This window comes from Carassius auratus, chromosome 9, assembly GCF_003368295.1.
Source record: "Carassius auratus strain Wakin chromosome 9, ASM336829v1, whole genome shotgun sequence".
In the NCBI taxonomy this organism is placed as follows: Eukaryota; Metazoa; Chordata; class Actinopteri; order Cypriniformes; family Cyprinidae; genus Carassius; species Carassius auratus.
The window spans coordinates 28,845,673-28,978,012 of NC_039251.1; the positions used below are offsets into that span (position 1 = coordinate 28,845,673).

Sequence of the window (132,340 nt, forward strand, 5' to 3'; positions counted from 1 at the left end):
GGAACATCCTGCTGCAGCACAGACATCATATAGAAGAACCACTAAGAAAGCTTGTGATGAAGCCACTGCTCTCGTGGGATAAGCTCTAATTCCTAAGGGCGAAGCGAGTCCATGCGCCTCATAGGCTAAAGATATAGTCTCCATCAGCCTATATGACATGCGCTGCTTTGTGACAGCATGACCTCTACTTTGTGTCCTAACAGACAAAGCTGGTTGGACTCACGCCATGGAGCTGTTCGATCAACATAAGTCTTCAGGGCTCTGACAGGGCAAAGACTCAGATCTCCTGACCCCACCTCTGCAGGGGGTAAAGCCTCCAAGACCACTTGTTGAAAGTGAAAGGGTTCGAAGCGACCTAGGGACATAATTAGGCCACGGTCGCAGCAATGCTTCCACAGAGCCTGGTGCAAAATCCATGCACAAGGGCGAAACAGAAAAGCCTGTAAATCACCAACTCTCTTGAGGAAGGATAAAGCCACAAGATGAACTGTCTTTAAGTCAGGATTTTATCCGGTATAGTTTCAAAGGGCTAATGGATGCCCTGATAAACCTTGCAACACAATGGATAAATCCCATGAAGGAACTCACACAGGGCGGAAAGCCCTCAGCCGTCGCGCACCTTGTATAAAACGAGAGAGCTGATGACGGCCCACTGAAGCACCATCTATATATAGATGGTTAGCTGAGAGAGACAGTCTTGCTGTCATCGCACGAGAGTCAGTTTTATTCCAGAAGGTTATCCGCTGAGAGGGAATTAAAACCATCTTCTAGAAATTCGTGCATGAGCGCAGGCTATTTAGATGATTCAGCACAAGATCCCGATGGGAGTGTGCTTGAGTCTGCGATTGTGCTTAACACCAGCCAATTGTCCAGGCAATTCAATACACGAACGCCCTGGAGCCACAACAGGGCCAGAATTGCGTCCTTGCGTTTCCAAAATACTCGATGAGCGAAGGCTAACCCGAAAGAAGAACTGAATGGTGTATCCGTGACGAATTGTGCATAACACCCATAGAGAAAATGCCGGGCAAGCGCTACCTTGCGGCCCATAGAACGTAGTGGTTTCCAAGCCTCCGCCTGCAGCGTTCCCACATGCATTAACATCCAAGCACAGAAAGCTCACAGCGTCCGTAAGCAAGGAAAGTGCATGTGTAAAAGTCACTACGTTTCGTTGTGTCTAATCCTGAAGTGTATCCGCGGCAGAATTAAATCCAACAAAATGAATATCAGGCCACGCCTCTAGTGTGATAACAGCAGCTGTGTAGGCCGTCATAACAGGCCGTCTTAGTCAGCCTCTTGTGCCGTCCCTCAACTCAATGATGCTGCGATGCAGTCAGTGTTAGAGCATGGAGACTGCAGTGAGAGGGCTGGATGTGCATTAGCGGTCCAACAGCGCTCTCTAATGGAGGCACAGTCCCTGGCGAACAGGAAGGAAGTGCATGTGTCAAAGTTGCTGCGTTATGTGTATAATCCTGAAGCGTATCCACGGCAGGATTTAATCCAACAAGATAAACATCGGGCCATGCCGCTAGCAAGAACGCGGCAGTTGTGAGCCGTTCATAAACTGGTCGTCTTTGTCAGACTCTTGTGCCGTCCAGATTCGAGTCAGGTTCCTGTTGACCCCCCAGAGGCACTCAAGTGATAGCTCAATCCAATGATGCTCGAGGTGCCTTTGCTGTGAGACAGTCAATGTTAGAGCGTGGTGACTGCAGTGAGATGCCAATCATCGCATTACTCAATGACCGCATAACATAATTGCTTTTAGATTATAAGAAAGAAAAAACCCTTTGAGATACTTATACATAAAATAAAATAGGATTAATCATAAAATAAATAATCTTGTATTGTTGCATTATGATATAACCCTAAATTAAATAAAACATGAAATACATACAATTATATTTATTTAACTGCATAAAAATAAATAATCTGCAAAAAAATAAAATAAATAAATAAATACATTTATACATTTATCCTAATATAGCCCACATGTGGCCCATCTGGGACCCACAAATAAACAAAAATGGGCAGCCTAATTGGGGCCCATAACTGTATCCAAGCTGGGGCCCACATTCAGCCCATCAAAGTCTCCACTCTGAGCCCATGCCCAGTTGACACCCACATAGCCCAGATAAATCCAATGTGGGGCCCACATGGACATGTTGCTGGGCGTCGGGCCTCCACAACCTAGGTAGGCTATAGCTGTGTGAATTTAAAGTTGTATTGTTTCTATTCATTTATCTAATTGATCTATATGCACAAAGACAATAAAACTTTTTGTCCCCTTTTTGTTTTAAGCCTTGATGAAGAGAGCGCAAGTTGCTGAAGCCTCGAGGAGGACAGTGGTGCACGCATAAAGGAGTGATTGATTGTTGCAGCACTTTGTACAAAAAAATACTTCACTACACAATTATTTCGTTATTTTTGCTTAAGCTTAATAGCGTTAGGCTATACAGAAAGGTCTGATATACGCACTGTTACTTACAACAGCCATTGTTTTTATTTTATTTTCACATGACATTTGAGTTCATGATTTTAATGTTGTTATTTTTTTGTGGCAGACTAAAGACTAATAACAGACTGTTGATCTTTCAATAAAAATATGTTTGGTTCATGTTTGAAATTCATTATCATTTATTATAATAAGCTACAGTCTAATATAGAAGCCCCCCATCCAGTCACCCGAGACCGCAGACACCATAATCACTTAAAACATTTAAATATGAAATTCATGAATACAAAGGATGAATAAAAGGATTTAATTTACAATTTATAGTCAAAATATATCAATAGCCTTGACAATGTTTTCTAATTGTTATAAAGACGTTATGTTAATATCTACTGCAGCAGCATTTTCAAGTAAAGACAACTGATTTTTATTATTTAATAGACATTTTTTTTCTTAAACTTGGCCTGACTAGGCTTGTATAGTTGTTCTAATGAAATAAGACTGAAGCCAGGCTAACACTACAGGAGTTATAAAATCCTAACCAATTATAAAATCTGGTTGTACCACACACAATCATTGGAGAATCATTGCATATTATTTTCTGTCAAAAGTTAAACATGCACACACTACAAATTAGAAAATTGTGGCACATCACACATAATCAAGATAATCATGCCAGAGGGAGCGCATCACGTGATCTCATGTGATTCAGTAAGTAAGTAAGCTTTATTTCTATAGCACTTTTCACAGACAAAAAAGTCACAAAGTGCTTCACAAAATTAAATTAAAATATACACTTAACAGATATACTCATGCACATAACATACAAATATACACAGATACACAAAAACATACAAAACCATATTGCTAATTAAATGCTTGTCTTAAGGCATTTTTTAAAAGCTTCCACTGAATCCAAAGCTCTCAAGGCTAATGGAAGGGAGTTCCAGAGCCTTGGAGCCACCACACAGAAGGCTCGGTCACCTCTTGTTTTAAAACGTGTTCTAGGAACAGTTAAAAGGTCTTGACCAGAAGACCTCAAAGAGCGACCAGAAGTGTATACATGCAGTATATCCTGGATATAAGAGGGAGCTTGATCATGCAAGGCTCTGTAATTAATGGTTAAAATTTTAAACTGTACTCTAAAACTAATTGGAAGCCAATGTAGAGCCTTAAGTATAGGTGTAATATGTGTTCTTCTGTTGGTCTTATTCAAAAGTCTTGCAGCTGCATTCTGTACCACTTGCAACTTGTCCATAGAGGATTTGTTTAAACAAGTGTACAGTACATTGCAAAAGTCAAGACGAGAAGAAATAAAAGCATGAATAAGCATCTCCATCTCTTTTTTAGAAACCAAAGATCTAATCTTAGCGATGTTCCTGAGATGGAAAAAACAGGAACGAACCACAGACATGACTGCTAAAACACAGATTTATCAAAAATGACACCAAAATTCGCACAACATTACAGTCCAAAGATGATAGATCCCCAATTTCCTGCCTAATCCTAGGAATAATGTTATCTGGTGCAAAAATCAGCACCTCAGTTTTGTCTGGATTTAGTTGCAGAAAATTATCTGCCATCCAATTTTTAATGGAGGCTAAGCAATTGTGCAACAAGGACAGTTTGTCCAACCTATCAGGGCTAAAAGATAAATATAATTGAATATCATCAGCATAACAATGGTATGATATTTCTCCAAAACTACCAATAATCTTCCCAAGAGGAAGCATATACAGGCTGAACAGCAGAGGGCCAAGCACAGAACCCTGGGGCACACCACAAGACAAAGGAGCAGAGTCTGACATATATGTTCCTACGGACACAGAGAAAGTCCTGTCTGAAAGATAGGAGGAAAACCAATCCAGAGCTGATCCAGTAATGCCCACAGTTGTTTTCAGTCTATCAATCATAGTGCAGTGATCCACAGTATCAAACGCCGCACTAAGATCTAATAGAACCAGCACAGAGCATTTACCCCCATCAGCAGCCATCAAAATATCATTTGAAACCCTAAGGAGGGCAGTCTCAGTTGAATGATTTTTACGAAAACCAGACTGAAACTTATCAAGGATATTATGGGAATCCAAAACATTATTTAGCTGCTTTGCAACAACCTTTTCTAAAATTTTAGAAAGAAAGGGCAACTTAGAAATAGGCCTGTAGTTTTTAAATGAAGCTTCATCAAGATTATTCTTTTTCAAGATAGGCTGAACAACAGCATGCTTAAAGCAGCTAGGAACCTGGACCAACTGAAGAGATAGGTTTAAAATTGAAACCAAACATGGGCCCAGATGATTTATGGATTTTAAAAGTAAAGTAGTAGGTAAAATATCAAATATCAACAGGGCTTTGAGATGGTCTCATCGAGCCCACTAATTCAATGATGTCATTCAGAAAGAGTCCAATATTTAAGATCTATGATCTTTAACTATATGATGGTTGGCTGATGGAACCAAGCCTGCCCTGACAGCTCTAACCTTGTCCATAAAATGAAACAAAAAGCGATTGCAGTCAACATTTGCAAATACAGGGACAATACATGCAGCAGGAGAAACAATGTTGTTAATAGTTTCAAAGAGAGCTTTTGGATTCTTTTTACAGGCAGAAATCAGATTAGTAAAATAAGAGGCTCTAGCCTCTTTAATCATTTTGTGTAAGTCCCTATAGAGCTCTTTAAGATACAGTCGGTGAACTTGTAGCTGAGTCGCTTTCCATAAGCGCTCAGTTCTCCGACAAACATGCCTTAAGCTACGAATGGCGTCATTAATCCACGGTGATGTATTGACAGATGAAATTTCTCTAGTTTTAAAAGGTGCCACTTCGTCCAACAACACAGTACAGTGATCATTAAAAGCCTGTGCACAAGCGTCTACATCTTTCGAAATAAGAACCAGGCTTGAGTTGAATGCAGCTGAAAATTTCTCAACAGTACACTGGTTAATCAAACGTGAACAGGACTCTCGTTTAGTAGGGAGAGGATCCTCATCACACACAAGATCAAAAAAGATGCAATTGTGATCACTTATAAGAACATCTTCAATACAGACATTATTAATATTTACACCATAAGAAAAGACCAGATCAAGCGTATGTCCCTTGTTGTGCATAGGGCCAACTACATGCTGAGTGAAGTTAAAAGATTCAGTAATATTTACATATGTAAATAGTTTACATATGTTAGCTAGCATGCTAGCACATTCTGCACTCACCCTGTGTCTTCCAAACTGAGATGATTTCACCCCAGCGCTTTCACCCCAGCGCTCTTTCTCCTTGTAGTTATAATAGGTTTTCGACACATTTCGTGTTACTACAAAACATCATGAAGCATTGGCTATTGTGAAAGTACTGACGTAATCATAGCCGTCATCATCCCGATTTAAATCTTAAATATCAAACATGTTTGATATTAATCGGTACAGCCCCGATTTGTGTGCAAGCAGATCAGAAGGTGCAATATTCGATGGGTGAATGCCACACATTACCAGATAATCTGCACCGAACACCAGAACCGATCAAGTTACTAGACAAGATTTTTACTGTGATTCTCAGGAAGGGGAAATCTGGGTTAAATTGGGATTCAAATTCCTGTAGTGTGTGCCTGGTTTAAGAAGAAAGAGAAGCACTGAGGAGAAATGGTTTCAGTTTTGAGCATACCAGGTGAGAGTAGAATGCTGCTAGCACTCTCCCAGCCAGCAATGACCCAGAGGGGCCCAGATGAGGGTTTCATGGGCGGCAACTATTGGCCCCATTATGGGCTTGCACCCGGGATCCATATTGGGGCATGCCGTGGAAGCCCAGACGTACTAAAAGTGGAACCTGTAAGGGTACTCCATGGGTTGTAATTGGGCAATTCATGTCAGACTCATTTGGGCCCCAAATGAGTCTAAAGTGGGTTTGCACCCAGGATCCAGCCGTGGATGCCCAGATGGGCTTTAAAAGGGATCTATAAGGGTGTTGTGTGATTCTTAACTGGGCAATTCATGTCAGACCCATTTGGGCCCCACCTACCTAAAGGGGTTTACATTTATATTACATTTATTCATTTAGCTGATGCTTTTATCCAAAGCAACTTACAGGTGCTATTTATGTCAGAGGTCAAACACCTCTGTGTGTCTTGCTCAGGGACACATTGGTGTCTCATGGTGGATTCAAACCCGGGTCTCCCACACCACAGGCATGTGTCTTATCCACTGCGCCAACACCACCCCAGAGTTGCAATATTTACAGACATTGAGGGACAGGCGTCTGGGACTGGACTATTATTAGAAGTGTTACGGTAGGCCTGCAACCTTTCTGAGAGTCCACTAATCAGCATAATTCAACACAGCATAAACTTTGACCTATTTTGATGGGGGGTGTTTTTACATTTTTGGGAAGTTACATTTTTCATTTTCTGCACGACTAACAAGAATGAGTGATGGATGTTTGTTCTTTGGTGACTAGCGTGACTTGATATGTATTGAGTTACAATTACTCAAACTCAACATGCTTGATAAGCCTAGATGTAGAGTTACTACAAGTTACTAAAACTTGTACAGTAAGTAATTGCATAACTCAATAGGCCTAAGTAGTTACTTTGCGCCTCTGCCACGCAGGACCCATGTGTTCCCAGTTCAAACCCATGCCCACTTGGACCATAAATATGCCATTCAAGACCCATATATGTGTTCCCAGTTCAAACCCATGCCCACTTGGCCCATGCCTGTCCCTTATAGGGCCCATGTAATCAGCTCATATGGGCTTCCAATGTAGGACTCATACTACAAAGCCTACATGGGACCCACTGATTTCACCCAGCCAAAACCCATGCCCACACAGTAACCATGTAACCCGCAATTAACCCATTTGGGCCCCACATATCATTGCTGGCTGGGCTAGTTATATGTAAATACAATAAAATATCAACAGCCATATTTCCTCTGTTGGGCCAATGTGCACCAGTGCTTTAAACGGGCCGGGCGGGGCAAACAGCCTCAGACCTGTAGCACAATATCAAGCAAGTTTTCAGAAAACGAAGTAAGTAGTAAGTCACTGGAACTAGCGAGATCATAAAAGGAAAATGATAAAAGTGGTCATTTGTTTGCATGTTTTGTTAAAGATTTAAATTTACAATAATAATTGATCATAATGAGTTAATTTATCGGGATTAATAATTTGTCACAGAAATAAAGCAGTAGGTCTATGAAATGTAGTTTCATTAACAAGATTCGGGAGGAGCATGTCAGATACTTAAGCCTAATTAGCACAGGTGGAGCCACTTAATCAACCCTAGGGTATAAATACAGTTGACTTAGCTTACCTGTCTACATTGACAGTTTATCAGCATCCTGGTTTGCTCTGTCTGTCATCTTATCACAGACCCAATTTTCCTTCCAACGAGGAGATCTATACCGGGGATTTTTCAGATCTCCTGCTTTTGCCGATACCCATGATCATTCCTACCTCGCCAAACATGGCCGTTGAGCACCATGAAGCGTCATCGTGCCAGCTGCTCTTCTCGCCAAGCCAAACGTTGTGGCCAATAGACCATGCAAAGCCCCGAGCTCGCCACGCTTGACACCAAGATCCTCCAGCCCAAGACCGGGGCTCTCCTCAAGCACTGGATTACAGCAGCAGCAGGAATTCAACTACCCCAGTTCTCACCGCAGCAAGCCTCTGTCACTTCCCGCTTTTCCGGCCGAGGCGCAGTTTGAGGCAACTTACACTAGCGGCACAGACCACGTGTCATAAATCAAAACATTTTCAGGTGAAGACGCTAAATGCAAGTTTCGCACCTAAAGTTTGTTAAATGAGGTTATGATTTAGTTCTGTCGGATGACGATTCCATTTTTAACCATGAAACCAAGGCATTTTTTCCAGAGTCGTCATCCACACTGAAATGTCCAAAGACATTACATTTGCCTTACTGTGCATGTTTAACCTCACTGAGATTATACAGACATAAGTTTCATGCAACTATTCTGGCAGGACCAATTTTATTAAGGATATATTTCACAATTTACTGGCGTGATCACTCAGAATTGATCTAAAACACAACTACCCTTGTGTTTTCCACAGGAGAGCAAGTGTGAGTAAAATTTCTGTCATCTTTTTAGGACCGTAATACGAAAAGCATGCAAGTAAATATTGGAATTAACGTTACTGATATAATCATGTCTATAGGTATAATGTTTTACAAGACTAAACATGCTTCATCATTGTTCAAAAGCCACTGTTTCCACAGTCCATACTACAACTTGAAAACAGCGTTCCAAATGTATCTGCTCTGGGGGCCGTTTAAAAAGGCCAGTAGGCCAAAATGGAGGTAAAATGCTTCTCCAACAGGAACATACTAATGCGGACAAGGCTTAAGGAATTGTCAAATCAGGCAACCAATTAGAGTTCATTTTACACTTTTATATACGGGGGTTGGGGGTGGGGGGGATACTCTAGGTATGGGCCATTTCCGAGCTCGGAGCCCTTTCCCGGACAGCATGCCAAATATGCATTATAATACTTCAGCTAATTATATGTAAGTGTGAACTCGTGAACCATTATTCCACAAAAATTTGATCGTCTGAATGAAAAGCTGGCATCTGATTTTATCAAGCAGATAAAGGAAATTTTTCATATTTACTAATGGCTAGCATCTTATGCGTCAGTTGTAAATATTTCTGCCTTTTATCCATATCTGATCTCAAAGAGAAGTTGTTTAAAACGCTTCTGTCTGAAAGTGAGTTTTGAGCTAAAATTATTTAAGCAATCTTTTATACTGGTATTAGCTGTTAACTTTCTAAAAGAAAACACAGGCACCGACGCGCTCCAAGCGAGGATAAACTCTGCCTTTGTTCATAACCACAATATAAGATAAGATTCTCCTTATGTGGCGACTGCAACAGGATATCATAATAGGTTAGTATCTTAAAACTGTAGTGTGAGCCTGGCTTAGACAGACACTGTTAGACAACACTGATATGTTAGAATTTCTCTTAATGTTCATAAATCATTATAAATACTTAATTTGGATATACATATTAGTAAATCATAATAAAATACTAATAATGGCTAGATAGTCACATGCACATTATGGCTGGAATGTGAACATAATAACATAAGGTACCATGTCAGTTTAGTTTCAGTACCTACACTAATGCACTAAGGAGTACCAGGAATCACATTTTCAATTCTAAGAACTTTAGTATCCAACATCCACAGTACGGTGTACTGTCAAAAACACATCAAGGACTCTGGGCTACAATTCAGCATATAAAAGTTTTTATTTTAGACCTTTGTTAAGTGCACCCAAACCTTTTGTAAACTTAAGCTATGTCTTTTAATAGGTTGCTTAAATGACCAAATGTAGCCACTGAATATTGCTGATGCAAAACCAAGCCGCTATTCTTACACATGAGAATGCAAGTAAATGTTAGCATATGTTGTTGACCTTCAGATCATTTGGGTGGAGGTGCGTCCACGCCAGCAGCATTGTATCAAAAAGGTCCCCTGTTCCTATAAAGGAGGATGTCCATTCGTATCTGCTAGGTCACCATGGTACCATCTGTTCTCACTTTAAAACAACACCTAGACAGAAACCACTAGTCAGTTTAAATATCTCTTTAATTAACATATGCTTTAATGCTTTAATTAACAAAAACTATTTATATATTAATATTCATATGTTTACACTTTGTAATTATGGTCACTCCTCCCCACATTTCAACACATTCCATTTTGCATTCCCTATAGAGTGCATTAGCTCCTGCACATGGTTTTGCATTTCTGATTTATTTTTCTCACAGAGGTTTTAAAAGAGGCAGAAAAAAGTCTTCATTACAGACCATGCATTTAAGCTATGAAATAAACCAATTCCACAATTGGACTTTACTTCTAGAAAGAAAAAGACTGTTGTTCTCTATTAGTCTAACTTTAGGCTGTTCATAGTTGCCAAACAACATACTGTAGCAACTTGTAGAAAAAAATTATAGTAAGTGTTATCACAGGCATGGGTTTATCTTACAGTTACAACAGTTTTAAAACAGCTCAACTCAATTTAGAGCCTTATCTATCCATTGTATAAAAATAGACAAGCTGCCAGGCATGACTTTTGAACATGATAAGCAAAACGAGGCAAATTAATTCTGAAATATAACAGCAACTTACTCCACCCCAGGCAATTAGTGATGATGAAAAGTTTAAGATAGGCATGGCAAGAACTGTAGTTTATTTTTACATTATGCTCCAACTTTTGTGGAAATGAAATCAAATTCACCTATTTTCTGGCTTCCCAGGGCAACCAGTTACTGATTAGGTCAGAACAGTGAATGCAGAATGCAGCAGGTTCATCAACTGAAATAATCCCAACAGTTTCGGTTTCTGTCCCAAAAGTGTCTGCAATATTACAGTTACAAATTACGTGGTGGCATAATGTTTCAATAGTACAGCCACAAGACAAAGTATTTGCGTGTTAACATTCTTTTTGGAAAAAAAATCAACACAAAAACAAGAACATCTTTAGGTTGTGGTCACATTTAACTCAATGAAATTTTGCACATAAAAATGTATGTATGTATGTATGTATGTATGTATGTATGTATGTGTGTGTATATATATATATATATATATATATATATATATATATATATATATATATATATATATATATATACACACACACACGTGTTGGGTGTGTCATAATGACAATGACTTGAGCCACAGGCATAAAACAAGCAAATTCTACAATCCACAAATTCCCTCATTGCCCCATTTTGCCTGTATTTATATAAGTCAAGTCAAGTCATCTTTATTTATATAGCTCTTTAAACAAAATACATTGCGTCAAACCAACTGAACAACATTCATTAGGAAAACAGTGTGTCAATAATGCAAAATGACAGTGAAAGGTAGTTCATCTTTGAATTCAGTGATGTCATCTCTGTTCAGTTAAATAGTGTGTGTGCATTTATTTGCAATCAAGTCAACGATATCGCTGTAGATGAAGTGACTCCAACTAAGCAAGCCAGATGCGACAGCGGCAAGGAACAGAAACTCCATCGGTGACAGAATGGAGGAAAAAACCTTGGGAGAAACCAGGCTCAGTCGGGGGGGCAGTTCTCCTCTGACCAGACGAAACCAGTAGTTCAATTCCAGGCTGCAGCAAAGTCAGATTGTGCAGAAGAATCGGACCTAGCAGTTTTTAATGCTTTTCTGTAGGATAGGTTACTTTCCCGCCAAGCAATACGAAATACCTCTAGTTTTGTTTTCCTCCAGCTGCGCTCCATTTTTCGGGCTGCTCTATTTAGGGTGCGATTATGCTCATTATACCATGGTGTCAGACTGTTTTCCTTAACCTTCATTAAGCGTAATGAAGCAATTATATTTAAAATGCTAGAAAAGAGAGAGTCCATATTTTTTTGGATAATGTTATATGAAGCACCATTACTTCAAATGAGTTATACTTGAAGCCTGCCCTCTGAGAAATCCTAAAAACATTGTTATAAATTGAAGCAACACCTCCCCCTTGCCTTTTGGACACGGCTCATGTTTATAACAGTAATCTTGGGGGGTGGACTCATTTAAAATAATGTAATCATCAGGTTTTAGCCAGGTTTCTGTCAAATAGAGCACATCTAGATTATGATCAGTGATCATATTATTTACAGAAAGTGTTTTCGTAAAAAGTGATCTGATATTCAATAAGCCAAGCTTTATCATTTGTTTATCCATATTGCATCTGTTTTTTATTTGTTGAACCTCAATTAAATTATTACTCTTAAAATTGGTTTGGATGTTTTTTGTATTTTCTAGTTCGGGGCCCAGACACAATCTCTATAGTGTGATATCTAGGTGAAAAAGTCTCTATTTGCTGAGAATTAACTGATCTCTGTGACGTGAGGCAGCTAGCAGATGGTTTAGACGGTCTGTCTGCTTCTTGACCTGGGCCCCAGTTAGTCAAGTTTAAACTCTGAGTTTATGTGCAGTTTGTATATAACAGTGTATTTCCATATTTTCCATATTCCTGTATTTTTATAACACCAAAGATAGACAGGAAAGTATATGTGGGATCAGAACATGGCCTAGGCCCGGATACCATGAGTAATTAACAACTTTGTCCTAAGTATGTGCACAGATCTCTGACACAACCTCAGATTTCATTCCTTAAAGACTCTATTCACATTTGACATGAACATCTGTTCTGGGTGAAGCCATTACAAATGGTCACAGGAGACACACTTGAGGCATACTATTACTGAATCATCTGACCACATGAGCTAGGAGCACACAGGGTCTTAACAGGATTAACGGGATGGTTGTTTGAACGTGTCTCTCAGAGGATCTAGCCTGGACCACAAACACCTCCAGCCTGGTCAAGAAGGCTCAGCAGCGTCTCTTCTTCCTGAGGACACAGAAGAAGAATCTGTGTGCAATCGAGAACATCCTGACCAATTGCATCACAGTCTGGAATTGGAACTGCTCAGTTGCTGAATGCAAGGCACTACAGAGGGTGGTGAAAACCACCCAATACATCTCAGGGACACCACTTCCTCCTATTCAGGACATCCACACTGTAAAAAAAATTGCCGTTAAATAACAGTAATTTTCTGGCAGCAGGGGCGCCAGTAAAGTACTGTTAATTTACAGCTCTTAACCATTAATTTACCACTCTTATTTTTTAACAGTATTTTACCATAAATTCTACCATGGAAATTAACTCCACTCCCACTGCTTCAAACAGTTCAAGTTTTTAAAACTAGCATTCCTACGATGTTAGCACTATGAACTTATTTCATTTGAGTCCACTGAGAAGGAATATTTCTTAATATAACGATGCAAACACTTAATGTGCAGTAATAAAGTAACTAAATACATGACTTTTACTCAAATCACTGCAGCTCATTGTCAGCTATAGCACACATGTATATGCTGAAGTACTTAACGCAGAGATCATCACTGTATCAGCGACTCCACATTTACTGCCTTTACATAAAGCAGCAGAAAATCAGAAATTGTGGCTCATCATTGACTGAAGCAAAGGCTCTACTCTCCAGCACAATGGTGAACAACAAAACTACATTAAACTAAACGATTTCTCTTGTGCAAACACACATTAATACAGTCAAGTTCAGTATTTACTCTCATTATCAGTGTATGACTTTGCCTAGTTTTTTTTCTATGGATGTTCACAAATATTTTAGTTAAATTAACTTTTTTTTCATTTGGTAAATCTGACGTTTACATTTTACAGTATATTACTGTTTTTCCTTGACTTGACGGCAAAAAACTGTAGAAAAACACTTTTTTTGCTGGCAACCATTAATTTACGGCAAGAAACAGTTGAAAAACAGTTTTTTACTGGCAGCAGGGGCGCCAGTAAATAACTGTTTTTCTACAGTTTGTTTCCTGTAAATTAATTACAGTTTATTACTGTTAAATTATGTTTCATGCTGTTTTTTCTTCATCTTAAATCTTTAACACTTTAAACCCCACAAGAAAATCCTCAGTTTTAAATGAACACTTATAATGTGTGCACACTACAGAGTGTTAGAGTAACACCGAATCAGTGAAGTTAATGAGATAATTCGGTGATTAATTGATGATTGAGCATTAGTGATAAACACCTGCAGAATCACTGAAGGAAAGAGAAACAAAAGAACTACAAATGACTTCAGCCACAGCCTTAGATGAAATCAACTGAATAAAAGAATACATCAAATCTCTCAAGATCTGATTAAACAACTACTAAAACAGCTTCACCAGATTCACATTACTGACTGACTTTATTTCTGTCAGATGTCTACAGAAGAACTTATGGAGAGTTAAATAGGTTTAGGTGTTTTTTTCACTACCATGATGGAGATCAGTGTTTACTTTAGTTGGGCTCTTGAACATGACTTTTCAACAACTAAGGTTTTTTTTAACATGCTGTAACAATGCGTCTTTGGAACTTGTTATAGCAAAACAAAAGTACACAGAAGAAAAAAAAATCTGATATTGTTGTTTATATATTGACAAGAACAAACACTATTATTTCTGATCTAATCCCGTGTCTCTTCTCTTATTGAATATTGATATTACAGCATAAGAATGAACACTTCTGAGCCATAAGTTATAAAAGACTGTTAAGAAAATTTCACTCAAAATAAAAAAAAAACCTTTGCTGAAATTTAGAAAGAAACATCAAGAATCAGCGTATGAATCACAACAATGGTGACAATCCACAAAATAAATGAACAGATCAGTTCTGAACATCACAACACATGCTACTAAAACTTAAAACAAATGCAAAATTATAAGCACATAAGAATTCAAGAAAATAAGTCAACAATTCAGGGGCATAATTTATTCATGCCCCAATGCATGCTGGGAGTCATGGATGAGTTTTATCCTGTGCTGGTACCCAGCATGCATTGCATCATAAACCTTTTGATTGTCACCATTGTTGAGATTAATATGCTGATTGTTGATGTCTCTCTTTCAGTGTTGTGAGGACTGCTGCCCAAAATATTTAAAACTCAAAATTTCGTTAAATCCATATCCAGATAATCACATTACCGTTCAATCTTATAAAATTGAAGAAACAAACAAAAGAAAAGTGTTATTCACTCATATATTTCAACACCAAATTATGAATTGACTATTATAGCAACAAGTCAGTCTAGTAGATCATGCTTGACAGAAACCGTCATAGTCACTTGACCATGAAGATTAATATTGCTGTAACAGATGTATCATAAAGATACAAATATAACAACGAAACAAAAGTTGAAGTACAAAAGTCAAGGGTCAGGAGCCCAACTAAAGCAAACACTGATCTCCACAATGGTGACGTCAGACGAAACAGTAACATTATCATCTAAATCTCTGTAATTCTCAATAAGATTTTTTGATCTCTGATCTCTGATCTGAAAGAAATAAAGTCAGTCCGGTTAGTAATGAGTGAAGTTGATAAAGCTGTTTGTTGATTGTTTAAATCTTCAGTTGATTTCATCTAAAGCTGTGGCTGAAGTCAGTTGTATTTCTTGTGTTTGTCTTGTTTCTTTTTTCTTCAGTGATTCTACTCGTTAACAGCAGCTGTTGATCATTGTCTGAATTCACTAATTAGTTTTCATTCTCTCTGTTAGGTGGACTATATTAGTAAACTCATGTGGAATAGTGAATGAGGGTGTAGGGTGTGATTTGAAACACAGCCGCTGAGTGTCGACTTTGAACGTTGTTAATTTACGATATATAGCAGCAGGCTACCTTCTCGAAAACGATGAATATTACCCAGAATGCACTGTTTTACTGAAAAACAGTATGTTACTGTCGAAATTTGGCCATTTTTTTACAGCGATTTTTAACAGTGCAGAGGAAACGCTGGCTACGTCAAGTTCACAGCATTCTTAAGCACTCCTTTCACCCTGACCACAGACCTCCTGGCCTCCGGGAAGCACTTCAGGAGCCTTCGGACAAGGACCAGTAGCCTCAGGAAAAGCTTTTTCCCTAAAGCTGAATTTATTGTAAATTTGTAACCTATTGTAGACACTGTATATACTGTACTAACTGATTTTTGCTCTTCTGGTTAGATGCTAACTCCATTTGTATTTTACATGTGCAATGACAATAAAGCTGAATCTAATCTAATATCATTTTTGACTCACACAGTACAATTCCTAGCAATCCATCGAGTCTCAATGAGTAAACTCCAGATACATCTTTAAGGTTAAAACTTTATAAGAAGGTTTCATTTGTTAAAATTAGTTAAGTAATGACACTTTTCAGAAAAGGTTTATCATGTTAATGGATATGAAAATCTTAATGTGTTTGGTCTTGGCAGACTAGATCTGCTATGCTGTTTCTCCAGCTGTATGTCCTTGCTACAGTCAGTACACAGACAACCTACTATGAGCATCAGAGAAACACTGTGTGATGACTGGGTTTTAGGAAAACACAAGTATGGTTTATTGTACAAAAAGGGAAATACAAAAACATTCTTGGGAGACCAACAGAACAAAACAGGGAACCAGATGAAACGGGAACTCGGAGGAACAAGAAGGTAAGGGGAAGTCTCGGGAGACGAGAACATAAGTCACACAAAGGGTAAGGACTCCATACAGACAACAGAGAAGGACAGCTATATATAGGGAGACTAATGACAAAGGATTGTCAGAGACTGACAGCGTGACACACTGCTGCTGTGTGAATTGGCTTAAATCCTGTAGAATAAGTAAACAGGTGAAGTCTGGGGGTAGTGGAGGGATTCAGAGGAACCAGTTTAAAGCAGACACTGAACTACAACATTTATAAATGTTGAACAAACAATCTTATTGACTGTAGAGCCAACAAAGACCAATCAACTTGTGCCATGTGGTTAATGGTGTGAGCTAGCAGACTGCATGTAAATTACTTGCGTCATCTAGAGTTTTATAAATTAACTACAAATTAACTCAGTGCATTAGCTAACATGTAATAATATATGGGAACATGTGGGAAATATTTATTTATTAATCGTTATTATTTTTTATAAAAAATAAAGTTATTAATTGTTTTTAATGTTAGTCTATATTAACAAAATGAGACCATAACATGATATGCTACTGCTTTATTATATACACACCATACAGGATCGAGTTAGCCTGTACAATGTCCACCACTGTATCCAAAAATGAATCATCTCTAGTGTACCCTGAAACAAAGAAAACATCTGGATCATATCAACTGACCATTATTCTAAGCAGTGTTGGTGGACATAACTTTGAAGGGCAGCGCTTTATTAATAATCAAATGTAATCATCATGTCACTTTTAATAATTTTGGATGCACATAATCCCATTAAAACCACTTTGGGCTTGTGATATGTCTGACAGTAATTGAATAATGTACATCTGTAATTTAATAACAGCAGAAGAGTACCTGTGAGCACAGTCCTATTGGTTCACATTGTTAAGCTTGATCCCCTCGTACAGTACATGCAATTCATCCGCAGTCAACACTTGTCCGCAGTCATATCCTAGCATGAGAAAGACTTAATTCAAGTCTGCATCATATGTATCTTAAATCCATGTAATTAGGTAGGAGAAAGGATGTTGAAAGTGCTAAAGCACGTTGTTAAATAGACACACCGGTTATACATAATGCAGACCACTCTACTAACCTTATAAAACAGTTAATACATATGAAAAAATACTAAGCACCCATGTTTTATTTAATGCTATTCCTTAAAAAAACATCATAATAAACTTTCAGCTGCCTGTCTATTGAAATAAATGCTGATGAAATATCTACAAAAGCAAAACCATGTATATATATAAAAAAAAAGCTCAGACACGTTTCTCTACTAGCACTATGAAAAGATATAAAAATGTGCTTCAAACACATGCACAAACTGAAAAGCACAAGTTTAGTAGAGGATATAGACTTTTAAAGATCAATTGGATAACAGTCACATACAGTATTAAACTCTTTAATTAATATCTATAGGGGAGAAATATTGAAGTTCAGATGGCTCACACAGCCGGAAAAAACCTGTGACTATACAAACATCAGATCATGTTACAGCAAACAACGTTAGATGGTCTAAATTTAAGCAGTATTTTCTCACTAAGAACAGTAGGATAAGAAAAAAAAGTCTATTGAGCAGTACTTCTAATTCATTACAAGTTGGATTCAAACAAGCTGAGTGAAAAATGTCAAAATATGCTCAAATAACTGCAGTTAAAAATACTACTGTGCAAGTGAAAATTAAACCTTGATGCAAAGAATCAGATTTTTGTACAGCTGTACAGAGTGCATAAGGACCTAAAAGAAGAGGCTTTGCTTCTTTAAGAATGACTACCCCATCTTAACAGACCACTGTGCATATATTCACTCAAGATTTTTAATTTGTAAATATATGGATGAGTATTTTGAACAGGTCGAAGTATTTTTTTCTTTAAGTATTATGAGGAAACTTGAAGGTTTTCTTTTAAAAATGGTGAACCTGTACATAACAGGATGTTGACACAAGATCATGCGCTGATAAACAATGACAAATAAATACTGGAGAAGTCTGGTCTGACAAGTCTTTATATTTGCTATAACATTAACATAGGGATGCATTTGATCATGATCAAATATTACTACAGTATCCATATAGAAATATTATAGAACATATAGAACATTATATTTTGCATTTTATCCCTTATTAAATTTACTAAAAATTGTAAACTGAATGTCTTACCTTTAAACTATAAAGTTAATTCTTATCAAATTACTTTATCTAGCCTCATGTTCAAATGTTTCATCAATTACCATTTTACCATTTCGATATATCCATTTCTAAATACTAATAGTTGTATTTATTTCTCACTGTAATGTCTGAATTCTCAAATGTTTCATGTCACTTCAGCATTAAGTCTTCTGGGGTGCGTTTCCCAAAACCATAGTTGCTAACAAAGTTACAATGCAATTTCCCATTGCCAACCAAGTGGCTAACAGGTTAGCAACTATGGTTTTGGGAAATGCACCCCTGGCTGGTAAAGATCTGGTGAAGGTTTCAGGATGGATCAGTTTAGGACAATGTACAGTGCATCTGTACTTCTTCAAACTGTAAGACAGGAATACATGTGACTTTCGTAATGGATGCATCAGTGCAACAATGCACTACATTTTATTTAACATGCATCATTGTCCTGATAACAGTCCAATCCCCAAATTAGAGCTCTGTCCCCCTGATAGACAAGCTTGCTCATCTTCTCTTCCAAATTTTATTATTACCGTTACAATAAATAATAATTTTTTCCCTTATCTGACTGACCAATAAGTAACCAATTTCAGTTTGGACTAATAACCATGTAGCATTATTTAGCTTCAATTCTCACTTCATTTCACTCTAAAGACAAAAATGAACAAACAAAAGCCTTCTTGTTGGGGAAGAAAGATAAGGTTTTTTTTTTCTTTTTAAGATGAGAACACAAAATGCTTTGTTTGAGAAATAAGGTGTGTGAACTGTGTGGAGGAGGACATAAACAACACTATGAGAAAGATGCAGAACAGCAGAAGTATTGTTTCAAATTCCTTCTCACAAACCACGTAAAATGAAAGTAGTGGATGGGAAGTAATCTGTCTCGTGTAGCCAGAACTTTAAACTGAAGGTCTGGACTTCATGTCAGCTTTTTATTGGCCAAGAGTCATTGGCACTATGAGGCCGTTTGACCAACATGTCAAACAACCAATCACAGTTTGTTTCGTTCACTGTCACGTTTCGAAGCATGGAAATGTCACCACAATAACATTCATTGGACATTCCTGAAGTGTTTCAAGTTTTGTGTCCCATATGCGTCATACGTTTAGCCAACGGTCTTGTGGGTGTGACGTCTGAGGCTGAGACTAAAAAGTGATGGGAGGTGAACAGCATGAGCAGCAAAGCGCTGAGAAGCCCATTAGATCCCATAGCAACCGCCCTGAACGGAGTAGACGTAATGGTTAACCCATTCAATGCAAACATGTTCAAATGTCAACAAGATCCCAGGAACATAATAATGGACAATGAACAATACAAATTACATCTTTTTAAATTGCATTTATTTGTTGACCACATTTAACTTATTTTAAACCATTCAACAACTTCTTTTCTGTTTACCCTAACTGTCACAGTCTTCTGTCTTTCTGTCACTGTCTTCTGTGAGTGTTGTGTTTGTTTGGTGCCATGTGCTTTTGTCCTGTCTCTTTTCTTTCCCCGGTTATTTTTTTACCTCATCATTGTTTTATTTGCTACACCTGTGTTTCTCCCTTGCTCCCGGACTTATTTTCCTTCACTCTGCACACCTGTCTCTCAATCACACACACAGCTGTTGCTCATTGTCATGGACTACAGTATATATTCTCGTCTCACACACCACTCTGTCTGGCTGTATTACTTAGGGCCCGAGCACCGATGGTGCGAGGACCCTCTTGTTTCTGTGTTGTTTATTTATTTATTTTTTCTGAAACTTTCTCGAAAAGTCATGAAGCTTGGCACACACGTCAGAACTGGCAAGAGATTAGGTATGCAATGGTTTGCTAAGGAGGGTGTGGCAAAATGGCTCGACAGTGCCACCTATAAATTTTCAACAAAGTGCATCTTGAGCTACGTTTCACGTACTTGTACGAAAATCGGTACACACATGTAACACAACAATATCTACAAAAAAGTCTCTTGGTACGAAATCCAAATCCCAACAGGAAATCATTAATTTATATATTTTTTTCTCATCAATTTTTTTTTAGTTTTTGCCTTTTTCGGGGTTGTACTTTAACGAACTCCTCCTAGAGATTTATTCAGATCAACACCAAAGTTTGTCAGTGTAATCAAAAGGCCTTGGTGATGTTAAATTGCGAAGATCTAGAGTTTTCGTTTAAGGGCGTGTCCGTGATGGCCTGGCGAATTCCGATGATTCGCCATGAAAAATGAAGTTGCTATAACTCAGACATAAAATGTCCAATCTGCACCAAACTTCACATGTTTGATAAGACTCCTGACTTGAACAGATCAACATTCCCAAATTTAGTTATAGTCATAGCGCCACCTGCTGGCAACAGGAAGTGAATGCTTTACGCTGCAATGAACTACTCCTAGAAATCTAATAAAATCAAAATTGTGTTATGGTCAGTTTCATCTAAAGGACTTTGCAATAGTGAATTGTGAATATCTTGAGTTTTCGATAAAGGGCATGTCCTTGGCGACGTGACAAAGTTTGATGTCTCGCCATGGGAATAAAATTTGTAACTCAGGCATAAAACGTCTGATCTTCCCCAAACTTAACATGTTTGATAAGAGTCCTGGCCTGAACACAACTGAAGGCCAATATTCCATTGGGTGTGGCAAAATGGCTCGATAGCGCCACCTATACAATTTCAATGGAGTGCGCCTCGAGCTATGTTTCACGTACATTTACAAAAATCGGTACACACATGTAACACACCAATACCTACAAAAAAGTCTCTTGGTATGAAATCAGAATCCCAACAGGAAGTTGGTTATTTTGAATTTTCTCTGCAAAATTGGCGGGGTTTTGTTTTGCCATTTTCAGGGGTTGTACTTTAACGAACTCCTCCTAGAGATTTATTCAGATCAACACAAAACTTGGTCAGTTAAATCTAAAGGACTTTGTGATGTTAAATTGCGAAGATCTTGAGGTTTTGTTAAAGGGCGTGTCCATGGCGGCCTGACAAATTTCGATGTTTCACCATGAAAAAGGAAGTTGCTGTAACTCAGACATAAAATGTCCAATCTGCCCCAAACTTCACATGTTAGATAAGACTTCTGCCCTTAACAGATCTACATGCCCATATTCAGTTATAGACATAGCGCCACCTGCTGGCAACAGGAAGTGACATGTTTATGCGACAAACTACTCCTAGAAATCTTTTTGACAGTAATGTATTTTTTGTGGTCAGTCTAATCTGAAGGCCTGTGCAATGTTGTTGAGTTTTTGTTAAAGGGCGTGTCCACAGCGGTATGACAAAATTTGATGTCTCGCCACAGCAAGAGAAGTTGTTGTAACTCAGGCTTAAATCTTCCCAAACTTCACATGTTTGATAAATGTCATGCCCTGAACAAATCTGAAGGCCAATATTCCATTATAATGATAGCGCCACCTGCTGGCAACAGGAAAATTGGCACATATATGGAATAAACATTGATATGTTCTACTTATATTTATGAGTTTAAATGCATATTTCTCACCGTTCACATATTTACTAAAGCCACTTGTTGCCGGTGAGCCCAGGTGCGAGGGCCCGTTCATCGCTGCTTGCAGCTTTAATTGTTATTTGTTACTGATGTCTTGCGGTTGCTTCTGATCCTGATCTTGTCCTTGTTGTCTGTTCTGTTTTGTTTTTCCCTTGTTTGTCTTTGGTTTTGTTCTATTTAAAAGATTCTTCCCTGCATTTGGACCCAGACCCTGTTCTTTCTTTGCCGGCCTGTGACACTAACTTTGGGAAATGGCCCATTATTTAATGCCCTATTTTAACAAATAGACCATTTCAGTCCTGCAGTGTTTGAGTTAAGCATTACTCTACCGCACTGCCACAGACAAAACAGAAAATGTAGTAGTGGCGTTTTAGCTCTGGAATGAATCAGAGTTTTGACAAATAAAATGGTTAATTGAATAATTCAATGACTTAAGGTTTCTTAACACTAAAGACAATAAATATCAAGTGTTAATAATTTAAGATAATTGCGCTATCCACACTACAGCCATACCAATAACAAGACAGAGAGAAAATATCATTGGAATTACCACACTGTCACCGACAAAACAGAAAACGCAGTAGTGGTGTTGTAGCTCTTGAATGAATCAGTGTTTTGAAAACAGGGAAAATATAATTGGAATTACTTTCCTAAATTTTTTCCCAACTGATCAAAAATTTTACAGACATTTAATTATATCATACTGGATTCTAATTAGCATAAACTGTTGAAGCAGCAGATGACAAATGGGTGGCAATACACAGGGCCGTAGCTGGGGTTAGAAGGCCCCGGTGCAGTGGGACCTGTTTGAATGTTTGTTCTATTTATTTATTCGTGCTATTTACACAGTGTTTACGTTTTTTTTCAAGTTTATAGGTGTCCAGGTACAGAAACAGAATAATCAAATAAATAAAGAATAATTTATGTAAAATAGCACTGCATCATCTTCAATGTACAATTCAATATACAGTCAAACCAAAATGTATCCCTTCAACATTTCTCACATTAACACAGTTTATTTGCTATAGTTTAGAAAATGCTAATAAAATATGAAAAGAACTCAGAAATAAACTATGTCAGAACAAATTCATCTTGATAATGTCAGATAACTTTGATAGAAAGCTATGTAATGGATTACAATCAACCAAAACGTCAGACAACTGTTAGTATGACAATATTTACACAACTATCAATATTTTGTTGAACAATTAACAAGCAATGCTTCATTTTGATCAGTCTGTGTGGGAAAATGTTGCATTAAAAATGAAAGAAAAAAACACTTATAGGCAAAACATAGTCAGATCAAAGTGTCTGAATAAATTTGGTCCCAAATTTACATTTTTTATCAGTTTCACTGGTAGTCTACAGTATGTGCAATTTTGGGGTATAATATGTCACAGTTTGCTCTATTTTGCTATATTTTCACTTACATAAACTTTCCACTTTCCAAGACTGGTATTTTGACATTTTGTATGTGTGTGTCGGTACAAAAACAATAGGCAGATTCGTTGTTGAAGTGAATTTTTACCTGCATGTGCCCTGAACACCAGTACACCATGGGTGTTGAATTGGGCTCTCTCACATCTTTTTCTTTTTAAACTGTGATTTGTATTTGTTCATTCAGGTGCAGGAGGATGCTAACTTCCTGAAGGAGAGCTCGGTTCGGTGTTGCTGTCCATGAGATGGCTCTCTGCGTGCGCACTGTAACCGAATCAGTCGAGCTTTACCATGTCTTGTGTTTGAATGCTTTAAACTCTTTTGAATGTTTAAATTGGCAAGGTTTAAAAACATGTGAAAATGATAATCTTTCATGACGACTAGCAGCAGTGGCCTATCAACTGTCCTGAGCGTCTTTTTAAGCTGTCAGTTGAGATCCTCATGAGGGCCCCTATAATCGTCACCACCATTCACACCACTAGCGACAGCCCTGCCAATAGAGTTATAGTTATAATTTCTTGCTGAGAATGGACCTTTACTCAAAAATACATATATAAAAAATATTGTTTTGTTCTGTAATTAATCTGTTAATATATGTCAGAAAATATGTCAGTTTGTCATCATAAAGAGTACAAGATTTATTCCTTAATCAGAAAAATTAATAAATTGAAATGAAATAATTAAAATCTCACTCACAAAAATATATTTTCAAAAAAGTCTTTAGTTGCCACCTACTTGCATAATGAAAAAAACCTGCTGAAAAGTCACTTAAAAAAATCCCCATCACACAATATTGTTTGGTTTATATTTTTAATATGCCTTGTCACTGTCCACATGTTTTTCCATGCAGTGATATTGTACTGGTAAATCTAAATAAAAAATCAGGACACCACCTCACTGATTGCAATCCTAAAAACAGACAAGATGACTGGAAAAACTGTGGGGAATCATACTGTGCTTACAGTTTTGTTACACAGAAAGAAAAATATGACTGCTACATGCTGTTCAAAACCAGGAAAGTTGAGCTTTGACCTGATGAAAACTTTCCCATACCAAGAGATAAAACAATACCAAGATAAACCCACCCAGATGAATTTGATTAGAATTTCTTACTTTACACCAGAACATCATGGTTTAGCAATGCTTTTCGGATATTAATACAGAATCACTATATTAACTTTCAAACTCTAAACCCTAGTTTAAGCAAATATTTTACAGAGAAACCAGACCAAAAGGGGTAATTAGCAACGCCTCATCACAAACTCTAATCACCTGATTTGAACCAAAGTCTCTTTAAGACAAGTCATGTCACTCACATTATAAAAAGCTTATTTCTCATGCTGGATCAGTCAGTGCGAAGTCCTAAGAGCACATCTCAGAGTGCTGTTTCTATAGCAAGCGGGACGCTTCTAACAGAAGCTGCAGTGAAGTGATGACTTTACCAATTAGTGATTGGCTCTTTCATTCAGAAGGTGGGGCTTCCTGCGATTGAGCGGCCATATTGATCATTGCATTTTTTCCTCATTCCAAACTATCGGAGTGACATGTCTTGGATATTCTATAGTCTTTGTTTGAACTCTTGCCTCGATTATGTAATACGGCCATTCATCAGTGCCCTGCAAATATTTTGAATAAGGATGTAATGATTAACGGTGGACCGGTTGAAAATCAATTTATGTGACAATTCAAAAAGGTTGAGATGCCAAACAAATCATTTAGGGGTAGGAGTTATATGAATCTATGTCTGAGGAGAACTTACGGTCTTCAGAAAAGTAAAGATGGTATTTTTTTTTTCATCTTGCCTCTGTATAATGCATATTAAAGTTCATAAGTGAAGCGTTGCTTCATTTACAGCGGTAATCAAGTAAAAGTTTTAAGCACCAGCTGCTGGCAGAGACTGAGTTTGCATCTCGTTCAGCTCATCTGCTGTTTTGTTATATAAAGATAATAATTTTATTTGTGTTATTTATTCAGAGCTTGTTTTAAAATTTCAATTTAGTTTTATTATTTCGATTTACATTATATTTAAATTCTGTCATTTAGCAGACACCTTTATCCAAAGTACTTACAAATGAGGACAATGGAAGCAACAAAAACTAACAATAGAGCTATAATATGCAAGTTCTATATTAGTATATGATTATAGTGTTATATTTCAGTTTCACAAAGAAACATGCTGCATCTTGTCCAAGCAATAATAAAAGGACATTTAATGCATAGTTTGTCTTAAATCTCATTTGTAAAAAAAATAAAAAAATAAATAAAAAAAATAAAAAAAAAAAATATATATATATATATATATATATATATATATATATATATATATATATATATATATATATTAATAATAATAATAATACTTGTGAATTGAATCGAATAGTGAATCAAATTGTGAGTTGAGTGAATTATTACATCCCTAGGTTTGAATGATTATCATCATTTGACATCAGCATATAATGTAAGCTAAACATGAAAACAGAAAAAAAGTCTATATGAATTTCAGAATTTCCTAGTATTTGGTTTGTAGTTAATTTGCTTTATAGACAACAGCATTTATTTACCTGTATGATTGGAGAGCGGAACAGAATTGATAGTGTTGACTTCAAAGCCCAGCAACTACCAGTGACACAGAAGTTAAACATAAATACATATTGACATGCATCGTAAATGGGGAAAACTACTGTTAGATTTATTTTGTAAGGGCTCAGGTAGCAGATTAATTATTGTAAAGGCTGAGGATGCAGTCGGGTGTGAAACGATGGCTGGTTAATGTTTATGTATAAATAAAGTACTGCTCTTAAAGTTTTAATAAAGTTACATGTGCAAGGTACTTTGAAAAATTGTTTCAAGACCACTGTTAAAGGACTAAATAAATGCGAGCACAATTATCTAAAAAATTAAATATGACCCAGCTGTTGGAATGTTTTAATGGCAGTATTATTTGAGTCATGGTAGCCCAGAATTATAATTATATGAAATAAGGAACCAAAATAAGGCCCTCAAACAAATCAAACACTTCCTACAAATTTACTTGTTTCATAACTATACTATACAGTATATAGATACTATATCACTCATATGATGAGATTGTATTATGTAGTCATATACACAAACAAAAAAGTGTATCTGCATGGGTTCTTTCCTTTGTGCATCTGCTCTGAATGTTCATTTCAGGTAGGCTATCAGTGCAAAACATTTATTTTAAATAGATGAAGATAGGAAGGGTGGGGTGGCACACATTTCCTGTGAAGTATGTTTACACTGAGTGGAGGACATTATGTTCATTTATGTTCAATATATCAGCAGTCAGTTAGTTGCAGCACTGGTGATAAAGGAAGGAAACTGTGGGCCTCAGAGAAGTTTTTATAGGTTTCAGTGCGGTCACAACCTGACAGCATGTTGATGTGCTTCTTCACCTAAAGGCCATATCAATACTAGTGGACCTGGTGCCTCTGACATGGATTTCCACTGGATGCTTTTGAGCTTTATATCGATTATGTTGTCATTTTGTCTAAGCTGTAACTGCACAGATGAAGAAACACATTAAATTACAAGCAACAGGGAAAGTCACGGAGCCTTTGAAAAAAGTCATTGGAGCGACTGCAGTGGATATTTCTGTTTGTCACATGACACTGTATTTTGTGTCATAAATAATTAGTGTAAGTGCATTTGGCAAACATCCCAGTACTTGATGAATTTTTTATACTAGTAGCAGACTAAGAGTAATCCATCATCTTACCTTTTGTCATAATAACCTTTAACACAGAGCTGCACGGATGACATATGTGGTTTGACAACTGAACAAATAATAGCTGCTTGTCTGTCTATCAGACTGTCTATATATATAACCCTCTATAAATATGTGTTGCTTAAAAACAGAATGAATGTTCCAGCACACCATTTGAAATACTACCTTACTACTGACTGAATACTGTATAGTATACAATGTATTTTTTAAGTAGGTGACATAAAATTGAAACAAGAAACAGTTTGAGACCATATGCTACATTGTTGCATAGCTTTAATAGCATGATTCTGATGAAAAAAAGCTATTCTTTAATATTGAGAACAATTTTTTGTACTTTATCTTAATTGTTATCCTTGGTGTGAAAAGGCCTTAAGACATGAAAGATAAATAGTTGGAGAAACAGGATAGTCTTCCAGAGCTCTCCAACCTCAACAGCTTTAAAAACACTACCTGACAGAAACAAGCATATACACTCCCCTTACATTAATAATCATTCATAATATACCAGTTCAAATGCTGTCTTAGGGTATGACTACACGTCAACAATGTACTAAGAGTGGAAACTTTTTTTCCTGTGCATTTTTCAAAAGTTTTTGCATACAGGAGCAACACAGTCAAAACAATCTTTTTTTAATTTATTTTTAGAAGATGATGCATGATGGGGTAAACTAGGCCTCAAATAAAGCTTTGTTTTGTGTGTGCAAAGGGCACTAAGACTGCAAGTGTAACACTTTTAAAGTTTACACACAGACAATAAACTTGCACTTTGAAACCTTTTTTCAAAGGTTTGTGTTTTAATGCCCCAAAAATGCCACTGCATAAAACATCTTCAATCTTCAGTTTAAAATGTTACTGTGTAAATGTCCCTTCATTATGTTGACTCCATCAGAGAGGAGCAGGCCGGTGGTGCCTGTAAATCACCTGTGATACAGGTCTAGGTGTGTTTGCACAGGTGTTGCTCATAAGCAACGGCCTCGTTCCCCTCCCACGTTTCTCAGCCTGCCATGTAGAGCTGTAATCGGGCCATAAAAGTTAGGCCCGAGAGGACCCGAGCCCGACAGGTTTCGGCCCGAGCCCGACAAGTACATTTTGATTGACAGCTTTTTTAAAGCCCGAACCCGTTTACAGCCCGACATTATTCAAATGTGAAAAACAAAAATCCATATACTGTACATTATTGTTGTTCCTTTCTGAAACGTGTCGATTTTTACAAAGCTTATCATTCTGAAAAACCAGTATACACTGATTGGCCAGCTATCCAGTGCTCCAAAGCGGTATTCAAGAGAGTGTGGATTTATTGTGTTTTAAGGGCACAGTGCTTTGGCATTTTTAAGAGCTTAAAATCTATCTTTTCTCTATCTTCTATCTTTTCTCTATCTTCATATCTGTCCCCTTTTTTTAAAGGCCCTCCAGTCACCTCTGCATCAGGGCCATATGTCTCTCTGTAAGCTGAGCTGTATTGAGGGAGTCATTGGGTGATCTGATCCCCTCTCACGATGACACGACTTCTCAGCATTGAAACCGATCAGATGTCCCTCTTTCCCACTAAGAGTCTGTCTCAGTAGGTAATAGTGAGAGTTAAGAAGACAAGAAGAGACAAAAAATGAACAGATCAACACAAAGAACAAGTTTCAAGCTAATCAGACAAGATGGACTTTATAACTCTATTAGGTAAATTAGACAAGTGTTATTTGTTTGGTCAATTATGTTATTGTACTATACTACAATCTACCTTGCTTACTTTTCTTCTACTTCTTCTTCTCCCAGTCAAATCTGAAATTAACTGCATATGTTTGGGTGCTGATTAGATGAGTGTTTGAAGTAAGTCATGGCTAATCCAGAGGAGCTGGAGTCTGCAGCAGGTGTAGATGCTGGGGCTGATATAAATGGAGGATCTATTATTCCCTGTAGAGAAACAACACAAGCAGATGGTCAGGTAAGATCACAGGGCAACTCATTTATGTTTGCATATACCAGTGAGGCTCTAATTATCCTATCGGCCATATGGACTGAAAAAAAAAGTGTAGGATTTACTTTTCACTCAGCTAGTGAATTGTGAATTCCACAAATAAACAGTAATGAACACATTAAACATGACATTTTGATGTAAAAAGACTGGAATGGTATTTTCTTGTAAAATGTGCTTCAGTTATCTTTTTTACAGTGTAGTATAATTCTTAGATCTCACCTTTGATCATGATTAATTGTTTTTGATTTGCTGAATTAGGATAAATTTATTTCAAAATAATGTAAATACTGACATCAATGACAAAACAAATGGAGAGCATTTTCTTCTCCCTTTTACATTTTAGAATTTTTGTATTAACATTTTAATTTTTTAGTTTTGTAGTCCCACTTGAGAACCATGTACAAAATTTACTCAGTTCATTGAATATAAAATATAAAAATAAAAAATAAACTTAAAAACAAATTTGAAATGTTGTCTTGGCTTGAAGTGCTAATATTAATACAACTAGAAATTAAAATATAAAATAGAAACAGAAATATATATATATATATTTTAAAACAAAGAACACAAAATGACCAAATCAAAAGTATAAAAATAAAATCTACTTCAATATATAAATAAATACAATAGGATTTTAAAGAAAAAAAGGGCCATTATCCATTTTTTTAAGAATAAAATAAAAATACTTTCTATGAAACATTTGTATAAATGATAATTAAGGAAGAATACTGATTCACTTTTGAGTCTTCATGTTTCCACACAGGGTACAACCGAACAGATATATCCTGAGAAAATAGAGGTGGTCTCTGTAACTGAGAATGACATTCCTTCTGTGGATACCCCAACCCTGCACAATACCAGTCCGCTGGACAGTTCAAGTGCCAGTCCTGCACCAGATGACAGCACCGTCAAACCAACCAAAGACCCCCTCACAGAAACCCCTTCAGCCCAGCCCAGCCTTTCAATGCCAGTTACCAAAGTACAGCCTTTTGTTACAGGTAACAATAAACATAATCAAAATGTGCATTTCATGTTGCACATAGTTTTCTCCTGATATTGACTTACAGAAAGAAAGAAAAAAACACACAAGCAGCATTAGCACAGTTTATGGCTGTGTGGTTTATAATTACATTAATCATTTCAAAATTCTACATACTCCTTCAGTAATGCTGTCAGAAGCATTAGCAAACTCACTCAAAAACATTTTAGTCTTGCAATACATCTAAACTAATTAAGTTTGTTGCAGTCTAGTATTTGCACTACATAGTCAAATTAAAATACACAGAGATTCTGTATGTTTCTGTAGCTCAACTGGTAATACATGATGAAAACATCAACAAGTACATATCGATAAAAAGTGTCTGCTAAATGTATACATATGAATCTCTCTAATTTCATGCATGTCATCACTTCATGAAACTGATTTCAAGAGGATAAGACACTTAGGGGGAGATGGTTTGCACGCAGGATGGAGATACTTATTGGGGCCTGTGTCCTGCTCATCCTCACTATTGTGCTTGGAATTGGATTGGGCGGTGAGTAAATGTCTTTAGTGAGTTTTCAAAACACCCAGAGATGTACAGTAACACTTTACTGGGTTTTGGAAAGTAATATTCTACTTGATTAAAAATATGAGCTCATCATGAGAGATGTTCCTTTGGTACCATGTTACATACGTAACCCTCGTTTCCTGATGGAGGGAACAGAGACGTTATGTCGAATGACATATGGGGTCTCACTTGGGAGGCCATAAGAGAAAACGCCAATGAAAATTGGATAGTGGATTTGGCATACCTTTCCCACTCCCCGTGCCTTCGGGTATAAATAGGTGACAGGTGCATCCACTCTTCAGTTTTTATGTTGAGAAACCGAGAACTTGTCTCCTCCGGTGGCAGTGATTGCAGGTTCACCACCTGGTCAACCTTGAGCACGTATCCAGGCCAGGGTCTCAGGACAACGTGAGAGTAGGCCAGACCGAACACAAGGCCCTCTCCACTTACCGAAAATGCTTGGAGGTCCCTGACCCTCTTGATGGAAGTGAGTGTGATCAGGAGCACTGTCTTGAGAGACAGGAACTTCAGCTCAACTGAATCAAGCGGCTCAAAGGGATCCCTATGAAGTCAAGCCAGGACAATAGAGAGGTCCCAGTAGGGTATCAGGGGTGTCCTAGGAGAACCGCTGGTGGCAAATCACTTAAGTCTGCCGCATCCCATCTAGAAGCCACACATGGAGGTTCGAAAGATCTGGACATTGGTGCCATATGCCACAAGGAGAGCCCAAAGGGGAAGGCCTTGTACTGCCATGCCTGACTTTTGAATGCAAAGCACAGAAACAGTCTGTGGTGAGGGAGGATCAAGACATGAAAGTATGCATCCTTCAGGTCAATTGCTGCAAACCAATCCTGGGCTTGAACGCATTTGATAATACGTTTCTGCATTAACATCTTGAACGGGAGCTTGTGCAAGGCCCTATTCAAAACTCGTACCTTGAAGTAAGGGCTGTAAAACTCCTTCCTTGTCTCAGCTGGAGGGACAGACTCAATTGCATCCTTTGCCAGCAGGACAGCAATCTCCTTGTGCAAGACAGAGGCATCCCGAACTGCCACCAAAGTCGGGGAGGTTGCTGGGTGAACAGAATCGCTTAGCCAAGTTGAACTGTCCGAATGAGCCAATGGGACAGTGTGGGCAGCGCAAGCCACACCCCCAAACTCCGTACGAGTGGCACCAAAGTGACAGTAAATGCACCTACAGTGGTGCAGCTATGGGGAGTCATGTTGGATGGCCCAGAAAACACTTGTTCTAAGTACAAAAGTTCCTTTATTCCAAGAGGAACTGGCCAGAGACGCATGGAAAAGCATTGCATCTCTGAACAAAAACCTCTCGGCCTCTGGTAAAAGCGGGATCCTTGAGTAAGAATGAGGAAGGCAGTCATTCAAGTGTGAATGGTCTCAGTCTGCTTTTACATTGCCAAGAACTGCTGGGCAAAGTCCTCGACCTGTGTTGCCGAACAAGACAGCTTTGTTGACATCTCTCATCTCAGCCAGGTTTAGCCAGGAATGGCGCTCCTGGACCACTAAAGTGGCACATTCCAGAGGGACCATGCTGTGACTTTCGACTGCCCTGAAGTCAGTCCCCGTGCACAGCTCCTGCATCAACCTCGAGTCGGTATCACCCTCACGCATTGCTTTTGGTGCCTTGGCTTGATGTACCTGCAGGATAGCCATGGCGTTTAGGGCAGAGGCAGTTTGGCCCTCAGCACTGTAAGCTTTGGCAGTGAGAGCCGCCAACAGCTTAAAGGCTTTGGGCGGGAGATGCAGACGATTCCTCCAAGTGCACGGCAACTGCTCTCTCCACCTGGGGAATGTCCACATACCCCCTGCAGACACTGCCCAGGTGCTGAAGACAATGCTCGTGAACATCAACCGGGGACATGAAACAACCACATCCAGAAAAACACGATTGGACGACACAGCATCTTGAAAAAGAAGATACAGACCGCTTTACTCTACTGTCACACCAACCAGGAACAGCTCTTTATGAACACAAAGATGACTGGCTTTGTGGCAAATAGATAACATTGACTAATCAGCTCCGAAGTAAAAATCTGAAGAGTGGATGCACCTATCGCCTATTTACTATATACCCATAGGCACAGGGAGTGGTTCAGGTATGCAAAATTCACTAGCCAATTTTCATTGGCGTTTCCTCTTAAACTCAGAGATGATTGGCCTCCAAAGTGAGACCCCATATGTAATTCGACATAACATGTTAGTGACCGACAGATAGGGAACTGTTATTGGGAACCATATACTTTACAGAAGTTTAGATTAGTACGGCTTGGAAATATGGCAAGGTGGGTGGATGGGAAGCTGGAGGAACCCTATATTGTAACAAAAACTTCTTATTACTGTGTTTCCAAAAAGTCAGTGTAAAACAATATTAAAAATGTCTTCGGAGTTTGTCACACCACAGAAAACTGGATTATTAACCAACCAGGGAAATTTTATGTATTTTTAGTGTTGGGGAGTGGCGATCTTCAGTGGCTCCAGTGCATCATCAAAACATGATTTCAGGGCCACCCAAAAAATCTGAAAGCAAAAATGATAAGAAACTTATTAAAGGTGCAGTCAGAAACAAAAGTACAATAAACAGTGATTAACCAAAATACTAATTTAGCTTATAAATATTTGTAACAACATTAGGATCAGTAGATTATTGTAATTTTACCTTTTTTTGTGTGTGTAAAATATCCCTTTAAACTCTTACATATTCTACCTAACAGAGATTCCAGCAACCCAACACTCATCTATGCCATTTTTTCTGTTATACAATTTAATATCAGTTATTCAGTTATCAGTTAGGTTCTTTTCTAACGAGCTGCTTTAATTTACTTTAAGTCAGTGTAGATTAAGATAGCATATATTTGCTTTTACTTAAGTATGACAACTGAAAACGTTATACAACATAGAACACACCCTTAGCAAAGATGAACATACTCAACTGCATTGAAATATTAACCGATTCGACTGGATTAGATTACACAACCCAGAGGCTACAAACCTTCATAAGATGTCTCATACTCAGGTTACACAATACAATACAGGCTTTATAGCCTTAAAGTGGTGATGTTTGGCTGTTATATTTGTGAGTCATTGAGCAATGAAACAATTGATGGAAGGATTTACTTGCAGTGTATTGTGTCTCTGTTATGTTTCAATGAAAGATAAATGCATGTAATTTAATAAATGCTTAATAAAAGATAAATGCATGTAATTTAATAAATGCATATTTAATTCTCTTATTTCCACTTTAGTTGGGTTAAGCTGTACAGGGAAGTTTCGATGTGCCTCTGGGTGCGTAAGCATGTCTGCACAGTGTGATGGGCACTTTGATTGTGCACACGGAGAAGATGAGCTGAGCTGTGGTGAGCACCAGCACACTTAACATTAGCATTAACGTTCATTGCTGTTGTTGAATGTTTCTGTTCCTATGTCAAGTGTCTATCTGCCTGTGCAGTGCGTCTGAGTGGAAAGAGCTCTGTACTTCAGGTGCTCATTGAAGGCACCTGGAGGACTGTTTGTGCAGAGAACTGGGACTCTGAGCTTTCTCTCTCCGCTTGCAAACAGCTCGGATATCTGAGGTAATGAATGCCTTCAGGTCTTGACTGAAACACCCTCCTTTAAACAACTTTCCTCAAAATTTTTGTCTGATCTTGCTCATGGAATGCAACCTCTCTTAAACACAGCAGAAACATCTAATCAAGGGCTTTAGGCATACTGGAAACTTCCAGGCATGCAGGTGTGTCAGGGGAGGATGCTAGTCCACCAGCCACACCTCTCTTTATGTGATGGAATTAACATACCAACCCAGCATGTGAAAACAGCATAATCGTGACCTAATCATTAGGTGTGGACTCAAAACTAGGAATTCTGTATATAAATCAAGACACAAAGCTTGTGCTGACTTATTAGGTTCTGCACTTTTATGGGCAGCACCACCTATAGAAATATGTAATAACCCATTCTGACTATAGCTCTTTCTTAGCTTTTAGCACCAGACTCAACACAGACCTTTCAAACTATAAATATTTTAAACTTTCGGGTGAGATTTTGTTATCCAATGAAAACTTTCTAAACATGACAAAGACATTTGATAGAGATTGTGATACATGGATATTTGATGCTACACTGCCCACTACCAGTATGCTAATGCTGATATCATAACATCAGGTTTTAATACATTTCTTCTTCTCTCTGTTAGATATGTGGAGTCAAAAGCTCTTCCTCTGTCCTCTATTGAGCAGGACTTCCAAAGTAACCTGGTGTCAATAAGTATGAACAACACAAATGTCCAGCAGGCCATCAAGATACACAATATCACCAGTTTCAGGTATAACATACCCTCTTCACAATTACAGTGTTTGCAAAGCAGCAGTATTCTAAAAAAAAAATATCCTGATCTTTGCAGAAACTTTCACATTTGTTCTTGTACAGATCACTTTCAAGCAACAAAGTTCAGTTCCAACCCTCCTTAAGACTCTCTTGCCTTGTCCAAATACCCACACCTAAGGACTTGGCCACTTGAGAGCACGTGCGTGCAATAGGAAGTAAGTGCGCAAGTGTGTCCAGATCTTAAAAACGCCAAAGTGCAGTGCCCTTAAAGGGATAGTTCACCCAAAAATTAAGATTTAATGTTTATCTGCTTACCCACAGTGCATCCAAGTTGTAGGTGACAACTTGGTGTTGTTTCTTTAGTGGAACACAAAGTGTGATTTTTAAAACAAAACATTGCAGTCTGTTAGCCATATAATTCAAGTGGATGAGAATCACGGCTAAAATATACAAGTAATCTAAAAAAAACAAACATACACAAACAAAACCCTGTGGCTCGTGATGATACATTGATGTGTGAAGACACAAAATGATCGGCCTGTGCAAGAAACTGAACAGTAGGCCTAGTCTATTTATATTGTTTTTCAACTCTGATGCACTGCAATGCCTGAACTGTATGAGCGGCACCTCCTCAAAACACAGCCTGCATGTGAGACGTCTTCTTCATTTTGTTTACAGTGGATCACAGACTTATAATTGCATTACCACCGCCCTTTCTCTCAAACTGAACATTGACACTCTATTTACAATCTCAATTAGGAGTGTCAAAGGTCCACTTGAGAGCAGACTGCAACGGTTTGTTTTAAAAATCTTGGTTTGTGTTCTACTGAAAAAACAAAGTCACCTACACCTTGGATGCCCTGGGGGTAAGCAGATAAACATTACATTTTAATTTTCGTGTGTACTATCCCTTTAACACACAATAAATCCACAATCCAAAACAGTATTCAAGGCTTCGTGTATCCCATCATGCATCATGTTGTGGAAATAAATTGCGAGACTTTTTGCTAAGATCACGAGAGGTCACGGAAACCTTCCAATTTAACTTAAATATTAATAATAATTAGATATTACATTTAATTGGCTAGTAAAACAAAGTGCTACATGTTTTGTTGAAGCAAAGGTGAGTAGCCTATATTTATTTTGGACATAATTTGCAACTAATTTTTATCACTAGAAGCACCAGAAATTAAAGTATGTCCAATCAGGTAATGAAAAGTTGTACACACACTTGTGGTCTTCATCCTCACTTGAACACTTGGGCCAACTACAGGAAATGCGTCATATAAGTCAAGTGATTATGTGCAAAGCCCGCAAGTATGGGTATTTGGACAAGGCGTCTGTCTAATTATCTAGTGTCCTGGGGTGTTCCTAATTGCTGCTTCAGGTGTGTTTGATCAGGGTTGGAACTGAATTTAGGTGCAAGTTCAAGCTCATCGATGCGAAACGTTTTGCTACGGTTTCTGGTTTGAACAAAATGTTTCCTGCAAATGGCGTGCAACAGGGTTTGACATACGTTTTCTCTCGTTTGGTGGGTGTGACAAAAATGTCAACCCAATCAGCAGCAACATGTATATAAACCATGTGGTATTAAAGAGACAGCTAGAGCAAGTTTATTGTTTGCACGTTTATTTACATTATTTACATTACATTAAGTCTGTCTAAATATCATTTAGTAATTGCAATGTCTTCTGGTCCATATCCTTTCCTTAGGAAGGTGTGTAAGGCACTGATTATTGTAACATAAAAATACTAGTTTTGCTATTGTAGCCTATTGTGGAGTGACACTTTCATAAACATTTCTATACTCCTTTAAATAATAGTAAATATATAAGTAATGATAGGCCTAATGCTCACAATAAAAATAACAAGGTCATATAGATCAAAACACAGTCTCGGAGATAAGAAGTGAATTACTCTTCACCTGACAGGTTCGTCTTTTCATCCTAATTTCCTTTTGTCGGGGCTGAATGCAGCCCAGCACTAGTGTAGATCTCCAGAAACAGGAGGGAACATTCGCGACTTAAAGTGAGCTCACATGGGCAACATCTGAGTAGCTAGGCTATTTTTTGAATAAGTAATACATTTGCTATGTTGGACACTTGGACACCCTGGAGCCACAATGGGGTCAGAAACGTATCCATTCACCTTGCATTAGAGGAGGCAGTTCAAATTAAATAAAAAAAACAATATAGGCTAGCTTTATTCAAAAAGCAAACTTGAGGAACTTGTTGTGTTTCTTAATGATCTGGATGCAGAATACGCAACCTTAGATCGATGGTCACAAACAAATCTCTGGTTGAAATAGAGACAGGATGAACTTCTGTGTCAGCATCTTGAAACAGCTTACAAGCACAAGATTTAGGTGTGTCAAATCCAATCAAATGTAAATTATTCACACTAGAAATTAAAGGGTTATTTCCAAAATGGGTAGTCACCATAGAAGCTGGATGATGTAATCATATGACTGACTGATTGTTCCTTGTAAGGCCCTGAGACTACTGAGTTGCGAGAAAAACCTATGAACAAACCGGCACCAACCACAGAAGTGGGAGCATGGATGTCAAAATAGACCCTGCACCGAAATGCTACAAGTGGCAGAACAGCTGACCGAGAGGCAAAAACACTTATAGGTTGTCCACATTCATGCAAAAGTTCAAGATCGATGCAACAGCACAGCTGACAAGAACAGAGTATTTACTCATGCAAACCACAGCTTGGTAGCATGAAGAGCTCAACGTTTATAGCACAACATAATGTATGTTGCAGTCACATAATGCAGCCAGTCATGTGGGGCAAGTGTTGGTAGCAGAAGCATCGTGAATCAATCACATGAAGAACGCTGACCAGCTTGCTATGCTAAGAAAATACTCTTACACATGTACTCATTTATACACAGTAGCTCTGCTCAGTGCATCTCAGTTGGAATGAAAATAATAAATAGTTAGTCTTGCAAATAGTATTGGTAGCAAGAAGTGCCAAAAAACATGTTGCACATCAAATGTGTTGAAAAACTCCTCGGGGCCAGTTCATTGAACAGAGTTCACTGTGTTTGGTAGCATGAAGTGCATGAAACCCATAGTGCATGACAAAACATCAGTTGTGAAACTCAGGGACCCCGCCTAAAAGCAGTCACATGAAACGAGTTAGAAGCGTAAGCCCCAAATCAATGTGCATGCCTACATTAATGCAGTGCAGAAGTAGAGAGAGACAGGAAAAGACCCTGCTCACTCTGCAGTCTGAATCACTATGGCATTAAGAGATAAACAGCTTGCCATAGGAATTTACTCTAGATATGTGAACTCACCAACTCATTTGTTCTAGCTCAAAGCAGCAGCAGAGCTGAAAGAAATATTATAAGAGGGGAAGACTACTATGGTATAGATCATAGTGCATGACAAACAACTACTACAGGACTCCCAGAGTCTGCACCTAAAAGCAATACGCAAAACAAGAATAAGAAGCAATGGCACCAAATCAATGCAGTTCCTGCATTAGTGCAGTGGAGAAGTAGAGAGAGTGTTCAAATGTATTCATACACTTCGGAAAACTCATTGTGTAGAGGAGTAAACCGTTCTATAAAATAGTTGGCTCAGAACAATGATTGACTTTGGTCAATTTGATCATGTATACATCCCATTAGGGACATTTTTCACACAGAGCACAGCCTTTAGAAATTACTTCTTACATTATTTCTGTACATTGTTACATTGCTTTTGTACTATTTTTGAACAAGAGTGCCATCTATTCAGAGCGGTTCCTCTGAACACTTTGCATACTTCAAGTGCTTGAAACACCCTTTTACACTCTTTTAATGTAATGCTATCACAGCTGCTATGCTTTTTATTTCTGTCAAGCACAGGAGATTAGTATAATTCCACAAAATCTTAAAGTCAGATATAATTAATGTGGTGTAGATTTACTCAGCATGCATAAACTGATCCATTTCTGTCAGAATTTTCTCACTTCCAATAATACAAGCTCTTTTGATTTTCTTTCTTCCATGGAACACAAAAGGAAGTCAAATTAGTCATATGGTACCTATTCCTTATGTTTTCTAATAACAGACCAACTGTATTCTTTTTTTCTCAAAGCAAAAGTGGTTTTAGATTAATTAAGCCCTAGAATGGCATACCATTTCTTAACCATCTACGTCTATAATTTTGTTGACTTCTCTATCCCTAGTAAAACCCAGTGCAGTCTGGGGATGATAACATCACTTAAGTGCATAGGTAAGTCATATCAAACTTTTGATGGTTTACAGGTGCAGTTACATGAGCAAAATTACTCTGAAAAACTGTCATGAGAGTAGTGATGCATGAAGCACAGCTCACACAAAAGTCATTTTCAAACGAAACAGCTTTTAGCCAGTCAATGTGATGCTTCTAAAAATCTGCCTTGATATGTTCCTTAATTACATAGCTTATGTTCTTCATTCCCACTCTAAGATCAATATTCAATATTAATATTCAAGATTGTTCACAATCCTAATGTTTAAAATACATACATTTAAAATGATACAGATTAATGGATGTAAAATTAAAACTCTTGTTAGGTATGTTAAAGGTATTTTATCTTTGTTAATTACAATTATTTTACACCAAATTAACAGGACATTTGCGTAATATCATTAAAATTAGGTTAACTACATGACGTAAAGACTCCAGACTTTTTCAGTCTTCTAGAAAAAGCAGGTCACCCTCATGTTGGCGCCACCATGTTGACGTCACATAATCAGGTGTGTTGACTCATTATTAAGCATTAAAAATAATGTTTAATAGTTTCATTCACATGCCTCAGCCTGTATGCAATTCACCTTCCTAGACTTTGATATTAAGCATGGCAACCTTAATTAAAAAAAACCTCATACATCCAGGCCAATAGGTGTCAGTTTAGAGTTCAAAGTTAAAACTATATTAATAAATGTAACTTTTAATCTTACATTTCTGACATTCTTCGTTGCAATTGCTTGCAAAAGTTTATATCTCACAGTTCAGATATATATCATTTTCATAAATTATAAATGTGCAATTTTGAGTTTAGATCTGGGTTTATTTCTCACAATTATGACTTTTTATTCATTTCTCAGAATTGTGGAAAAAAAAAATATTTTTTTTATTTTGTGGTGGAAAATAAGCTTCCATACCTTTAAGTGTTTCTGAACATAATTAATTTAATAGATGAACACTTTCTAAACTATACATTGCAAGTGTGAAAAAACATATCATATCAGTGACTAATGAGCAAACATTTGATCTATTTCTGCATAGCTTGTGGTTCCAGACCTAAGTTGAATGCTCGTATAGTAGGCGGTAACCTTTCGGTTGAGGGTCAGTTCCCCTGGCAGGTGAGCCTGCACTTTCAGAACGAGCACCTGTGTGGAGGCTCCATTATATCATCTCGCTGGATAGTGACTGCTGCACACTGTGTATACGGGTGAGTTTAACATGTCCTCATGAAACAATATTCAGATAGCCACATGGAAATTATCAAAAAATCTGCTGCTTTCCATGCAGGTTTGCATACCCTGTGCTGTGGAACGTCTATGTGGGTTTGATTGACCAACCGGTCAATACAGTGCAGTCTCTCGCAGTGGAGAAGATAATTTATCACAGTCGCTACAGACCTAAGGGCTTGGACCATGATATAGCTCTGATGAAACTGGTGCAGCCCCTCAGCTTCAATGGTACCTTTTGCGAAAGGGGTTCTTTTACATTTAATCATACATTATTAAAATTAAACGTTTTATCTGTTAACCGTAACTGTTACCTGAGCTAACGAAAAGTTTTATTTGAATTATAAATTGTTTTATTTTGAAATTGTTACATTTTATTAGTCAACAAAGATGAATTAATATTGTACCAAATGTATTTCTCATTGTTAATGTTAGTTTAGGCATTGCCAAACATTAACTAAAGTTTATTGTATGCAAAACATTACTTTAGAAGATGGGGCTTCACAGATGATCTCATAATCAAGTGTCTTAGTTCACATTGAAAGGAGAGTAGATATCGAGGACCGTAGAAATGAACGCATCTGCAAATATACGGTCCGTTGTGGAGAAAAGTATCTAGCACAATGTTTTGTTTTGTTTTTTTCCACAAAGAATGCATCTATTTAGCGGATCAAACACTGTACCTATGGTAGCTATCACGTTTTGCTCAGAAATTTCTAATCTATAAATCCATCACCGATGGTCTGGTTTAATTCGTAAGCGGTTACCGTATTTTTCGAACTATAAGTCGCACCTGAGTATAAGTCGCATCAGTCCAAAATACATCATGATGAGGAAAAAACATATATAAGTCGCAATGGACTATAAGTCGCATTTAATTAGAACCAAGAACCAAGAGAAAACATTACCGTCTACAGCCACGAGAGGGTGCTATATGCTGCTCAGTGTAGGCTACAGGAGAACTGAGCACCATAGAGCGCCCTCTCGCGGCTGGAGACGGTAATGTTTTATCTTGGTTCATGTCAAATTAATTTTGATAAATAAGTCGCACCTGACTATAAGTCGCAGGACCTGCCAAACTATGAAAAAAAGTGTGACTTATAGTCCGGAAAATACGGTAGGCTACTTAGGCTACATTTAATTTGGGAAATCCAATATATACTTTTTAAATTCTGAAGGAGGTTTGTTTCACTATTTTCAAATTCAACTTTCAAATTTAACACTATTTTCAAACACTTGCGTTCTCACATAATTGTGGGTGGGACTAACATAAACTGACCAATCTTTATCAATCTGGGTGGGCCACAGCCAAAAATGGGGGGGCCGTTGCCCACCTGTGCCCACCCACGAGACAAAAATGAATAAAACCCATTACAAACAAGGCATTTGTAGCATCCAGTGGGGACATAATTAGGGATTATAATGACTTATACTGTCCTTTTTTCATGTTTCATTGCATCGTGCCACATAAACATAAAAGCATGTCTGCATTTGTGATCGGAGAAATGACAGAAAGCAAGTGCTACTCTACACTGCTCAAAGTTCATGTTTGAATCAACAGTGGCAAATCCAGAGTCAGAACAGCCGGCAGATCAGGAAACAGTTTTCCATAAAATGCGCTGCACACATCTGAATATTTGGGTTGAGCTGTTCTGGAACAGTGTTGTAAATACAACTTAACCACTGATTTCTAACCGTGTCCTCTTTTGGAAGACCAAACAAAGTAGCTTCACTTTCACAATGAAACAACATGATGGCTGCGGAGGCAGCAACAATAAAGTTACTCCTTCTTTCTTCGTGTGAACATTTAGGCAGCGTTATGCAAATTTTCCTACATCATGACGTTGACGTGGGGCAGTGTTTAAACGAGGCATTTTAGGAGGGCGTGGACCAGTCTTAACTTTTATAAAAAAATATCTCTTTGGCTTTGAGACTTTAGTCTTTGCAACTTCAGGGATCTGCACAAACAGCTTGTAAAAATCCAAAGAGAAAGGAAAACTTGAAATCGCATCATATGACCCCTTTAAAGGGGTCATGAACTTGCCTCTCGTTTTTTTTTTTTTTTTTACTTTTCTATCAGGTACACTTATAGTGTTATCAATATTTTAACACTACATATGTGAATCAGTGGAGGAAACTAAACAGGCAGTGATGCAGAAGCTTGCATTGATCTTAATCTGTCGTTTTGGCAGATGGCCTTCAATTTAAGCTGTTTTTAGACTAACAACAAAGCTTTTAGTTCTGAATCATACAGGGTGTTTATATAGTACAATGACCTTATATGTCAAAAGATCAGGGTGTTGTGTTCTACCATTAGGTTTTCGGGGGTTACGAAGGGGTTAAATTTTGCAAGATTACATGACTAATCTGCGTGACATGGCGCGCTCATGCAATTATAGGACACTTCAAGATCAGATTGTTCGTGATCAGTTTATTGAAGGCATACTATGTGACAAGACTCGAGAAAAACTGTTATTAGAACAGTTATTAGACGAATTGACACAAAACCAAGCAGTTGTAATTGCACAGCAAGTGGAGGCTGCTCTGGAATGCTCAACACTACTTGCTGATGCGCGCCTCCTTGTGGACGTTTCCACGCAACAGTTGTGATCTTCCTGCCATTCAGGCCACTGCCATTTACCCACAGAAAACACTGCAGATAGCAATGAAGGTTTTCCATTGCAGCTTGCACAGTTACAGAGAAACCAACACAGTTTGAGCTTCTGTGGCAACTGTGGCTCCAGTTTGCAAAATTCAAAAGCCCAAAATTGCCCTGCACGTGGACAGACATGCAGGAAGTGTCTTAAAAAAATCACTTTGCCAAAGTTTGCCAGTCGGCTCCTGCTACACAAGCAGCACGGAGGTTTCTCTCACCTGTCCGTAATGACTACACTGAGATAAGGCATGTATCATCTGGCCAGGCAGCTTTTAGGACGTGTACTGTGCTGCTGGAGGAGGTAAGCCTTCCACTCCTGATGGATACGGCAGCAGCGGCATCGTTGCTTAATGCCAGTACGTATCACAAGTTTTTCTCACATCTGCCATTACAACAGCCCTGCACTTCCCTCTGTGGATATGACAGCTCTAAGATTGTGATGCTCGGCGTTCTACGGGTCTCAGTACGTTATGGCTCTAAACATCTGCCATCATTTCCCTTCTACATTACTGAGCGGGGAGCCAACCTTCTTGGACTTGATCTATTTACAAGCTTGGGATTCACACTTCGAGATAAAAAAAGGGCTCTGATATCCAACATGTCACCTCCACCTGGCAACAGAGATGGTCATCACTGTTCGACGGACTGGGCTGCCTTACAACATTCACCCATAGGCCGCCGGTCATACAGCCCCTGCGCAGAATTCCCCTAGCCCTGCGGGAAGAAGTTACTGCGGAGCTTCAAATGATACTGGACATGGGAATTATTGAGCCGTTCAATGCATCTCCCTGGATTTCTAACCTGGTCATTGCAAAAAAAAATTGTGAGGAATACGAGTATGTGTTGACCTGCGCTCTGTAAATAAGGCGGTTATCCCAGACAAGTACCCCTTACCCACAGCTGAGGAGCTCACTGCTTACTTCTATAGTTCAACAGTCTTCTCAAAACTGGACCTGCGCCAAGGTTATCTGCAGGTGCCACTTCACCCTTCTAGCAGAGATCTCACAGCATTTGTCACACACGCTGGGGTATTTCGATATACTCGTATGCCGTTTGGCCTAAGCTCTGCCCCCAGCTGCTTTCAAAAGGTAATGACCACCATTTTGGCTGGAATTCCCGGAGTTGGAGTATTCCTGGATGATATAGTAGTCCATGCGCCAGATGTCCAGACCCATAACGACCGTCTCAGCAGGGTGGCCAGTGCTCTCATGGCACATAACCTTACATTAAATGGAGAGAAAATGCACTTTTGCAGCCTCAGCCATAGACTTTGTTGGGTACCGCCTCACGTCTAGGGGCATCACCCCTCTTCAGTCAAATATTGAGGCGATACACAGAATCCCAGAGCCCACCTCTTCCTCACAGGTGGTCTCATTTCTGGGCATGATGGCCTATTAACTTCGTTTCTTGCCTCAGTACTCCCAAACCACGGCACCCCTTCGCCAGTTACTAAAGAAAGAAGAGCCATGGAACTGGACTAGTGCATGCTCCGAGGCCGTCAGAACACTAAAGTCCCAGCTTACCACTCCTCCTGTCTTAGCTCACTTCAATCCCGATAGTCATCCTATCGTCACCTGTGATGCCTCCACACAGGCACTGGGAGCAGTGCTGTCGCAGATGCAGTATGGAGTGGAAAGACCTATAGCATTTGTCTCCAGAGCTTTGACGCCCACGGAACAGCGCTACTCTGTAGGTGAACGTGAGGCCCTTGCTTGTGTCTGGGCAACTGAACGATGGCATTTCTTTCTCTATGGTTGGCATTTCACTCTACGCATGGACCATCAGGCTCTGACCACACTCTTGTCGGCCTCTGGCTCAGGTCATAAACCCCTGCGTCTGCACAGATGGGGTGAGCGTCTAAGGCAGTATGACTATCAACTCAAGTTCACGCCAGGGAGGGATAACGTTGTTGCTGATCTGCTATCTCGATCAATTGAGGCCAATTCGCCAGGAAATTATGACATGGAGTCAGACCTCATTCAGATGCTACACACACCTCTGCAAGAATCGGTCTCCTTGGAGCAGTTGCAGAGGGAGTCCAAGTGTGACCCCACACTTACAACACTGTGCACATATATACGCTCAGGATGGCCAGCACGGGTGCCCGAGGAGCTAAAACCTTTTGCTAAAGTACAAAATGAGCTGTCATGTTGGGGCGATGTGTGTGTCTCTAGAGGCCTGTGTACAGTGGTGCCACGCAGCCTGCGCGCACGCGTCTTATCAATGGCGCATGAGGGGCACTTGGGTATTGTAAAGTTTAAGCAAAGATGCCGGGACCTGGTTTGGTGGCCAGGCATTGATCGTGACATTGAAGGACTGGTCAGAGATTGTGAACCATGTCTACTCAGTGGAAAGACTGGACAACCGGTCTCACCCCCTTTGCAGCCTGTTCCATAGCCATCTCACCCATGGGAGCACCTTCAGCTTTACATCTGTGGGAAAATTCATGGCCATGGCGTTCCCCACCATCAGCGCTTTCTGGTGGTCGTGTATGATCTCCATTCTAAATGGCCTGAGGTAATACCAGCCGGGACAGTTACAACACAGACCATCACTCAGATACTGGAGAGTCTGTTCGCTCGCTGGGACATGCCCCGTGCCATCACTACTGACAATGGGCCACAGTTTACCTCTGCAGACTTCTCCAATTTCCTGTGCAGTAAAGGAATTAAGCATTTCCATGCCGCACTCTACCATCCCCAGGCAAATGGTGGGGTTGAAAGATTCAATCAAAGCCTTAAGAATGGCATTCGTGCACACCAGGCCCAGGGGTATACATTCCAAACAGCACTCAACTTAACGCTTATGCATTACAGAGCTAGCCAGCACACCACCACTCAGGCCTCTCCTGCTCTGCTTATGCTTGGCCGAGAGATGGACTTGCCATTGGACAGACTGGGACCACAGGAATTGTCAGCTACAGCCTCAGACAGCACCTGGGCAGCAGCCAAAGCTGCTGTAACTTCAAACCAGAGGCGAATGAAGGCCAACTTTGACAGAAGACACAAGGCCAAACCTAGTAAGATAACAGTTCTAGACTGGTTTCGAGTCCAGAGACCACACCGTAGCAATAAAATGGCATCGTTTTGGTCTGAACCCCTCCAGGTGGATTGTCAGTTAGGGCCTGCCACATTCTTGTTGAGCGATGGTTCTCTCTGGAATGCTAGCAGACTGCGGAAAGTGCCAAACCCTTTCAACTCACACATGTGCTCACAAACAAAGGAGCTTAGTTGAGGGCCAACACACAGCTCGGTTTTTGCACCACCGTCACCACTGCCAGTACAACCACGGGCAGGCCGAGTGCATCAAGGTTCCCCTGTCAGGGTGGTCCCGCATCAATCTCCACCAGCTGTGGGGCCTCAACCTCTTTATCCACTGCCTGATGGGAATCAGGAGGGCCCAGAAGTGCCACAGTCAACAGTAACTGAGAGTCGGCCGATTCGAGCAAGAGCTCGTCCCACATACCTAAAGGACTTTATCACAGAGTTTAATGCTTAGGTGTTTGGTCATTTTCTATGGTTACAGCTTGAGAGAGCACAGTTTTGTTCTTTGAAGGGGGGGGGGGGGGATGTTGTGTTCTACCATTAGGCTATCGGGGGTTACGAAGGGGTTAAGTTTTGCCTGCTGTTTTACACAAGCGTGTGAGTGAGTGGGAGAACTAGTAAAGTGATTATCCGTTCAGCCGTGTGTGCTTCATGTTTAATGGCTAACTGAAATACCAACATAACACAGGGTAATTTTGGTTTCTCATTTCATGACCCATTTAAAATGGAAAGTTGTTCTGAAGAACCAGAATGGTTGAGGTTTATTTCACAAGCTAGCAAATTGACTTTTAGTCTTATCTTAATAAGTTACATTCTCCATGCTCTTTTTGCATTCACTGTGACAAATGGCTTATCACCATTTTAGTTTATTTTTTTTCAGGTTTTGTGGAGCCTATTTGTCTGCCGAACTTTGGGGAGGAGTTTGAGGATGGTAAAATGTGCTGGATCTCAGGATGGGGTGCCACAGATGATGGAGGTGAGTCTGGGAATTCAAAGGCCATTACACACCAAACAGACATCGAGGAACTATGGCTTCAAGAGCTATGATGATGCCTTGCTTATGTACGGGCCAAAAAGTTGGGCTTGAACACACCAAAGATTACAGCCAATGGACAACTAGCACATATGTTTTTCTGACTGTGTGAAAGGAAATAACTCTCACTGCCAATAGGTGGCAGTCCTTGTACTTTCAAAAAAGGACAGTGAAACCTGGTTGTCAAATATACAAAGCAGCGCTTGATTACCAATTTGTATATGAATCATGTTGATCAGTTTATCTTCGCTTTGGATGGTCTTTACAAAATGTAAAGTTTGAAGACCCTTCCGTTTGTGCTGTCTTGACGTTGATATTTGCTTAAATGGACATATCACACACAGTTTCTGCCGATCTCATGTACCTAGAGTAGTATTGCATCATTCATATCTAACGATAGTCTTTAGTTTTGTCAGATTAATAAAAGACAGTTACAGCTTTCTACTTCTTTCTGAAAACAGTCAAGCTTCTGGAGGCATGCTGTGGGTGGAGTTAAAGAGTCACAAGCTTCCGCGTAGCGATTACTTGCAAGATGTGACTTCAACATAATTCCCTTAATGCTTGGTACTTTGGAAAGCTTAATGAGGATGTGAATGTTTTTTATTAAGTTGATATCTCATAATTGGGGTAATAATGATATGGTGCTAACACAACTTTATACGAACCCTGAAGAAGTGTCTTTGGCACAGTAAAACGCTGTCATATGTCTAATTGTTTTTTTTTATTATTTGTATTTTGTAATTTGAGATTTTGGACTTTGCATTCCAACTCTTTAGCTTTGTGGGCAGTTGTGGCCTACTGTTTAGAGAGTTGTCCTTGTATCCCAAAGGTCAGGGGTTTGACTCTCGGTACCAGCATGGATTGTAGGTGGGTGGAGTGAATAACATTGATATAAATTAAAACAACACCTCCCCTCTTACCTTTCGGATGCAGCACATGTTTATAACAGTAATCTTGGGGGGTAGACTCATTTAAAATAATGTAGTCATCAGGTTTTAGCAAGTTTTCTGTCAAACAGAACACATCAAGATTATGACCAGTGAGCATTTTATTTACAAAAATTGTTTCGTAGAAAGGGACCTGATATTCAATAAGCTAAGCTTTATCATTTGTTTATCCATATTGCATCTGTTTTTTATTTGTTGAACCTCAATTAAATTGTTACTCTTAAATTGGTTTGGACGTTTTTTGTATTTTCTAGTTCGGGGAACAGACACAGTCACTATAGTGTGATATCTAGGTGAAAGAGTCTCTAAGTGCTGAGAATTAACTGACTTTCATGAGTTCACGCTTACATATAATTTGCTGAGGTATGGTATGCGTATTTGGCGTGCTGTCCGGGGAAGGGCTCCGAGCTCGGGAATGGCCCGAACCTAGAGTACCCCACCTTCCCCGTCTAGTTGTAAAGTGAACTCGAAGTGAGGAGATGGGGTGGAGGAGGGATGCTGATAACATTTAGTTTAGTGTATACCTGACAAAAGCTGAAGGTCCAATCCAAGTGATCTTTCTCACCAAGTGTCCAATGATTCAACATTTCAACGATTACATTTTTTGGGGAAGTCGTGGCCTAATGGTTAGAATTTAACACCTAACCCTAAGGTTGTGGGTTTGAGTCTCGGGCCGGCAATACCACGACTGAGGTGCCCTTGAGCAAGGCACCGAACCCCCAACTGCTCCCCAGGCACTGCAGCATAAATGTAATGTAAAATTGTAATTCACTTTGATAAGAGCAATGTAGCTTTACTACAAAAATACAGCAAGATTTTTAAAGTCTACTACACAGAATGATGAATGTGCACTATGTACATCAGCTTTGTTAATGTTTTATTCAATTAATGAAGGTGTGCAATGGTGTAATTTTTGTCAATTGTACATTACATGGGCTATACAAAGTGTGCAACCACACAGGGCCTCACAGGGACCACTTTGTGAACAGAGAGAGAATCATGAATTCACTGAGGTGGACAGCACCGTGAAAAAGATTCAGGAATGGACCGTGGGTGCCCACATCTTCTAACTCGCACTGAGCCTCGTTCCAAGTTTGTGACAGCCCTGACAATACTTTTATATCTGTACATTGCAACTTGGCTCCTAAATGATGACAAATATTGTTTTTTTTTTCTGCATCTTTCATTAAAATCTTTCTGCTTGTTATAAAAATAAATTTTGTGAGAACAAAGATATTTTGGATGTATTTCAGTGGAGAAATCTGTTTGGTAACACTTTACTTAAAGCCTTGTATAATGCATTTAAAACAGTTATTAAAGGGTATTTCTTCCGCATCTTATCCAAAGCCTCTTTTGGTAGCTCCAAAACATCATTATAAAGCTGGTAATGGAGGCTTGAGCCATTGATCGCATTCTAATGCATTTATTATTAATGAAGTTATTAGAAAGAGAGCGGGAGAGAAAGAAAGAGAGGGCTTGTGTGAATTAGGCTACCACTGTGTGTCTCTAAACAGCGCTATCTTGTTGCTAGTGAGAAATGTCATGTGCAGCAAGTGGCTAACTGATAACATTGTCAGGGCAGCGCTGACAACACCTTCTTGTGCAAACTGTGTGACAGTTATTACAGTTAACTATGCTTCGTGATATATAACTGTCAAGAGAGATGCCTGGAACCACGTTCGCAGTGAGTTTCCCAGAAAAGAATTGCACACCTCATAGCCTTCTTCAGCCAATCAGATTCAAGCATTCAACGGACCCATAGTATAATGCAATATAATCATTCATAATGTTTTCAAAATTGTTTTGTCATGTTTTGTCATGAATAATACATTATTTAAAATGCATAGTGTAAAAATGAATTGATAAGTGTTATAACGTATTAACTGTGGTTGCGATTATTCATGAGAATGTACAATGCATTATAAGGTGCATTACAAGGCAAAATTAATATATTAATACTACTTTATAATTCATTATACATTAAGGCTTTAAGTGAAGTGTTATGTTTTTGCCCCCAGAATCTTGTAACTGAAGCTCAAGATAACCAGCCAAATACTCATACCCTTGGGGTAAACAGGAAGTCCAGGCCACAAACAACCAGTGTGGTCATGTTTAGATCAGTCATGGCCATTCAGATGAACAGACTGCAGTTCTGTTTAGTGCAAAACAATAAAACTACAGTCGTAGTTCTTGTGTTGCTGCAACTTCAGAGTGAAATATGCATAGCCACCAAAAAAAAAAAAAAAATAGAACACATTAAGTTTGTAAAATGACCCACATGGAGATCAAATGTCCTGTTGTTTTCTATTAGGTGAAGGGAGTGTTTCGCTGCTTTCAGCAAGAGTGCCCCTGATCTCTACAAAAGCCTGCAGTCAGCCAGAAGTTTACCAAGGTTATATATCACCAGGCATGATCTGCGCAGGATACTTAGATGGGGGAACAGACTCCTGCCAGGTACAACATTTTCATGCGCATCAAATTACACCTAATTTATATACTCTCTAAGTCTATAATAAGCATTGGTTATTAGAATAAGACAAAATACTGATTAACACTGGAATATTACTGTGCAAGTCAACATAAAACACTACAGGTAGGCTACAATACAATAACACAATTTTACAATAACAAAGTTTTTATCTATGTTGGTATCAGGGTGACAGTGGTGGTCCATTAGCTTGTGAGGATTCCTTCACCTGGAAATTGGTGGGAGCCACGAGCTGGGGGGAAGGCTGTGCAGAAAAGAACAAACCTGGGGTTTACACGCGTATCACACAGTCCCTCACCTGGATACATCTGCAGATGGAGGTCAGAATATGATCATGTCTGTCTGTGAACTTATGAGACAAGGATGTTGTGAGTTTTGTCAAAACAGCTATTTATCAAGGAGACTGTCTCCTTTTTAATAATTTCCCATATTTGTTTGCTTCATTAAATGGTTGCAATATTGTGATTCATTTCTTAAAACAACAAATGTATAAGAAAATACCAGAACCGAGGGAGCCAGAAAAGTGGATGCTTGCACTGTGGGAAAATGTCATTAGAAAAGCTATTTTTGTGAAAGGTCATGTAGGAAGGACATTCTTATCACGAGATATCAGGAGTTATCCTAATGATTCAGTGACCTCTTGTGGTTTGAAACGAAAAAATAAAACCATTTTCTTTGCCTCTTTTCATACAGAGAGAAGAAATACTTCATCCCTCTGCTACCAGCTCTGATTATTGAGACGTACAGCTTAATTATGGGAAATGCAACATCATGGAACTGAATCCAGGCGGACTCCACAAAAAAAACCAAAGCCTGTCCCAAGCTGCACCTGTCACTGTATGTCATATAGAAGCACAGCGCAAGAAATCATTATATTACATACACTCAAATCTGAAAAAGTTTTATTTGGTGTAAGTAGTCTTATACAGTACTTGCTATTGTATTAAGAAATACCTGCCAAAGACTCCTCTGATGTGTCATGAATGATAAAATACACAAATATTTCCAGAGACACGCAAGTGACAGTGTGCTTACATCTAATATGCAATAAATATGGAGGAAAAAAGGACAAAGACCCCATCCATGCAGAAAGTATTTTCACTGTTGCAAACATTGTAAAGGCTTTAATGTTATACTGTTGTAGTGTTTACAGTCTTTAAATAATTGTTTAAAAAAAACAGCACACAATAGACAACATTTAAGGTCAAATGGTGGGGCAAAATATGCAGACTTGACCTTTATTTCATTTTAATATGGACATTTTATGCCATAATTACCAAAGCATCTTTAATAACTCTGATTGTTAAGGGAAGCTTTGTACACGTTAGATCAAACTACATTAACCTACATAGCAAAAACAAGAGGTCCCTCTGAAACGAAGGAACATCTTCAGCATAAGGATGAAGAATACTGGAAGAGACTTTGATTGAACTCATCTTACTACATTTAATCAACATTTCAGGCTTTCTGTGCTTATCAGCGGAATAGTAAAAAAAAAAAAAAAAAAAAATTACGAATATGCAAGGCATTTTGTATGCGAGTGTTAAAACCAATTTACATTTTTAAAAATGGTTTACCCAACATTTTTTTCTAAAAAACTTTTGTCATCCTCTGAAAACAGGGCAGATAGTATAGTTTATGTACATAAATATTCCCTATAAAACACAAACAAAAAAAAAAGAAAGAAAAACACTTTTTACAACGTTCATATATAAAAAATAATCATCTCTTTTCTCAAACTGTCTTGGAGCCTCTCTAAAAGCGTGAGCATACTGAAGAAAACACGAACATGCAGTGGGAATAAAACCAGCACGACGACACACTCTTAAAATCTTGGCATTCAAACGAGTTAATATAGAAAACTAAATCATTACAAACATTCACTAAAGAAGCTTAAAAATCTTTCTCTGCGTTCCACTGTTGCAACCTTCTTGAAGGAACAGAAGTCTCTATATAAAAGTGCATGCACCTGCACGTCTACATAATAAAAACACGTGCTGAAATGCAACTCCTCGCACACAGCATCTTTCAGTAACGTTGTGCTCTCTGTAAACTGTTTGTGTGTGTTTGTGTAACATAGAGGCCAACATACAGTACTCTTAATTTTTTTTTCTTTGTAGTGCACAAGTATCAGTCAGCTATGCTGAAAGTCTATGAGGGGACTGGATCTCATGCCACAAGTGTCATGTGCAAGTTTTCCAATGTAAATGTAAGCATGCAGTGTGTGACCTGCGATCCATCGGTCTTAGTCGCTAATATCTAAATCCAACCCGGGCATGTTAGCAGATGACAAATCAGCCTCATCTTCATTGCCGCTTTCCTCTGATTCATCCTCGCTGTGATTTCCCATCATGACTTGCTGCATGGAGAGAGTTGCTCCATCTGATGAAAGCGCCTGGAAGCCATCGACGTTCATCCCCACTGTAACCATACTACCTGCACACAATCACAATACATATATTCCACTGTCAAAAACCAGTCTATGAAAATCTGTAATATAAAACGGAAAGTGCTGTAAAAGCACATTATTACCGTCTGGCATTATGAGCTGCTGCTGGGTTCCAGACGAGGCGATGGAATCAGACCAGAAGCGGTGTAGCGGGCGGCTCGGAGCGGTCTTCTTCTTGCTTTTGGCCATCTCTGAGTTGACATCCAGCATTGGCTGCAAGATCCGTCTTCGAGCATTAATAAACCTACAGGACAAACCCAGACAATATTTTGTATCCATTAACAGATTTGATCTATTATGTGGCTGATTTCAGTTGTTGATTTCATGAATGTATTTTACAACAATACAACAATATGTGTACATTTTCCCAGATTTTAGACTTCTTCACTTTTATTTGTAAATAAAATATTTCACTAGATTTGATCAAATTATTGTCCACCCGTGATTTTTCTAGAATCTAGTATAGTACATTTTGCTGCTGAATTATCCACTAAACCTAGTTTATAAAAGTATTTTTTGTCATAGATTTTGATTATATATTTTTTAATTTGTTATTTTTCATTAAAATGAAGTTCGTATATGTAGTAGTTTATGATTAACACAAAAGAGTGATGATCAGTTCAACACAGAGAAGCATAGAGATTCTACACTGATGTATAGAAAAAAAACCTGTGCTGGTATCATTTTGGATGGGTGTTGGCAGATATTCAGAAATTTGGTTATCGGATCGGATCTGAAAAAATGGTATCGTTGCGTTGCATCCCTACGATCTACTTCGTGTTCTTGCTGGATTTACTTACCAGTTGTTGACCTGGAGTAAAGTCAGGTTTGTTTGAGTTGCAATCTGCTTTTTCTCTTCCTCAGTGGGATAAGGATGCTAAACAAAGAAGATAAACAGTGGAGTGTTTAAAAATGTCTATCAGGTACAACAAAACTGCACAGAATGACTTTCAAAGGTTGTTTGCCTACTAACCGCAATGTGCTGGAAGAGCCAGGAGCGCATGACACTGGTAGCCTGTTTGGGGAGAACACCACGCTTGTTTTTAGGTGAGTTATCATCTCCCCCAAAGAAACTTAAGTCCTGGTTGAGCTGAAGCTGGAGCTGCAGGAAGTAGAAAGAGTCACTGGTCATTGAGACTGTGAGTAAACATGTTTGTGTGTGCTACTGTGCTCTGCTGGAGTAACATCCAAACCTGTGAGTTCTGGATGTGTATGGTTCCAGGTGAGATGGCTTGTGTCACCACTTGTCCCTGTGGTGTGACTACTGTCACCGGCTGATATACTGCATTACCTGCACAGAAAAATATTTGTATTTATTTTTTATCTGAGGAACCATCATTCCAACCAAATAGTCAATGATGCCAATTATATTGAAAAGGTCCGCATGTAACAAAAATAATCAAATTATCTACTAAACACATGCATCAACAATAAGTGTAAAAGTATTTAAATGGAACAATACATCATAAAATAAACAGCACTGTTTATAAGAAAACATTTTAAAATAAAAAGAAAATATGGATACATATTCCTTATATGAATAATCAATGTCAATAATTACTTAAAAGGTACACCGTGTCATTTTTAGCGGCATCTAGCGGTGATGTTGTGAAATGCAACCCCCCCCCCCCCCCCCTTAGAGAAGCTACGATTGCCGACAAGGCTAAAAATGTTCTTTGGTAAAGACAGCAGAGACCGAGAGCAATGAGATTTCTTTATAAAAGGTAAATTTATGTGTATGGACTGACTTAAGTAATTAGATACAACAAAGGTTGTATCTTGTAGTAATGTCTTTTAATGTCCATAGCAGATTGCTTTTGATGTTTTATGGGGCTTTTATAGAAAGCACTGTGACTTTCTGATTGAGCTGATAATATGGAAATGCTTAAGAGGGTCAGAAGAAATCATTGAGGAATGTAATAACAATGATAAGCAAAATGTTGGGAACTAAGTTAACAAGTATAGAGAGTATATATAAAGAGAGTGTGCTGAGTAAAGCTAATATCAGTGCTTTACAACTATAGGACAGGAAGAGCTAAATAAACTTACTGTATCTAAACCAACAACATGTTTATTAAATCCTGTACCCACTAAATTAGTGAAAGAGTTGTTACCTGTTGCCAAAGAACCGCTTCTTTATATCATTAACTCATCATTATCTTTAGGTCACGTCCCAAAACCATTCAAACTGGCGGTTATCAAGCCTCATAAGCCCCTTTCACACTGCCATTCTGGCAAATAGAGGGGTAAAGTGTTCCTGTAATTGTTCCCTGGTCACTAGATTTGGCACTTCACACTGCCAGTGATGAACCGGTATATGTGCGTGCTTTCACACACAACCCTTGAAGATCCCGTAACGACACGTGACATCAGCGCGTGACGTGTCATGTACGAGTCGACAACGCTTGGCACTTTATACTTTAACTGAAGCAACCAAACGATCTCGGCGTCAGCGCGGAAAGTGAGGAACTAACCGATCTCTGCTTCCTTACAGTTTGCACATATGTTTTCGTCGCGAATGTTGATCTTCCTTCAAAACAGCCAGTAAAAGAGTCGCACGATAACGCGCGTCATCACTTCGATACGGAATTAGATCTGGCTTTTGTTCACACAGCTCTCGTTACGGATCGATTACCGCAATGTTACTAGGTCCCTGACCCGGGTTCAATTCGGTAATCAATTCCGGGACGTGGTTGATTTCACACAGAAGGCAACCAGGCAATGTTACGGGAATATTGCGGGTCCGACGTGCAGTGTGAAAGGGGTATTATTAAGAAACCAAAACTAGATCCTAGTGTACTGGCAAATCATAGGCCTATTTCAAATCTTCCATTTATGTCTAAAATTTTGTGTCTGCTCAACTGAGCACCTTCCTGCATAAAAATGAGCTGTATGAAGAATTTCAGTCAGGCCTCACCATAGCACAGAAACTGCACTTGTTAAAATTACAAATGACCTGGTCCTTGCGTCAGATCAAGGCTGCATCTCATTTCTAGTCTTACTTGATCTTAGTGCTGCGTTCGACACCATAGATCATGACATACTCATAGATAGATTACAAAACTATACAGGTATTCAAGGGCAGGCTCTAAGATGGTTTAGATCCTACCTGTCCGATCGCTACCACTTTGTTTACTTGAATGGGGTGTCATCTCATTTATCATTAGTAAAATATGGAGTGCCACAAGGATCCGTCCTAGGTCCCCTTCTATTTTCAATATACATGTTGCCCCTTGGTAATATTATTAGAAATATACGAAATTAGCTTCCACTGTTATGCTGATGATACTCAGCTATATATCTCAACGAGACCAGATGAAACTTCCCAATTATCTAAGCTAACAGAGTGTGTTAAAAATGTAATGGATTGGATGACAAATAATTTTCTCCAATTAAATTCGGATAAGACAGAGATATTATTTATTGGACCAAAAAACACTACACAGAATCTTGTAGATTACAATCTGCAACTAGACGGATATACTGTTACTTCCTCTACAGTCAGAATAGATGTTATATTAGACAGCAATTTGTCTTTTGAAAATCATATTTCCAATGTTACAAAAACTGCATTCTTCCATCTTAGAAACATTGCCAAGCTACGAAACATGTTTTCTGTTTCTGATGTAGAAAAGCTAGTTCATGCATTTATGACCTCTAGACTGGACTATTGTAAGGCACTTCTACGTGGTTGTCCTGCTTCGTCAATAAACAAGCTACAGGTAGTCCAAAATGCAGCAGCTAGAGTCTTTACGAGGTCAAGAAAATATGATCATATTTACAGTCATATTTTACAGTCTCTGCACTGGCTTCCTATTAAGTTCTGTATCAGTTACAAATTATCATTACTCACCTATAAGGCCCTAAATGGATTAGCTCCTGCATACCTAACTAGCCTTCTACCACGCTACAACCCATCACGCACCCTAAGGTCACAAAACGCTGGACTTTTGGTAGTTCCTAGGATAGCAAAGTCCACTTAAGGAGGTAGAGATTTCTCACATTTGGCTCCCAAACTCTGGAATAGCCTTCCTGATAATGTTCGGGGTTCAGACACACTCTCTCTGTTTAAATCTAGATTAAAAACGCATCTCTTTCGCCAAGCATACGAATAATGTATCTTTTAAATATCGTAGCTTGTCAGAGAACTACGGCTCTGTGTAGTAAGTGCCGCTCCATTTGAAAGCATGTGATGGACATTTACCGCTAATAACAGAACCGGCTTTACTAACGAGACACACATGACAATCGCATGCGATTAATCATGCAGCCCTAGTTAAAATATAAAGACAAATCAGAACTGTTCAGCTCTGAGCAACCCACAGTGGCATTTCATTTCTTAACCCACGTTTTAAACGAATTGGGTGAACCTTTTGGCGCATTGAACCATTGGCCATAGTCGCATTGGCTTTGAAGTGGTGCTTCACAGACCGATCGTTGTTCAAGTCGAACAGGCCTAATGATTAATTTAACCATTCATAAAGAACCATTTACTTCACTCATGAATTAATCAGCCATTTGAACGAATCAAACAATGAATAAATGATTCAATGACTTAATCATTAAGATATTTACCACCACCTACTGGCAGTTTTAGTTTATTACTTAGAGTATCATTTCATTTAAGAAATAATTTAATATTTTCATAGTAATAATAATAAAATTAATTATTACAGTTAGTTCACCCAACCAAAAATGACAATTCTGTCTTCATTTACTCACATGGTCCAAAAGAGTGTATATAATTTTATCAAACAAAGTATTTCTTGCTGAACCTACTTTTTGTAATCTCTGTCTGAGGCTTTGCACAACAACGACTTTAAATTATCTTTTCAGAGTAATTTGTCCATATTTGATGTTTGATTAATTAGATTAATCACCACATCATGTAATTAATTAGATAAAAAAAAAGTAATCGCTTACCAGCCCTAGTTCGAATAGGACATATATGATTGTAACTCCAACCGCAATTCATAACACACAAACATGTACCTGCGACCATTTGTGATGGATTGACTGTTGTCACTGTAACACTGCCTTGTTGAAGACCATGTGAGGACGCCACAACACCCTGGGGGCTGAGGGCACTTGAGAAAGGGTTGGACAGCTGCAAAAGAATAAATAAATCACACAATACGTCAAAGTACTTGTTGCGAGTATTAGTGTCTAAAACAAGAGGAAAACGGCTTTACGTGGTCGTGGCCTGGAGAGTACGGGCTGCCTGCCTCTCCACTAAGTAGGGTCTCACTGTTCATCTTGGTCTTGAGGCAGGTAATGTAACGGCTGCAGAAGTCCTTGCACAGGTCACTCACTTTCTCTAGCTCTAACAGATGAATCCTCAGCACCTGGATGGCCTTAACCATCTGAGAGCAGGGAAACAGCCATGTCACTCGTCAGCGTTTGAAGTTAAGTTCAAAACTATGTATACATCATAATATTAGCTATTTTGTCCCCATCTGCTTCATCTCTTACCAAGTTGTCAAGGTCTGGGTCTTCACTAAAGAAGGCTTTGCCGTCTTTCTCCTGACTGCGTACAAAGTTTTCAATGTCAACATTAAAACTGGCAGACGTCACGCAGTCAGAGCCCTGAGTGGACTGCTCACACTTCTCAAACAGCAGGGCCAAGAGAGGGAAGAGGGGATGTCTGTGGAGGAGAAAAACCATGTGTCATCAATGTTGAAAACAGTTGCAATACATGAATATCAAATAATGAACAGCACTTATTTGAAAAAAATACTTTGTAACCTTACAGATGCGTTCTACGATCTATTTTGATCAGAATGTTATGAACAAAATATTCCTTTCTTTGAAAAAAACTTTAAGGGTAATGCATATTTATCAAATGTATTGTGTAAATCCAGACACTCATGTCACCTGTATATACAGGCTTTGTAGACATCCATTTGTGTTTGTGGTTCAGTGGACGCCGGGCTACTGGAGCTTCCTGTGCTTCCATTGGCAAAACCCTGTTCAAGGTCATTCTCTGACTGATCCATGATCTGCATCTAATCCAGGAGAAAACAGACAAAAAAAAGATTATTTTTCATATACTAACTGCACTTTCACTGGTCACCGGGACATAAAAACTGCATGAATAGAAACAGCAGTAAAATGTGCTAAAAATCTCTGAAAAGGTTTGATGACTTTGCCCCAAAATAAGGGGCCTTTTCATATTCCTTTTCATATTCATTATACTTTTACTACGCATACGCAAGGGTTTACGCACCAACTTCATTTGCGTCTCTATCCAGAATGCCGGTGTTGTGCCAAGAACTTAAACAAATGCTCAATGTCATTTGTTTTATCAGTGTACAGTACAATATCTTGTTCTTCTTGTGTCTCACTTTTTCTTTGCTTTGTCTACCCCTGATATGGACATATTTTTTGTAATCTCGTTGTATAACGTTATGAGTTCTGTAAAACAAAATTATTTTTTTAAAACCGTTGAAGAAATGTTGTGCTTATTGATGTTAGGGATATAGTCAACATATAACCACAGACAATTTATATAACATTACCATCCAGGGTTGGACTCCCAATCGAAGGGTTGTGGGTTCTAGTCTCGGGCCGGACGGAATTGTGGGTGGGGGGAATGCATGTACAGTTCTCTCTCCACCTTCAATACCATGACTTAGGTGCCCTTGACATCGAACCCCCAACTGCTCCCCGGCACCGCAGCATAAATGGCTGCCCACTGCTCCGGGTGTGTGCTCACAGTGTGTGTGTGTGTGTGTGTTCACTGCTCTGTGTGTGTGCATTTCGGATGGGTTAAATGCAGAGCACAAATTCTGAGTATGGGTCACCATACTTGGCTGAATGTCACTTCACTTCACTCACTTCACTTACTTCACTTCACTATATTTACACAACGCACACATACACTGCATATCAAAACCTCAACTGTGTGCATGCTTCAGTGGAACCAGACGATAGGCTTAAACGTTTCCCAGCTTGACTGTTAAAAGCAGATGATTGGCTTTCCAGCGGGAGGGGCGGGACATGTGCATACAACCAACATCTTTGCCGTTAAGGGTTTTCCTTATATAGTTGTATTGAGGAAGTGGCATGTCTCTTATAAATTGTCTCTCCTTTACATCACCTCCAGATGTGCACTTTAACAGTTATACTTGTACTCACAACGACTCATAAACAAATTATTATAAATAAAAATGATATATATTATATAAATAAAAATCTCTCTCTCTCTCTCTCTATATATATATATACACACATACACATATAGAATTAAATATGATCAACCAATGAAATTTTATGATGATCAATGACTAAGCCCGGTTAATTAAAGGATTAAAGGCTTTTTAACTTTACTATACAAATGCCTTATTTAATCTTTTCAGTTTAAAATGTATGTCAGTTCTTTATTATAATTTATAATTTGTTATCCTATCTAGCAAAAAAATATTCTAATTAAATTGCTCTTTTGGTAAAAACAAAAACAAATGGTAGGATGGTTTCACTTGATGATAATTGGTGTAAAACAATAAAATGTTGAGATTAACTTCCTGTGTTTAAATTTGTAAAATGTTAAGGCTAAAACTAAATTATGAGTAATGGGGGGGGGGGGGGTATGATGCATTTAAAACTAGTTTGGTTTCATGCCGAGTTAATAGTATGTTAGATAATAGTGCATCAAACAGATTTATTCATTCTTGGGGAGAAAAAAATAAATAATGGGATACCAAAGTGTGCGGTTCTCATGGAAAGAAGCTTTATTTGAATATGTCACACCTACCTGCTGGTCTCCCTCTTGATATTTGTCTATGGACACAGACTGTGCATCCATCTTATTCAAACCTGGGGCATTACAAGATCAGGCAGCCGGAAACGACCTGCAAGTGACCACATCATGCAACCTTTTTAAAGGCTCTAGTCTCAAATAACATTACAGCAGTTATTGAAAACTCCAGTCCAAAGCATTTTTTTTCCCATTTCCAACAGATGTCATATGCATCTAATCAAAGGGGGAATGCCTGGAGTAATCTTGCAAAGGGAAGCCTGAATGTATTGATATGCAAATCCAATGTTATATTGCGTAGAGCGCCATGCTTTACAACACAGACATTCACTCACACACACTGACACATCAATGCTTGAATATTTAAATCACGTCTTGCGACTCTGGGGTTGATCAATACACATGATATTTATTTCCCAACAAAATACAACGCGTACTTTACATATTGGCAAGGACGTTTAAGTCAGTCTCAATAAGAATGCATTCGATAATTTCGTTTACAAACAAAAATGAAGTCTAGCTAAAGCGCTGTTGGTAAAAAAAAAAGAAGACATTTTTCTGCACTAAATGGAGACGCATATCAGTCTGCTGTTCGTTTAGGCACTGACTGTGACTGTGACTAAACTTTGAAGAAAGAGAGAGTTCTCGTCGGTCTAGTCGAAGGTAAATGCTCTCGTTATTTGGATTGGGAAGTAGATGTAGCAGCGTGTGCTAAAGCAGGAAACGCCATGTTCCTATGTAACAAACGGACAGAGCTGTTAGCTAGTGCATTATTAGCCCGCTAGCGAGCTCACACACAGCACCAATCCTTCACGTTTACTGCACATGAGCGCTGTCCTCGATGTGAAGGGAGTTTATAGGCCGTTAACGTGCGATTTGAATTACGTGAGTTTAAAAAAACAACAACTGTAAAACGGTCAATTTATCCCGAGACTGTCGGCTAGCGCTTCTCTGTCCTGACTGAGAGATGGAGACCCGGGCCTTCACTCAGAGATCGCCCTTGACAGAATCAAACCTCATGTGCCTCAAAAAGCAGACATGTTTTTTTTTTTTTTTCTCCATCTAGAGATTTTAAGGATAAGAAAGGCTCGACTGTCCCATGCTACTCCCACGAGCCCATAACAGCATATGCTATATTTCACTGAGCCCCGGGCATTTTTGTGTGCTGCTCGGATTGTTTGATTGATAGGGAGCGGAAAAAGACGAGTTTGAGTGACAGCTTACCTGGGTGCCAATCTTCGTCACACTGACAAGCGGCTGCAGCAATCGGGATCCGCATTTGTCGCGCTACGTCATCACGTACGGGGACGCAGGGCACTCAGCTCATGAATATTTAAGCAGGGGGAGGAAAAGTGACGTGAGTCCTCAGCGAATCTCTCAAACACACCCCGTAATGGGAGTAACAGGATAAGGACAATTAAAATATGTGCCATTTAAGTGCAATTTATTTGTTTGATGTTCTGCCCAGAAATGTAACCACTTCTTTCAGGTTTGTCTACATTTTAGATAACTCTTTGCATTCATGAGTTTTAAAAGGATCTTGCAGTAGGCAAATAATTTTTAAAAGTACAGAAATGTCTTTTTTTTTTTTTTACAAATTGCAAGGAAAAAGTCAGAATCATGAGCCATATACATTGTAACATATAAGTCAGAATTGCAATAGACATAAAATGTCACATTCATAATTTTTAATTATGTTGTGGAAACAAAGATTCTAAGATAAAATCTGAATTGCGAGAAGAGATTGAAAGAAATCGTAGTATTTTTGCTTAGAATTTCAAGAAACACAATATGAATTTTGAGATTGAAAGTCACAATCACTTTTTAAAAATGTTTTAATTATGCGGCAGAAACCAATAATTAACATGAGGCAGAAATTAGTCATAAAACATTAGTCTCACCTTTTAATTAATTCAGGAAATACAGCATTTCAAACATTGGCCAAATTGATGAAGTTAAATCATTTTAATTCCATAATTATAGAATTCTAGCATAAAGCTTGAGATTTGCCAGTAAATCATCTGAAGAACAATGAACATGTGGAAGAAGCAGGGTTGTGGACAAAGGTAGCAGTACCATCGGCTCAGCGTCTGCCTGCAGAAGGCTGGGGCAGACGGTATTTAGACAGCTCTACATCCATATCAGAGAAAGTGTATATGTTGTACTGGTGGTGCTGCAGGTTCTTGTACGTGCTGTTGTCAAAGGGCTCCGGCTCCGGCTCCGGGGCTTTCTCTGGGGCTTTTTCTAAGGGAAATCAATAATGTAAGAGATTAAATTCAAGACATGTGGAACTGGGGAGAAAAAAAAACACCAAACAAAATGCAACTGACAGCAACAGAAAGTCAAGAAGTTGTTTCAGAAAAAAAATACACATACAATGAGTACCGTGCCCAAGGTCCAAGTAACTGAACATTTCTTTTAGACTGGAAGATAAGTGTGAATAAAAATTGGTTTGTATAAAAATACAAACCAAATTAAAAATTAAACTACAAGGTGAAGTGAACATAGATGGAAAAACATTTAAGAGAGCCGAGGAAGAGTCTTCCTGTTAATTCCTTACTCTTCAAAAGGGATTCTGATTTGAATCTTCACACTTTCATGGGATTACAATAATCACTTTCAATCCACAGGTGGTCCTTTATAACAAAAAGGTGTGAGGGGCCTCCAAGGTTTTTACCTAGACTACAGCCGTCTGACAGTTTCTCTCACAATCACCTTAATTACTCAGTCATTTCCCGTTTCACCTACTACAGCTTCAGTCAATTAAACCTTCAAGTAAACCAGATGCTTATAAAGACAGGTTATAAAACAACATTATAACACCCACAAGTTACAGCCTTAGTACACAAACTATCAAACACCCCACTGAACCACAACGACATAACGGCTTATTTGTTATTACAGAACAACACAATTAAAGCATCCAAGATTAAAAAATGAAGGATTTGACTAATGATGTTGGTAAGTAATCTCTATATAAATGATCTCAATCGCTTAAAAACATCAATATGGGATGCTGAAACCGCAACATGAATGGATATACTTTAGTCTTCATGTGGGGAAATATTACCATTAATGTAACAGGATCAAACAAACAACATTTCACAATTTAAGAAAATATGTACATCAAGCATAACATATAAATAAGCCCTAAGAGGTGCTCATACAGGGACAGAAAATGTGAAAGGAACAGAAGAGTGAGAATAGTGCTTTACATTGTCCATTAAGAAAAAAATATATATAGATAGATAAATATATGATTATATAAATATATAAGCTCTGTGCTTAACTGTATAATTACACCGTAACAAGGACACCTTAAAATAGGGTAGCACTTTATTTTACAGTCCTGTTCCTCATGTATATACTATGTACTTATTATAGTAATTACAATAACTATATAATAACTAGGTACTAACCCTAAACCTAACCCTACCCCATGTAGTTACCTTGTATTACCAGAACTTTCTTAGATAAATACACTGTAAGTACAATATAAGTACATTTAAGTACACGTACTGTAAAATAAAGTGCAACCTAAAATAGTGTAATCAAGAAATGAAATTAACCACTACTATTCTACCCCTCCAATATGCTTAAAATGTGTTCATACATACAGCAATTTTATCAAGTGGGAATATTATTGGTTTAAGTAGACGTTCATATTGAGGAGTCATAGCTTTTGAAAATCTTTTAAAATGCAAAATGCATCATTATTATCCATTATGATGATGATATGCATGAATGAATCTCTCACAGGAGACACTACACAAAACTAGTTACTGTGACTTGCCTTTGAAGAGCAGGACTGTAGTCAATGCACTGCATCAGTTCGCATTTGCATGAAGATTATTAACTATCATATTTATTCTTTTCATTTAGCTAGGGCTAGGTGTGTGAACACCTTGCTGATGAAAACAGAAATTCACAGGAGGGGGAGCACTATTATAGTGACTATACAGCACTTTTGTTAATATCACTCTCTACAGAACTACTGTGAAATGAGTTGTAAGGTTAACTATATTATTATACTACAATACAGACAGAAGAGTAGTGAGTAATGAATAGAATAGAAGCCATTTTCAACCTCAACCCAAACAACCAGCTAAAAATAATGAATAAGTCATGCAAATTTCTGAAAATGCATTAGTTAATAAAAAACTAAATAAGAAAAGCAAATGTAAAGCAAATGCATAATGAATATTAAAAGTTGCAAAGCCTTTGTGCAAAAGCAATCCCACTGCCGCCATAAAAAGATATTAGTGTTGAATAAATGGTTAGAGAAATGTGTTTCTGTGATGTGATGGATCCAGAGAAAGAAACAGAGTAAGGATGTGTGGTGTACCCTCAGGTGTCTCCACAACGGTGGTCTCAGCCCGAGCCTCCACAGCATCAGCGGCCACAGGTGCAGGGTCGAGCAGCTCTTCTGAAGGGGGTGCTGGTGTTCCTGCCTCAGCTTTGGACGATGCATCTTCAGGCTTAGCTGCAACATCTCCAGAAGCCTCAGAAACTCCTCCATGACTAGCTTCAACAGCAGTTTTTACTACTTCTGGAAGACTGGCTTCTGTAGGGACTTCTGGGACAACTTCTGCAGCAACTTTGACAGCATCTTCAGCTTTGACTTCTGGTTCCTTTTCAACAACAATCTCCTCCACAGCAGCTGTTTTAACATCTTTTGCGTTGTCCACTATCGTATCAGTAGTGTCGGCTTTAATGTATTCACTGGGCATTTCTGGAATCAATTCAGTTGTTGAGGATGATACCATAGGGGCAGGATCAATGAGGGTCTCATCTGATACATCTGGTTTGACACTTGGTGCAGGGACCTCTTCTGGTTTTGCTTTAGTCACAGTTTTTGCCTTTTCTTGAGCTTCTCCAAATGAGGCAGATTCAGGCAATGCTTTCTTTTCAACATGTTCAGTCGTCAGACCAGGAGCCTTCTTTTCAACATGTTCAGTCGTCAGACCAGGAGCCTTCTTTTCAACATGTTCAGTCGTCAGACCAGGAGCCTTCTTTTCAACATGTTCAGTCGTCAGACCAGGAGCTTTCTTTTCAACATGTTCAGTCGTCAGACCAGGAGCTTTCTTTTCAACATGTTCAGTCTTCAGACCAGGAGCTTTCTTCTCCTCTGCAGCTTTCTTTCCGGTTTCTGGCATTTCAGTCTTTGGTTTCTCATCATCAGAATCAGAGTCTGAATCAGAATCACTGGAGGATGAGGATGAAGAAGAGCTATCGTCTTGATCTTTTTGTACTTTTGCCTCAACATCTGAGGCCTTACTTCCTTTGCTTTTTGTGGAGACTTCATTAGTAGGTGGGACTTCAGTGATCTTTGCCTCTTCAGCTGCTCTATCAGCGTCTAGACAGCCAGCTGTGGTCTCACTTGCAGCGGCTGTGGAAACAGCCTCAGTGATTTCAGACTCACCTAAAGCAACATCTTTGGAAAGAAATCCTGTGGCAGAGAGCTTAGAAGGGAAGGCAACTGTGGGCTTGTAGGCTAGAAGAGAGGCCCTCTCATCGGCTGAGGAAATGGTAAATGGGATAAAATACATGAGATTGTTTTTGTAGTTTATTACATTTGAGAAACCCTCCTGTTCAATGGAAATGTTAAACCCAGCAAACACCATAAGAAAGCCTTGCACACCCTAGCAAAGTCTCTTTAAAGCTTGTCAGTCCACTTAGCAACCTCCAAGGCAGTTTTATATCTAGGCATAAAGGCATGAAGGTATAGCAGAACTTGACTGTGGAAGAAACAAAATCTGTCTGCTTAAAAAAAAAAAAAAAAAAAAAAAATAAGTTAAAATCACCAATAAAGTCTTACAAAAATGTAGGCTGAGCATTTTTTAGCAAAACCAGGGCTAAAAAGAGATTTTTCATTATAGCCCAGCTAATTTGCAAACACACTGCAGAGTAATAATTTAATTTAAAAGACAACATTTAAATAAAAAAGGGGTACTTATAGCAAATCATGGTTTATAAGTGTGAAAAAAGAAAAAGAAAACATGAAAAACCCTTCAATATGTCCCATACCAAACAACATAATTAAAACCATTACTTTGCACAGTACTACAAATTGTTTGTGAAAATGTCACCTTCAACAGTAAAAGCACTAAAGATATCTGCATGACTATTCCTGTTCAAGGGATGCTTCAAAGGAAACTTGTGCATGCTTTTAAAACCAAATCATATAACTGCATGAGCTTCCATTGTATGTCCTCAACAGTTTCAGCCAAAAGTAAATGATGCTTTTGGAAGCACATGTCTTTAGAAAGCATGAGGTTGAAGGTATGGGATATAGTGATCTATTTCAGAGGCTAAGGGCCTGTCCAAAATACCCACACTTGCAGTCTTGGCCACTTTAGAGTGTGTGCATGTGACAGGAAGTGCATGCACAAGACTGTCCCAGGTCTGAAAAGTGATAGTGACCTTAATGCAGACTAAACCCACACTAACCCTTATAGTGCTTCAGGGCAGTAATTGAGGCTAAGTGTATCCCATCATTCATCATGGAACTCATTTGCCCCAAAATTGTGAGAAAATCTTGATAAATTTGTCAGTTAAATTAGGAATTAGATCAAATTTGGAAGTAAAAAGAAAAGTGTTGCTACTGTTGCTCACTGCATTGGTGCACAGGATTTTATCACTAAAGCCCCTTTCACACTGCACGTCGGACCCGCAATATTCCCGTAACATTGCCTGGTCGCCTTCTGTGTGAAAGCAACCACGTCCCGGAATTGATTACCGAATCGAACCCGGGTCGGGGACATAGTAACATTGCGGTAATCGATCCGGAACGAGCGCTGTGTGAACAAAAGCCAGATCTAATTCCGTATCGAAGTGATGACGCGCGTTATCGCGCGACTTTTTTACCGGCTGTTTTGAAGGAAGATCAACATTCGCGACGAAAACATATGTGCAAACTGTAATGTAGCACAGATCAGTTAGTTCTTCACTTTCCGCGCTGACGCCGAGATCGTTTGCTTGCTTCAGTTAAAGTATAACGTGCCAAGCTTTGTCGACTCGTACATTACACGTCATGGCTGATGTCACGTGTCGTTACGGGATCTTCAAGGGTTGTGTGTGAAAGCACGCACATATACCGGGTCATCACTGGCAGTGTGAAAGTGCCAAATCTAGCGACCAGGGAACAATTACAGGAACACTTTACCCCTGTATATGCCGGAATGGCAGTGTGAAAGGGGCTTTAAAGAGACAAGTTCATAAATCCTAATCGTTAATTTCACACATTAATCCTCATGTTGTTCCAAACCTTTATGACTGCGTTTCTTCAGTAGAATGTCAAATAAATTCAGTCTAAATGGCTGAAATCGCTTATATAACCTTTTTTTCACATTTTTAAAATAAGCCATTTTGAAGAATGTCTGTAACCAAACAGGTACCTGTTTTGGTATTTTTTGTCCATACAACAAAAGTCAATGGGAATCAAAACTTTTTGGTTACCAGCATAATTTTCTTTTGGGTGAAATGGCATGAGGATGAGTAAAAAATGATATTATTTTCTTTTAGGGTGACCAATCCCTTTAATTAGAAGCATCACAATCAATAAATTGTGTCGTTGGTTTCATATGAGGACATCTAAACAGACATTCATTAGTTTATTTTAATAAGCAAAATATAGATTACTTATTTATATAAAAAAAATATGAAAAGATTTTTTTTCATTATGTTGTATGTCACCCCTAAAGTCGTCATGCCCACTCGAACTAAAGGAGATATACGTAATGTAAGTATAGACTCATGTAAGTGCAAAGACAACAGGTGTGGGTAATTGATACACGCCCCAAATGTAGATGAAAATGGCTCAAATCACTTACAGAACCTCAAAGAACAAATATTAATCAATTACACACATAATATGATCATGCTGTAGACAGATGAGGAGTTAGGTTGGAGTATAGTAAGTGAAGATCTCACAAACAGGACATTGAGGACTGAAACTCGAGATGGGCGACATATGGAAAGAATAAAAGCATGCCCTTACTCTTACTTGAAGCCTTTGCCTTCTTTGCTGTTTTGGGTGGGACGTCTGTTTTAGTGCAGAGAGCTGCAATAAATGAGGTCCGAGGTGTCCCCCAGCCCTCACGCAGGACACCCTGTACGAACACATAAAAACATTATTAATCCACTAACATTTTTAAGTGACTTTAAAATTAAAATTAGTTACTATTATACAGTTTATTTAACGTAATGTAATATTTAACTGACATTTCACTTTTAAGGTTATAAAGGACAGAGATTTAAGGCCTGTTTTAACGTGTCTTCACCAAAATCTTATGCGAAAGGCTCTTCAAACACATTTACAAAGTATCTCTAGACCATTTTAGAAGAAATACAGCGAAAGTTAGATTATTATTACCTTGATAGATCCAAGTCGACCTAACCTGAGCAGGGACGTCGCCATCGTTGTTCTCCTCTTATTATTGTCCGGGTGAAACTCACTGATCCGTGATCATTAGTTCCCTCAAAATTAAATTGTTTTATTTTAAAGCACGAAAGAACTTAATGGAAGTCTTTCATTACTTTTACAGAATAATGTCCTTGCCATTTAATTTGATAAATGCAGAAGTGAAACGTGTTCATAGTAAAATCGTTTGCTGGGTGTTTTACACATACAGCATTCTGCAATCTAGTATGGTCCTTACAGATTAAAGACGAACAAAACCGATTTAGATATTAAGTGTAGCGTATGTCATGTTTTATTCAGGGTTCGTGCAGAAAATGCTAAATGAAATTCCAGGACTTTCAAGGACTTTTAAGCACTACTTGGTTTTCAAGGACTAAAATCAGAGATGATAACAAACTATTTTGTTATTATATTCAAATTCTAATAAACTAATAAAACTAAATGGCACAAATCAAGTGCAGCACGAAAGTAAAAAATAACTGTGGCAACTTTCACATTTCAAATGATATTATGGTATATTGATATTATGCCATGATATTATTATGCTTTCCTTATTTAAACTATTATTTTTATTATTATTTTTCATGAATATGATTGGCCTGAAGAATGAAAGCTGTATCATACACTTGGGAAATTATGAGCTATATCACCAATTATCAGTAAGGTGTGTGACAATACACTAAGCTCATTAAAAAATACAGCTTCTTGGTTCACTAGAATGAGACAATATTTGAATCCTATTTTTATGATTGACGATTTTTTTTAACACAATATTTGTCTCTTCATCACACAAATGAAAAAAAACAAAACAATGCAGTTGTATTTTCTAGAGCTGAAACAAATAATTGTTTTTGTAATCAAGTAATCTACTGATTGTTTTGACAATTGAGTAATATGATATTTAACAAGTACCTCCTTACATTACATCATTTTGGGGCTTATATAGATGAAATTCATTAGGCCCATCTAAATAGCCATATAATACACGGAAAGGTGAGAATATTGTGCAGATCAGGGGCATGCTCAACACAGATTTTGTTTTAAAGATATTGGTTTTACATGCTCAGTTGTAGTTATTCTGAGCCATTAAAATAAATAAATATAGCTCTCATTACTTGTATTCTTATATGTCCAAAACTGTAATTTTTCTCTCTCTCACACACACACACACACACACACAATTCTTGTTGAAACATTTTAAACAAAAATCAATGCACATATTTAATCAAATACTCATGTTATAAAAGATAGTGCTATGCAGGCTTATCCAAAAAGTATGATGAAATATACCACTGCACACAATTTCATGTGCATTTTATTCACATCATTTCTAAAAATAAAGCACTCAAACCAGACAGAAGATGTGCGGCTCAGTTTATTCAGCTCTTTTCCCAGGTATTTTACACTAACAAACATTATGAAAAGCAACAAGCATTTATTCCACAGCTAAGCTTATGCTTTCTTCCATGTATGCATTATATATAACACAGGTCGTTTTGTCCATCAGACATAAGAATATTTGAAAAATAGCTATTTAGTAAGAGTCTCACAAAAGGTTCACTTTTACAGATTAAAGACATTTAATAGACTTCTTTCACAAAATTGGCACAGGAGAGGATCAGAATTTTACTTGGAAGACACATCATCAAATTTAGGCTCTGTAAATAGAAAAAGGGATGTTAGTCAAATGCACAGCAAAAAAAAAAATCAACTATGACAAATGCATTGACACTCAAACAAAACTGAAAACTCAAGTTACTGATGTTTTATTCAGTAGGAGTATTGGAACTGACAATTTTAGATGTAAATAAATGTACACACCAGGGAATTTGAAGTCAGGGAAGGAAGACAGATCACCACCACCGTACAACCGCTGCAGTTTAGTTATTTCCTCAGCAAGAGCCTTCTGATACTCTGGACCGGCATCAACTAAACCACCAGCGGAACTGAGGAAACATGAAAAGTAACTTTCAATGTCATTTAAAAATGTAAGATCACAAAGATCAGCGTCACTCTTCAGAGACAAGCAAGAGAGTATGATAGTAAAACACCACGTACCCGCTTTTTGTGGAGTATGCACGAATTGAATCCAGGAAAATTTTCTGAATGGGGTCCAATCCAGCTGGCAATCACAGAAAACACAAGCGTAAATACAATCTCTAAGAAACAGACACGCATATGGATGCCAGAATCCTTGAAATCTTGTACAATAAAGAAGAAATCGGTCGTCTTTAACCCTCATGCATGAGAAGAGTGCCTGGTGTGGAGACTAGATCTAGTGAACTAAAGAGAACGGAGTCAAAGAGCAGTTCAGGCGGTGAGTAACTTAGACAGAGGTTGCATCTACACTGAAATGAAACGGAAGCATTTCATGTCATAAGAGTGATTGTGTAATAATCATAAACAAATACACGATCATTATTTTAAGCAATCGTCATACATTCTTAATTTTGCATCCTGTAATAAACTGTTGCTTCCCTTCCACATACAGCAAACAGTGCAATCTCAATCTCACTCAATGTACAATACACCATATAGGAAAAGTGGGTAAGGAGCATTTCATATTTAACTTTGACAAATAAACCACAGTACACAGGAAAAGATAAGAGGATAATTAACCAATCACTGATATCATGCGACCCCCTGGGAAGAAAAGTGAGACACTGACAAAGAAAGTGCGTTTGGGTGAGGAAAGAGCAACAGGGAAGAAAGGTGAGGTCACAGTACATTTACATGTTAACATAGTCTGAAACAAACTAGTCAGAACATAGCAATGCATCACCTGTGAGATCTTAAACCTAAAATTTTAACCTAACTGTGACTTTAACAGGAAAGAAAACCCAACATTTGTTTGACAAAGTGACAATTTCTAATGAAGCACAGCACATGGAGTGTTATCTTTACAGATGGTGGAGTTGGGATGGGGCATAAATGAGAAAACAATTGTGCTAATAATTTGTATATAATAGGACTGTCAATTAAATCAATTAATGTGCTAATACATTTACAAAAAAAGTGGCTTTCAAGACTATATACGGTTTCATTCACATAATTAAATTTTGCTTATATTCCAAAGAAATCTATTTTGCCTGTTTGCCTGTTGTAGACTTGAGAGACATTTATACAGGACCAAAGTGTTGTTTTTTCAATGGTCAGTCTATAGAAATATGCTAAAACGGACACGTCTTGTGTCGTAGTTCGCCGTTTTTTAGTGCCTTGCGCAATGAGCATTTCATGTTCTTCAACTTTGTAAAAGCATGTGGAATAAAACATTAAACTAATTAAATGAAACAAACTGACATTAAACTGATGGCCAGTAAATTAGCACTTCAATATAGGTAACTACTAAAACTATTTTCACAAAATTTCACATTCTAGTCAACATGTTATTTTCATGTCTTTGTAATTAAAAGTTTCATGTAATTAAGTTTCAAAAGAAAGCCTATACCAAGTGATTTTTCAGTGTGCTAAATTCATGACAAATTGATAGCCCTAGTAAATACAGTCATTCTCTGAGGAGCGAGGACTTAAAGACAAAGTATTTCACTGAAAGAAGCAAAAGAAAGACAGGAGCAGATACAAGAGGTGCTGGTCATATAATTAGAAAATCATCAAAAAGGTGAATTATTTTACTAATTCAATCCAAAAAGTGAAACTTGTATATTATAATCATTCATTACACACAGACTGATATATTTCTAATGTTAATTTTTTTTTTTTTTTTAAAGAAATAAAATGTGAAATATATCAGTCTGTGTGTAATGAATGCATATAATATATAAGTTTCACTTTTTGAATGGAATTAGTGAAATAAATCACAATTTTGATTATATTTTAATTACATGACCAGCACCTGTACATGGAATAATGAACAACTCCATGAACAGAAAAGAAGGGAAAAAAGAGACCAGTGTAAAAAAAGCTGATAAAATAATAAGCTGCTAAAATAATAAATATAACTGAAAGGTAGCAGTCAGTGAAATTACACAGTGAAAAAACATGCATTGCATAACATGAAGACTCAAAAAATTACAAACAAACATATATAATGCAGACATGCATTAAGACGGATGACGGACACTGAGACTGGCTATATTCATGGACAGAAAACCAGGGCACAGACTTAAAATATGCAAACAAAAAGAAAAATGGTGTGCCATCTCTGACCCAGCTTAGAAAATGAATATAGCCATGATTGAGCAACTTGAATTTCTATTGTGATGTTGTAGAGAAACAATTAGGGGTGTCACGGTTTCTAAAGATAGTATTCTGTTGTCACAGTTTTGGAACAATTTAGTAAAAGATTAATTGGAAATTTAGAAAGTGTGTCATTAATACTTTATTAAACACCATGAAGGTTTACTTATCCAATATCATTAGCCAGAACTCATGTCACCAGTTCCTTCCTTCCTCTATAAAACAAAACGATTTAACGATTAAACGATTCTGGCGAGACGATTCACCATATCTTGTGGATACTACTCCTCCAATGTTGCTAGAAATAGGAGCCGAGGACAATTATGATATCTTCTGTTAGAGCGTTGTCGTCATGTTGTGACGCGGGCTATGAGTAATGCACAAGTTGATGATAAATCTGAGTCTAAGAACATGGTGAATAAAAGTTTAAAAATCCCTTCCATTTTTTGTCTGTATCACATGATGATTAGACAATGGAACAGAAATCTGACTTTGGCTGTTTTGGCAGCTAATTGGGAAAATTCAGACCCGCCTAAGAATGCCTTGACATATGTTAATGATTTTTTGAAGCCTGTCAATTAGCAAAAGCATGTTTTAGTAAAGCACAGGAACACATTAAATGTCTTTTTGACTGTAGTACAGAGAGACATTCTTTCCAAGCGGGTGACCAGGTACTCGCATTGCTGCCCATTGTTGGATCACCATTTCAAGACAAGTTCGTGGGCCACATACTATTGCTCATCAGATTTCTGATCCTAATTATTTGCTTAATACTCCAGATCAAAAAAATAAAAAAGACGAGAGTCTGCCACATATATTTGTTAAAACATTATGTTTTTGGATGTGGCAAATAATAAAACTGTTGTTTTGTCAAGTCTTTCTGTTGTTGATTACAGTGTTGAGTCGAACTCTGTTGTTGATGGTGGCGAGGTAGAAGAAACCAATCCTGGGGATTCCATTCTTTATGGGTGGTTGCGGAAGTCTTAAATATTTAATTCTTTGCATTCTCAACTCAATTATTTAACCGCCACACAGAATACTGATTTGAGTAATATAATTAAAGAATATAATGCATTATTTCCAGATATTCCATCTAGCTAAAATTTGATCGAACATAACATTGCCGTTGGAGATTCAGCCTCAATTCATCAGCATTATTATTGGGTGTTGGGGAAATCTTGCATCTTGCATCACATCCACACCAAGTTGGAAGCTATAGATAAGTATCCTTTGACCATTACCAAGATGTTTGGGCATGGCTGGATTTTATTGTTGTTTTTGTAGAAATCTTTCTTCTGTTGCAATGCCCCTTAATAATTTGTAGCGGGGAGGAGTAGATTTTTATTGGTCTTCTGTTTGAATTTGAGAAAATTGGACCCTGTCCAATTGCAGATTGATTCCAGTAATATGGTAATATGGTCTTGTTACAGAGGCTTTAATTGTCCTTCTCTAGGATGTCCAATTCTTTTCAGCTTAATTATTCAGTAATGGAGAAAGTGGCACTGACTCTGATTTGGGCCGTGCAACACTTTAAGGTCTATGTAGGGTCATCGGATGGAACTTTAGTGGTGTAAACTGACCATAATCCTTTAGTTTTTTTGCACTCCCGATAAAAAAACTAAAGGAACCAAAGGAACAACACATCCACAGTAACACAAAGTTTTATAGAGAAAGGAACAGGTGACATGAATCCTGACTGAAGAGGATCCTAGCCACACCCAGGCTACAGCAGCATAACTGTTGTTGTTGTTTTTATGAACCGTTTCACCCCTAAATGCATTTGCATGTATGCAATAAACTAACACATGGCAATGCAATGCGAAAAGCTAATGACACACTAATAAATTAATATGAAATATAAATGAAAATGAACTGTATAAATGAAAGGGTAAAAATGCATTGTGATTATATCTACCATTAGCATTACACATTTGTATTTATAAAACCTGTAACCGAAATTGAAAAAAAAAAATTGCTTTCAAAATCCCAATATCCCAATTTATTGAAAGGGGGTTATAGGGGATATGGTGAGTACCCTCAGGCGTCTCCACAACTTCTGCTGGAACTTCAGTAGCATCTGAGATCACAGGGGCAGGATCTATCAGCTCTTCAGCAGGAGCTGCCTCTGCGACCGGCTCAATGGGACCAGATTCTCCAACTACCTCAGCGACAGCCTCTAGAACTGGGGAAGCTTCCACCACAACTTCTGCAACTACTTCACTGACAGCTTCTACAACCTCAGCAATTGGTTCCTGGACAGGGGCATCTTCTGTAGGTGCATCTTCAGAGGCTGGTGAAGCAGGGGCTTCAGGAGCTGCAGTGGCTTCACCAGCAGGGGTGGCTTCAACTTCATGGGCAGCAGCTTCAGCTACAGGAGTGGCTTCAACTACAAGAGTGGCGGCTTCAGCTACAGGGGCAGCTGCTTCATCTACAGGAGTGGCTTCAGCTACAGGAGTGGCTTCAGCTACAGGAGTGGCGGCTTCAGCTACAGGGGCAGCTGCTTCAGCTACAGGAGTGGCGGCTTCAGCTACAGGGGCAGCGGCTTCAGCTACAGGAGTGGCGGCTTCAGCTACAGGGGCAGCTGCTTCAGCTACAGGAGTGGCTTCAGCTACAGGGGCAGCTGCTTCAGCTACAGGAGTGGCGGCTTCAGCTACAGGGGCAGCGGCTTCAGCTACAGGAGTGGCTTCAGCTACAGGAGTGGCGGCTTCAGCTACAGGAGTGGCTTCAGCTACAGGAGTGGCGGCTTCAGCTACAGGAGTGGCTTCAGCTACAGGAGTGGCGGCTTCAGCTACAGGGGCAGCTGCTTCAGCTACAGGAGTGGCTTCAGCTACAGGAGTGGCGGCTTCAGCTACAGGGGCAGCTGCTTCAGCTACAGGAGTGGCGGCTTCAGCTACAGGAGTGGCGGCTTCAGCTACAGGAGTGGCTTCAACTACAGGAGTGGCTTCAACTACAGGAGTGGCTTCAACTACAGGGGCGGTTTCTTTAGCTACTGGGGCAAAGACTTCAACTACAGGGGCCGCGGCTTCAACTACAGGGGCCGCGGCTTCAACTACAGGGGCCACGGCATCAACTACTGGTGTGGTTGCTTCAACTACAGGGGTGGTTGCTTCAGCTACTGGGGCAGCGGCTTCAACTACATGGGCCATGGCTTCAACTACTGGTGTGGTTGCTTCAACTACAGGGGCCGCGGCTTCAACTTCTGGGGTGGTTGCTTCAAATACTGGGGCAGCGGCTTCAACTACAGGGGCCACGGCTTCAACTACTGGGGCGGTTAATTCAGCTACTGGGGCAGCGACTTCAACTTCTGGGGCTTCAACTACCGGGGCAGTGGCTTCAATTACTGGGGCAGTGGCTTCAATTACTGGGGCAGTGGCTTCAACTACAGGAGTGGCTTCAACTGCGGGGGCAGCAGCTTCAACTACAGGAATGACTTCAACTGCGGGGACAACGGCTTCAGCTCTGGATGCAGCAGCTTTGGCTGCAGGCGCTGTGGCAGTTACAACTGGTTCAGGTGGAGGGGCAGCAACAGAAGCAGCAGCAACTGAAGCTGCAACCTCTTTCTTGGGGAATTCCACATATGATTTGTGCTGGACAAGTTTTTCTATATCGAAGTAAGTTTTTGGTGCTGCTTTTTCTAGGATGGAGGGGGAAGGAGGGCAAAAAAAGAAATGTAAAAATTTGCTTCATCATTTGCATTATCAGGCTGAATGGAGACCGCAAAACTCATACAGCAAAATAACTTACCCAATTTCTTCAACAATTAGATGAGCATCCACTGAAGATGGTGGAGCTTTGAACACCTTATAACCTGACTTGTGCATGTCAAATTTGAACTATGGCCAAATAAAGAAATCTAACAGGAAAAGTAACCTAAACAGTTCACATTCAGCAAACCCCATTTTCATAAAGAGATGAAAGTATTGTACTGTTAATACCCTTATTTTCACCAAAAAAAGTGAAAAGTGAAAGTTAAAATGCAAAAGATTACTTCATTATTCCAAAATTCTAGAGTTATTGAAGCTAAAAGGCTATATATTCTCATATTACCATTATTTTAATGTAGCACCAAATAATTGTTCTGAATCAGATGACACAACTCTTCACAATATATTTGAATTTGTGATCAAACATGATCAAACTGTGGTGCCAGCACATAATTTAATATTGATAATAAATATGAATATAAATATAAATTATTTACAATTAGTTATTTCTAAGAGGCATTTTCATATTTATGTCGCAATGTTCGGCACAGAACATGTTTGTTCAGCTTTTATTTTCAACAAGAAGTCACTTGTTGGATAATTTGGCTTCACCAAATTCTCTTTAATGAACTGAGGGAGTGGCTTCATGAACGCATTCATGCAGTGCATTCTTTAACACCAAATGTCAAGGTGACATATATAAGCAGTAAGGAGATCCACATATAGCACTAAGCATATCTGCCAGTACAACACCACATGGCAAGCCCTCTGCCACCTCGAACCTCAGAGGAACATGGTACAGCAATAATTATGGATAACAGGTCATTAGGTTATCTTTAAGAATGCCATGGGACCAGTTTTACTCTTTTAAAGATGCCCATAAAGAAAGAAATATATATATATATATAAGATCTGGGCCTGTTGGTTTTAGGTAATATAACATTTATTTCTTAAAATTACATTTTTATTTTAACCTCAAAGCTCACATACTCCATTAACTGACTGAAGTTTCATAGACCTATGCAAATTTCTATTTCAAAACCACTGTTAAACCCTTTTATTGTCTGATGTAAGTTATAGCTTCTATAAATCAAATAATTTATGTACTTAACAAGTACTGCGTGTGCCTAAAAGATGCTGGCACCACAAATCGATCTGTTATTGATTTTAGGAGATTCTGGACCATCTTTACCATTTGCATATACAGTCATTGCCAAAACGTCTGCAAACACTATACATTGTGATGACAGTGTAAACAGTAACAAAATGGAACACATTTGATTCTGGAATACATCCTAAACTTGACAGAAACATTTGAAATTTCTTAAAAAAGAAAGAAAGGTATTTTAAACATGCGATCATGTTATATTTGCTTGTATATTTTAATTGGTCACATATTATTTTGGATTAGAGTGTAACTATATATTTTCCAAATATCTTTTTATTCTGTATCTATATTCCATAGAAACATATTATTTTACATATTATAGAACTTATTACTTGTCTGTCTGAAATACCTGATTATGACTGTCCAATCACTGAGGTCTAAACTTTATAGCTAATGCTATAAAATGTATAGCACTCTCTTCTTCTTCTCCCACAAAAAATTATTAGAAATGATGCATTTAATTCATCATCATAGCAGGCTTTGCATTTAGGCCCTGATCACAATGTTAGAGTTGCATCAGGTGACTGTATTTGTGATTTTGTGAGTAAGTGAGTGTAAATAAATTTGATTGTAAAGTTTGTTTATTGTTTGTTAAATTAGAAAAATGTGCAGAAGTAAAATTTGACCGTCTTAATATTATGTCAAAGAGTTTGAACACTTTTGGCAATGACTTTTGTACAGAGATTTATCTTTGTGTGGTATTACTCCTACATGACACAGTAAGAGACAGGAACAAAACACACTCCAGCAGGTTCAGAAACAACAGCTGAGGTTAGAGGATATGTCCCCTGAACCACACAAACCTCAGTTTTCCCATGTATGGTGTCAAGAAGTTCTCCTCTCCCAAATGAATGGCACATGACATATACAAAACTATTGTGACCTGAATTAAAGAAAGATTTACCTTTGTTGGACTTTTTGGACTTCTTGCTGTCCCCAGATTTGGAGCTGAAAGCTACAGCTGGAGCTCTTCTGATAGAGCTCAAGCCCTCCGTCTGCAGACACTAACAAGAGACACACAAAACACCTTACAAAAGACTTCAAACAAAACCAGACTTCAAAGAAACACAGCACATCCCTACGAATAATCACAACAACCTTTCTGCAGTTCAATCTATTCTACTGACACACTGTTTGCTGTGGTCTCAAAGAAATGTACCAGCAAAAAAGTACACAATGTACTCAAGGAAAGTCTGCGAGTTGACCAACACTTTCAGCTTTTCCAAATGGACATTTAAACAAAATATGTTAGGCATTTTTAGGAACAATTTCTAAAAAAAGAGAAAATTTAGAGGGGAAAAGCACATAAAACCTGAAAATAATTTTTTTTATTTGGAACTCAAGTCATTTTACACTATTTCAGATGCAGGGTTCTGATGAATAAAAAGTGATCCACACTGAGTAAATGCACTTTTTAATACCAGGAATGCTTTCATGTAGATAATGTGGTGCATGTAAATACAGCACAAAGAATGTATTCATGCGTCGAGTCTGAATGGATTAAATGCTTCAGTGCTTTAACATTCGAGCAGCATTAGCTTGTGTCCACAAGAGGACTTGGACTGCGCTGTTTCACACGTTTAAATAAAACGAATATGTAAATGCACTATAATATGCGTGCATATTTCATAATAAATGTCGAGGGGAAAAAAACGGTGGATTACCCTGATAGATCCGAGCCGTCCTACCCTGAGCAAAGAGGCTGCCATCTTTACTGCAGAAACCCTATGAGGAAAAACAGCTGCATAAATCAGGGCGACAAAGTGTGATTGTAAATATATAACATCGTCAATTTAAACCTCGTGCATTTAATGTTACTGGAAAAAAATATATATGTTACTTCAGAATTTGAATACTCGAAATCTGTTCTGTTCTGTATTTTTATATCTAGCAGATTGCAACGATTTAGAAAATGCAACAGCTAACATTGACAGTGATCGGTGTTTGTTATGCCCATCATCTACAAGAAAATAAAAATAAATTCTATTTACCTAGATGAGATGATTTGTGTGTTTTGTGCAGGTCAATGAGCCACTGGATCCTAAAGTTACCTGCCTGGGACAAATCTTTAAATCAAAGCTCCAGTTTGATAAAATGTGCACGAATGAGTACACTCAATAAAGCTCTTAGCGTAGTAAAAAGCAGTGTTGCACTGAATTACAGCACACTAAAGAAGCGTCCTTGCATAACGAACACGCCCCCTCCAGAACAACATCAATAAAATTATTGCAATCGTGTCCTGTACAAACGACGTCATGTTTTTTACACGTAAGCATGTACAATATTAAGTTAAATAGAATGCTAATAAATCGTTATTTTTTAATAATACTGAATTGTCATTAGCAGCGAAAGCGTCCTCTTCGGTACACTCTTCATGGCGGTGTCGTGGAGCCAGATTCCTACACGCTTGTATTAATGACGTGTTAAATGCGCGACTGTCAGTCAGTCCGCGCACGTGAACAACAATCATGGCAGTAGTGTGTTCAAAGGCAGACTGGTTCGTTTCAAGCTGTTCTACTACTTTAATCGCTGTAAACCTCAAGCAGTCAAGGTGAGTACCTGTATTTTAGACTTCCATCTGTCTATTCACTGTCAGCTCTCTGTTTTGGATATCCCAAGATCCCACGTGCATTTTGCAGCATCCTGTTGCACTATGGTTTCAATACATTACTGTTTACATACTGTTATGTTTTATTTATAACATTTTAAATCAGCTTGCTTAATACACGTTGACTTGAAATTAATGTTAGACTATCTGTGATAAATACACATTTTGGTATACTGCATTTAAACATATAAAACAGTTTTTATATTTTCTTTTTGGTTGAATTCAAATAGGATGGCAATAATTATTTTGACTTTGTGATATTATTATTGTATTTTAAAAATCCATGCCTAAACCTAGCAGCTGTGCTGTTATCAATACCGCAGAAAGAGTGTTGTGAAATATCGAAAATCTTTGTAATAATCATATCAAAGGACTTCACCATTTATATTTTCGCATTATATTTGATAATCTCTCAAATTCAATATCGTCCATTTGCTCCTTTTACTTGTCTTTATTAGATTTTTGTACTTTTCTTTTCATGTTTTTCTGATAGAGAGCCGTTTGTGTTTGACTGTGCCCAAGCTGAGAAGAAAACAAAGGAAGCTGATGGTGATAGTAAAAGGTAACTATTAACTTTTGTATGTTTGCTTTCTCTTTATACAAGTCTTTTATCTGAGGGTTATGTCACAAGACGTAGAGGATTGCAACAATATCCTAATTGTTAGTGTGTGTATTGCAGCGCCGGGGAAGGGTCAGAGGAGAAGGACAGTGGCAGTGACAGGATTCTTGCATTTGCCGTCTCAGCGTCGGGGAAGCATGTGGCGCTCACTGATGACCACAAACGTCTTGTTCTCTTCTGTACTGAGCCATCGTGGCAGTGCATTAGTACCCGGTAACAGCACACACAAATTCCTGAGGCTATTTAAAGAAAATCAAATGTACTCATTATCACTCATATCATCCATAACTTGTCTAAGTTTCTCTTCTTTGGGGGAATGCATATTTGTTTTTGGAATCACCTATTTCTCTTTAATCAAAGCTGGGGAAAGTGGCTAGCCTAGGATACTAAGTTTAAAGAAAATATTTTTGGGCGAACTGTTCCTTCAGTAGTAATTTCTCTGTACGGTTCAGTGAATAAGTCCATGATTGTCCTCTTACAGGTGGGTTGTGCGGCGATGCACGTCTCTTGTATTCACTCAGGCTGAAGATGAACTCTTTGTGGCTGATAAGTCTGGAGATGTATATTCATTCTCTGTCCTGGAGCCACAGAAGCCAGGAGAGCTGAAGCTGGGACATCTCTCCATGTTACTGGATGTGGTATGATGTACACCAAGAGAACAGTGCTTTTTAGTTGGCACAGTATCCAAACAAAAATAGTTAAAATTCTGTTAACTGTCACTTAATTGTGAAGTTATCTCTAAGTAGTACCTAATCAAATTTTGTCCTTTTGTATTTCCCTCTAGACTCTTTCTCCTGATGATAAATATATCATCACAGCCGACCGAGATGAGAAGATCCGAGTGAGTTTTCGGCGGTCACCCTACAACATTCAGGCTTTCTGTCTGGAGCACAGAGAGTAAGTGTGGACTGATGTTGCACCTCATATGTTGCTCCCACTTGTTCAAACATTTATTTGTTTTCTCATGCAGATTTGTCAGTGCATTGCTTGTGCCTGCGGGACATCCTGACTGGCTTCTCTCTGGTTCAGGAGTATGTGTTTTCTTTTGTGTTTTCCTTCACTGTTTTACTGAAATGTTCTGTTGGGATAGTTTATAAGTGTCTTATCACAGTAGGACTGACACGGTTGTGTTCACAGGATGGCACAGTGAAGGTCTGGCATTATGAGAGTGGTCGGCGGTTACACAGCGTTGACCTGAGGAAATTCACCCTCGACTCTGAAAACACAGAAGAGGTGCTGACCATTTGATTTCAGACAGCCATTCATGCACACGACACCTCCTTTACAATGTTTCATACAATCCCACAGAATTACATTATTGACCTAGATGTTAGGTTTTCAGCTGGAGCTCGATTGGAGTCTGACAGTTTAATTAGTTTTTATTTATCAAAACATTTCATTTTGATAATTTACTGTACATATCATATAAGGATATGGTTATGTTATTTATGTTCGTCTTTCTTTTTCATATGAAAATGTTATAATAGTATTAATTGAAGGCGCTGAATCGGCCTAGAAAGTGAGGTGATGATTTCTCCAGGTAAAAGAAAAGGTTGAGAGAATACTGCCTTTCGATACTTTAGATAAATACTTTTTATATAAAATATGTGCACACACCATAAGTGTGTGACAGATGACAGAAAAAACCTAGAGATATTTGCTGGACAGATTGCATATTTTTCAAGGAATGCAAACGTTTAAGGTAAAGACTTTTACATTTAGTGAAAATGCTTTTAAACTAATTCTAATTTACTCAGTAGTTTACAAACATCATTGTGTCATTTATATTAATTTATGAAATTATCCAAATTAAAATCATGATATTTTAACTACAAGAATATACATCAACAACGTAAAGCATTGTAATAATATTTGTGACCCTGGACCATAAAACCAGTCATGGGGTCATTAAATAAGATTAATAAATACGCTTTCTGTTGATGTTTGGTATGTCAGAACAATATTCTGGAATATGAGGGTGCAAAAAAAAATCGAAATATTGAGAAAATCACCTTTAAAGTTGTCCAAATGAAATTCTTAGCCATGCAAATTAATAATCAAAAATTACGTTTACAAAACATCTTTATGGAACAGGATTTTTACTTACTATCCTAATGATTTTTAGCATAAAAATTTAGCCACTTATGACTGTTTGTTTTCTCCAAAGTCTGATTTGTTAATGATATTATTGAATGTTTTTATTCATAAAATCTACCATTTTCATTGGTATCACTAAGATCCTAGAATTATGTATCAACTTTATCGACAAAAATTTACTTTTGCTTTATTAAAGAACATTTAACTTTTTAAATCACAAAATGAATTGTGGCTGATTCATTGAAAATATCTACCTAGTTTGTGATCATAAAAAAAAAAAAAAAAAAAGATATTTCTTATTTACAGTAGAATTACTAGAATAAATATTTTAGCCTATAATATGGAGCCTATATTTAGCCTTTGGTTATCGGTTTGTGTTAAAGTTCTGCTGCTATGAATTATTAATTTCTATTCAAAACCAGGTGTGTATATATTTTGTCATTTACACCAATATCAGCAAATGACACTGACTTTCTTTCTTTCTGTCTTCAGAGGTTTGCTGTCAGCAGGATCATCAGCTCCCCGGATGGAAAACATATAGCTGTCCAGTGTGAGAGGTGTGTTTCATTTCATCAGATCTGTGTATCTTACCTCGAACTGATTCTGGAGTCTCAGTCACAACAACAATAGACACACACAATTCTTAAGAAAGATGTCTTGCACACCAATTATACATCTAAACAGATCAAGTTCATCTGTGTAGATTGCCCTCAGTTCAGCTCTTCGTGGTGGATTCTGGGACAGAGGGGTGTCTGAGCCCCGCTGAGACCCTTGCTCTTCCTCATGCTCCCTGGGACGTGACATTTGATTCACAAAACCAGCTGTGGGTCTTACTGGAGACTGAAGACGTGAATGTGCACCTGTATCAATACTCAGAACAGCACTGGGAGGTACATACAGGCTTTCTGTCATGTTTTGAAGTCCGCTCTGCTCTTACTAACTCATCTTGCTTCTTTATAGCTGTGTGACTCAGAGACTCCTGAACTGAGGAGGGTCACCGAAGCATTGCAAGCTCAGTGGAACATCTTTAAAGGTAAGAAATGCAACAAATATAATAATGAAGCCGAACAATGAAATAAACCAATAACTAAGATGAAGAAGACATATCATGACAAACCAAATGTATGCTTGATCTTGAGTTGAGCAAGAAGAAAACCTTTCAAAACGCAGCTGCAAAAAAACACAATTAACAATTGAAAAACTCAACCTGGTCCTGTCAACATAACTGTTGAAGACCAGTAACACCAGAAGGACTAATGAAAAATCCCTCAAAGTGCATCTCTGTACATCTGAAGATCTTTTTCTCTGAATGCTGCATGCTTTCCTCTTGTCCTCTGTTCACAGGATCTGTGGGACTGGAGAGTCCGTTTAAACACCTGTATAAAGTGAACTTCGACAACATGGCATCATATTTGCAGAAGAAACAGGAAAGACTAGAACAGGAGAGTAGGAAGAGAGCGGCAGCGAACGGCTCTAAACCCAATAAGAGAAGTAAAGCGGAGAGCAGCACTGTGCCTCAGAACACCAGCTGAGAGAACCTCGTCTTATTTTAATTTCTGCTTTTTTGCGATGTTCATATAATTACACATCTCTCTTTGTTTTCTGAACGGTAAGGTGCTGTAGTCTGCTTTGGGCACTAGAGGTCACTCCCGCTCAGCTGCAGTCAGAGTGTACCATTTCATAATGAACATGAACTATTTTATTATAACATTGAGATCTGTGGCTTCAGTTGTTCTTCAAGTTAGACTTTTATTTTTCTGAGTAAAAGTGACTAAAAATCTGTACATCCTGTATAATGTTTATACTTTTACAAAACCAAATAAAAACAACACAAATGGTTCATAGCTGAGCTGTACATGGTTCAATTCCCTGAAAGATGCTTTGGATTTTCTGAGCAGATGGCAGAGATTTGCTGCCTCTGGTGGGATTCCTGCTGAAACAAATAAGCAAAAGCTTGGGCTGACTGTAAATGCAACACAAATAATAACTAAAATGCATGCAGTGCAATGTTTCAACATTGACCTTGCTCATTTCTTTTTTCCTCCCATTGTTAAATTCTCACTCTTCTTTTTCTGCACCTATAGGGATAATGAGAAAGGAATGGCTAATACATGTTAAAAAGTAATAATGATTAAAAAAAGGGTCACTGCTAACCTCATTCATGGCGTCATCTATCTGTTTAAGCTCCTCGTATCTGTCCCGGGACTCTCGTAGGGGCTGTACCATTACCTCCTCAATCTGAGGAAACAACTGCAACAGCGAGAACAAACAATATCACAATATGGTTTGATCTGAACCAGAGTTCGATTTGACCCACTTTTCCCCCTGTATGTTTCACATTGTACTTTTAGCCTAACCAGTTCACCTTCATCACGGTCTCAAACATGGGGATCAGGACAAACTTGATGAAGCCGATCTGAGCGGTGGGTTTGGTCACTTTCTCTCGGTCCATGAAAGGAGCAACTGGTAAACCTTCTGCCTTTTCTCGATCGCTCTGTTTGAGAGAACACAATTCTGATGAAGAAAGAAGTGCACTATAAAGATCAAAATGTTTTTTTTTTTTTTTATGCTCACCCAAAGCTATATTTATTTGATCAAAAAGTATGAACCATAATATTGTGAAACAATTGTTATTAATAACTTTTTATTTTATATATTTTAAAATGTAAGTTACTCCTATGATATGTTTATGGAGATATTTTGATATTTTAAAGGGCCGGTTTTTAATTGAAACTACAATGTAAAAACGTATAGCACAATAAGTGCATTGCATCAAATGATTACTTTAAATGTTAGTACAAAAAACAGTTACAAATATTTAAAAAGTAGTAAAAAAAAAAATGAAAATGTACTCCCCCTCAGGCTATCCAAGATGTAAATGAGTTTCTTCATGTGAGAGGATTTGGAGAAATTTAGCCTTACATCGCTTGCTTACCAGCAGATCCTCTGCAGTGAATGGGTGCCGTCAGAATGAGAGTACAAACAGCTGATTAAAAACATCACAATAATCCACAATCCACTCCAGAACATCAATTAATGTCTTGTAAAGTGAAAAGGTATGTTTGTAAGAAACAAATTCATCAAGGCGTTTCAGTGTTAAACCGTCACTTTTGACCAACAAAAAAAAACGGGTCTAACTCTTCCTCCAGTGAAAAAGTGTTATTCTCTCACATTGAAAGACATATTTGTTTAGAACCGTTTAGACTGTTTTTACTTGTAAAACTGGTTTTGATCTGTGCATATTTCTCTCCTGATTCAGATGAGACCATTACTACTAGAGAAAACAATGTTATATGGATAGAGGACTCGGATTCGACAGTTTTCACCTCACAAGACATTCATTGAGTCGTGTGAATTACTGTTTTATCAGCAGTTTGGACTCTCATTCTAATGGCACCCATTCACTGCAGAGCATCCATAGATGAGCAAGTGATGCAATGCTAAGTTTCTTCAAATCTGTTCTGATGAAGAAACAAACTCATCTACATCTTGCATGGCTGAGGACAAGAACGTTTTCAGCATTTTTAGATTAACTATTCCTTTTTAAGACGGTTAATAAAAAGTGGGATGGATTTTTACATCTCCATACAACATACTTGTCATCATATCTACCTGCATGAAGTACTCCTCCAGCAAACAGTCCACCCAGGGCTCAGCGACCTCCATCGGCCGAACCTCATTAGAGATATCACAGCACTTGATCAGCACCATCTTCAGCTGCCACAGATATAGAGATGCAAGTCTAATAAGCTCATCCCAGCACTTTTTTGTCGGTGAATAGTGGCACTGTAAAATGGGTTCAGAAAGCTCACACAAGTAACATGCTCCTCATTAGTGAAGTCGAAGTTATCCACTTTCTGTTTGAAGGAGTCCAGGATCTCTCCATGTCGGGCCATGTCTGTGGCCAGTATCAGCGTGATGGTTCCCTGTCAGAGACAAAATAACAGACAGAATGATTCATTGTTCAAAGACAAATGTTTTACATATGCATGCACAAAGCTCGGATTAAAGGGCTGAGGCACACCTGACGAATCTGTTTGAAGGCTTCAGGATCAAAGTTGGCAAAGATGTTGCAGTCAGGCTGAGAGAAGATCTGGAAGGCCACGGCGCAGTGATGGTTCTCCAGAGGAGAGATGTCATTATACCTCACTGCCAGCTCTGTGCGCGCGTTAATCTGATACCTGCAAAAGTGGAACACTATGATTCACTATAAATATGCAATAAATTATATGAATGTTTAATGTGCAAGGAAAAAACATTTTTCAAAATATTTTGGCTGTGCTATTTTATATATATATATATATATATATATATATAATTTTATTTTTTGTAAAGAAGTCTCTGAATTTATTTGATTAAATCTGTGCAATATTATTACAATTTAAAATAAATGTTTTTAATCTTAATACATTTTAAAGTGTGTGTGTAAATAATCTGAAATGATTCCAGTAATTTCATTTATTCTTTACAAAAACAAACATTTTTTAAATATATTAAAATGAAAAATAATTATTTAAAATTGTAAAAATATTGAACATCAATGCTGCATTTTAATCAAATTAATTCAGGGTCCCTTATGTTCACCTGAATTTACTTGATAAAATGCACTACAAATAATAATATTATGAAGTATTATAAAAGTAACTAATACAATACATTTAAAATGTTTTCTATTTGAATATATTTTAAAATGTAATTTATTCCTGTGCATTTAATTTCCAGCATCATTAATCCAGTCACAAAGAAATCATTATATTATGCTGATTTACTGTTTAATAAACATTTAGCTTTATTCTTAATGTTGAAAACATTGTGCATGGAAATGTTGGGGGGGGGGGGGGGGGGTTGTTGAAACAGTGATTTCTTTTCTCACCCCAAGATTCTTTCTTGAAATATTTATTTGAAACAAATAATTTGTAACATTATAAATATCTTTACTGCCAAAACGGATCAATTTATTGCATCCTTGCTAAATAAAAGCATTAGTTCTAGTTAGGATATAGTAAAAATTAAATAATGTAAAATAAATTTTTAAGGCTAATAGTAGAAATATATATGTCTGGTAAGAAATATTTCTGAGCGATATTATAAATGTCAGTGGTTCTGAACCATGGAGGCTCTTACGTGTTGTTGTACCCAGGATGATCCAGGTCATGACACACAGCTGCTGTCATCAAAATAAGAATATCTACTTGAGTGAACTTTTCCTGGAAAACACAGAAGCACGGCAGAGTAAGACTCTTTCTACAGTATGTGTGCGTGCTGACAGACATCCTGAGGTTTGCACACATATCCCAGCTCTCCAGCACTGCTAAATTAGAGTAAGTAATAGCTGGGATAATTAATCCAATGACCTCTTAATACACGTCCATGGCAACAGCAGCACAGAGAGGCTGAAAGCATCTTCATAGACGCAGAATTGCTTTTACACCCCCATACATCAATCATTTATCACTTCGTTATCTCTCAGTCTCTTTCATTCGCCTCCCACTTCTCTGATACTCCATCTTTCCTGAGCTAAAGAAACAGGTGGATTTGGAGCAAAACAGGTATGTTTAAAACCCAGTTAAAAGTGTCTTTACCTGTAGGCTGCAGAGGCAGATCATGCTGTACATCATCTGAGTGACGCAGAAGCAGTGGCGGAAATTATGGAAAGGATTGTTCCGGTAATTGTCATGGATGCAAAGCTGAAAGTGAAGAGAGACAAATCTTGGAATCAATTTTTACACTTTTATTTTTTCTAATTGAGCTTATCTGAGCTTATGCACTTCAGCTTTTGAGTAAAAAAAAAGCGTTTGTGGATAATTTTGACAATATTCACTCATTAAGAGAGATGCATAAACTCAGATCAATGAGGCTTACGACCAATACGTTTCTAAAAGAAATACAAAATCTGTGTTAACTGAAAAAAAGACCAAAATAATAGAATAGCATATTAGAGATTTACAGGCCAGGAACAACAAATTTAATCCTTCTTTAAATTTGTTGTTCCTGGAAAAAGATTAGCCCCCAGTGTAACAATATGGGTTAATATTTGTACCCTGTAAGAGCAAAGTCAGTAAGTTTTAGTCAGTAAAAATTACCTGAACACAGCATGAGAAATCGTAATTTTATAACATAGCCTTACCAGCCATCTTTTCAGCGTGATGGGGTTAATATTAAAGTCCTTTACCAGCCCAAGGTCATGGTACATATGCTCCAGACAACTCAGCATCTTAAAGCACAAAACAGAGATGATAGTATCTTCTGCAGTACCAAAAATGCGGTCATTGCATCAAGTCTCTGTAATACATTGTGTGCACTGGTACATCAACTTCAGTAGAACTTTGACATTCTGCATCTTTCATTTAGCCGATTCTCACCTCGTTAGGTTCCCACTGCCACACATCAAAGATTGGCTTCCTCAAAGCTTCTACTGTCTCCTGTGAGAGGTGGTACTACACAAGCCCCACAAACACAAGCACCACACGCAGAAGAGAGGAAGCCGAGGGAGAGACAAGAGGAGGAAGACAGAACAGAGGCGAGTTAGACTCTTACCTCGTTGGACTCCCACAGCCAGACGTCGAAGGTGGGTTTTCTGAGGGCATCTATGGTTTGCTGGGAGAGCGTGTACTGCAGGTGACAGAGCTCTCAGTTAACCCCCAAAGACCAACGCCTGGCTGTGGCCAATGTGTACATCACATTCACATCGATGTTCAACATGCCATATCTGACCCCTAATTACAATTCTTTCTTTAAACGTAAATTAATTCTAAATTATTATCCTTAAAAATCACTCTAAAGTTCACTATAGTTTATAGTGAAAACAACAATCAAAAGCTTAAAAAAATAATACCATACATGCAGTCCATAAACTATTATATATCAAGTCACCATATTGTTCAATCTTGATGTAAATGCAGAGAAGATTTGTTGAGATTTCCATAGTGACTACTTTTACATTTCTTTTATAGGGTTTCGTTGCTGCTCTTCTGTACATTTTATATTCATCAAATAATCCAGAAATAAATGTTTAGACAAAAATATTAAGCAGCACTAGGGATGGGTATCGTTAAGGTTTTAACGGTGTTACTACTCTTACCGATACTGCTTAACGGTCCGGTACTTAAACGGTATTCTTATCGGTACTTTGTGTTGTGTTACTTTGTGTTGTGTCAACAAACTTTGCATTTCTCTGTCTGCACATAATGCACTTTTGAAAGATGCTTTGACAGATTGCTTGTGTTTCCGTCCTTACATGCAAAAATTTCGTTGCACTTATGACAACTAGCATTATCTGCATCAACTCTAGTGAAGTATAACCACACTTTGGAACGTTTTGCTGTCTCTGCCATCGTCACTCTTTGTATTAAAAATTTTAGCAATGGATAAATGGATTTGCAGCACTAACTGCTTGCAAGTAGCACTGCTACTAAATTAATTTAAAAATCCACATACAGCTATTATCAGCTGTTCCTTCATCTTGGCTGAGCTTTCGACGTTGTTACTGAAAAAGGTGAGGAAGTTACATGACCTGCGGTGCGCTTGCGGCATTCTGAAAGGTTGAGATGTTTTTAACTCGATGCGTTGTGGATGCGCCTGGAAAAAACGAGCTCATCGCACCGCGTGAACGGCCCCTTATGCGTGTGCGTGTGCCGCGCTCGTTCTTGTTGTGTGTGTGACTGACAGACAGCTTCCGCAGCGCGCATGACAGATCTCGCAGATCTCACAGACAAACGTCTTAATATGATCGCACATTAGAAATGTGTGGGAAGATAAAATGTGCACGATAACATTATTAAGCGAATCTCTTCGCCATCGTCTCTCTTTATTATTAAGCGGGACTTTTCATACTGTGTGTGTGTGACTGACAGACAGACTCTGCAGTGCACATGACAGATTTCGCAGATCTCACAGACAAACGACTTAATATGATCGCACATTAGAAATGTTTGGTGAGATAAAATGTGCACGAAAACATTATTAAGCAAAAATACATAGTACACTTAACTTTTTCCCCCCAGTACCGAAAGCAGAACCGATACCGTCAGATCTTACTGATACTACGGTCTTTCATAATTAAGCCCCGGGGCCAGTTTAATACCGGGTTTCGGTATTGTTTTCAATATTGATAATAATAAGAAATGTTTTTTGCGCACAAAATCACAATATTAGACTGATTTTTTAAGGATCATGTGACTGAAAATTGGAGTAGTGATGCTGAAAATTCAGCTTTGATCACAGGAATAAATTACAGTTTTAAATTGTATTAATATTTTAACAGTATTAATGTTCTTACTGCAGTTGAATCAAATAAATGCAGCCTTGGTGGGAATAAGAAATAAGAAATAAAACATTTCAAAATCCAAGATGTTTGAAAGGTAGTGTATTTTTTTCATTTCATTAGCATTTTTATCTTTATTTTTGGGTGAACTATCCCTTTGAACCTTCCTTTACTTATCCTTAAACATAAACCATGTAAACCATTCTCTAAAGGATAAACCTTGAACTCTCATTACAAACCTTTCTGTAATTAAATGGTGCCATATATGCTGTGCTTTATCAAATTATTAAAGCACAAATAGTATATAAATAATGAAGGAACTCATCTGCCATCTTACCTTTGGGTATGAAGGCACATCTCTCCGAGGAGTTAACTTCTTGTTGTCATCCAGGAAACTACTGCAAAGGTAAAGAGCATTGAGAACAGAACATGCTGTGTTTTTCATTTTTTAAGTACCATGTCAACATCTCTCAAAGAGAGTATCTTGAGAATATACAGCTATCTTTGATTCATCTTGAATCCTTCACTAATAAGAGAGCATGTGAGAGCCATGTCAGCTCATTAAGACTCGAAGGGGAATAGACCTGGTCTCATCTGGTAGTATTTTTAACAAGAGCTGACTAAGACAACACCTGGACTTCTTCCTAATTCTCCTCTCATTAAAGATCGCAGTACAGACAGTGCTATCAATAGCCTGCTATAGATGCTCCCTTGTGAACATGAACTACACTTTAGCATATTTTCACTTTTTTTAGGACACTTGTATGTATTTGAACTCTTTCCCCACCATTGACTGAATTTTCCATTATTTATGTCACAATGCTACGGCTGTTATACGGTAGGGGGCGCTATTACACCTCTTCTGAAATAATACAAAATCTCAGGACTCAAAAACCAGCAAAGAAGAAGCAAAAACAAGCAACTGAAAGAAAGAGTTAAATACAATCGAATAAAAATATATTATACATTTATTTTGTATATAATTCAGATTAAATGCAATTAGCTGAATTAGAGTGCTTTTTACAACACTTAAGTAGGACGAAAGTACATCTTGTATATAATAATTACTTGTATTGTCTTTTAAATATAGTTAAAATGTAACTAACTGGCAAATGTACTGCCAAACATTTATGGTAAACTAATGCCATTTCTGTGGAAATGTGTATGTTGTGTGTGTATAGTAAATATGTGATATTACACATTTTGTAATAATGAAGTTGTACATTTAAAAATAATGATGTTAAATGTGATTTTGAATAAAACATCCATTAAAATAATAATCAAGCCCTTTACATGTGCTTTAGTATGTTAGTCAACACATCAAAGTGTTTTTCTTCAAATTACAGCAAAAGGTTAACTTTTAATTTGACATTATTACAAAGTCCACCATTTACAAGTTAAATGAATTAATGTGTTAAAGGAAAAAAAAGTGTCCTTTTATTTCATTAACATTATAATATGAAACACAAGTATATTATACATCACCAAGAAGCTTATTTTTCACCCCATCCTTCCAACCAAAAATAACTTCCTGAAGGATAAAATCTTAACCCAATTTTTTGTTTTTCTCATGAAATATCCTGTCTTACTTGGAACTGCATCAGATTCAGTTCAAAAATGGCATTCCAACATCTCCAGAAAAAGCAGGGAGGTCACTGACCTGTTGTTCCTGGAGGCCATTTCCTCCCGCAGCTTCTTGATGTCACTGCGACATTTCTCGATCTCCACCACCTTCATCCCCTCCACTGACGAGACAGAGAGAAAAAGGACGGAAACACACATAATGCATGCAAGTATGACACATTAAAGATGGTTTTACATATTTCACGTGAGCCGAACACAGAAAATATGGAAATGAGCTAGTGAAGGTGGGTTGCACCCGCAGGGGGTTTTCTACACAGACTGCTGAGTCGTAAAAAGTATATTTGACACCTGTCACTGTCTGGCATGTTTCCCTCCATTGTCCAAAATCATCCTGCTGGTCTGAAGTACAAACAGCTTTGTCATCCCAGTCCTGGCTTGTGAGGATGAACACAACCTGTCACGTTGATATCTGTCTGATTTAGCTGCTTCTAGATATATTTTGAGCCAAAGTACCGTAGCTTGATTAGACACACGGCCTCTAGACTCGTTGTATAATTTAATTAGTGTAGTCACACACATTCTTCCTGCTACTATTCTGTTTATAGACCGTGCACAATAATAAATCACCTCATATTATATGAGGCCAGTGAATTGTTCACACTGATGAAGGGGTCAGGGTCCATCGCCTTGGTGACTGATTACATCACGGCTGTATTTGGATTTCTGTGAACACACAGACGTGCTGCAACGGAATGAATCCTGGTCTCTGGTGATGTTACATGGAGCATCATTACAGAAGCAACTAGTGTGCAAGGACTGTCACGACTGTCAAACATGATGCATTTATTAACCTAATTTGTTTTGAATCATCATTCAGCACAACACTTTCTTGAAGTTCGCCATTAACAACAATGCATGTCTCAGAAGCCATCTCTCTAAAAAGACTGGGCACAATATGTTCACTTGTTAATGATACAGTGGGGCTCGAAAGTTTGGGCACCCCTTGCAGAATCTGTGAAAATTTGATATTTGAACCCTTTCCAGCAGTGACTGTATGATTTTGAGATAGATCAATTCACACTGAGGACAACTGAGGTACTCAAACACAACTATTAAAAAAGGTTCAAACATTCACTGATGCTCCGGAAGGATACGAGATGGATTAAGAGTTGGGGGGTGAAAACTTTTGAACATTATGAAGATGGCCATATTTTTCTTATTTTGTTGAAATATATTTTTTTTCCCATTTAGTTCTGCCCTTCGTAAGCAACAGAAGATACTTGTATGTTTCCCAGAACACAAATTAAGTACAATTTACCTTGATCTTCAAATTCCAAAAGTTTTCACCCCCAGCTCTTAATGCATCTTGTTTCCTTCTGGAGCATCAGTGAATGTTTGAATCTTTTTTAATGGTTGTGTTTGAGTCCCTCAAATGTCCTCAGTGTGAAAAGATGTATCTCAAAATCATACAGTCACTGCTGGAAAGGGTTCAAATATGCAAAGATGCTGGAAAACTGAAGAATCTGCAGGACCTTAAAGATTTTTCTGAAGAACAGTTCTCAGTTTAACTGTTCAGAACAAACAAGGGACTCATGAACACCAATCACAAAACAGAAAGACAGTCGTGGATCATCAGGTAACAGAACACAGTATTAAGAACCAAGGGTTCCCAAACTTTTGAATGGGGTTATTTTAATAATTTATATAATTTAATAATGTAATAATTTTTTTGTCTTGGACTAAATGTAAACATTTTTTATGTACAATATCTTACTCAGGACAGTAGTAAATAAAAAATAACTTGCATTTAGTATGATCTCTCTTATGTTTTGAAAATTATTCACATTTTCACAGATTCTGCAAGGGGTGCCCAAACTTTCGAGCCCCACTATAAGTGCATGGTATAGAAAAAGACTTGTATCGACTACAGCTTCATCTGCTGTAGCACTAAATCTTATTGGATATATTGCACAATAAATAGCCGTCATTGATTATTTGAGTTATCAGCTGTGTTATGGAAGGCTTCTTACATGAACAACTTATATAAATCAAACACAAAACATATCTACTTCCTCATATCATGATCCCTAAGGTAAAAGATACAACATGCTGCAATGGGTTCACCATAATGTCACCTATAAGCACTACAGAATAAATGATCAGCGATTCACTGAGAGCCAGAACGTGTTGTTTGTGAAGGTAAGCCCTTTCCTTTTAACATGAACTCTGTCCATTAGCAAAACCCTGATCAAGATATATTGAGTGAAAACAGTTTAATACTCACACTCCACTCTCTTCTCCAGCATGGCTAGGCGATTTGTCACCTCAGTCTTCAGTTCATTGATTTTAAATGCCCTTGGGGAGAGAGCAGCCAGGCAGACCGGAGCAGATGGAGAGAAATATACAAAGATCATTCATCCTTGAAATACCAAAGGATTCAAAATTCAATCAAAAGAAGGTCATTATCAATTTGCGGAGAGATTGAACATAAAACACATAATACCTGGAGAACTGCTCGGCCACCTGGGTCAAAACATTCTGGAAAAGCTCCTCTTTATCTGAGAGATGAGAAAACAAGCCACATCCATAATCATGGCCAGTATTCACATCTCTGTGTTTCCTACTGTCAGCCTAAAAATTTACAATGAATAAAGCTTTTCACAACAAACAGTGCAATTAGTACGGAGCCCCGAACATGACATGCAGGAAAAAATATTAGGCTAAATTGTGTTCACAATTTACTAATTCGTTCCCTCAATGTACTAAAACGTGTACATGATTACTATTGCGTTCCCTCGATTTACTATTTTGTTCACTCGATTTATTAAATCATGTGCACGATTTAGCAATTCGAGGGAACGCAATAGCACATTGAGGAAACGCAATAGTAAAACGAGGAAACGCAATAGCAAATCGAGGAAACGCAATAGTAAAACGAGGAAACGCAATGGCAAATCGAGGGAACGCAATAGTAAAACGAGGAAACGCAATGGCAAATCGAGGGAACGCAATAGTAAAACGAGGAAACGCAATGGCAAATCGAGGGAACGCAATAGCAAATCGAGGAAACGCAATGGCAAATCGAGGGAACGCAATAGCAAATCGAGGAAACGCAATAGCAAATCGAGGAAACGCAATAGTAAATCGAGGAAACGCAATAGTAAAACGAGGAAACACAATGGCAAATCGAGGGAACGCAATAGCAAATCGAGGGAACGCAATAGTAAAACGAGGAAACGCAATGGCAAATCGAGGGAACGCAATAGCAAATCGAGGAAACGCAATGGCAAATCGAGGGAACGCAATAGCAAATCGAGGAAACGCAATAGCAAATCGAGGAAACGCAATAGTAAATCGAGGAAACGCAATAGTAAAACGAGGGAATGCAATATTAAAATGAGGGAATGCAATAGTAATCGTGTGCATGTTTTAATACACTGAGGGAACGGATTAGTAAATTGTGCGCACAATTTATTTATTTTTTCTTGAATGTCATGTGCGGGGCTTCATAAATTAGTCCCATAAATGGAGGGCTAACAAGACTGAATATAAAGACGAAGAAACAAATCCCACCTGCTTTTGTGTTACAGAAACAGTGACTTCTTACACAAGTCTTGGTACTCGCTTATTATGTAGAATGAGATTTGATAAACATATACACTTAATGTAGCTCCACTCACTGTCTTGGCCAAATTTCAGCCTAATGAAGGGACCTGGGAAGCAAAAACGTCCTGTAGGCTGGCTGGCATCAACAAGGGTTCAAGGTTTGGTTGGCTAGCATTGCCTGTTAGCTACTGATAGTAACTTGACATTAAACTGATCAAAAGTATTAGCACCTGAACAAGCTATTCAGGGTCTTCCGGATTGCTAGAGAGTTACAGGCTGGCTTTTTTAATCACAGCTGGAGCTAAACTATGCAGGAAAGTGGATCTCAAGGGCCAGAGATGAGGTCCTCTGTTATACTATATAATGCAGAAATAGTAACATGATCCTTTGTTATTCCAAAATCACCCACAGTATTTGTGCGTAATTGAAAGGGTATTGAAAAGCAAAGCAGAAAAATATATGATGTTGACAATAAATCTACTACTAAATAGTTTTGGAATGCAGACGAACCAGAGAATCTGTCCAAAAAAGGGACCTTGTATGTCTGAGTTTGCTTTGAAATCAATAAAAAGTTATAATCACTTCTCTGCTCATGATTACACAGATAGATTGAAAAGACTGCAGTCCACCCCCTCTGCAGGAGTGTTCGCACAATGAGAAATGGAGTTGCTCTTGTGAACACACGCAGCTATCCGCGCACTCCATTTATGGAGATTTGAGAACATATGAGTGATCACTCCAGAGCTGTTTCAGGCTTCATAATAAAACAAACCCTATTTCCCATTTCAACCCGGAATGTAAACACTATCAGTGAAAGCACAGTGCAGGAGATGTGATTCATACATACATAAACATTCAGTGAAATTACAAAACACGCAGGACATCTGACACTTACCTGCAAGTTGTCCACCAGTTATTGGCACCACTTTGTACGGCGACCTTCAAAAACACCAGGACAGACAAACGTAGTTATAAGCAGTCGAAAACTCGTCCCCTCTCCCTAGAACAGTCCAGTGTCCACTCCTCATGAGAGCTGCAGCTTTCTGTAGCATTACCATCCAGGATGTCTACTCCTCCGGCAGTCGATTGTGATTGTGATGCTGGATAGGCACGCTTAGACTCTGGTTCTCAAGAAGTACAGTAACTTCCCCTTTATCTATATCTGTCTGCCAGCTATTGTTTGTCTAGTGTGTAGGGCAGATCTCAATATAACCAACAGATAAGGCACAGTAGGCTAGTTTACATCTTTATGTTTCCCTGAGTGTGTCTGCAAATTGGTGTTAAATTGGATCATTGGTTTTATATTCTAAACTTCCCAACATTTTCAGCTGAGAGAGATGAAATACTCAAAAGAGTTTGGTCCATTTTTATGAACCTGGTCCATGTTATAATGACTTGTTTGCTTTATTTCTTACCTATAAAAACAGCATATGGTATAAAATCGTTTTGAAGATATTCTGACTAAATGAAATGTGTGTGAAACTGATTCAGAGGTCTACTGCATGTGTATAAGGCACTTTTACTGCTGAAAAATATTGTATTTGTGTTTAGAAATGGGTTAAGTTACCTCTCCGAGTTGTTTGGCATTGTGGGGTCGATGGAGACCATTGCTCCTGTTGAGTCCAGAAGCGAAATGGTTGTGTTCCTGTCAGCAGCAGACACATTCTCTAAATTAGGGAGCACTTCAGAAGTGGAAACACTTCAACTACACACACACACACACACACACATCATACTGTACCTGGAGAGCCCTGTGGCAGTGCAGAATAACTCCTTTATATCACATGGGCTGCAGAAACGGCTAAAAACCACCTAACAGAAACAGAAATTCTGATCAGTGTCTCTGAAACATACAGAGCTGCTTCAGTAAGGGCCACTTTTGACTTAAAATCCTGAAAAATAAAACACATATGTATGCTATGTTAAAGATCTGGTCGTGGTGTAGATTTTTTATATTGTATGCAACGGTAATGCATATTTCACTTTTTTGGAAAAACATTGTGTAGTTTTGGACTTTCCAATACAACGTGTTGCATGTCAGATTACTTGAACTTTAAATAAATTTGTTTATGAATTAAACTGATCAAATACTGAAGAGTTTGGTAATGACACCTAATAAAGCAACTCAAGTTGTGTCTTTAATTTTAAATAGTTTCACTGTTGTCTTAACCGAAAAAGACTTACTTTTCATTCCATCAAAACCAAATATAGCAGAACATAGCAGAAATCTGTCAAAACTTTAATAAAATCAAAAAATAGAAAAAATAGAAAATTTGTTAAAAGATAATAACAGACATAATAATAATACAATTAGATGCTTTTTTAATCCCTTATTTAATACTTAAATGATAGCTTTAAAAAATACTTTTTAACTTTAAAATCAAAGTGGCAAAAAAAATTAAAATGTAAAATAAATTTCTTTAAGATTTCAAACATTTTATGAGATAAAGAACATATTTAAGCATTAATAAATTGCACTGTGCCATCTCAAATTATAGACTTAAGTGTAAAAAATAATGAAATATTCTCTTATTAAGACAAAACTCCATTTTAATACTTTTTAAGGGGAAGTTACAAATTCTGGATAGGCGGCAAGCTCAAAAAAATGAAAAGTCTGAAGGAGTGGATGCCGAGTTGCCATATCCTTCATACTGATATTAATTATATTATTACATGATTTCTTGTTTGACTATTAATCAAGTTTTAGCAAGAGTGAAATGTGTAACCTTATGTGTGCTGTATTTCTTTTCCTCAAGATTAATGTTCACATATTATGTGTATGTATCCAACAGTAATGATAAGACACTTGCCAGTGCTAGAAAGCCCTGAATTTTAGATAAGTTCTCTGTGTATGTGTGTTAGTATCTGTCTGTACAGGGAGAAGCTCAGACAGTCCCAGGACAAACGATCAACTGCCAGTGTCCAGCATATCAGATATACGTCTTTGGAGAGTTTATCTAGGTTTTGGAACCAATCAGAATTTTGTTGACATATGTATTGACGCAATTAGTATCCTCTGTCAGGGTATAACTGTGGTTGATTTTGAGTTGTACGGGAGCAGCCTACGAACTCCATCGAGAGTATTGAAGCCGACTTCTGCTGATGTAATTGCAAACTATTTTCTTCAAGTAAAATTATTATTATTAATTGAACTCATCTCTGACTCCTGGTCTTCATTGCCAAATATCTGCTCCTTGGGTTTTTAACTGTAAATTCCCCTTACAAGTAGATACAGAGATAATAACAATACAGTTTGAAGCCTTTATAATCCCTCCTTTTAAACTATAATTGCTTAACATATTCCTTAAAAATCAATGCGGCTATGATAATCTTTCTGATTTCTATGTATGATGCTGACCATCAGAGATGATAGTTTATCGATTGTTTGAGACTCTGTACATGGCCAAGGCCAAGTGCTCCAGTCCATCAATTGTATGTAATGTCAGACCTGACCCTGAGCACTCTGACCCACGTACAACACATGAATATCTATCAGCAGCGGACACAACAAGACAGCAAAAACAGGTGACAGCACAGGAAAGACAATGAGGGGGGTGCAGCCGACAGACCGAGCGAAGGAAGAGGAAAAGAGAGAGAGAATGATAATAAGACTTCGAGCTTCAAAGACAAATGAGAGTGAGCAAAAGAGTGGGAGAAAGAGAGAGAACGGGGGAATTGTTCCATAATACAATTGCAGGTTCTGAGTTCAAAGATATGAGAAATACTTATTAGTGTCCAAAAAAGGGGGTTCTAATTGAGCACTTTGTCAAAGACGAAACATAAAACCCCCAAACTAATAGCCTTAGAGAATAGAGACGATAAAATGATATACCTCCAACCACTGCGCAAAAATCAGTTATAATAGTTTCATTTTAGCAGTGGATAGTCTCAGTACAGTTCACTGAGAAGTTTCTAGTATTTTTAAGAGACTATGAGAGATTTTAGGGCCATAACTGAATATCAACTAAAAAGCCTGAAGACATACAGTTGCACTAAAACAAAAATGATATTTCACCACTTCTCCTGTCATATGTGTGTGTGTGTGTGTGTGTGCAGAAGGTGTGGGTGTATGCATACACACACACAGATGTGCTCATTAAAATGTCCAATTGTTTTTCATTGTGTTCTAAGCTTTTATATGCTGATTATTTTGTGTTTTTTCCCATTGTCAAGTCTGAACAATAGCAGGCAGATTCACATAATTAACAAAACAAAACCATGTATACTCTAATAATTTATGCAAAACACACTAATTTGGTACAATTATTTGGTCCCAGTTTTTATATATACTATATATATAAAAACCTATATATATATATATATATATAGTTTTTTTATGTCCTTACTTTTTCAACTTGATAATTATAATGTATTAGGTCACAGTGCATGTAATCACACACATTCTGGAATCAGTTGCATCATTATTTGCACCACATTATAAAGGGTGCTATTATAACTAAAAACAAATAGCATTTAAGCTTACTTTTATTTTACAATGACACTTTGTTGAAGCAAAACTGAATATCATTCTGCTGAACATCATGTAAATATTTTTACATTTTAATTGCACAATGAAAAAGATTTTTGATTTTAAAAGGGAAAAAAAACAACAACAATGCTACAGTAAAATTATGTTAACTGTAACTTACCTTACTCAATTTTCATGTATAATCTGTGAAATGCATGGCTTTTAGAGGTAAAAAAAAAACAAACAAAAAAATGCATTTCCGTATAATTTACAGTCTAAAACTGTAAAATGACATTCCCGGAAATCCCTATGTGACAGATCATATGATCATACTTTATTTATTTGAAACCATTTTTATCTGAAATGTGCATTGTTACATTTTCTGTTATTTAATGAATGTTTGTTGCATTATTTTAGTATTTAAGTGCTTTTTATAGTTTTTGGTGTGGTGTGTTTTGTGTTTGTGTGTATGTGCCTACGAACAGGTCACTTACGATGAACTCTGCTTCATCATGGGGTTTCCTAGTAAACCACCTGTTTTATCATGTTGGTTATCAGTACATTTTGAGATAAAAAGCCAGTTTAGGCAGTTCAAATAGACTTGTATCACTACGTCACTTGATGAAATACCTGAAATATTGTAACCCATTTTTTCTTTTTTCTTTTTTTACAGTGAATTTCTGGCTGCTGTTTATTTTCCTGTAAATTTAACAGGATATTTTTTTTTTTAAAGTACAAGTACATACAGCAGGAGTTAAGACACTTAATATAAAGTGTGACCAACAAACAGTCAGAAACTGATTGTCACTTGGATACCTGTAATTTAACTGATAATATCTCAGCCATACCAGGTCTATTAATTATAAACATTATTAAAGGCTGTCAGGCCAGCTGTTCACTTACAACCTCATGACAGAGTTGGGATTTTCTTGAAAAATTGATAGTATGGTAAAGCTTCATATTCCAGCTACTCTACTTGGTAAAAACTAATAAAACGTTTTATGAAGGCATCCTGGAGGCATTAAAAAAGAGGGTGTGAGAAACAGTAAGAGTGAAAATGTAGAGTTAACAAAGCGCAGATCAATGAAAATGAGTGGAATGATTCATGTGACTAGAATTCTTCAGCATTCTGTGAACAGCAAATGCATATATATATATATATATATATATATATATATATATATATATATATATAATTTTATGGAACTGTACATAATTGTAATAAGAGAGAGTATATATTTACAATACTCCCTTATTATATAAGCAGTTTTAAAGCAATGCCACCTAAAGAGTCATATAAACATTATCCTACAGAAACTAAAACCGCTGAAATGTGCTGAACAGTTTATTCGTAGGCTATTTACTTTCTTTTTCCCCAGTACACTGTCATGCATGTGGTGAGAGTTTACCTTCTGACTCCGTCCATCCACGTCCAGGTATATCACGCGATACGCCGAAGACGCGCTGCCCATCTCGCCGCGCGCTGCGCTGGACCACCGGCTTCCGTTCCGTTCCGTGCCTCCGCGACAGACCTAATATAAACTTCTGACCGTTTCTTTGAACTGGAACGGGTTTAATAACGTAGAGACCGTGTTGCTCATCGCCACTGATCTCTCAACTCACCCCCCACCCCCCCTTCACTCCCACGAGTGCGCGCGCGAGAAGACAAGACACGCACGCGCTTGCCTTATGCTCTCCATAGTAACCGAGCCCTACAAGGAAGCGCGAGGATGCAGTGTGAAAGGGTCATGCAGCAGCAGGCTACCAGACATGTTCCAAATATCTAAATGAAAATGAGTTCGTTTTAATATACAGTGGACATAAATGTGAGTTTTAAGTTATATGCTTTTAGCATATTTTTGCCACAAAATATAGACCTGCCATGTTTCTTAATTTTTACTTTAAGCTGCACTATTTATTTTTTATGCGATCTTCAAAACCACATTTTTACCCAAATACACTCTACAGATAAATAAATAAATTGATTGATTGATTTAAATCAGATAAATCTATAATAATTGCTTAGCAGGACCGATTTCGCTGAAAATTACATGCATATACTATACTTTTTTCTTTCTTTTTTTTTTTCTAATTAGCAAATGAGGAAAATTGACCATGGATGATTATTCAATACGGCAAACCTCCGGGTAATCAGCACCATCATAAAACAAAAATGCTATTGCTATTTATGTGTTATTTCACATTCATCCGCGCGACTGAGCCGCAGCACAACCAAAACAATGTCCTTCGGCAAGATGCATGCAGAATTATTATAATTTTTTTCTAACCGATGGGGTTTAAAATTGTTCGTTTGATAGCCTAAAGATTTTTCAAATTAAAATATTTTATAATTGTGTGCATGTATATATATATATATATATATATATATATATATATATATATATATATATATATATATATATATATATATATGGCAATCAGTTTTTAATGTGCCCTCAGTATCACTTTCCCTACTATTAATCCTTCCCTTTATTTTAGCTGGTTCCAGTTTGTGGTTTCACTAAAGAAATAAATTTTTAAATGAACTATATCTTAAATGACATCATCAGGAAATTACATCACTTTTGGTGGGAAAACAAAAGCAGATGATTATCAATTAATTTGATTAGCTCTTTCCTTGAATAACAATGAAAACAATTTTTTTAGCAGGCACTGCAAAACAGGAAGTACCCTAATGTAATATGAGAACTGCTGATACACATGAGGGCAAAATGATGAATTCATGAAGGGGAGAGTGGGTTGTGGGAGGTGAGGTGAGGTGGTGAAATGAACAGACGGGGTTCAGCACTAGAGTCATTCAGGGGAAGCATGTGAATCATCTGTTATACTGTAATGTTCGAGCACTGAAACACGCTCATTATACTCAATTATATGCATGTATGACTTCACACACTGTGGAGCACTTATCCTTTCAACAGAGAAAGTGTATGTGTTTTGTTCTCATTGACTGTCTGCCACCTGTCTGTCTGTGTGTGTGTGTGTGTGTGTGTGTGTGTGTGTGTGCACTGATGAGGTGTCACCTGCACATGCACACTCAAAGCACTCGATGACTCACACTGACCTCTCAAGATGATACCGCTGTCTGTGTAATATCTCCTTAATCCAGAGCTAGACCTGGACTGGTTATTTATTATATGTAAAAGAAACAGAAAAATATAGTTAAAGTGGTTTCTACTCTTTCTGAACTATAGATTTTCTTGACAAGGTTTTTGTTATTTCAAAATGAGAAATGGTCAGTGCAATGAATATGTATATATAAATGTGTGTGTGTGTGTATTGTACTTACAGTAACTCTACGTTAACTGTATACAGTTATTCAGTCTGTGTAATCTGTGTATATACTGCATTAATACATATAGTTTATATATTAAATTATGTATATATATATATATATATATATATATATATATATATATATATATATATATATTAGGGATGCACGATATTGGATTTTGGCCGATATCGATATGCCGATATTTTCTAAATAATTTTGGCCGATGCCGATACCGATATCGATATATATACAAATATATACTGATATATTTAAACTTTAATTTTACTGAAGAGAAATCCATGTATGTCTTCTGTACTGATTCTACCATAAATTTATTATTTTACAAATGTAGACAGACATTCACATCTGAAAAACAGGTCAATTATTTCACTTGGAGAATATCGGTTTGGCTCATCGGCAGAAATATTAATATCGGCCGATACCGATAATGGTCATTTTAAGCTTTTATCGGCCGATACCGATGTTGTGCCGATATTATCGTGCATCCCTAATATATATACATACATACATACAAATACACACATATACATGTACACAGACTCATAAATTAATGCATAACACACACACAAACACCTTATATGTGGTCTTAATTGTACATTTTTCAAAATTGAGATTTATACATCTAAAAGATTAAGAAATAAGCTTTCCATTGATGTATGGTTTATTAGGATCGGACATTATTTGAAAATATGGAATTTGAGGGTGCAAAAACATCAGAATACTTAAAACATCCCCTTTAAAGTTGTCCAAATGAATTCTTAGAAATGCATGTTACCAATAAGAAATTAAGTTTTGATTTGTTTACAGTAAGAAATGTACAAAATATCTTCATGGAACTTGATCTTTACTTAATATCCTTTGGCATAAAAGAAAAATTGATAATTTGTACCCATACAGTGTTTTTTTTGGCTATTGCTACAAATATACCTCAGCGACTTAAGACTGGTTTTGTGCTCCAGGGGCACATATTATCCTTTATTGTACTTAATTATGCATTCACAAACCTGTATGTGTTTGTAATATAAAATTATTATAATGTATATATAGAAGTCGTGGCCTAATGGTTAGAGGGTTGGACTCCCAAACGAAGGGTTGTGGGTTCTAGTCTCGGGCCGGATGGAATTGTGGGAATTGTCAATACCATGACTTAGGTGTCCTTGAGCAAGGCATCGAACCCCCAACTGCTCCCCGGGCGCCGCAGCATAAATGGCTGCCCACTGCTCCGGGTGTGTGCTCACAGTGTGTGTGTTCACTGCTGTGTGTGTGTGCATTTCGGATGGGTTAAATGCAGAGCACAAATTCTGAGTATGGGTCACCATACTTGGCTGAATGTCACTTCACTTTCTTTTTCTTTTTTAAAAATCTTAAAGCACATAGCTTGCACTGTGACAAAAGAAGGAAGATGGGTTGCTTTTTACATTTGCTTTATTCAAAATGTCCTTTTTGTACACACAGCATCATAGTACAGCTAATTCCCAAACCCCAGGAGTCTGTCAAGGTGCTGATAACTTAAAAAGGAACAATCCAAAGACACATCCCTATACAAAAACACAAATAGAAAGAAGGCACAATGTATGTTCTCTCATGACACCAGGGCTCTACCCATAAATTATACAGATACATTCATTTATCTAGATCACGTCGTCCTATAATGGCAAATGCACACGTGCTACACGTATGATTACATAAGAGGTCCAGACATCTACATGCGCCTCTAGCTCTGCAGAACGACACAATCCTACAGTAACCTGAACATCCAAATAGACATTTTAAATATTTATAGCTGCAAAGGCAGGTGCAGGTCCTAAATGCACACATACAATTACAGTCAAGGAGACGCTTTGGGTTTGCTCACAGATTTAAATTGTACAGACTGAGCTAAGTGTGAACATTTTAAACCCGGAACTAGAATCGCTTTGAGAGTTCTAATACTGTATACCCTACAGAGAAAACAAATCATGATGTTTATATAGATCTTCTATTGTTAATATAGAACAGCTTGAATTCTGTCTGTATATGAATGTAGAGTAAATAGTGGTTAGATTAAAAACTAATGCTCACTTCTATTCATACAGACTCAAAACACAATGTTTATTCATTTAGTCACAGACCAGCAGTGAAAAAATAAATACAAATTAAATAAAATAAAATGTCATAATTGGCTAGTGGATCCCCTATATACAAAACACAGGTTAAGAACCATTAACGTCACCACAGAAAGACGGCCAACAGTTCAAATATAACATACAATTTCTCAACAACTAACAAGATTGGCTTTGGTGTATAGAAAGGCATATATTATATACATAAATAAACTCGGCTATGCGTTCTATGGGCCTTGTTTTTGAAACACAAGCAGAACAAATTTCAGTGTTTAATCATTCTTAAACCGCGCTTACATAAATTGCCGTGTTCAATTCGATGTGACAATGTTCATGCAAGAGTGGATTTATGAACTATCTACAGGGACATTTGTTCTGTGCGTTTAATGAAGGCGCTGTGTGCCCGGCGGGGATCTAGAAGCAGAAATTATACTACATTTATTTTAAATTCCCCTTGTTAGCAGCAAAGGGAGGCTACTTTTGGTTGTGCAATTGTGCATTATTTAACTGGAGGGATATTTAGGCTTGATCTCACATTGAGTCATGTTCATTTGTTTGGGTGCAACCAAAGGACAAACGCGGACAGGGCTGCAGGTCTAGACTGATGAACTAAAGACGAGAGAGAGAAATATCCCTCAAAGTCGCTTCGCCCTAAACTGAAGATTTCTCATCTGAAAAAAAAAGTAGAAAAAAAGTCTCTTTGTATAGTCTGTTTTCTAGAACAGAGGACTAAACACAAGTTTCAGTCAAGTTTTGGTCCAGGGTAGGAAGTGGTCAGAGATGAACATTTATATCCAGTGCAAAGTGCTCAATGTTCCTTCAATCTAGAAAGAAACGGAAAAATAGACTTGTATCATCAAAACTGTATTTACAAAAGTTAGGAAGTCTCCTGAGTGTTCTGGGTATTGATTTGTTAGTGTAACTAAATAACAAGAACAAAACAGCACTCACTCGACAGCAACTCCTGGCCGGTTCCTATGAGAGCGAAGCTCCTTCATCACAAGTCTCAGTAACAGCTGAAGAACATGCAAACAATTTTTAATTTTTGTCACAACTGTGTGAATTCTTAATTATGTTCATTTATCACTTGTCAACATAAATAAGCTAAAAATATTGATTTAGGATGACACATTTCGTAAAATAAATAAATAAATAATTATATATATATATATATTAGTGCTGTCAAATGATTAATTGTGATTAAATAACATCCAAAATAAAAAGTTTTGTTTACATAATATATGTATGTGTACTGTGTATATTTATTATTTATAATCGTGATTAATCGTTTGACAGGATATATATGTATATAAAATGAATATAAAATATAAATGTTCTAGTTATGTTGAGTTCTTTTGTGGGTTCAAATTCATCACAGAAATGCACAAATCATAAAGTACTAGGAAAGACATTATTATTTATTTTGTTGAATTAAATATATTGCCACTTCTACTTTCTGTAAATAATTGTCTTTGAAAATGAGCAGCTTTGTCACTACAACAGAAGTACCAGATATGTCTTATTCGTAATGCTTATGGGTTTTTTTGTGCCTTGCTGGAGCTGGACAGAAGCTGTTACTATTAATTGTAGAATGGGAACATAGAACATAAACTTAAGCTGTGTTTCCACCTCAGGAACTTTACCCAGGATCTAGGGACTTTGGCCTGGTACTCGGTGTGTTTCCACCGCAGGAACCAGGAACTAAAAGTTCTGGGTAAAAAAATGCCCCCAAGAAAGTCCCTGCTGGCGAGCTGGTACTTTTTCAAAGATCCGGAACTTTTGGGGGAGGGACTTGGGTGCTAAACATCCTGATTGGTTGAGTTCACGCAGCATTGGTTGGGTTCAACCACTTTTTATTCGGATCATTTGCAAAATATTACTGTTATTATTTCATGAAATGTAATTTTAAAAGTATTTCAGGCAAGAATGTAGTTGTTTAAAACTCAAATCTGTGGTCACAAATCAATTTCTGCGGCTGTTATTATGTTTAAATGAAATCGAAAGGAGGCAGTGGTATTTCATATCCTTTTTCATCTTATTGTAAATATACAGTGAGGAAAATTGCAGTAGTCAATGCGAGCTGACTGATGTCAAGTACGCCGCTGTTTGCAGAATTACCGGATTTGCGTCGTCGCGGACATAACACTCCCAAGTCGGATGCATGAAGTCTGAACTACCGAGGATGTAAGTCCAAAATCAGCGTACCGTATTTTTCGGACTATAAGTCGCACTTAAGTATAAGTCGCATCAGTCCAAAAATACGTCATGACGAGGAAAAAAACATATATAAGTCGCACTGGACTATAAGTTGCATTTATTTAGAACCAAGAACCAAGAGAAAACATTACCGTCTACAGCCACGAGAGGGCGCTCTATGCTGCTCAGTGTAGACTACAGGAGTATTGAGCATCATAGAGCGCCCTCTGTCAGCTGTAGACGGTAATGTTTTCTCTTGGTTCATTTCTCTTGGTTCATGTCAAATTAATTTTGATAAGTCGCACCTGACTATAAGTTGCAGGACCAGCCAAAATATGAAAAAAAAGTGCGACTTATAGTCCGGAAAATACGGTACTTTGTATTGAGAAACGCGCGCAGACCTACGTCACCAGTCTATTTGCCTAATCTTCACGGTACTTTACACCGTGGTGGAAACGTAGAAAGCAACAGGTCTGGGGGGGAAAAAAAGTTCCTGGGAAAAAAAGATCCTGGTAGAAATGTTCTGGGTAGGTGGAAACACGGCAAAGTTCTACTTCTCCATAGGGTTTTGCGGTGAACAAAGTTGAACAACACGGTGTACATTTAAAACTTGTTTGTTATTAACTCATTTGAAGTCCTTTAGAAGTGAGGCGCTTAGTGTTGAGGCCCCCTAGAGGGTCCCAGATTCATGGTTGAGAACCACTTGTCTGGAAGTTTTCTGAAACTAGATACTAATACTAACTACGTGTGAGAAACAGACCAAAGTGTAAAACATTTGAAAATAGTAGGGCTTCAGAAGACCTGAAATGTGCAGGAGGTGTATGGACTACTTTTATGGTGTTTTTAAATTATTTTCAGAGCTTAATAGTCTTTACGATCTGTATGAGAAAAGCTGCATATATATATATATATATATATATATATATATATATTTTTTTTTTTGGAAAAAAACAAACCTACAATAAAAACAATAATACAGTCAGCATCTATTTCAACTCACCAGCAGTGCTAAAAAGTCTGCGGTCATGAGCATGTAAAAGACCTTATCCCAGCCTTGTGCTGACAGCAGCCCTGCCAACAAAGGTCCCACAGCAGCACCTGCAGAAGGCGAAAGGTGTAAGAGTGACCCCTTTCAGCTCTACAGCATCATCAATCAATGAATGGCTGGAGATGTAGCAGTTATAACACTCTTACCAACAGATCCAGTGCCATCGATAATAGCTGTCACTGTAGACAGAGCCCTGGCATTACCCTTCAGACTCTTGTGTGTGCCCTAAAAACATAAAACAACACATCAGAAAAAAAAAACAGCATCTGACAGAAGAATAAGCATGTGATTATGCAAACACACACTAAACCTGATAAAAGGCAGACAAACACTCACCAAGTCAGCAGAGACAGCGGTTGTGATGAGAGCGTAGGGTCCGTTGACTAAACCTCCACACACCAGCAGCATGCCTTCACAAATTACACACAAACATCAGACCGCATAATTACTAAGATTAAGAGTAAAACCCCACATAAATGTTGGCATCAGCCGTCCAATGTTAATCTCATCAGTTCTCTCATTTGAATCAAAGAAAGGGCCGTCAAAAGCTCTTATGTAACTCTGAAAGGCAACATTAGGATTGGCTTTCTTACCGATAGTGGGACCCAGGCCAAACTGACTCATCATAGAGAAGCCGTAGAGCTATTAAAAACACAAACACACACACAAACCACTGTCAATGGTGACACAGCAAAGAGCCTTTAAATGCACAAGCGTCCTGTATTTGATCAGCAGAATGACATACTGTGGGCGCAGCCAGCAGAAGCATCACAGCACAAGTGGTGGCCCTCTTTCCCATCTTATCAGAGAGCACTCCAGCCAGGATCCCTCCTACACACACACACACACACACAGAAATACTTAAGGGTCGTGATTTGATTTTGCATTACTCTGCACTGCTTTTGGAGGTGAATAGCATGAGGTAAACAAACGTTTGATTATTGCAGACTCACATCTCTTGTAATATTATAAAGGTCTTTACTGTCACATTTGATGAAATGAATGCTTTCTTACCAAAATTCAAAACAGAACTTTTACTGACTGTGGATGAAATTTCTTTTCTATCTGAAATATTAATATAATTTGCTTCACTGTACTAAGAGTGTTCTTTAGACTGTCTCTGAGTGCTTCAGTTTGCTTGAGTTGTAGATGAGCTGAGAGATAACAGGAAATCCACTTGTGTATGTGTGCAAGACAAGTGTGAAACAGATGTTAGTTTTTTAGATGTCCTGGCTACATCGAAAAATTCCTAGAAACGCATCTGGAGGACATAGTTAGGCATCTTAAATGGACATATGTTGTATTTGCATTATGACTGGATGAGATCAAAGCATCCGCATTTGATGAAGGGATAAATGTTGAGTTTGGGTGTTTCCTTGTTGTTGTAATCTACAGCCAACCCTGAATGATCGGATGAATGTAGACCTTTTCCTGTAGGAAAATACATATTCAAAAGACTTTTGTCTCCCGACTCCAAACTTATGTGTGCACGGTCAGCAGTAGACAGAGCAGTTTCATGTCATTTAAATATTTGATTAAGAAACAAGGATTATTATAAAAATACAAGGTAGTATGTGTCCCAAACAAATCAAGATGAGGAAGAACTTGTTAGTAAGGGGGAGTTATTAGACGTCACAATTTATTTCATTATTAAATAAAGAAACCAATGGGTGGTCACAGATGTGTGTATATTAAATACTGAAGGGATAGTTCACTCAAAGATGTCAATTCTGCCATCAATTACTGTCCCTCATGTTGTTCCAAACCCATAAGATCTTCGTTCCTCTACAGAACACAAATAAAGATATTTCTGATGAAATCTGAGAGCTTTCTGAACCTGTGCAGAGAGCAACGCAGCTGAAATGTTCAAGGTCCAGAGAGGTGGAAAAGCTACGAGAATACTTTTTGTGTGCAAAGAAAAAAAAAAAGAATCAATTTATTCACAAAAAGTATTCTCATAGTTTCATAAAATTAGGGTTGAACCACTGATGACACACGGACTATTTTTTGAAATATGGCCTTGAACATTTCCATTACATTGCTCTCTCTATGAAGACTTTCTGATTTCATCAAAAATATCTTAATTTGTGTTCTGAAGATGAACAAAGGTCTTCTGGGGTTGGAACGAAATGAGGGTGATTTAATTAACGAGAGAATCTTCATCTTTGGGAGAACTATCCCTTTAAATCCCATCCCAAATACTAAACATTAAAGGGGGGGGGGGGTGGGTACAATGCTGTTTCATGCATTCAGAGTTGTTTACACTGTTAAAGAGTTGGATTCTCATGCTTAGCATGGACAAATTTGAAAAAATCTATTTGGACATATAACAGAGTATTTCTGTGGCAAAAATGTACCACGGAAAAACATCAGCAAGAGCGAGAGCGAGATCGTGCCCATCAACGAGCTTCATCCGGTGACAGCGCTGCACAGGACTCGCTCTGGAACATGGTTTCCAAAGATGTGTGTTTTTGGTTGTAAGGGAAAGATAACTTTGTTCAGCTTCCCAAAGAACCCAGCGATATGTAAACAGTGGATGCAGCTTGTTTTTCTGGAGCAGCAATGGGGTTTCGCAAGTGTGTTTGTTGAAGAACGTTTCATAAACAAGGCTTAGTTCGATGCTGGATTTGCACATCGTTTGATACTTAAGGATGGAGCAGTCCCAGCTATAAAAGATACCGGTCATGATTCAGAACTACAGACTCAGATGCTTCAGTGAAACTGCATTAAATGTCTGTGTGTTATGTTGGCGCTCAAGTCCTCGTCACTCTTTAGCTCCGCCCATAGCATGCCTCCGTAAGAAGGATGCAGTACTACTCTACAGGTACTTAAGTTTAACGTGAGATTAGGTGAAACTGTATGTGTGTTAGGTCACCTTTAAAAAAAGAAAAAGTACTAATAACTTTACATACCAACAATGCCTCCCACATCAAACAGAGTTGAAAGGTCTCCAGCTTTCTTGGCATCAAGGTGAGCTGAGAAACAGGAAATACAGCTTAGTCACTATGCTACAGTATATTAAAGGAATAGTTCAGTAAAATCTACTCATCCTCAGGCCATCCAACATGAGTTTGTAGATGGGTTTGTTTCTCCATCAGAACATCACTCGCTCACCAATGAATTATCTGCAGTGAATGGGTGCCGTCAGAATGAGGCATCAATTAATGTCTAAAGATGTGTATTCGTGAGAAACAAATCGATCATTAAGGCGTTTTAACTTTAAACCTTCTGGCAAAAATACGAGCCCATTATTCATAATAACACTTTGTCCAGTGCAAAAGTTCATCCTTATTTACATCAAAATCCACTGACGTATTTGTTTAGAATTGTTTTGGACTGTTTTTCTTGTAAACGGTGCTTAAGCTGTACATATTCTCTCCTGATTCAGAAAAGACAACTTTTCACTAGAGGAAGCAATATTATGGATAGAGGACTCATATTTACATACTGTATACGTATTGGACTCTCATTCTGATGGCACCCATTCACTGCAGAGGATCCTTTTGTGAGCAAGTGATACAATGCTACATTTCTCCAAATATGTTGTGATGAAGAAACAAGTTCATCTACATCTTGAATGGCTTGAGGGGAGGTACATTTCAATTAATTTTCATCTTTGGCTGAGCTATTCCTTTAACCACCAAACCAAACCAACCCAAAAAAAAAAAAAAAAAAAAAAAAAAAGTCTACATCAGGAGGACTACAGAAATGAAATCTTTGTTGTCACAATAACAGACATGATGAGATCTTATATGAAATGTTGCGAGTCACCTGCTTTGGTGATGTAGAGGGGAAGCCAGAAGAGGAAGGTATAGCTGACCAATTTGGCAAACAGCAGACAAAGAGAGAACTCCACGACTCCCTGCAAACACACAGCAGGAGAAACTTCAGTGACGCTGTGACACACACTGACTGATGGACAGACGGATGGGCCGCACTCACAGGAATGCGTAGAGCTCCCATGAAGCTGATGGCTGACGGTTCGGCCTCGCTCTTCACCACCACCACCTGCTGCACGGGAACACACACTCCAATGCTCTCCTGTCCCAGCAGAAGCTCTGTGTCCCAGCTCTAACAAACACAGGAGACAGGACAGTCAAATATCTCAATTAATACTTCGGGCCGGATAGAAAACACACAGTGAAACAGTGAGGTGGACAAACCTGTGCTTTAGCTCCTGGCTTGTACTGCAAGTAAAGGTCTTTATGACCATTCACACCATTCCTGTTTTTATGAAGCTTCTGATAAAAAAATAAGAGAGTTCATTATGTCACATTGACAAAAAAACAGCAATGCATAGACAGGGTATATTCTGCATTTATTTGTTATATAACACAGGACACATGGGTAGCTGAAATTACATGTAATTTTTCCTTTCTTTATTTAGTAATTCATTTTTTAAACTAGACATTATGAAGAGCCAAATAGGCAATGTTATATATAAAAAAAAAAAAAAAAATCGGAATATTTAATAATAAATACTGAATATAGTTCTTAATATGAATGTAAATCCAAATATATAGATACAAACTGAATATGAAATTAGAATTCTGAATATATAAATGTAAATATGAATATTTAGTTCTAAATATACCAATGCAAAACAGAATTTATAAATCTAAATTCAAACATTTATTTATAAGTTCTGAATATAAAAGAAATAATTCTGATCATATAATTAAGTACAAATATATAGTATGTTGCAGATACAAATCGGAATATATAAACTGAAATCAAACCATGCGTTTATAAATTCATGAAAATAGTCTCTAGTCATAATAAACCCTGAATATATATCAATACATCTGATCAGGCATATTGAAGCGGTTTATATTTAACTAAACCAAACAAGCTCTGACTTAATATAAATACTTCCTGTTTGCTTCTTCATAATAAATGAAAACATTAATTTAACAACTATTAAATAATAAATGTTTACATTATAATAAAAAAAAGAAAATGAATATTTCAGCTTTTAAATATTAATTACAATTAAAATATTTAAATATGTCTTTCCCTGAAAAAAAGGGTGATATCAAAAAGATGAGTAAAAGTGGTGAGGAACTTAATAAAATGGCGACAAGTAACAGAATTAAAGGATTTCACTAAAAACATGTAAAAAATAAAAAAATAAAATAAATGTTTTGGGTCGGTCTAAAAACCAATATATTATATATATATATATATATATATATCTAAATGCTAAATAGTTTCATACATTTCCAATAAGTGCAACTGGTGCTAGTATAATTGACCCAATTCCCAATTCACTAGAGGGGTAGACAAAAATACTGTGGCATAACACCTCCTAAATTGCAATTATTTAATCGCTATGAATATTTAAGTATGCTTTATAAGCAAACCAAGAGGTATTAGTGTAAACAAGGACAGACAATCAAGAATTACGCAGCGGCAAGCTGAAAAATGTAAAATATACGTTTTTGAAGTTGCTCTTGAATATGATTAATTCCTCCTCGACAGTCAAAATAAGGAAAAGAGGCATCAGTCTGCATTTGCTCCTGCCGTCCCCCCCTTCCTCCATCCCTAACATCTCTGTTGCTCCTGATTAGCCACTCCTCCTGAATCAAAGCGTTTGAGGACTGTGGACTCTGCCTCCCGCTCGACTGATACTCGCAGGTGTACGCATCACAGGGCCGTTGTCATAGCGACTACTGTTGAGCATGAGTGCGTCATGCTGTCAAACCGACCTTTTCCTCGGACCGCCGGGAAAAGACTTTAACACACACACTCCGACTCGCTCTGAGGGTTTGTTTAGATACATATCAATAGAACTGTTCTGCATGTACACCTGGACAGCAAAAAAAACACGTGAACTCTGATATCTACAAGCCCAATACAAACCATATTGATTGATTTTACATTTTTTTCTGGAATGAGTATTCACAAGCCTGTCTAAAAAAATATCTGATTAATTCGCCTGCAAAATTACAGAGCAGACTTGTCATTCCTGAGAGACTGGATAGGAAACCCACATCAGATGTGTGTACAGTATGAACAAAGCCTTAAAGCCATATACTATACTATAGTGTTCAAATGTTTTTTGAAAGAATCATCTTATGCTCACCAAAGCTGCATTTATTTGATCAAAAATCCAGTATAATATTGTGAAATAGTTTTTCAATTTAAAACAACCGTTTTGTGTTTGAATACATTTTAACATGTAATTTATTCCTGTGATATAAAGCTGAATTTTCTTCATCATTACTCCAATCTTCAATGTGACATGATCCTTCAGAATCATTCTAATATGCTATCAAGTATAATGAATTAAAAAAAAAAAAAACATTTACTGACCCAAATTTCAAAATAGAGTATACATTCATTATATTCTTGAATGCCAATATGACTGGAAATGAAACTAAATAAATGGTGGACTGACCTGATGGCTTGAAGCTGAGTTCTGTGCACTGGCGATCTTCAGATCATTAGGGTCTGGAGATACAGAAGCATTCGCATTAAAACCCATCGAACGCTTGGACAAGTGCTTTGTGACAATTTCTCACTTAGATACATTTACTCAAATAAATAAGTCGGAAGACATATTCACTTACGCTCTATTAAAAAGAGGAAGCAGATGACTCCCATAACTGCGATGATGACTCCAGGGACGATGAAGGACAGACCCCAGTTAGAGGAGACATAATATCCGGCGATCAAAGAGCCCAGGATGTTGCCCACTGATGTGTGAGAGTTCCACAGACCCATGATGAGGCCTCTCCTGACACCACAACACATTATGTAACATTTATGTGGGTGGAAATAACAGATCTGTTATCAGATGCAGTGTACAAAAAAAGAGCAACTAACAGGATAAGCATTGCGTCATCTCAAGCATCTGAGTAAATGAAAACACTGAATGCTCATGTTTAAAGTTGTTTTATCAATATTTACATTCAAGTTTTATCGAGTGTATAATGTTCGTGGAAAGAGTAATGCTTCTTACCTGCCCTTCCCAAACCAGTTGCCAATGCAGGTCACAACACTAGGCCAACCAGTGGTCTGAACCAAACCATTGGCCACCTACGGACAAAAAAAACAAGAGGTGCTGCTTAATAAAACAAATATTAGATTGATTTCTAAAGAATCATGTGACACTGAAGACTGGATTAATGATGCTGAAAATTCAGCTTTGCATCACAGGGATAAATTACTTTATAAAATATATTCAAACTGAAAAGGGTTATTTAAAATGGCAGCAATCGGTTACTGTTTCTACTGTGTTTTTGATCAAGTAAATACAGTCTTCATGACCATAAGAGAGTGCTTTTATAAACACCCACCTGAACAAATATATAGAAGCCCAGGTTATGGATGTCATAGACGTATCCCAGTCCAAAGAGACAGGTGAAAAGACCACTGGTCAACATGCCCACGGTCAGGTACAGGCGAATGGGCAAACGCTCTCCAATTATTCCACTGAAACGTTTGTATTAAGAACGTTAGCAACAACACGTAAACATTTCATTTTGGTAAATTAGTACAAACTGATCAGTAAGTCTATTCAAAACCCGGATATAATCATTCAAGGAACTTTTTTATGTATAATTTTTTTTTTTTTAATATATAAAAATTTACAACAAAACTCATTATTTCTCAAATTAATTGAAAACAAGTCTTGTTTAAAAGCAGAAGGTCGGCTCACCTAAATATGACAAAAATGTCATAATTTACTGACCCTCAAGTCGTTTTCAATCCAACTTTCATTCATCATTGAAACACAAATCTTTTTTATATATATATATAAATCCTGAGAGATTTCACTAAACCTTTATAAAGTTTTTAAAGACATAAAGACATGCTTAAGAGTCCATTTAACATATTTGATTGCCCCACGTATCAATATTTATTGACAAATAAAAGCTTAAATTGAATCAGACTTTCGTTTACTATAACAATGTCTTTATGAACATTTTAAAGCACCAATGACTCAATGTTTACGTAGACGTTTACATGGACATCAGTGAGCTAATTATTTACCTTATTCTAAATCCAGCAATCTTTAAGTGTTTTGTATCTGTTCTTACCTGAGATACATGCCTATGGCGTAAGCACACAGGAAAGAGTAATCCATTGCTCCAAGCAGCTGCTTATAGTTATTTCTGTCTATAGAGACAGAAGAACAGAGATGCTAAATATTTAATGCACTGGCTGAAAGCGACAGAAACACATATATGTGTTATGCTATAAATATAAAGTCCTATAAGATGTAAATCTTACCGAATGGTTTCCAGCTGCAGTCTAGCTCTGGGTGAAGTACAGGCTGCTGACTGCTGCTGCTCTCTGTAGGTGCCTCCATCACATGAGAGCAGTTCTTATGCAGCTCACTCTATATATCAACACACATACATTTAGACAAGGCTGACACAGGGTATAGACAGCATATTAAAGGGATCCTTCACCCAAAAATGAAAATTGCCCAATGAGCCATATGACTTTCTTCATTCAGATGAATACAATCAGAGTTTAAATTCAAAGTTTTATAATGGCAGTGAAAGGGAGCCGAGATTTTGAAGCATAAAAAGTGCTCCACACAGCACAAAAGTGGCATTCAAGTAGATGACGATCTTACACAAATGCATCACTTTGCTTCAGGAAGCTATTATTAACCCCTTGGAGGCATGTGGAGAACTTTTTATAATGGATGGATGCACTTTTGTGGGCTTCAAAATCTCAAGGCTTAAGGTTGAGTAAATCATTGGCTAATTCTCATTTTTGGGAGAACTATCCCTTTAAGGCTGGCTAAAGTAAGTTCAACATAGTTAGATTAGTTAACTAAATTAGTTAATATGTGACAGAAAATGGCAGAAAAGCACTTGAACTTGAACACTGCACTTCATTTAAAGATGGAAATTAAAATGTCTTGATGGATTTGTTTCTTAAAAACACACAGATTATCTCTTCACAAGACATTAAGTGATGGACTGGAGCGGTTTGGATTACTTATGGATTATTAGGAGGTTTTTAATCAGCTGTTTAGACTCTCATTCTGACGGCACCCATTCACTAAAGAGGATGCATTGGTGATGTAATGCTACAGTTGCCGGTTTTTATTTTCAGGGGAACTCTTTCTGTAAAGAGGATGTTCAGTTTGACAGGGGTTGAGGTACCTTGACAATGCTGATGGGCTTCCTGGACAGATGGAAGCTTGTGTAGAGCAGGAACGTGAGCCCAAACGTGAAGGCCCTGTACCTGCGTGAACCAAACACAGCAAAGTTCAATCGGGATAAGGAAATAAGGACATTTCACAGTGAAATGTCCTCGTGTCATGCTCTGCACATGATAAAAAAATTGGCTGCATTCCAAAACAAGCCCAAATACGAATACTGGACGTATGCAGCTGGCATTAAACTGTGTGAGGGGTTAACGGCATATCCCCCCACTGTTCAGATACACAAACAACTCTGCTTTACGAGCAAATAAATCAGAAATTTACAGGAGCCCGTCTATTGATTAATGTTATACTAAGGCAGAGAAGGTCTGTTATCCATTGGAAGTCCACTACTATTTTACATTCAAACTTAGATAAGGTTTCGTCACACAAAGCTACTTGTACAGATTCAACTGATTTAAATGCCGTCTAAATACAACCCATGTGTTTTATAAGCGATGTAATGGTTTCATGAATTCTTAAGAATCTTAACACACCTAGTTGTGCCTTTGTGTTCTTTTGAAGATACTCACTAAACCGGATTTTTCACAATCCACCCTGACAATGTGTTGATGACGGAGGAATGCGATGGAATATAAGCTCTGATTAAACAGACAAGTGCGTTTACATTTTTCCATGCGTCTAATTCAGCATCCATGGGCGAAAGAGAGAATGACTTGTTGGTTTAGTACAGAAAGGAGGGATGTGTTAAGTTTCTAATCTATTCTATACTATTCTCCAGCACAGAGCAGCTTTATTAATGCCTGCTTAACAGACCCCGACTTAAGATCTTCTTATTTTGGGGGGAAACAGGTGGAAATCTACAGAATGGATGATAAAGTGTGCTAAAACATATACTCTCATTGACAGCTGAAACCACAGTCAAATTTACTAAAATATTTCATATACAAATAGTCAAAGGCTGGAACATGTGTAGAAAACAACAAAAGATGTTCCAACTTTAAACCGCAAATGAGGGCAAAATCCTGAACATAGAGCCAAAGAAGATTGATAAAAGAGACAAACTCACCACTGGTCCCTGTTGAAGGATGTCAGGAAGCGGATGCCAGGTGGGACTGGTGCCATGCTTATGTGTGTTTGTGTGTGTGTGTGTGTGTGTGTGTGTGTGTGTGTGCGCGCTATTGTATTACAGCTACTTAGTAAATCTCATAAAGATGTTAGACAGGGTGCCTGTAGGTATAGTCACAAGAGCCATCTCTGAGGAGCTTGTGATTTGATCAGAAAGGCACAAGATCCCATTATGAAGAGTTGCATCTGTGGCTTTATATCCTGAAGAAACATAGAGAGAGGATGAGGGATTGAAAGGGAGGTGAACACACAAACCATCTCTTAGTTAAACAGTATCGTGTTCATTTGCTAAAGCACATTATCAGTCCTTTCATCTTTTAGGAAATGACAGACCTGTCAAAGCTCATAAATGACGCGACGTGGCTGCTGTTCAATCAGGTCCGGTGTCTGAGAGAAACAAACAACCTCAGAGCCACTGGTCAACCTGTGGTTAACTAGAACAATACAATCATAATGAGCATTCGATTACATTCAAATAAGAGTATTAATGAATGTGCTACGTTATTATAATTGTGTGTGTGGTCTCTCGCAGATACTCTAGCATTGTATTAAGGTCATAAGAACACGTCTTAATCAAATGTGATCGATAACACGCCGTGAGCGCATATGTCAAAACTATAAGCGCATATATAGATGATTTAATAGAAAAGAGCCCTGCGGTCTTACCGTATCCACGCTCCGTCTCTGTCTCCGTCTCCGTCTCGAGCGACCGTCTCTCTTTCACTTCCTCAAGTTCCTCGTCCAGCAGTGTTCGTCGACGATGACGCCAGCACGAGCAGCGTGAGCACCAACGCAACCGTACGACGTTAAATATTTCAAAATAAAAGACCCTATTTTGGCGTTAAAATGATTTTTAATTTTTTTTTGTAAAAAAGCAAATAATTTCAAGTAAGCCCATGAGCATAGACAAAACTTTAATAAGCCAAAAGCCTGAATATACATAATAATATAAATAATTTGTTATTAGCATTTATTACAGAGTGCAAACAATATATTTAATTAATATATTATATTATTATATATAATATGTATATTTTAATATAATAATAGGCCTACTAATTATTATTAGTAGTAGTAGTAGTAGTAGCAGTAGAAGTACCAGTAGGAGCAGTAGTATAGTACTGTTATTATTATTATTTTATTATTGTCAATTCCTATTATGAAACAGGCCATCATTTCATACCTCTCTACTAAATATATTATAAAATAAAATGATATATCCATATTCTTATGAAATATTAGATATTAGATATGAAAAATGTATACAGTGTTTGGATAACATTGTGTTTAATGGGAAGAACAGTTTCTAGAAATTTTACTCACTTATTGCATAGCCTAAAGCAAAATGGTATATAATATCAATGTTATATCTTTTAAAACATAGTTGAGATTGGTATGATATAAAAAAAAGATTGGCAAATTATTATTTATTTATTTTTTTACTTATCATGTCCTTTGGTGTCATCTGTCATGTCATGTCAGGTCCTTTTTTTTTCTTTTTTAAAAAAAGAAAACGGAGTCTTGGTGTCCTCTACAAAGGACATAACATAACTATATAAATATAATTTTGTCAAAAGTGTTAATTTCTTTTTCTCTGAACAATGACATGAAAAAAATACTAAATTGTCTTCGTCTCTGGAGGATATTATGAGTCTTTCAGTGACTGGTGTTTTTGTGTGCAGGCTTCACTGCTGTGAGGATGATGCTCCTCTGTTGTCCTGTTATATGCTGCCCTGTTCAATTATTTGAGTATCACTCAGCTTCCGATTCATATTATTTTGAGTAATTATGAGTAGCATTACAGGGCGCAGTGACATTGCACAGCAATGTTCAATCGTTTACTTACAGCTAGTGAAAATTTGCCCACTCAGCAAATCGGTTTACCTGTAAGAGGTGTACAGAGTCGCGCGCCGCGCTGACAGCGCCGCGAGCAAAGGCTGCTGGAAGAAGAACGGCTCGTCCGCAAAACCCTTATTATGTTCTGACCATAGACTGATTGATGCTCATGCTTATACTGGATAGGCAACGTTAGGTTTGTGATTTTAGCTTCAGCAATATTGTAGTGGGCCATCTTGTTAATTCTGGGAGAAAAACAGGATTTTCCTCCCGTATTAAACTGCTGGCTGTTATAAATAGTGACACTTCATGAATATTTCTAGTCTTTTAGATTATTGTACAAATGTTTAGCCACCACTGTCGTCAAATTATAAGACTTTAAAAGTATGTGAAATTAAATGAAATATAAAATGCACTTTATTTAATAGTAACAGGAGGAACCATACTTAGAGTGGTCCATTTATATGAAGAAAGATAGTTTTGCTATTTTCTATGATAGGCTTATAATTATATAAAATGTCCTATGTTTTTCAACAAATAAGCATACATGCTTGAACTTCAGAAAACATTTGTCACTCTCAGCTAAATATGAGCCTTTTTTGTTGTTGTTTTGTTTCTTTTAAAAGATGTTTTCAGGTTTCGCATCCACCAATGTTTCAATACAGAAGTGAACTTTCAGTGTTGTTAATAATATTAAATAAACATTTAAACTGCATGATATTTTTGTGCATTAAACTAAAGATTACATAAAATACAAATTAAATAAAAATGTAAATTAAAAAAACGTCAAAAATAAAATTTAAAGAACTAGAAAATGAAAGAAATGCCTTGGCAATCGAAATAAAATATGTTAAAGTTGAAGTACAAAACTAAAAGCTAGAACTGAAATAAAAATAAAATCAAGGAAAGAAAAAATGTTAGAAAGAGCAAAGCAAAATAACTAAAACTGAAAAAATAGATAAAAGATAATTAAAAATATTCTATATAAAAAATATAGTAATAAATATGAAAGGAAAAAAATATCAATAAATATACTTTAATTTAGGAGTTTGGGAAAGCCATTAAAAGTTTTTTTTTTCTTTTTTTTTTAAAAACAAAATTACAATTAAATATCAGTTTAATATGTGTGTGTGTGTGTGTGTGTTTGTGTTTGTGTTTGTGTGTGTGCGTGTGTGTGTGTGTGTGTGTGTGTGTGTGTGTGTGTTCTTGTTTTTCTATCCTGGTGAGGACTTCGACCTGAATACACACAGACTCATGGGGACTCGTGTCACCGTGGGGACCTAAAATGAGGTCCCCACGGGCAAAGCCCCACAGGCCCCTCCTAAACAGTGTTTGGACACGCCCCATGAGTTTTTTTCAAAGTCCTCATGAGGACGGTTTTCAAGACAACAATTTGTGTGACTGTGTGTTAATGCGACCCTGGTGGTCACACTGAATATTGCAGTCCCCACGAGTGACATTGTTCTGGAAAAGTGCGTCACTTTTTCCACACTCTCTAGCGCCAACTATTGGTCAATAATAAAACTACAATTTAATTATATATGTATTCAATATATTATTTGAATATTTACTTATAATGTTTTATTTCTTTATAAAATAAACAGAAATTAGTAAATGTACTGTTGATGCACCTGGATGAAAATTCTGGATCCCCTGAGCCACAAACAGAAAAATGATTTTGATTAAGCAAATTTTTTGTTGTTTTACATCAAAGTATTCAAAGTATTACATCAAAGGCATCAAAGTATTAGAATATAATTAATCAAATAACATTGATGCCCTTTATGTAATTTATTTTGTATCTATCTATGTTCAAATAATGATTACTGATGACAGTAGGAAAGAAATAAAAAAAAGTTTGGCCAACTCCAGGTCATTCAGTCTCTCTTAAGCATGGACTGTTGTTTGGGAGGAGAATCTACATCAATTAATTCTCCATTTAGGTTAAAAATACTTTAATCTGATTTTCTGAATGGTAATATATTATTATTGTTATTATTATTACTATTCTATTATTATTATTTAATTATAGTATTAAATCATGATCAGTAAATGATAATACCGTTTTTTCCCCTCTGGTATACCCTTGTGGCTGAGCCTTTCGGCATACATTAAACAGAATTCAAAGAGTTTACTTTCAACCGATTGCGAACAAACTTGAAAAACAATATATATATGTTAAAAATAATCAGTCTCTGATAATATACAATCTCTGTACCTGAAATTGGCAGCTGCTGTTATTTAAAGTCTTCTGGATTATGTTTTTGATATTTCACTACACACAGCTGGGATTCACCAGATTGTGGTAATCTGTTTTTTAAATTCCTTGTACAAAAAAAAGTTGTATTAGATAACTACAGACATTCTACAAAGCTCTGTGCTCTCTCAGAGCATTAAAAGTGAACTGCTAACACACTACTTTTAATGTAAATGTTTCAGAAATTTATTCTTTTGTAAATGCTAACTGCTAAGCTAACAGAGCTGCACATTATACTCTCAGCCCCACATCTCAGAGTTTATCAGTGTCTTCCAATACTCCATGGGCTAGTAGTGATGCCACCAGATAACAGAGACTGAGTGATACTGCTTTAGCATGACCTAATGGAGAATGCTGATTGTACATACACACTACATCTCTCTTTATGATGCTAAATGATGTGAACAGTACAGAGTGAGAGATAAACAGATAAACATCTGCTGGTCCAGTATCAAGGTGTTAGTGCTCCTAGTGAAGTAGAGGGCTGATGATTGGTTGCTAATGCCCCGTCATTGCTCATGCAAGCATGTGATAGCGTATGTCCTCCAGTTCACAGTCACACAAGGAGCAGCTAAAGGCCATAGTGGAGGACTGGTCATCACAGGAGGGAGGCTTTAACACTAATAGTCCTGTTAGCAGAACAGTTCATAGAGACAGCATCAGTATCTCTCAGCAGATACCAGGGACATGACGGGCTTCTGCTCTGAATCTAGCTGCACAATGACTTCTGTGATTCCGACTGCTGAGTGACCACAGGGGCCAAATCTAGATCAACAATAGTTCATAATCAATGTGGTCTAATAAGTACAGTTCATATACAAACGTAAGTGTACACAAAACTCTTACCTCTGTTTTATTTCTAAGTTGTCTAAGTGGGAGGATATAAACCAGTGGCTAAGCCAGAAGGGTTTCCCAGTGTGGAAAAACAGTACCATAATTCGTTGTATTATAGTTTTACCATTTATTAAATCTTGTTATAGTATTTGTAAACTGAATTGACAATTATCTGATGTAATTTGCAAAGATAGTCTATTTTTTCATTCTCCTCTACCATACATAGTGTATTATTATTTTAATTTATTGATTTAGCAGACTTTTCATCCAATTTGACTTGCAAATGAGAAAAACAAGCGATTCAACTTCAGAGAAGTGCTAGCAATACATGGTTTCAATCATTGTCTAGAACATTACAAGCAAGGAGAGGAAGAGATGTGAAAGAGAGAGAGATTTTGCTTTTATAGTAAAAATATTTAGGAAGATGCTGTTAAAGAGCTTCAGAATTACAGTTTCTTACAATCGGTGGGACACATTTCTTAATACTTAAGTCACTTCTTCAAAACTCTTCACACCGTTCTCCTAACCATCTTTCAGCTTGACACAGCAGTTCATTTCACTTTCAGAATGCCCTAAAACACACTTTATCACTGATAACACAGCAACCTAAAAACACTAAACACAGGGAGCATTATACAACGTTTTCTTTTGTAAAATGTTTTTACAAAACAAGAATGATACTCTCTACTGTTTATAATTCACTGCAGTGTATGTTACATGCTCCATGTTTACATTACAGTACACAATTATTCCTAAGTTTTCTCCTTCTGAACAGATGGTAATGAAAGTGAAAGGCTAACACTTGTGAAGATCTTCAGCTACATGCAACTGCTTTAATAATATTTGATGTTTTACATTCACAACATTTTTCTCCATGATATTACTGTAGAATCATGTTGCACATTTCTGTCTTATTCATTTTTGTACTAGGATTTGAAAACATTATGTAAACATGAGCGAATTGGCTTGTATAGTACACAAAGTTTTGGTGGTGTTTGTGTCAAAACGATGGTTGCCGTGATTTTGCCAAGAAAGACATGTTCCTGGATCAACATCCCTGTCCAAAAATACAGACTTAACCCAATCCCCACCCCTACCCATAATTTATTCCTAAAATCAGAGGGAAATGATAGCTGATTAACAAGGGAGTAGAAGCACCCAACCCTGATTGTTAACCTAAAACTGACATTTCCTGAAAAGTTATTTCTCAATTCTGATTGGTTGAGTTGAATGCTGTTCCTGGATCAACAACGATGTTGACCCAGAAGAGTTGTACTTGGTGAAATCACGCTCACCTCGAAGTGATAAAGGAATTCATGTAATTTGACAGATGTGGTCAATAAATGCATTTTGTGCCAAATGATACAAATGATAGCCCACATAGACTCGCTGTGTGAAGAGTTTTGAAAAAGTGACCTAAGTATTGAGAAATGTGTCCTAGCGATTGTAGCGACCCTTCAGTCCCTTCTAAGAATCTTTTTTTGATAAGATATTCGTGAAAGTAATTTAACTTTAGCTACAACTCAAGCTGCTTCTAGTGTTGTGTTGAAATGGTTTGGAACAAGCAGGAACAAGCAGGTTCATGGATCTATCACAACTCAGTCTAGAACTGCTCTAAGTCACTTAGTTCAAATGCAAGGCACCATCTGAGAACAAGGCCTCATCCCGTTTTGTCTCAAGACAAGCTTCACCTGTTTCAACCCCATTTTATTTATTTTATCTAGTCTCAGAGGGTAAAATAATATCAGTTCTGACAAGGGCTAGTAATAGTTACTTTTTTATGAATATCATAAAAAGTGAGTTCTAAATTGGATCCATTCATTCATGTGTATTTTTTAAATGTAAAATTTAATTGGCTTTAAATGTATTTTTATATAAACGTTCTGTCATTTTTTACTTGGAAAAAAAATCTCATTAAATCTAACTTTGAGCAGAAATTGCATTTATTTTGTGATAGCAAATATGATAATTTACCGATTTGCAAAGAAAACAGAAATCTAAGAACAACAAAAAGGAAAGTCGGGTCAAACATATATGTCCCGCGCATTATAATTAGCAGTAGTCGTAATGAGCGGCGCGTCGCACAGAAGCGGAGATGTGACGTCCCCACCGCGACTATCCCCTCCCCCTCCCCCACTCTACCGATCATCATCACACCTGAAGCGAAGACGAGATGCGCAGCTCGAGACACGGCGAGGACCACACGACATGGACGAGCGGAAGGTAAGTTTATGGCTCGATGTAATAATGTGATATTTGTGTAACTTACTTATTATTTAGACATTTAGTAACAAAGTCACGTCCTTTTATTTCTTTACATTATTTTACATTTCTTTACGCTTTTCACAATCAGCATAAACTTAATGCAGCTTGCAGAGTGTAGATTAATCATTAATGTACCAAATGACAATAATGTCTTACCAATAATATATTAATTAGTGCTGTAGACTCTTATAAGTCTTAAGATCATGTTTTAAGGCCACTTAGAATCGCATGATTAACGTGCGTTTTAGCGTTAATCCGCGTATAATATTCATTTACTTTAAAATGATGTTGTCTTAATGCTATTTCTGAAGGACATAATTTCACCACAATTGTGAAAATATTATCTTTATCAATATGTGTAGTTGATGTTCGGTAACATTAATGTATGTTCAGGTGTGGCAGCTGATTAGCGGCCTGCACGTGCAGAGCCATGTGGGGGGGTCTGTCTGATACAGGCGCGATTCATCACTTTATCCCACAAAAAACATGAATATGATGTTTAAAATATACAAGAGATTTTTCAACTAATGTAATGCAGTTTTCTAGACTAGAAATGGCCTTTTCTGTCAAATTATGAAAATATCTAGCCTTATTTCACAAAGTTAAATACTTTAATGTATTGATTATTGAAGTTAAATTAAAATTATACTATTGGAGCTTGAAATACAGTGTAATGTGATGTTAGATCGTGATGTTTGACTGACTGTCACACTTGTGCTTGCAGGAAGGTGAAACTAACTTAAAGTCATCTATGGATGGAAGCTTTGGATGCACAGGTGAGCTCATGAATTGTTGTCAAATATTACTACAAATAATTATTCAAGCTTAGAATTAATTATATAATTAGCTTTATGAGCCAGAGTAACCCAGGTTTATAAGAACACAACCTTGGAATAAAAGAATAAAAGAAATAGCCCTCCATACTCTCCTGTAACAGCCCTCCTCCGTGCCAAGTTCATGGATGTGCGGGACATATACTTTCAATCTGACATACACTTTTCAATCTTTTGTTTCTAGATAAATCATTTTGTAATTAATTACTGGTAGAGCTGCAACTAACGATTATTTTTTCTGTCGACTAATCTAACGATTATTTTTATTACAATAAATAATTAATCTAATGTTCTTTTTTTGATTAGCTAATGAATCCTTTGGATAACTTTACAAAAAAATACAACTTCTAATATAATATCTCAACCTTTATTCATTTTCAACCAATGTGGTTGACGTTTTTACAGTATAAAATAATAAAGAGGCAAAGAAAATTATTTTACTATGGTAAATATGAGTTTATTATAGCGTTTATAATTAAACCACAGTAGTCAATACATTTACAGTTGTCTGAGACGTCATGAAATGTTCTTTAGCATCACAAACCATAAAATGTAGTCAGGGTTCTGCCATGGTTTAGCATAGTTTACAGAGATCTGGAGCTGATTTGGGGTAGCTCGGTGGTTTGTGACTGTTGTCTCGCGGCGCGCTGTCTTTTAAGGGGCCGTTCACATATCTTTTGATCACAATCTTTTGCGCACTCAAGTTTGTTATTTCCAATGTAGGCACGCGATAAGCGTGCTCATAATGGAAGTGACGATGTCGCGCTCATTTTTTCGTGGCGCGTCCGCACCGCATCGAGTTAAAATCATCTCAACTGTCCAAAATGCTGCAAGCGCAAGAATATCAGACCTGAAGCAGGAAGCTGGTCACCAGATCACACGGTAACCATTTAAACCGTAACATCGGAGAGCGCCAAGATGTTTTCCTCTGAGGTGTTCACGCAACGAAGTTGTGCTGCCGTGGTACACCATATCGTTTTTATAAAGGGGACAAAGTATTCCCATACTTTTGATAACGGTGGTCTCTGTTTTTGTGATAGAATGCAACTTTCTCCATTCCCAGTATGCCATTATGCGAGATGTAAACAAACAGTGTGCAACGATGCGTCGACATTATCGATTATGTCGACTACAAAAATACGTTGACGCGTCGTTGCAGCACTAATTACTGCTCCATTTAAATGGAAGTCTTAAAGGGTTAGTTCACCCGAGAATGAAAATCTGTCTATCTTCTACGCAGCCTTGAAGCATCCTAGGTGTATGTGACTTAGCTCTTTCAGAAAAATCTAATCGGACTTATATTAAAATTTGACTGACAGAACAATGAACTGCAACGCGAACAAACACAGTGGCACTCATCGCACATTACAGATCACGATCAAGATAATTTAGAAAGGTTTTTAAATGACCAAACACACTCAAGCCGCCTTTCCACTGTCTCCGACGAACGACAAGCGACAGACCGGAAGTCATTCATTTCCAATGGAAAGTAATGCGGGAGCTGCGTGGAGTTCTGATCACATGCATATGCGGAAATTTTGGATCCGATTTGAGCCTTGGATACGTTCAAATATTTGAACTTCTGCGACTAGAGCATATGCGAATGCCCGACTGGATGTGATGTATTCTAATCAAAACTATCGGTGCGAGGTGAGAATTACCAATATTTTGTTAACATTAACATTATCCTTTAAACACTATTTCTGTTAAATTATGTTTTATAATACTTAAGGCGGAAATAATTATTTAATAATTATTAAACCATTATTTACGTTGATTAGTCCCATAAAACCTACTGTTTTTATTTGGGGGTCACCTGATTTGTGAGGATGCATTCATACATTAACTATGTTCATTAAAATTATTAATTTTACCATGGTGAACATGCCAAGGTAACAGTTGCTGCATGACCAGTTCTGCGCGACTGCCGCTAGAGGGAGAAATGCGACAATCCTGTCCGAATGTCGTGTGCAGTGGAAAGAGGGCTTCACACACATTTTTGAATCAGAATATCAGATTGTTCATGACATGGTATGCAAGTTTGTGAATAATTAAAAAAAAGGAAAAACGAAATAAAAGCGATTCATCTGTCATACAGTGTTATTGTAGATGCGGTGTGTCACGTGACAAGCCTGACGCATCGCCATGGAAACAGTAAGGGGAACGTTCTAAAATAACGGTCGTCTTAAACTCACTCTGGGGGGACCGCTGAATATTTAAACTCAGCACTGAAGAGGTTAAAACGTCCCTTACACAGCTCCAGGGGTGATAAAGGCCTCCTGTAGCGAATCCCATGCGTTTTTGTAAGATAAATATACAGATTTCAAACATAATAAACACTTTTTTTTCTCAAATCTGTTGATTTTTTGAATGATGAAGACGTATGTTCACACCTGCGCCTCTGGGACATATAGCAAAGGAAAACCAGTCTCCTCTTCACTTGTATTGAAATCCTCCAACGTTTTTCTCTACAAATCCTTGTTTTGTGCTTCTAATTCATGACCAGGGTTTTGTTTTGTTTCCAAGAAATTTTTAATATAAGGACAATTTTTAATATAAGTCCGATTAGATAATTCTGAAAGAGGTAGTCACCATATACCTAGATACTTCGAGGGTGAGTAGAAGATAGACGGATTTTCATTGTCGGGTGAACTAACCCTTTAAGGCCACTACACTATCACAAAGTAGTTAAGGGATGTTTTATGTAATTAGCACAATCTAAGGTTAATTTATGGAAAATTATTTTCTTTGTTGTAGTTATAACTTGATTATACATTTTCTTTGTGGGTTTATTAAAAACTAGAGGTGCTCCGATTAATCGGCTACCCATCACAATCGGCCGATAATCACTTTGTGATGATTGCCGCGGGTTGAAATAATTATAATGTTATATTTCTGCATTAAATAACTTATAAGTAATTTTGAAACCTTGGTGTGAGAGAAGTAACTTCAAAAACAGCGGCAGTAAATCACAGCGCGCTCTTTCTCTCTCAACATACGCAAATGGCTTCAAATCACCTTGAAACGGATTGACACGTAAATGTAGTAACACCATACATGCATATTATTAAAGTCTTTTTGGCTAGGTTTAAAGGGAAAGAGCACTTTTAGATAACAAGGCAATAAGATGGCACTCTAGGAGGAAAAACAAAGTTCTTTATGAAAGGCAGGATTGCTTGTAATAAATATTTAAAAAAAAGGGAAAGGCAATAGAGCTGACTATTTCTGTTAATGGTAAGTTTATGATAAAGTAAGAAAAGTAGTTTAAATGTTTTGCCACTTGCTTGAGCAAATAATATGTAAGAAGTAAATGCAAAAGTAAAAGTATTGAAAAATGTGTTGCTTATTTTTTTTTAAACATGTCTGATAAAAATTGTATTACTGTTTAAAAAATAATTATAATTGCCATGCTGAAAAAGTATTTTCAGTGACAATGTTTGGATTTGAAATCAAAATAATGGATAAATGTTGTTTGTGGCAAACAGCCAAGGATCAGTAGCAGACTCTTGTGTGAAAGCACCAGTCCGTGTTGCTTCCCCTCACACAAGAGTCTCCTAAGAGGAATTATCCCATTTCACAAATGAAATTCAGCCCCAAATAAATATCAAAAAATCCTGATTGGAGTATCAATATATATAGTTATAAATGATAAAAAGAAGCCTTTAAAAA

General features: G+C 37.6%; 7 protein-coding genes across 10 annotated transcripts; 2 read left to right on the top strand and 5 right to left on the bottom strand.

Annotated features, from left to right (window-relative positions):
- Nucleotides 1–27,078: 27,078 nt before the first annotated feature.
- Nucleotides 27,079–52,455, top strand: tmprss3a (transmembrane serine protease 3a). The gene is made up of 15 exons (XM_026272425.1): nt 27,079–27,214; nt 28,708–28,974; nt 29,112–29,239; nt 30,036–30,270; nt 30,703–30,807; nt 34,085–34,195; nt 34,288–34,411; nt 35,032–35,160; nt 39,348–39,394; nt 40,433–40,598; nt 40,679–40,848; nt 47,198–47,293; nt 50,609–50,751; nt 50,953–51,105; nt 51,479–52,455. The coding sequence occupies exons 3-15, from the start codon at nt 29,132–29,134 to the stop codon at nt 51,521–51,523; spliced, it is 1,632 nt and encodes a 543-aa protein (XP_026128210.1). The 5' UTR covers nt 27,079–27,214; nt 28,708–28,974; nt 29,112–29,131; the 3' UTR covers nt 51,524–52,455.
- Nucleotides 51,895–62,323, bottom strand: pknox1.1 (pbx/knotted 1 homeobox 1.1). 3 transcript variants are annotated; one of them, XM_026272427.1, is made up of 11 exons: nt 62,215–62,323; nt 60,988–61,084; nt 59,109–59,239; nt 58,707–58,878; nt 58,427–58,597; nt 58,227–58,341; nt 54,428–54,525; nt 54,208–54,336; nt 54,035–54,111; nt 53,318–53,478; nt 51,895–53,221 (listed from the first exon to the last, which is right to left on the bottom strand). In XM_026272427.1, the coding sequence occupies exons 2-11, from the start codon at nt 61,036–61,038 to the stop codon at nt 53,031–53,033; spliced, it is 1,296 nt and encodes a 431-aa protein (XP_026128212.1). In that variant the 5' UTR covers nt 61,039–61,084; nt 62,215–62,323; the 3' UTR covers nt 51,895–53,030. The 3 variants fall into 3 exon arrangements, with proteins under 3 accessions (XP_026128212.1, XP_026128214.1, XP_026128213.1); XM_026272429.1 differs by lacking the exon at nt 60,988–61,084 and having other exon boundaries at nt 53,031–53,221; nt 62,215–62,320; XM_026272428.1 differs by lacking the exons at nt 60,988–61,084; nt 62,215–62,323 and adding an exon at nt 59,461–59,754 and having other exon boundaries at nt 53,031–53,221.
- A 463-nt stretch (nt 62,324–62,786) lies between these two features.
- LOC113108978 (neurofilament heavy polypeptide-like) lies at nt 62,787–69,439 on the bottom strand. The gene is made up of 4 exons (XM_026272426.1): nt 69,365–69,439; nt 68,996–69,101; nt 65,336–66,508; nt 62,787–63,234 (listed from the first exon to the last, which is right to left on the bottom strand). Exons 1-4 carry the CDS (start codon nt 69,407–69,409, stop codon nt 63,074–63,076), a joined length of 1,485 nt encoding a protein of 494 aa, XP_026128211.1. The 5' UTR covers nt 69,410–69,439; the 3' UTR covers nt 62,787–63,073.
- A 1,330-nt stretch (nt 69,440–70,769) lies between these two features.
- On the bottom strand, nt 70,770–80,789 carry LOC113108980 (calphotin). Its single transcript, XM_026272431.1, has 7 exons — nt 80,473–80,789; nt 80,146–80,206; nt 79,386–79,485; nt 75,645–77,243; nt 71,471–71,534; nt 71,234–71,358; nt 70,770–71,070 (listed from the first exon to the last, which is right to left on the bottom strand). The coding sequence occupies exons 2-7, from the start codon at nt 80,188–80,190 to the stop codon at nt 71,039–71,041; spliced, it is 1,965 nt and encodes a 654-aa protein (XP_026128216.1). The 5' UTR covers nt 80,191–80,206; nt 80,473–80,789; the 3' UTR covers nt 70,770–71,038.
- A 97-nt stretch (nt 80,790–80,886) lies between these two features.
- Nucleotides 80,887–85,649, top strand: wdr4 (WD repeat domain 4). Its single transcript, XM_026272434.1, has 11 exons — nt 80,887–81,032; nt 81,583–81,651; nt 81,769–81,921; nt 82,190–82,346; nt 82,493–82,605; nt 82,679–82,739; nt 82,846–82,941; nt 84,298–84,362; nt 84,509–84,695; nt 84,766–84,838; nt 85,150–85,649. The coding sequence occupies exons 1-11, from the start codon at nt 80,950–80,952 to the stop codon at nt 85,335–85,337; spliced, it is 1,245 nt and encodes a 414-aa protein (XP_026128219.1). The 5' UTR covers nt 80,887–80,949; the 3' UTR covers nt 85,338–85,649.
- On the bottom strand, nt 85,530–103,392 carry pde9aa (phosphodiesterase 9aa). Of its 2 annotated transcripts, none has more exons than XM_026272433.1 (19): nt 103,136–103,392; nt 99,000–99,070; nt 98,826–98,903; nt 98,154–98,197; nt 96,156–96,210; nt 95,937–96,007; nt 93,729–93,813; nt 92,406–92,466; nt 90,168–90,242; nt 89,933–90,019; nt 89,388–89,492; nt 88,930–89,012; nt 87,830–87,986; nt 87,618–87,731; nt 87,418–87,522; nt 86,171–86,299; nt 85,960–86,055; nt 85,828–85,883; nt 85,530–85,735 (listed from the first exon to the last, which is right to left on the bottom strand). In XM_026272433.1, exons 1-18 carry the CDS (start codon nt 103,196–103,198, stop codon nt 85,833–85,835), a joined length of 1,530 nt encoding a protein of 509 aa, XP_026128218.1. In that variant the 5' UTR covers nt 103,199–103,392; the 3' UTR covers nt 85,530–85,735; nt 85,828–85,832. The 2 variants fall into 2 exon arrangements, with proteins under 2 accessions (XP_026128218.1, XP_026128217.1); XM_026272432.1 differs by lacking the exon at nt 90,168–90,242 and adding an exon at nt 90,343–90,417.
- Nucleotides 103,393–106,449: 3,057 nt separating this feature from the next.
- slc37a1 (solute carrier family 37 member 1) lies at nt 106,450–121,436 on the bottom strand. Its single transcript, XM_026272435.1, has 21 exons — nt 121,313–121,436; nt 120,980–121,080; nt 120,588–120,847; nt 119,517–119,598; nt 118,627–118,735; nt 118,434–118,512; nt 117,690–117,825; nt 117,353–117,429; nt 116,961–117,127; nt 116,789–116,841; nt 114,552–114,629; nt 114,331–114,459; nt 114,160–114,250; nt 113,301–113,363; nt 111,134–111,219; nt 110,982–111,030; nt 110,725–110,798; nt 110,535–110,613; nt 110,341–110,438; nt 108,096–108,160; nt 106,450–107,968 (listed from the first exon to the last, which is right to left on the bottom strand). The coding sequence occupies exons 3-21, from the start codon at nt 120,641–120,643 to the stop codon at nt 107,953–107,955; spliced, it is 1,587 nt and encodes a 528-aa protein (XP_026128220.1). The 5' UTR covers nt 120,644–120,847; nt 120,980–121,080; nt 121,313–121,436; the 3' UTR covers nt 106,450–107,952.
- Nucleotides 121,437–132,340: the final 10,904 nt, after the last annotated feature.

Bases quoted from the DNA above. Each gene is read 5' to 3' on its own strand.
- tmprss3a (XM_026272425.1), top strand. From the start codon at position 29,132: ATGGCTAATCCAGAGGAGCTGGAGTCTGCAGCAGGTGTAGATGCTGGG. The intron at 29,240-30,035 runs GTAAGATCACAG...GTTTCCACACAG, and splicing joins CAACACAAGCAGATGGTCAG to GGTACAACCGAACAGATATA. The intron at 30,271-30,702 runs GTAACAATAAAC...ACTGATTTCAAG, and splicing joins AGTACAGCCTTTTGTTACAG to AGGATAAGACACTTAGGGGG.
- pknox1.1 (XM_026272427.1), bottom strand. From the start codon at position 61,038: ATGGATGCACAGTCTGTGTCCATAGACAAATATCAAGAGGGAGACCAG. The intron at 54,526-58,226 runs GTACATGTTTGT...TTTTCTGTGCAG, and splicing joins TCCATCACAAATGGTCGCAG to GTAATGCAGTATATCAGCCG. The intron at 53,479-54,034 runs GTAAGTAAATCC...TTTGTCCTGTAG, and splicing joins TTACTCCAGGTCAACAACTG to GTTTATTAATGCTCGAAGAC.
- LOC113108978 (XM_026272426.1), bottom strand. From the start codon at position 69,409: ATGGCGACGTCCCTGCTCAGGTTAGGTCGACTTGGATCTATCAAG. The intron at 66,509-68,995 runs GTAAGAGTAAGG...CCATTTCCTCAG, and splicing joins AAAGAAGGCAAAGGCTTCAA to CCGATGAGAGGGCCTCTCTT. The intron at 63,235-65,335 runs GTACACCACACA...GATTTCCCTTAG, and splicing joins CGTTGTGGAGACACCTGAGG to AAAAAGCCCCAGAGAAAGCC.
- LOC113108980 (XM_026272431.1), bottom strand. From the start codon at position 80,190: ATGGCAGCCTCTTTGCTCAGGGTAGGACGGCTCGGATCTATCAGG. The intron at 79,486-80,145 runs GTAATCCACCGT...GTCTCTTGTTAG, and splicing joins GACGGCTCGGATCTATCAGG to TGTCTGCAGACGGAGGGCTT. The intron at 71,071-71,233 runs GTGTGTACATTT...TTCTATTTACAG, and splicing joins CCCTGACTTCAAATTCCCTG to AGCCTAAATTTGATGATGTG.
- wdr4 (XM_026272434.1), top strand. From the start codon at position 80,950: ATGGCAGTAGTGTGTTCAAAGGCAGACTGGTTCGTTTCAAGCTGTTCT. The intron at 81,033-81,582 runs GTGAGTACCTGT...TTTTTCTGATAG, and splicing joins GTAAACCTCAAGCAGTCAAG to AGAGCCGTTTGTGTTTGACT. The intron at 82,606-82,678 runs GTAAGTGTGGAC...TTTCTCATGCAG, and splicing joins TTCTGTCTGGAGCACAGAGA to ATTTGTCAGTGCATTGCTTG.
- pde9aa (XM_026272433.1), bottom strand. From the start codon at position 103,198: ATGGGCAGCGCGTCTTCGGCGTATCGCGTGATATACCTGGACGTGGAT. The intron at 98,198-98,825 runs GTAACTTAACCC...GTGTTTTTGAAG, and splicing joins ATGCCAAACAACTCGGAGAG to GTCGCCGTACAAAGTGGTGC. The intron at 96,211-98,153 runs GTAAGTGTCAGA...CTCATCTCTCAG, and splicing joins AACTGGTGGACAACTTGCAG to ATAAAGAGGAGCTTTTCCAG.
- slc37a1 (XM_026272435.1), bottom strand. From the start codon at position 120,643: ATGGCACCAGTCCCACCTGGCATCCGCTTCCTGACATCCTTCAACAGG. The intron at 118,513-118,626 runs GTAAGATTTACA...CTGTCTCTATAG, and splicing joins CTGCAGCTGGAAACCATTCG to ACAGAAATAACTATAAGCAG. The intron at 117,128-117,352 runs GTAAGAAGCATT...TTGTGGTGTCAG, and splicing joins AACTGGTTTGGGAAGGGCAG to GAGAGGCCTCATCATGGGTC.